Source organism: Mytilus trossulus, chromosome 12 (genome assembly GCF_036588685.1).
Source record: "Mytilus trossulus isolate FHL-02 chromosome 12, PNRI_Mtr1.1.1.hap1, whole genome shotgun sequence".
Lineage (NCBI taxonomy): Eukaryota > Metazoa > Mollusca > Bivalvia > Mytilida > Mytilidae > Mytilus > Mytilus trossulus.
The window spans coordinates 50950555-51094733 of record NC_086384.1 but is presented as its reverse complement, the minus strand read 5'-3'; the positions used below and the strand labels follow the sequence as shown (position 1 = coordinate 51094733).

At 32.1% G+C, this 144179-nt stretch overlaps 3 protein-coding genes and 4 long non-coding RNA genes across 7 annotated transcripts in view; 4 read left to right on the top strand and 3 right to left on the bottom strand.

Moving 5' to 3' along the window:
* Positions 1-46983, bottom strand: part of LOC134693692 (uncharacterized) — a 56545-nt gene extending 9562 nt beyond the window's left edge. Inside the window, exons 1-8 of the mRNA XM_063554588.1 lie at positions 46938-46983; positions 39102-39254; positions 38127-38198; positions 32331-32405; positions 22432-22501; positions 17136-17278; positions 8255-8466; positions 3576-3737 (exon numbers count right to left, since the gene is read on the bottom strand). Coding sequence (XP_063410658.1) covers positions 3576-3737; positions 8255-8466; positions 17136-17278; positions 22432-22501; positions 32331-32405; positions 38127-38198; positions 39102-39227 — 860 coding nt within the window. The 5' untranslated portion in view covers positions 39228-39254; positions 46938-46983. The remainder of the gene's footprint in view (positions 1-3575; positions 3738-8254; positions 8467-17135; positions 17279-22431; positions 22502-32330; positions 32406-38126; positions 38199-39101; positions 39255-46937) is intronic.
* Positions 46984-63338: 16355 nt separating this feature from the next.
* LOC134693759 (uncharacterized) lies at positions 63339-66864 on the bottom strand. The gene is made up of 4 exons (XR_010102465.1): positions 66742-66864; positions 64924-65035; positions 64071-64137; positions 63339-63458 (listed from the first exon to the last, which is right to left on the bottom strand). It is a non-coding gene; the product is annotated as an uncharacterized LOC134693759 (long non-coding RNA).
* A 7397-nt stretch (positions 66865-74261) lies between these two features.
* Positions 74262-77157, bottom strand: LOC134692071 (uncharacterized). Its single transcript, XR_010102218.1, has 4 exons — positions 77067-77157; positions 76007-76115; positions 75044-75110; positions 74262-74351 (listed from the first exon to the last, which is right to left on the bottom strand). It is a non-coding gene; the product is annotated as an uncharacterized LOC134692071 (long non-coding RNA).
* A 2182-nt stretch (positions 77158-79339) lies between these two features.
* On the top strand, positions 79340-81327 carry LOC134693051 (uncharacterized). Its single transcript, XR_010102317.1, has 3 exons — positions 79340-79410; positions 80299-80395; positions 81254-81327. It is a non-coding gene; the product is annotated as an uncharacterized LOC134693051 (long non-coding RNA).
* A 10437-nt stretch (positions 81328-91764) lies between these two features.
* On the top strand, positions 91765-93810 carry LOC134693691 (CAP-Gly domain-containing linker protein 1-like). Its single transcript, XM_063554587.1, has 2 exons — positions 91765-92654; positions 93237-93810. The coding sequence occupies exons 1-2, from the start codon at positions 91886-91888 to the stop codon at positions 93626-93628; spliced, it is 1161 nt and encodes a 386-aa protein (XP_063410657.1). The 5' UTR covers positions 91765-91885; the 3' UTR covers positions 93629-93810.
* Positions 93811-97302: 3492 nt separating this feature from the next.
* On the top strand, positions 97303-101764 carry LOC134692556 (complement C1q-like protein 4). Its single transcript, XM_063553014.1, has 2 exons — positions 97303-97438; positions 101358-101764. The coding sequence occupies exons 1-2, from the start codon at positions 97303-97305 to the stop codon at positions 101762-101764; spliced, it is 543 nt and encodes a 180-aa protein (XP_063409084.1).
* Positions 101765-126038: 24274 nt separating this feature from the next.
* LOC134693688 (uncharacterized) lies at positions 126039-130966 on the top strand. The gene is made up of 3 exons (XR_010102439.1): positions 126039-126162; positions 129168-129253; positions 130446-130966. It is a non-coding gene; the product is annotated as an uncharacterized LOC134693688 (long non-coding RNA).
* Positions 130967-144179: the final 13213 nt, after the last annotated feature.

Here is a 144179-nt window from a genome sequence, read left to right as displayed (position 1 = left end):
TTTAATTGTACCAAGTGTGCTGGTAAGAATAATAGACAATTTAGTAGTTGAACAATGGCTTGAAGACGAAATAAATCTATATTTGTAAGGGGTTTTGTGTAGCTTTGGAAGCCAATACATAGTTGGGACTTTCATTGTTTTTGGCTCTGCTTGTAAAGCGGTGGCTAAAAGTTTATGTTTGTTACAGATTTCGTTTTCTGAAAATGGAGTCAGTTGGAATGTTGGTGAATTGGTGATTTCCTTTTTCAGAACCTCAATGTAAAATTTACGTCAAACAATAATAACATTATTAGCAGCTTTATCGGCCGGGACAAAAACAAATTCCTTGGCTAGTTCTTTTAGTTTATGTTTGATACGAGAAATAGGTTTATTGTGGTTATTGTTAATAGTAAAATGTTCTTTAAAATGTTGAATACGTATATCAACTATCTTCATTACTGAATAAAAAAAACAGTCCAAAGATTTTTTGTCAGCTTTTTCCCGTTTTATCCATTTCATACAGTAAGTATGGAGTGAGTCGTGGATGATATTACGACACTCATTCCAATTAATAATTGACGGGGGACGATATTTAGGTCCTTTACTGAGAAATGATTTTAACTCTCGGTCTTGAACAATGTTAAGATCTCCTGTTATAGCATGGGAAATGGGTCCATAAATATATTCGGAATTACTGCAATTACATGAAGTAGGTGTATTTTCACTGATATTAAAATCTTTACACAATTGACTATAATTAAACACAAATTTCCGGGTAGATTTCTTGTAAATATAACAAATAAGAGGTAGCTCAGTATTGTCAAAATATCCAGGAATTTGTTCTTTAACAGAATGGTCGTTAAATATACTGGCAATATTTACAAAATCAAAGCCTTTATTGACATACTTAATTTTAATAAAATGTTTTTTATGATCTTCAGGGTGATCAATTTTGGGAAATAATTTAGAATAATAATATGCCATAATAATTTGAACAATTTCATACTTAGGACTGCTATATGAAATTGTGTTGCAATCCTCTAAAATTTTATTTAACTTATTAACCGGTAACGAACAGAGTTTTGTTAACAGATAATGTCTGCCGTTGTTTTTTGAAATAGAAATTAGGTCCGAAATATTGGTATGATTGGCCCGAAATTTTCTTTGATTGCGATTTGTTCTACGACCGTGAGAACAGTTTTTACGAACAGTTTTAGAAACTATATCCAAAATGTTAACAGAATTGGTTCTAGATATATTACCAATTCCCATGATATTATCATTTAGACCGAGAGGGTAAACTGTCTGTAATTTTTTAATCCAATTTAATTCAATTATTTTCCGTGATAGTACAAACTTTGAATGCGATTCACCAGGCTGCTTATTTACTACTTCTAAAGGTTGAACTGCTAAATATTTAAAAGGATGGTTGTGCTTCTTAAGGTGTTGGTAAATGATACTTTTGAATTTATTTGGTCTTTTAAAACGATACAGATGTTCTTGAGTGCGTTTTGATAAATATCTTCCAGTTTCTCCTACGTACTGAATACCACATCCCGGTTTGTTTCATGTGAGTAAATAAATAATACTGTTTGTTTTTCAAGTAATATCAGTTTCAAAATTTAAAGAAAATGTGCAACATTTATTTTTTCAAATCAAATTGTGTTGCCCACCTTCCACTTCTGGTTGTAAAATGAACAACACTCTTCAACATGTGTAACCCATGTCTAGCTGCAAATTAACTCAAAGGGGCCCAAACATATAATCTATGGTCACTGCACAATACAGTAATCAATGAATCTATGAAAAATAAAATCATAACCCCCCCTTGATAAACCTTGAAAAAAGTGACCCCTCCTCTATCAGTTTCCATTTTTTTCATAACCCCCTTACTTTTTGGCCCCCTCCCCCTGGAGATAAATAATGACTGGTCCCCAAGTGATAAGAAAAGCTCACTTGACCAGGTGAGCTGAAAATAACAGGTCACTCGCAATGCGCTTTACCCTTTGATTTTATCTGACTTCATAGTAATTATTTCATTTTTGGGTCACGAGTTAGATATTTATAGTTGAAGTTGTTTTTAAATCATAGAAAGTTTTAAATAGGTTTTAGTTAATAATATTCATACTTTTATTCTATCTATGAAAAGTGGTGTGTATATAAACATTGGTATTGTTGGTGTGTATATAAACATTGGTATTATTGGTATGTATATAAACATTGGTATTACTAGTGTGTACATAAACATTGGTATTATTGGTGTGCATGTAAACATCGGTATTATTGGTGTGTATATAAAAATTGGTATTATTAGTGTGCATATAAACATTGGTATTATTGGTGTGCATGTAAACATTGGTATTATTAGTGTGCATATAAACATTGGTATTATTAGTGTGCATATAAACATTGGTATTATTGGTGTGCATGTAAACATTGGTATTATTGGTGTGTATATAAACATTGGTATTATTGGTGTGTACATAAACATTGGTATTATTGGTGTGTATATAAACATTGGTATTGTTGGTGTGTATATAAACATTGGTATTATTGGTATGTATATAAACATTGGTATTACTAGTGTGTACATAAACATTGGTATTATTGGTGTGCATGTAAACATCGGTATTATTGGTGTGTATATAAAAATTGGTATTATTAGTGTGCATATAAACATTGGTATTATTGGTGTGCATGTAAACATTGGTATTATTAGTGTGCATATAAACATTGGTATTATTAGTGTGCATATAAACATTGGTATTATTGGTGTCCATGTAAACATTGGTATTATTGGTGTGTATATAAACATTGGTATTATTGGTGTGTACATAAACATTGGTATTATTGGTGTGTTTATAAACATAGGTATTATTGGTGTGTACATAAACATTGGTATTATTGGTGTGCATGTAAACATCGGTATTATTGGTGTGTATATAAACATTGGTATTATTGGTGTGTACATAAACATTGGTATTATTGGTGTGTATATAAACATTGGTATTATTGGTGTGTATATACACATGGGTTTTATTGGTGTGTATATAAACATTGGTATTATTGGTGTGTACATAAACATTGGTATTATTTAGATAGTTTATTCTCATAAAACCATGCAAGTACAAAGGTTATTACACATGGGTTTTATTAGTGTGTATATAAACATTGGTATTATTGGTGTGTACATAAACATTGGTATTATTGGTGTGTATATAAACATAGGTATTATTGGTGTGTACATAAACATTGGTATTATTGGTGTGCATGTAAACATCGGTATTATTGGTGTGTATATAAACATTGGTATTATTGGTGTGTACATAAACATTGGTATTATTGGTGTGTATATAAACATAGGTATTATTGGTGTGTACATAAACATTGGTATTATTGGTGTGCATGTAAACATCGGTATTATTGGTGTGTATATAAACATTGGTATTATTGGTGTGTACATAAACATTGGTATTATTGGTGTGTATATAAACATTGGTATTATTGGTGTGTATATACACATGGGTTTTATTGGTGTGTATATAAACATTGGTATTATTGGTGTGTATATAAACATTGGTATTATTCTCAATTACCTTTCAGATCCACACTTTCGACAATATGCAGTTTTACCAGTGGAACTTTTGTTGTGGAGGAAGAAGAAATTCAAATAATCTCTTAGCCTTTCTCTAAAGAATTTGGGAGGATTTTCATGCATTTGTTCAGGAATGCAGTTTCTGTCCTTTTCTCTATAATCCCTAAAAAAAATCAATTGTGGACACATGTATTGAAGTTTTAAACAAGAGGCTCTCAAGAGCCTGAATCGCTCACCTTAATTCTTTTGGTTTAAATCTCTCATCAATGATTATTTTGGCTTTTCAATTTATTTAAATGTTCTTTGGATCGTCCTATTTTCTTCAAAAGCAAAAAAAAAAATCATTTTCTCCTATGTTCTATTTTAGCCATAGGAGCTATGTTTCTTGACATACAAGGAAATAAAATATAAAATTTATACTAGATACTCTGAAACTCATTTAGCCTAAGTTTGGCTGAAATTGATACAGCAGTTTCAAAGGAGAAGATTTTTTAAAGTAAGTCAACATGATGAACAAATTGTGAAAAAAGTCTTTAAAGGGCTATAACTCCTTAAGGGGTCAATTGACAATTTTGATCAAATTGACTTATTTGTAGATCTTTCTTTGCTGAACATTATTGCTGTTTACAGTTTATCTCTATCTATAATAATATTCAAGATAATAACCAAAAACAGCAAAATTTCCTTAAAATTACCAATTCAGGGGCAGCAACCCAACAACGGGTTGTCTGATTCATCTGAAAATTTCAGGGCAGATAGATCTTGACCTGATAAATAATATTAGCTCCTGTCAGATTTGCTCTAGATGCTTTGGTTTTTGAGTTATAAGCCAAAAACTGCATTTGAACCCTATGTTCTATTTTTAGCAATGGCAGTGATATTGTTGGCTTTTTTCAAAACTACCTCTACCCTTTTTTATTGGGAAAATATGTGTCATTTTCATCAAATTGGGAAATTTAAAATAACAATTTGACTGAAACTTCAATTTACAGACCCCCTTTCAAGAGTCTACCCTTGCTTTGAAATAAGACCACTTTTTGTAGGTGATTATTCAAAAATAGATCATTAAATCTGCACCTATAGTCATTTCAGGCATGGAAAATGTTTAAATGAGTGTTTTTCAGTATGTATTTATGCAAAATTACTACTAAGACTGCACTGTTTGGGAAAAAAGTTGTCGTTTTGGGAATAATTTTAAGCCATTTTTTTTTCAAATCAGGATTTTTCTCCAGGGGAAAAAGCCTTTATTCTCCACTAATTGAAGGCAAACAAAATCACTGAATGGCGACCATGTTTATTGATAGATCAAAACTTCGGATACAATTTATAAACTAGATACCCTAATGAACATTCAGTTAAAGTTTGGAAGTATTTGGCCCTGTAGTTTCAGAGGAGAAGATTTTTGAAAAGATTACTAAGATTTATTAAAAAATGGTTAAAAATTGACTATAAAGGGCAATAACTCCTAAAGGGGTCAACTGACCATTTTGGTCATTTGACTTATTTGTAAATCTTACTTTGCTGAACATTATTGCTGTTTACAGTTTATCTCTATCTATAATAATATTCAAGATAATAACCAAAAACAGCAAAATTTCCTTAAAATTACCAATTCAGGGGCAGCAACCCAACAACGGGTTGACTGATTCATCTGAAAATTTCAGGGTAGATAGATCTTGACCTAATAAACAATATTACCCCCCATCAGATTTGCTCTAAATGCTTTGGTTTTTGAGTTATAAGCCAAAAACTGCATTTGACCCCTATGTTCTATTTTTAGCAATGGCGACCATGTTTGTTGATAGATCAAAACTTTGGATACAATTTATAAACTAGATACCCTAAGGAACATTCAGTTAAAGTTTGGAAGTATTTGGCCCAGTAGTTTCAGAGGAGAAGATTTTTGAAATAGTTTACGACGACGACAGACGACGGATGACGGCGGACGCCAAGTGATGGCATAAGCTTCGGGCCAGGTGAGCTAAAAAGTATAATGCTAATATTTCAATGCTTCAAGACATGAACTCAAACATCTCTCATACATTTTGGTTCTCAAACTTTTCACTTTATGTATGTACGAAAAAGGAGTGAAAAAACATGTGACATATGAAAGAAGTGATGAACAATTATATAAATAATTTAACTGATTTACAAAATCATTTTCTATTTACATGCAAAGTGGTCAATCATTATTAATAAATTGCTCTGCAGGGCACAGCTTGATACAACCACAGAGGTCAAACCCAAAAACGTTTGAGGGAACATTGGACACTAGATTCAAGCTGGATATAGCTCTGAATTTGGATTGTGATTAAATATTGACACAGCACAGGTTTCTTGCACTGAATGTATCTGGTCAAAGAACTGAAAATTTTGAAATTTGACTTTTACCTTTTATGGTCCAATATTCAAAATCTAAATAGATAGTTAGATTCAGCATATCAATGATCTCAAATATTTCAATTTTTGAAGAAACAAAATTTTATTTTGGATCCTTTGGACCTTGATGTGGAAAGTTTATTTTGGACCTCGATTTGTATAAACTTAAAAACTGGGTCCAAATTGAAATGAAAAATCTAAAAGCATGTTTGGATAAGGCATATAAAAAAGCCACAAATTCAATTTTGGTTAATTACAAACTAAGTTTAAATTTGGTCCCTTTTTGACCTTAATGTGGACCAATTTAAAAACCAGTCTAAAAATCAAAAATCTATACACACAGTTAGACAAAGCATACCAAAGAGCCCCAAGAATACATTTTTTTTTCAAAATCAAACAAAAGTTTTAATTTTGGACACTTTGGCTCTCCATTTGAATCAATTTCAAAATTGTCCACATATCAATATACTGTTCTCACAGAGTTATATCTGGATTTTTGGGAATTCCGATAATGCAAATACATTGTATTGAAATTAAAATATTTAACATGTAAGATTTGCAAATATTCAAAGTTAATTAACCATGACTCAAGGAACATGGCTAAACGATCTGAATGGAAATGAGATGTGCTAATGCTATTACAACACAAACCAAATACTATGGCTTATCATAAGTAGTTTGAATTCCCTTTAAAAAAAACCTTAACACAAACTAAAATTTGTAAACTATGATTGAGGGAACGGGGTCATAAAATCTCCATGGTAAAAAGATATGCCAACGCTAATACCACTGCATACCAAATATCATTGACCTACCACTAGTGGTCCCCCATAAACTAACCTAATCACAAACTTATACTTAAAAACTAAGCAAAAGTTTCAAAGTCAATAGACCATGACTAAAGGAACGGGGCCAAATAATCTCCATGGAAATGAGATATGCCAATGCTCATACTACATACCAAATAATGAAATATCCTTATTTTATCGCTATTGGTTCCCCATAAACTGACCTAATCACATTCTAATACATGAAAACTAAGCAAAATTTTCAAGTCAATAGACCACGACTGAGGGGGTGGGGGCACTAAATAATCTACATGGAAATGAGATATGCCAATGCTTATACAACTACATACCAATTTTCATTAACGTACCACTAGTGGTTCCTCATAAACTGACCTAATCACAAACTAAAACATGACAGTTTTGCAAAATTTCAAAGTCAAAAGACCCTAACTGAGGGGGTGGGGCCAAATAATCTCCATGGTAATGAGATGTGCCAATACAGATATAACGGCATACCCAATAACTTTGACTTACTTCTAGTTGTTCACCATAAACCAGATCTAATCACAAACTAATACATTGTTAACGTTGTCGCTGACGCCAGAAACAGCATACCTATGTCTTGCTTTTTTATTCTGTTAAGCGAGACAAAAATCTAAATACACCTTTGGATAAGGCGTAACAAAGAACCAAATGGTTCATTTTTTATGAAATCAAATGAAGTTCAATTTTTTGACCTTTTGGACCTCAATGTTGACAAGTAAATGTACAAAAATGGGGCTCAAAATCTGATATCTATAAAACTATTAGATAAAGCATATCTAGAGAATCTTCAATTAAACCACATTGAAATTGAACAAGAAATAAGCAATTTCAAAAATGTTAGAAAAGTATAATATTGTTTTTTACACTTTTTTCTTGAATAAGGCCATCATCCTCAAAATCAATCCCAACTTTCCTTTTTACATGTAGGTATGGAACCTTGTGGATCAATTTCATAGAGATCAATAAACTTATACTCAAAGTTTTTGTCCATAAACCAGAAAATCATAGTTTTCTTGCCCTTTTTGGTCCCTAATTGCTAAACGGTTTGTGTCATAATGCCTTAAACCGAAACTTACTTTTGAGAAGATTCATTCATATATACACAAGTTTAATGATTGTTCTGAAACAAGAAAAAAGAAAAATGCTTGTTTTGATCACTTATTCTCATGTTAGGTCAATAACCTCCAAAATCAAACTCAACCTTCCTTTCCAGGTATAAAACCTTGAATTACTATTTCCTAGCGATACATATAGTAATACCGGTCCTTATTCTCATGTTATTGTCTCCAAACCAAATCTCTTCAGCTGACAAAGATGATGGTGACAACGTCATTGAGGTCATCTAAAAATAAGTTGTTTGAGGCAACATCTCACTGTAACAGATTGCTAAACTTCATTATCATTTGCAAGGCATTGAGCACACTATAAATGATTTTAGAACAACAAGTATTTAGAAGTCTATACATACTTGCAATTTACCACTTCTTTGACTTCATCCCATCTTCTAAACCCACATTTAGCACAATCTGTAACAAACTCTTCCTTTATGACATACTGTTGTAACAAGTTATTGATATCATCAGCATAATCCTTTGAATCAAGGCTTTTACCAAAAGCAATCAATCTTCGCATGTCAGAAAAGCGTTTGTCTCTAAGAAGTTGTGGCAAAGTACTATTTGCCTAAAATGAGAAATGTGTTGAAGACATTAAAATTAGGAGATAACTATATTGTATTTTAAGCTTGGCCTTCGTAAAACGTAGATTTTACTGTTGCAAATTGAGTTTACCTAGCGATGCGAAGCGGAGATAGGTCAACGGATATTTGCGACAGTAAAATCAAGTTATCTCCATTCTAATGTCACATATTTAAATAAATGTCATTTAATAAATATTTTGGTAAAAAATGGCAGAAATGAAAAAGTCTGCGAAACTGTTGCATCGTCTTTAGCATCTAAACAATGTGATGTCATATGTATACTATGGTTGTGACTTGTCAAAAATGAACACTAAACGTATTTTTACTTTTTGTATGCTTCAGAATGGTTTAAATATGGACAAAAAGAAGGTTTTGAGGTTTTCAGTTAATATGTGACTATCTTGGGTTTTTTTTGAGAAAAAACATGAACAAAAAAATTTTAATTCAAAATGGTGGCTTTCTTAGTTACGGACTGGTAGAACGTGGAATCTAACCCCTCAAAATATTTGTCAATGTCCAATGAAAAGTATCGTTACAAACTAGTTGCATTAGAATGCATTATTTCTACATTTAATATAATCAAATCAAACTTCAGGTTTTATCAAATAAAAGGTAAGATTTAAAGTTCTTTAATAAATACATAGTTCTTGACCATATGTCTGGCATACCATTTTTTGTAGCTAGGTTGTAGTTGCATCCCCAAAATAATAATTAACTCACGATAAGGGGGAACTTATTAAGAAAAGAGTGATATGTAGGACTCAAATCTATGGCGGGTTCCAAATCTATGGCAGATTTTGGAAATACCTAATTTTCCGGGAAAAAGAGTAGAATATAACGTCACAATAAAAATAAAGCCATGTAAGTTGTCGATGACTTACTTAGGCAAAGTTGTTGGCGCTCTTGAACATTCCTGAAATCTGTTTACAATACTCAGGAAATCCCTTTTTGTTTTCCCTCTGAAACAATTTGCTGATGGTTTTAAGGAAGATGTGATCTCTTATCCATAGAAGGGACAATAATTAAGTGAAGTCCTGCGATATTTTTAGTAGTGGATATTTTTGAAAAGGAGCTATAGTGAATATTTTAGACTTTACGGCTGGCAAAGTATTCAAAGTGAGAAAATAAAATTACAGGATATATATATACTACCTAGAATTAAATCATCACCAGTTAAAAAAGATAGATTAACACTAAAATAAATATTATGTGAAAAGTCAAACTATTTAATTTTTCTGTTATAAATAACTGCTTTCTCGTTTGTTAATCCCATTTTTCTAGATGTTTTAATAAATGGATTAAATAGGTACCATGCACAGATATTAAGAAATGTTTTTTTTTTTTTCAGGAAAGGTCATTTTAATCCTGGTTTCTGTATTATGGTATATCACTTCTACACTTTTTTTTTTATAGTTGACATCATGATTTGGTTGACCATTATGGAGTTTTTATTGTACAAATGTTTATAGAAATGCTCACGTTGCCATACATTAACTTATTTTTATTTGATTAAAAGACAAGTCAATCATTGTACATGTATATATGTACTACCTTGTTTTACATTTGAACAAAATCTGTAAGAGATTTCGAAACAACAAAAATCTGCCATAGATTAGGACATTACAAAACTTGCCATAGATTAGAGTTTTAAAAAATCTGCCATAGAATTGGGACGGCATGACGTCATACCCCGGCGAGAAGAAATTCATGACTTCATGAACTATCATGAATGGTTCGTGAATGTTCATGAATGGTACATGAAAATTCATAAATAATTCATAAATGAAGGTTCATGAATTTAATTCATGAACTGTTCATTAAAAGTATTTTATGAATGTTCATGAAGTTTTGATGAATCACTAGCTGCTCATAAAAATTCATGAAATGTTCATTAAAAGTATTTATGAATGTTCATGAAGTTTTGATGAATCACTAGGTGTAACATTTATAACTTACATCACACGTTTAAATGAGAATCATAGGTACCTTATCGACCGTTTAGTGTAGAACATTTTAGTTAATTATTCGTGAAATATCATAAATGTATGGTGTTTTTATTTTTTTATTCCTGCAAAATAAAAAAATAAAATAAGATGAAATAGAAGTTGTAGCTGTATTTTAAGATAGATATTATATACAAAACTAAAATTTTAAAAGGAAAACGTATATTTTAATGAAAGTGAAATACATTTTCAAAACATTCTCAAACACCCATATTAAGGGGAAGTAACTCTTGTGATTTTAAATTTCTACAAACCGGCAAACCCCGCAAATCGGCTGTTTCCGTAGTCCAATGGTCGACCGATTTTGAGAAGTTCACTGAAATACCATAACAGGGACGAATCAACTTCGGGCCGATATTATATGGGACAAGATTGACACCTTGACCTAAACGCACTTGCAAATATGACGTCATATGATTACGCTGGATAACAAAAATGGAGAATCCAAACGCAGATGTTTTCAGATAAGTATTTGATTTAACATATAATGATTATGAAATACAATTTGTTGAGGCAATATAAAACATTTAGGATTTTAATCTGAGCAAAACATCAGAAAGTTTAGGCAGACAATAAATTAATGAAGAATGATAAATTGATATATTGTTGTCACATTCATAACAGACATATCGTAATCTGACATGTAAATGGTACATGGGTATATATGATAATCTGATATGTAGAAATTAAATTGTGTGAATAATATTCATCGTAAATTAACTTGGTGAAACGTTAATAATAATTTAAGTCGCCAGTTTCATCTTCAAGGGTTAAAGAGGGGGGGGGGGTACTAAATTTGAGTTTAACTTAAACTTCCAATGCAATTTAAGATGCATAATGCTGTTTCTATTGAATGTATTGCTTCATACAATCATTACCTCTTGAACAATTGATTCTTTGTGGATATTTTTGTACTTTTAGGGGATTAAATATGAGCTGCCAGCAATGATATGAAACAGATTTTATGCAGACTCCATTTTAATACCTTTATTCAGCAATTATTGTTGGAAATACAGAGACAGCAAGTTTTGAATTACAGAAAGGAAGAGAAGTTTATATATCACACATAATTTTTATATTAGTTAATCAGTTTGTGGATTTACCAGTGATAATTCCAGTGGAATCTACTGGAACAATTCATGAACAAGAAAGGTTCATGAACATTTAAGTGTTCATGAACTTCAATGTTCATGAACAATTTATGAACAAAGTTCATGAACAATTCATGAACAAGAAAGGGTTCATGATCATTGTTGTTCATGAACATTTAAATGCTCATGAACCTTTCTTGTTCATGAATTGTTCATGAACATTAAAGTTCATGAACATTACTGTCGATTTTCAGTTCATGAATTGCTCATCAAATATTCATGAAGATATGATGAACTGTTCATGAAATCTGTTCATGAACAGTTCATGAAATGTTCATGCATATTCATGAATTATTCATTATCATCTCACAGGGGTATTTACCATAGATTAGGAATCTGCCATAGATTTGGAACCACCATAGATTTGAGTCCTACAGATATATATATTTTTTATATTGAAATTTTTTATCAAGTGTGCAGGTTTCACGCTTAACCACAAGTCCTACAGCATTGGCTTGTAAAATTGATTTTGTCCTGTGAAATTCTTCTCATATATTAATTTCATAATACAATGTAGTATGATATTTAACCCCTTACAGGAGGGATTGTGCTTGATTACCATATGATGAAGACATAATCTTTCAATCAGTTTAAAGGGCCACTGGTTGTTAAAGTTCATGTTCCTGATTTGACTCAAATTCTCATATTTGATTTATAACGTACTATAGTGTTATTAACTGGCTGTTTCTGTATTGGCACTGGTATAGATTCAAGGTTTGCTGTATTGGCCTCGAGACCCGTAGGGTCGAGGGCCAATACAGCTGACCGAGAATCTATACCAGTGCCAATACAGAATCAGCCAGTTCATAATACTTTTATTAAATGATTATAAGTCGTATAAAAACCGGAAGTGAACGTCCCGTGTTAGCCCATGGGCCAATACAGCCTTTTTCACGCTTTTTTCTGTATTGGCCCTGTTTTTACTGTTTCAAAACTTTAAGACGTTACAAAACATTGCACATCATTTAACCTGTTTATTTTATGACTTTAATTTAAACCATATGCTCCGCAGGGCGTAGCTTTATACGACCGCAGAGGTTGAACCCTTAACGGTTGGGGCAAGTATGGACACAACATTCAAGCTGGATACAGCTCTAAATTTGGATTGTGATTGAATAGTTGACACAGCATAGGTTTCTGACACAGAATGAATGTGTTCTAATGAACTTGAAATTTTTGTTTTCTCTTACAGCAATTCACTATGCTGTTGAATATTAATCCTCTCAAAAAAATATTTGAAGAAATTTTCGTTTTATTTATGAAATTTCAAATGAGAATGAGCCCAATTTTTTTAATCACATCCCCCTTTCCATTATTCCAAAACTAATCTCAATTAAAATTTATAATGGAGTTTGCAACAATAACTACTCATTTAAATACATCATAAAATATTAAGATGTAAAAAAAACTGCTTGTTATCACTGGATGGTAAAGATTATTTTAATTTATCAGTTGGTAGTAAAAAGTGAATATACATTGTATATTGTATATAACAAAGATTTAAGTTGATTCTGGACAAAGAAGGATAACTCCAATTAAAAAAAAATCTGTGCAATTAGATATTTCTTGCTTACTATTCTGGACAAAGAAAGATAACTCTAATTAAAAAAAAAATTTGCTATTTCACAATATTGTGCAATTAGATATTTCTTGCCATTGCGCAATACTGTGCAATTGAAAAGACTTGCTATTGCACAATACTTAATATAATAATTTTAGATCCTGATTTGGACCAACTTGAAAACTGGGCCCATAATAAAAAATCTAAGTACATGTTTGGATTCAGCATATCAAAGAACCCCAAGATTTCAATTTTTGTTAAAATCAAACTAAGTTTAATTACAGACCCTTTGGACTTTAATGTAGACGAATTTGAAAACAGGACCAAAAATGAAAAATCTAAATACAAAGTTAGATTTGACATATTAAAGAACCCCATTTATTCAATTTTTGATGAAATCAAACAAAGTTAAATTTTGGACCCCGATTTGGACCAGCTTGAAAACTCGGCCAATAATCAAGAATCTAAGTACATTTTTAGATTCAGCATATCAAAGAACCCAACCGATTCATTTTTTGTCAAAATCAAACTAAGTTTAATTTTGGACCATTTGGACCTTAATGTAGACCAATTTGAAAACGGGACCAAAAATTAAGAATCTACATACACAGTTAGATTCGGCATATCAAAGAACCCCAATTTTTCAATTTTTGATGAGAATCAAACAAAGTTTAATTTTGGACCCTTTCGGCCCCTTATTACTAAACTGTTAGTACCAAAACTCCCAAAATCAATACCAACCTTCCTTTTATGGTCATAAACCTTGTGTTTAAATTTCATAGATTTCTATTTACTTATACTAACGTTATGGTGCGAAAACCAAGAAAAATGCTTATTTGGGTCCCTTTTTGGTCCCTTATTCCTAAACTGTTGGGAGCTTAACTCCCAAAATCAATACCAACCTTCCTTTTGTGGTCATAAACATTGTGTTTAAATTTCATTGATTTCTATTTACTTAAACTAAAGTTATTGTACGAAAACCAAGAATAATGCTTATTTGGGCCCTTTTTTGGCCCCTAATTCCTAAACTGATAAAACCCAAATGCCCAAAATCAATCCCAACCTTTCTTTTGTGGTCATAAACTTTGTGTCAAAATTTCATAGATTTCTAATAACTTAAACTAAAGTTATAGTGCGAAAACCAAGAAAATGCTTATTTGGGCCCTTTTTGGCCCCTAATTCCTAAAATGTTGAGACCAAAACTCCCAAAATCAATATCAAACTTCCTTTTGTGGTCATAAACCTTGTGTTAAAATTTCATAGATTTCTATTCACTTTTACTAAAGTTAGAGTGCGAAAACTAAGAGTAATCGGACAACGACGACGACGCCAACGTGATAGCAATTTTCAAATTTTGCGGTCGTATAAAAATATTCTACAAATGTTTTTATGCATAACGATACTTCCAAAGTTAAGTAATGGCGTAAGAAAATTGAAAACCGGAAGTGAACGTTCTGTATTAGCCCTAGGGCTAATACGGCTTTCTTCCCGCTTTTTTCTGTATTGGCCCTGTTTTTTTCCGTATTGGCTCTGTTCGAAGAGCAATATCAAATCTTGATTTATATCGACAGTGGAACGTTTTTAGTATTGCACATGCTGATTTATCCAGATTAGGGCTTATTTGCTCATATCATTTAATAATGAAACGTATATATCCAAATCACAAAAAGTCTCATATAAACAATTGACAAGGCATGGGCTAGATACTATGTAACATCAGTTCTTGTGTATTTAAGTCTAGAAGCCATCTAATTAACTAACAAGTTGATCTCTGAAGACTGTTAACAGTCATATAAGCGATATTTACATAAATATAGATAAAATAGATAGCAAACTTGTGCAACTTGACTTTTAAATTTCAAATTATAGGTTAAAATTATATGTTAATGGTCGTTTTTACCAGTATACATGCATGGTATAAGAATGATATTTTGTGAATCTTTTCAGTCAATCAAATGATTTACCTTTATTTCACTTCCAATGTTTTTTCTTTAAAATATCTGAACAAGCATACTGGTAATTCATGCTTAATCCATCTCTAGCTAAGGGGCTAAACCAAAGGTCACATAAATATGTATTCAATGAGGTTGGTTATTCACTTGCAAGTGAATAATTCATCATCTATGTTTCTAAGCCTTTTTTGACAAAATTGAACGATTATTTTACTATCATTAATGATTGAACAACATTAGGCTCTAAAGACCCTGTGTCTCTCACCTTTGTCTATGTGTATATTAAACAAAGGAAACAGATGGATTCATGACAAAATTGTGTTTTGGTGATGGTGATGTGTTGGCAGATCTTACTTAATTGAATATTCTTGCTGTTTACAATTATCTCTATCTTTAAGGAACTTGACCCAGTGGTTACAGTGGAAAATATTTTGTAAAAATTAACAAAGTTTATAAATCTAAAACAAAATAACTATGAAGGGCACTAACTCCTTAAGGGATCAATTGACCATTTTGGTCATGTTAACTTCTTTTCTAAGTGAGTTTTTCTGTGTGTTTGTTTATTCTACATTGGCTTGAGGTATATGGTGATGGTTGACATCTCACAAAACGTGTTTAACTCACCACATATTTGCATCTGTCCCAAGGAGCCTCTGGCCTTTGTAAGTCTTGTATGCTATTTATTTTTGTTCATTTCTATGTCTTGGTGTCTACAGAGCTCCAGATAAGAATTCACTAATTGGGGTTTTAACACACCATGTTCTTATATAATTGGGTGATAAAGTTTTTTAATTGCATTATCAATTCCAATTCATCCCTCATGTTAATATCAAATTGGGTTTTTCACCACCATGCTCCTTAATGTATTGGGGTTTTTCATCAATATCATCACTGTTTTATTTGGTTTAGGGTTAGGGTTAATTGCTAGCTGTTTTATTTGGTTTATTCACTGAGGAGCAATAGTCATGATAGTAGGTTTAATTTGTGTCCCGTTTCAAACCTTCTGAGAGTTTTGTATTTCCTCACAAAAATGTATATGTGTATTCACAGGCACTTGTCTTATGCCTTTATATAATAAATTAGTTAACCGTAAAATGACAAAAAATAGTATATAAACTCTAATTATACTTGAATGTTTTTGTTTTATTCAATTTACATAAATCTGGGTTTACTAGTCTTTTTTTGGTTTTGGTTTCTGATGCTTTATCATGTCATAATTGATTTGGCCTTTCACTTTTTCCGACTGATTTTGTTTTCGATGAAACCCAGTGTTTATTAGCAATGTTTTCGTTAAGATACGCACACATGCCCATGCGTTCGATGGACACGTCATAAAAACACTGGCTGAGTCTTGTTATCATCATTACTTTCCCTCAGCTTTTCATAAGCAGAAAACACATGCCTCTGTTCAATATTTTTACCGGGAAATTCACTTTCGTTTTAATTCAATGAATGTTATGATAAATATAGAGCAATGTGAAAAAAATATGACTACATGACACACGCTAATTGGATAAACACTGAGAAGATCAAAATGTTTTCAAAAACAAGCAACGGAAAACTCCCAAAACAAGGACCCTTTTCAGCTACTTGATGCAAGAAACTATTTTTAAAACGAAAGGAAATTTCCAATTATAGATATTATAAAAATAGATTTACCAGACGACTGTACACAGATAAGGGTAAATAACGCAAACAGTAGCCAATAAAAGGGTTGAGAACTCATGGTTTTGGCATATAATTGGGTTTACCTTTCAATTAATTGGGTTATTGAACTCTGCAATGGGTAATTGCATTGGGTTTTTTATTATTTGTATTGCGTGATCACGCAAATATGCAGCTTATCTGGAACTCTGTGTCTAGTAGGATGTCCAGTTTCTACTCTTTGGTTGTCTCTTTGACACATTCCCCTTTTCTGTTCTCAATTTTATGTATATTATAAATAAACAGCCCTAACAGACACTGTATATAATTGACAATAGTTACCTTATATATTCTATGATTTGAATTTTTGAAGAAGTCATGAATTGGACCAATTTTGAACTGTAAAACAGTCATTATTGTCAGTATTGTGTCTATTGTACATGTGTTAAACATCCCATCTGTATCTACTTCCTCGGTTAACATTTCTGAAAAGATATAAGTGACAATTAATTGTTATAATTAAGTTTTAAAAGTATGATAGACAAATTCACATTTACAACAATATGCATGATTTTTAGTTGGGACGTTTAAGATTTATATTTAATTTATTTGTTAACCAGGTGCAGCGCAGGGCACAGCTCTATAAGACCGCAGAAGTCGAACCATGAACTACCTCCCTTACACTGCTTTTAAATTGTCTTTATTGTCCATTGACCAGAAATACCTATTTTTCCACCCAAATTTGCACCTAATTCCAAAACATTTTGAGCCATAACCCCCAAAGTAAATACTAGCCATCCCTTCATGGTATGGAAACTTGTGGTTTAATTTCAGAAAGGTTCATACACTTAAACACACGTTATTGTTTCAAAACTACAAACATTATAATTTTGGCCCCTAATTCCTTAACTATTGGGACCATAATGCTCAAAATCAATACCAACCTTCCTTCTGGTAAAAAATTGTAGAGATCCATACACTTAAACACAAGTTATTGTCTGTAAACTAGAAAAATGATTCTTTTTGGCCCCTTATTCCTACATATTTGAGAAAATGAACCCCAAAATGAATTCCAGCCTTCCCTGTGTTACATGGAACCTTGTAGTACAATGCCAGAGAGATACATACAGTTACACACAAGTCATTGTCAGGAAATTAGAAAAATACTTGTTTTTGGACCCTTTTTGGCCCTTAATTCCTAGACATTTTGCCAAACAACCCTGAAAATACATCCCAACTTTCTACTTATGGTATTAAACAATGTGGTACAATTTATGAACAATTGAAATACTAATACACAATTTATTGTCCTGAAACTAGATAAATGCTGTTTTGGGCCCCTAATTCCTAAACCTTAGGGACCATAACCCCCAAATTCAATCCCAAGCTTCCTTTTTGTGGTTATTCACATTGTGGAAAATTTTACCGAATTCTTTAAATTTATTCAAAAGTTATTAGCTGGAAACAATCCATTTTGGACAACGTTGACGACGACAACCATTTGATACCAATATATGACCAAATTTTATTTAATTTTTGAGGTCGTATAAAAAGTTGTGAAACTTATGATATGCACTGGTAGTAATGCAACTTCATACAAAATATCATTAATCTAACACAATCAGATTCTATCAGTTTAACTTGAGCTGAAAACTGAACCAGATGCTCCGCAGGGCGTAGCTTTAAACGACCGCAGAGGTTGAACCCTGAACGGTTGGGGCATGTATGGACACAACATTCAAGCTGGATTCAGCTCTAAATTTGGATTGTGATTAAATAGTTGACACAGCATAGGTTTCTGACACAGAATGAATGTGTTCTAATGAACTTAAAAAAAAATATTTTCTCTTAGAGCAATTCACTATGCTGTTGAATATTAATCCTCTCAAAAAAATGTTTGAAGAAATTTTCTTTTTATTTATGAAATTTCAAATGAGAAAAATTGAACCCAATTTTTTTAATCACATCCCCCTTTCCCTTATTCCAAAACTAATCTCAATTAAAATTTCTAATGGAGTTTGCAACAATAACTACTCATTTAAATACATCATAAAATATTAAGATGTAAAAAAACTGCTTGTTATCACTGAATGATAAAGATTATTTTAATTTATCAGATGGTAGAAAAAAGTGAATATACATTGTATATTGAACTCGTCTAAACATCAACCCAACAATGTTAGATCTGTAAATTTGCTTTCGCAAATACATTGTATATTGTATATAACAAAGATTTAAGTTGATTCTGGACAAAGAAAGATAACTCCAATTAAAAAAAATTCTTGCTATTGCACAATATTGTGCAATTAGATATTTCTTGCTTACTATTCTGGACAAAGAAAGATAACTCTAATTAAAAAAAAAATTGCTATTTCACAATATTGTGCAATTAGATATTTCTTGACATTGCGCAATACTGTGCAATTGAAAAGACTTGCTATTGCACAATACTTAATATAATAATTTTAGATTCTGATTTGGACCAACTTGAAAACTGGGCCCATAATCAAAAATCTAAGTACATGTTTGGATTCAGCATATCAAAGAACCCCAAGATTTCAATTTTTGTTAAAATCAAACTAAGTTTAATTACAGACCCTTTGGACTTTAATGTAAACCAATTTGAAAACAGGACCAAAAATGAAGAATCTACATACACAGTTAGATTTGGCATATCAAAGAACCCCATTTATTCAATTTTTGATGAAATCAAACAAAGTTTAATTTTGGACCCCGATTTGGACCAACTTGAAAACTCGGCCAATAATCAAGAATCTAAGTACATTTTTAGATTCAGCATATCAAAGAACCCAACCCATTCATTTTTTGTCAAAATCAAACTAAGTTTAATTTTGGACCCTTTGGACCTTAATGTAGACCAATTTGAAAACGGGACCAAAAGTTAAGAATTTATATACACAGTTAGATTTGGCATATCAAAGAACCCCAATTATTCAATTTTGATGAAATCAAACAAAAGTTTAATTTTGGACCCTTTGGGCCCCTTATTCTGTTGGGACCAAAACTCCCAAAATCAATACCAACCTTCCTTTTATGGTCATAAACCTTGTGTTTAAATTTCATAGATTTCTATTTACTTATACTAACGTTATGGTGCGAAAACCAAGAAAAATGGTTATTTGGGTCCCTTTTTGGCCCCTAATTCCTAAACTGTTTGGACCTAAACGCCCAAAATCAATACCAACCTTCCTTTTGTGGTCATAAACATTGTGTTTAAATTACATTGATTTTTATTTACTTAAACCAAAGTTATTGTGCAAAAACCAAGAATAATGCTTATTTGGGCCCTTTTTTGGCCCCTAATTCCTAAACTGATGAAACCAAAACTCCCAAAATCAATCCCAACCTTTCTTTTGTGGTCATAAACCTTGTGTCAAAATTTCATAGATTTCTATTAACTTAAACTAAAGTTATAGTGCGAAAACCAAGAAAATGCTTATTTGGGCCCTTTTTGGCCCCTAATTCCTAAAATGTTGGGACCAAAACTCCCAAAATCAATACCAACCTTCATTTTGTGGTCATAAACCTTGTGTTAAAATTTCAAAGATTTCTATTCACTTTTACTAAAGTTAGAGTGCGAAAACTAAAAGTATTCGGACGACGACGACGACGCCAACGTGATAGCAATATACGACGAAATTTTTTTCAAATTTTGCGGTCGTATAAAAATTGTTGACAGCAGAGTCTTCCCTGTTGCTGGAAAAGCAATACAGTTAAACTTGTCTAATTGTTTAATTTTGGACCCTTTTGACCTTTAGCATGTTTATGTGGACTTATTTAAATAGACAGCTGAGCAATGAGCGCATGATAAGCCCGAAGCCTTGTGTGGAAGTTTTATGCACTAATCATAAATAGTTTCTGAGAAAGTTTTAAGCAATAACCATATATTTTTTTGAGATATGTCGTGACATGTGAACCCTCTTTTTTTTTTAACAAAAAACTAAATATCACTTAAATAAATTTTTGAATAAAAACCCCAAAATATACAGATCTTTAGATTAATATATCAAAGAAGTGTATTAAGTTTTAAGCAATAATCATAAATTGTTTTTGAGATACGACGCGACATGTAAAAAAAACTCCCCCCTTTTTTACAAAATACTCAATAACTCAAAAATGAAATTTTGAATCATCACCAAGAGTATACAGATCTTAAGATTAATATTACTTAGAAGTGTGTAAAATTTTAAGCAATAATCAAAAATCGTTTTTGAGATACAGTGCAACATGTGAAAAAACACACCCCTGTTTTAGGTACAAAGTGCTGTAACTCAAAAAGTTTTCATTTTACTTTCACCAAAAAGTATACAGATCATTTGATCATCATAAGAAACAACAATATTAAGTTTCATAAAATTTGAATAAGTCCTTCTCAAGTTACGGTGCAAAATGTATATGCAGGACAGAATATTCTAATTGCAACATTGCTGTGGCTGGGACCTGGGCAAATTGTTGTACTGTTTTCAATAGGTTGAGTTATCATACTTGTGAGTAGGGAGTTAAAAAAATGGCCTATATCATAATATTCACATGGAAATATTTCACTGGTACAGTTTTCAATGGAAACTAAAAAGTGTGGAACAATGGGAACTCAAGACTCCATTTTCTATTGAACGATCTTTGTTGCAAATGGGTTTCAATTTTTATTTCTACTATTTTGACAACCTGTATCTTCTTTTAAATTTTTGGTAGTTAAAAACAATAAAATGACAGTTGTTAACACTTGAAATGACTATTTTGTTTCAAAATTGAGTGATAGGTGACTGCATTAGACAGGTGATTGTTGAAATGAGTTAAATTATATAGAGAAAATGTTTGGGAGGGTCTGAAAGTGACAATAAGAGGCAGATGACAGCTGGAACAAGGTGACAGTTAAATTAGGTTTGACTGTATTAGAAAATTAACTGTTTTTGGCCTCTTTTTGCCCCTAATTCCTAAATGTCCCAAAATCAATCCCAACTTTTCTTTTTAATTAAAACCTTGTGGTACAATTTCATCGAGATCAAAAGACTTATACGCAAGTTATTAGATATAGGAAGATGTGGTGTGAGTGCTAATGAGACAACTCTCCACCCAAATATCAATTTATATATAAAGTAAACCATTATTGTCTAGAAACCAAATGTCTTTTCTCTTCAGATGACTAAGACATTGCAATACCATCGATATCATAGTGGTTGTACAAAAAGGGTAAAATTAAGGCAAACAATATAAAGGGCACGTTCCTTTACCTTATTTCCTAATTAATCAAGGTGCATGATACCAGAAAGACAAAACAGGAAATCGTCAAAGTCAAGTATGAAGTAATTGGACCATTTTTTAAAACAACTCAGCAATTCAGTTTCTTTATTCCTTTTCTAAGCTACATTATTTTTTGAAAAGACACTTTACCCACTTTGCAGCATGAAGATTAAAAAGACAATAAAGAAACTGAAAAATCATTTATATTGCAATAATGTAAAGTTAAAATATGTTATGCAAATAGTAACAACATGTTAGAACTTTATAACCATTGGTTTTCAAATTCATTGTGTTTGGCCACCCAACCTTCTTACTACCCCAAAAAATAACTGAATTTTTTTATTGGACAATCTGGTAAAAGATTAAACTCTATTACCCCAAAATTGCAAGTCATCAGCTTCTTTTGGCTGTATTCCTGAAAATGCTGAATATCCTCCAGTTGCACCCTGTAAAAATAAAGCAATGTTATTAAAATTCTTTAGATTAGTTAACTATCATAACATTCTATTATTCTTTATATCAGAAATATACAAATTGTTTCTGAAAATTCAAAAAAATATTCAGTGACCAAAAAGTAAATACTACAAATACAGAACTTTCAAGTAAAATTCAAAACAAAAACAAAATTGAGAATGGAAATGGGGAACATGTCAAGGAGACAACAACCCAACTAGAGCAGACAACAGTCTAAGGACACCAATAGGTCTTCAATGCATGGAGAAAATCCTGCAACAAGGAGAGGTCCATAGTTGGCACCTAAACAAAATTGTGTACTAGTTCAGTGAAAATGGACATCACACTAAACTCAAAAACATTAAATGAACTAAAATAAAAAAAAAACCATACAGAGACCACAGGCTCCTGACTAGGGACAGGTGCAAAAATGTGGTTGGGTTACGCAGGTTTTGTGAGATCTCAAAATCAAAAGTTCAAACACAATAAAGTAGGGAAAATAAATATTATATTCCTGACTTGGTACAGACATTTCTTTTGAAGATACATTGGGAATGTATCCCCTGACACAGAGGCTGCCCCGCTTGCATATCATATAAAATTATAAAGGACAAAACATAAGAACATTAATCAAAGTGCTTCTAAGCAAAGAAGGGTAAATATTGTTTTAATTTTTTCAGTAAAAATTGCAATATGTAAAGCATTGATTGTAGTTGATTCAACTACAATTATGGACAAAGGAAGATAACTCCAATTTTAAAAATCAAAATTAACAATTACATCATTGATATTTTTAAAACAGACATTACATTCTTATATTTCCATTTGCTATATACTAACATTAACGAGGCTAGGATAAAGTACCCGTACTTCATGTATCTCTAACAAATGTAAAATTCATATAAAATATTATAACACACAAACAAACAAAATCTGTATTTTTTGTGTTACTTAGCATTGTGTATAAGTTACATAAAATTTGGTTGAGGCTAAAGTTAGAGAATGGAAACATAAAAATTCAGCATTTTTTCATTTGTTAAGGGCACGTGCCTCTAGAACCGTAAAATTGAAGCCACCAAAATTTAAACTTGATCTATTATTTGTGGCAAAAAAAGGCAAATTTAACCTGTTTTCATAGCTGGCTCTCACTTGTATGCCAGGTGCATTGAGTTTTGTTTTATTGAGAACAATGAATGAGCAAAGCAAACAAAAAAGGTAATCAGATGCTCTGCATGGCACATCTTTATACGACCGCAGAGGTCAAAACCCTGAACAGTTGGGGCAAGTATGGACAAAACATTCAAGCTTGACACAGCTCTGAATTTAGATTGCGATTAAATACTTGACTCAGCATAGGTTTCTGACACAGAATGAATGTGGTCTAATGAACTTTTTATTTTGCTTTTGAGCAATTCACTATGCTGTTGAATATTTATCCCCTCAAAAAAAAATATTTGAAGAAATTATCCCCCTTTTCTGTTTTCCAAAAATAATCTCAATTCTAATTACTAATAGAGTTAGCAACAATAACTACTCATTTAAATACATCATAAAATATTAAAATATCAAATGTCATACAGTCATGTTTTAAATTAATATTGATTAATAGTAACTTCTAATATTTTTTTTTACAGCTAATCATCTCAAGACAATCATTATTTCTTATTATCCATATAGTTACACACAAGTTATTGTCCTGAAACTAGAAAAAAATTGAAAACAGCACGTTTAATAATTCTATGCCTCCAAAGTCTTTTCAGAGTTTATCTTCATCAGGAACACTCAACGCCAAACATTTGAAATCCAAAGATGTATGAATACCAAAACCGTTGAAGAGCTATATGACAAAAATAACTTATTAAATGCTTGTTTTAAGCCCCTAATTCCTAAACCTTTGGGACAAAAAACCCCAAAATTAATCCCAACCTTCCTTTTGTGGTTATAAACATTGTGTTAAAATTTTATTGATTTCTATGTATTTACTTATTATTCTAGTTTGAAACTGTAATTTAGTGAAGGACAATATTGTATATAATAAGGGTCAACCATTTAACTTCAAAGAGGGTTAGGTTTTTTTTCCTGTGATTTTTTGTTTTGCATATAAAATCAAATGATTTTTTTCATAATTTTACACTATAAGTTATGAGATAAATCTGGATACAGAATATTTATTTTTGAATATTAATGAAATTACTGGTTCCCTTTTAAAACAATCTGAAAAATTGTGAAACAGGGACTCATTATCTTTTCAATTTCATTTCATGCTACCTTTTTTTACAGTCAATATAATATTTTATTCTATTGCCCCACTGGCAATTTCATTTTCTATGTTAAGTGGACTTTGTAAAAACTCTTTTTTGGCAGTAAAATTAGAAAGATCATAGCATAGGGAACAAGTAGATTCAAGTAGATTTGGACTTCTACTTCATCAAAAACTACCTTGACTAATATCTTTAACCTGAAGTGAGACAGATGGATGGACAAACAAACAGACCAAAAAACATAATGCCCCTATTCTATCTTAGGTGGGACATAAAACAAGAGGCTCTCAAGAGCCTGAATCGCTCACCTTAATTCTTTTGGTTAAATCTCTCATCAATGATTATTTTGGCTTTTCAATTTATTTAAATGTTTTTTGGATCGTCCTATTTTCTTCAAAAGCAAAAAAAAATCATTTTCTCCTATGTTCTATTTAAGCCATAGGAGCTATGTTTCTTGACATACAAGGAAATAAAATATAAAATTTATACTAGATACTCTGAAACTCATTTAGCCTAAGTTTGGCTGAAATTGATACAGCAGTTTCAAAGGAGAAGATTTTTTAAAGTAAGTCAACATGATGAACAAATTGTGAAAAAAGTCTTTAAAGGGCAATAACTCCTTAAGGGGTCAATTGACAATTTTGGTCAAATTGACTTATTTGAAGATCTTACTTTGCTGAACATTATTGCTGTTTACAGTTTATCTCTATCTATAATAATTTTCAAGATAATAACCAAAAACAGCAAAATTTCCTTAAAATTACCAATTCAGGGGCAGCAACCCAACAACGGGTTGTCTGATTCATCTGAAAATTTCAGGGCAGATAGATCTTGACCTGATAAACAATAATACTTCCCATCAGATTTGCTCTAAATGCTTTGGTTTTTGAGTTATAAGCCAAAAACTGCATTTGACCCCTATGTTCTATTTTTAGCAATGGCGACCATGTTTGTTGATAGATCAAAACTTCGGATACAATTTATAAACTAGATACCCTAAGGAACATTCAGTTAAAGTTTGGAAGTATTTGGCCCAGCAGTTTCAGAGGAGAAGATTTTTGTAAAAGATTACTAAGATTTAGGAAAAATGGTTAAAAAATGACTATTAAGGGCAATTACTCCTAAAGGGGTCAACTGACCATTTCGATCATGTTGACTTATTTGTAAATCTTACTTTGCTGAACATTAATGCTGTTTACAGTTTATCTCTATCTATAATAATATTCAAGATAATAACCAAAAACAGCAAAATTTCCTGAAAATTACCAATTCACGGGTAACAACCCAACAACGGGTTGTCTGATTCATCTGAAAATTTCAGGGCAGATAGATCTTGACCTAATAAACAATATAACCCATGTCAGATTTGCTCTAAATGCTTTGGTTTTTGAGTTATAAGCCAAAAACTGCTTTTGACCCCTATGTTCTATTTTTAGCAATGGCGACCATGTTTGTTAAAAGATCATAACTTTGGATACAATTTATAAACTAGATACCCTAAGGAACATTCAGTTAAAGTTTGGAAGTATTTGGCCTAGTAGTTTCAGAGAAGAAGATTTTTGTAAAAGATTACTAAGATTTACGAAAAATGGTTAAAAATTTACTATAAAGGGCAATAACTCCTAAAGGGGTCAACTGACCATTTCGGTCATGTTGACTTATTTGTAAATCTTACTCTGCTGAACATTATTGCTGTTTACAGTTTATCTCTATCTATAATAATATTCAAGATAATAACCAAAAACAGCAAAATTTCCTTAAAATTACCAATTCAGGGGCAGCAACCCGACAACGGGTTATTTGATTCATCTGAAAATTTCAGGGCAGATAGATCTTGACCTGATAAACAATATTACCCCTTGTCAGATTTGCTCTAAATGCTTTGGTTTTTGAGTTATAAGCCAAAAACTGATTTTGACCCCTATATTCTATTTTTAGCAATGGCGACCATGTTTGTTGATAGATCAAAACTTCAGATACAATTTATTTATAAACTAGATACCCTAAGGAACATTCATTTAAAGTTTGGAAGTATTTGGCCCAGTAGTTTCAGAGGAGAAGATTCTTGAAATAGTTTACGACGACGGACGACGACAGACGACGGACAACGATGGACGCCAAGTGATGGCATAAGCTCACCTGGCCCTTGGGGCCAGGTGAGCTAAAAAAGGAACAAGTCTAGAGGAAAGGCAGTAAAACATAGAAAATTTTGTAATTTAATATAAACCATTTTATCATACTGAAAGTTCCCCTCTCCTCAATACAATAAGATTTAAATCAAATGGAATAACTTATAAAAAATGAAAATAAAACTTTATAAATTTCTTGCGTTTGAACAGCCCTTTTCTGGATTTACCATCATCGAAACACTCAAAGCCGAAAGTTTGTTTGTTTATATACATTTTTTATAATATTCACATGGAGAAAAATTGTGGTAGAACTAAAAAACTAGAGGCTCTAAAGAGCCTGTGTCGCTCACCTTGGTCTATGTGAATATTAAACAAAGGACGCAGATGGATTCATGACAATTTTGTGTTTTGGTGATGGTAATGTGTTTGTACATCTTACTTTACTGTACATTCTTCCTGCTAACAATTATCTATATCTATAATGAACTTGGCCCAGTAGTTTTAGTGGAAAATGTTAGTAAAAATTTACAAATTTTATGAAATTGTTAAAAGTTGACTGTAAAGGACCATTACTCCTTAGGGGGTCAATTGACCATTTTAGTCATGTTGACTTATTTGTAAATCTTACTTTGTTGAACATTATTGCTGTTTACAGTTTATCTCTATCTATTATAATATTCAAGATAATGACCAAAAACTGCAAAATTTCCTTAAAATTACCAATTAAGTGGCAGCAACCCAACAATGGGTTGTTTGATTCATCTGAAAATTTCAGGGCTGATAGATCTTGACCTAACATTTTTACACCTGTCAGATTTGCTCTAAATGCTTTGGTTTTTGAGATATAAGCCAAAAACTGCATTTGACCCCTATGTTCTATTTTTAGCAATGGCGACCATGTTTGTTGATAGATCAAAACTTCGGATACAATTTATAAACTAGATACCCTAAGGAACATTCAGTTAAAGTTTGGAAGTATTTGGCTTAGTAGTTTCAGAGGAGAAGATTCTTGAAATAGTTTACAACGACAGACAACGACGACAGACGACGGACGCCAAGTGATGGCATAAGCTCACTTGGCCCTTTCAGGCCAGGTGAGCTAAAAAGGGCTGCATTTATTTCTAACACAAACAAACTTTGACAAACTATGCACTCGCTAAAAAAGAGTCTACAGTTTGCTGTTCATCGTTTGTAAGAACAAATGCTATATTTGTTTCTAACTTCACCCTGATTAAACGATGAATTTGTTTCTTCCTTTGTTAAAAGTCTGTTTACCAAAAACATGTGCATGTTTTATTGAAAGTTCAAACAGGGTCAGTAAACACAACAGAATTCGTGCCAATGACCAATCAAACCTATATCGGCTCTTTTTTTTTACAAATCTTTAAGGATCAATAGATATAGGAAGATGTGGTGTAAGTGCGAATGAGACAACTCTCCATCCAAAAAATATAGTTATCTCAGTTAATTCTTTAAATTTCTTTTTCTTTTTTACCCAAAATTTTGGTTTGTTGTAACTTAAATACTTAATCAAATGAACAGGAGTCGGTTTCAGAAAAAAAATACTGACTTAGATTAATCTTAAATATACTGAATTGTTAATGACTTACAATCAATCTTAGTTATAAGTTTTTTTGTGAAACCAACTGTTTTATAATCACTTTTATATATATAGCAACAAGTGAAACTGCGAGCTACTGCTCACTGATACCCCCGCTGCAAGTGGATAATATAAATAGTGTAAAAATATGCAAGTGTTTGGTAAACAGGAAGTTGTCGATGAATTCTGAAAACGCATCACACGGTATAGCTGACTTATATAAATCCTGTAGTTCCTGAGAAAAATGTGACGAGAATTTTCAACTTGACTATCATGTGTAAAATCATACAAGTGTTCGGTAAACAGATAGTTGTCAAGTGATCAATCTGAAAACGCATCTCACGGTATAGCTGACTTAGATAAACCCTGAAACCAAATTTCAGAAATCCTTGTATTGTAGTTCCTGAGAAAAATGTGACGAGAATTTTCAACTTGGCTATCATGTGTGAAATCATACAAGTGTTTGGTAAACAGGAAGTTGTCAAGTGATCAATCTGAAAACACATCACACGGTATAGCTGACTTAGATAAACCCTGAAACCAAATTTCAGGAATCCTTGTATTGTAGTTCCTGAGAAAAATGTGACGAAAAGACCAAATTTCAGAAATCCTTGTATTGCAGTTCCTGAGAAAAATGCGACGAAAAATATTCATGGGACGGACTGACTGACGGACAACGGACTGACAGACAGAGATAAAACAGTATACCCCCTGTTTTAAAGCATTTAAAGCGGGGGTATAATTAGTCAGAAATTAACATTTTGACAATTGATCATGCATAGTATTTGCAATCTCAACAATCGACTGTTTTCTATTTTGATATGTTTAAGACTGAAAAGAAATACTTCTTTACTTAGTTTAAACATATTCCTTTATAGTGGATTGGGAAACAAGATTTGCAACTGATATTAATCCATTTTCACTTTGCCGCTGTGAGTGCTGCCTTGTAGCAGCATTAGCCTGATCTTTTTTGAAATCTACAAGGGTGTCTTTAACGTGCAAGAGATATGGCTCTCTATTAAAAGGGGTCAGCCATTTATGGTCTTGTTGCCAAGGACTATCATTGTTTCCGCAAGACCATAAGTACTAGCAAATGGTGTCAAGGAAGAGCCAAAAACAGAAATTTTCATCCAAGGATTGGAATCGACCCACTTCTTCACTTACCTCTCCTTCAACATGTTCAGCAACTTCTAGGTTTTGTAATCTATTTTCAAGGTCATGGTTAGCGTCTGCTGACTAGAAAAAAAAATGTTTTTGGTAAAAAATGCTGTTTGCTTTTTTCTTAAATTCAATTTTGTTATTTCTGAAGACTTTTCCTAAAGTATGAGTGCCAATGAGACAACAAATAATCCAAGGCACAATATGTCATGTCTGTAAAAAGTAAACTTTTATAGGTCAAAGTATGGGCTTTAACATGGAGCCTAGCATTACACAACAGAAAGCTATAAATGGTCCCCACAATTACAGTAATTTATTTCTAAAATATGTGATGAAGTCAGTATAAGATGCACCACTAGTACTTATGGTCATAATCAGTGATTTTTGTTAGCATTTTGCATTTGTATGGAGATTGCATATAACTCAGTCCACTCCATCATGCGGGATATGGTTCATGGGGTTTGGTTCATGAGGTTAGAAGGAGAAGAAGAAGAAGAAGAAGAAGAAGAAGAAGAAGAAGAAGAAGAAGAAGAAGAAGAAGAAGAAGAAGAAGAAGAAGAAGAAGAAGAAGAAGAAGAAGAAGAAGAAGAAGAAGAAGAAGAAGAAGAAGAAGAAGAAGAAGAAGAAGAAGAAGAAGAAGAAGAAGAAGAAGAAGAAGAAGAAGAAGAAGAAGAAGAAGAAGAAGAAGAAGAAGAAGAAGAAGAAGAAGAAGAAGAAGAAGAAGAAGAAGAAGAAGAAGAAGAAGAAGAAGAAGAAGAAGAAGAAGAAGAAGAAGAAGAAGAAGAAGAAGAAGAAGAAGAAGAAGAAGAAGAAGAAGAAGAAGAAGAAGAAGAAGAAGAAGAAGAAGAAGAAGAAGAAGAAGAAGAAGAAGAAGAAGAAGAAGAAGAAGAAGAAGAAGAAGAAGAAGAAGAAGAAGAAGATATAATGGAATTCAATGCAACACTCATACAAGTGAGAGCTAGCTTTAAAAACATGTTTTACCCACCATTTTTATGCCCCTGCCAAAATGGAGGGGTGATTAAGTTTACCCTTGTCTGTCTGTACATACATTGATTCAACTACAATTATGAACAAAGGAAGATTTTAAAAATTAATACATGTATTAACAATTACACCATTGATATTTTTAGAACAGATATAAGATTCCTATGTTTACATTTGTAAATAACTCTTGGTAGAGGCAAACTAAAATCAGAAAACCTAAACATAACAACTCAGCATTTTTTTCATTTGTAAAGGGGCATAACTCTAGAATGGTAGAAGTGACACCAATAAATTCAAACTTGATCTGTGTTTTGTGGTAAGAAGCATTTTGTTAAAGTTTCATAACATTTGGTTGCATCAAACTAAAGTTAGAGAACTGAAACCGATTTTGTTTTACATATTCAATCAAATTAATTTTTCAATATTTTACACTTTTAGCTATTGGATGAATCTGGATTCAGAATATCATTTTTTTGTTATCTGTTTGACCCAAAAAAAAATCAGAACATCTTGTTTTTATGAAATTACTGGTTCCCTATTAATATGATTTGAAAAATCGTGAAACAGGAACTCATAATCTTTTCAATTTCATTTCATGCTTCCTTTTTATACAATCAATAATATCTTATGACTGATACATATATATATATACGGCTGCAGTGCAGGCGATTTGGTGTCACGATATCACAGTAGCATGGGTTCGAATCCCGGCGAGGGAAGAACCAAAAAATTTGCGAAAGCAAATTTACAGATCTAACATTGTTGGGTTGATGTTTAGACGAGTTGTATATATATATATATATATATACAATACAGTGACCAACAACTACATACCCTAATTAATGATTGTTTACAACTTTGGTTAAATTCATCTTAGTAGTTTCAGAGATTTAACAAAAATTTACGAAAAAATTGTTACTATAAAAGGGCAATTACTCCTTAAGGGGTCAACTGACCATTTTGGTCATGCGGACTTATTTGTAGAACTTACTTTGCTGAACATTATTGCTGTTTACAGTTTATCTCTATCTATAATAATATTCAAGATAATTACCAAATACAGCAAAATTTCCTTAAAATTACCATCATCTGAGACTTTCAGGGCAGATAGATGTTGACCTGATAAACATTTTTAAACCGGTCAAATTTGATCTTAATGCCTTGGTTTCAGAGATATAAGCCAAAATCTACATTTTACTCCCTATGTTTTATTTTTACCCATGGCGGCCATCTTGGTTGGTTGGTCAGGTCACTGGACACATTTTTAGATACCCTAATGGTGATTGTGGCCAAGTTTGGTTAAATTTGGCCTGTAAATTAATAGGAGAAGATTTTTGTAAAAGTTTACAGATGCCGGACGCCAAGTGATGAGAAAAGTTAACTCAGCCCTTTAAGCCAGATGAACTAAAAAATTAAATTGAATGGAATAACTTATAAAATATGAAAACAAAACATTATAATTTCTTGTGTTCACCATTACCAAAACACTCAAAGCCGAAAGTCTGCTTGATTACATTTTTTATAATATTCATTTGGAGAAAAACTGTGGTCAATCTAAAAAAAAAATACAATCAAGTCACCAGAGAATACATAATCCCAGCCAACAATATACATGACAATGTACTTATTTCTTATTCAATACAAAATCCTGGTACAGATAAAACATAATAAAGGCTCACTTTAAACTTACTATTTCTTGGCCATTATTCTCATGTGCATGTAAGTTTTGTGATTCATGTCTTTGATCCTGGTTATTTTCTGTTGTCTGAAACAAATACAGGGTCATTAACACAAAAGCCAAAATAAATTAAAACAAGAATGTGTCCAAAGTACACGGATGCCCCACTCGCACTATCCTTAAGCATGTTCCATGGACCGTGAAATTGGGTAATAATTAAGAAATAATTCCTTCCTGTCATGCTCTCTGCTCATTTTAACATGGGTAGGCATTATATTTGTCGATATTTTACACTGAGCGTTAGCGAGGTGTAAAATGTGGTCAAATATAATGCCTACCCATGTTAAAATGAGCATAGAGCATGACAGGAAGGAATTATTTCGATTCTAATAGGACAAATATAGTATTTTTATAAGTCGAAGTGTACGAAATTACCGTAAAAATGTTGGCTGTTCCCGTTTCCTCCTTGAGGAATCTGTGCAATGTATTTCATATTTAATTAGTTTTAAAACTACTAGCAGGATAAATATATGTTGTTTCATAAAAATATATAATAAAAGTTTATGTTAACTGCCTAAATGTATATATTTTAAAGAATAACAATGGAAATAACGTTCATATACACAGTAAGTCCTTGCGCATGTGTCAAGCATATTTTTTGTGCTCATTAGAACATGGCTTTGTTAACAAAGCGTAATAAGGACGTCACATTAGAATCTAATTTGGCATTAAAATAAGAAAGATGATACTATAGGGAACATATGTACTAAATTTCAAGTTGATTGGACTTTAATTATATCAAAAACTACCTTGACCAAAAACTTTAACCTGAAACTCCCACTTTCATTTTCTATGTTCAGTGGAAGGTGAAATTGGGGTCAAAAGTCTAATTTGGCTTTAAAATTAAAAAGATCATATCATAAGCAACAAGTGTACTAAGTTTCAAGTTGATTGGACTTCAGCTTCATCGAAAACTACCTTGACCAAAAACTTTAACCTGAATGGATGCACAGACGGACGGACGAACAGAAGCACAGACGGATGGACGGACGGACGAACGGATGCACAGACCAGAAAACATCATGCCCCCCTTCTATCGTAGGTGGGGCATAAAAAAGATGTGGTATGAGTGCCAATAAACAATGAGACAAGTAGAAGGCAGATTTTATTTATCTGAGTTTTTGGCACAAACAAATCATAACTGTATATGACAACTGATAATGAGGTGCATATATCAACGGTCAAGGATTGTTTTATTGTAGGTCTTTCATTTAATTTATTTCCAATTTAAAAAAAATTTGCTCAAGAAATTCAACTACTCCTTTTTTTTAAAGGAAAAATTATCCTCTCCTTTTGCAGTTTTTCACTTTCATACCAGTTATTTGAAATAATCTGCTTTTATGATTTAATATATGCAAAGTCTAGAAATTTGTGAAAAACAATTATAGAGGGTTGAACATTTTTGATAACTACAGTAACCTAAAATAGGGCTGCATTTATTTCTAGCACAAACAATCTTTGACAAACTATGCAGTCGCTAAAAAAGAGTACAGTTTGCTGTTCATCATTTGTAAGAACAAACGCTATATTTGTTACTAACTTCACACTGATTAAACAATGAATTTGTTTCTTCCTTTGTTAAAAGTCTGTTTACCAACAACATGTGCATGCATTATTGTAAGTTCAAACAGGGTCAGTAAACAGTTATTAAGCAATGTATGGTTTCTTCTTTGGTAGCGTATAGAAAACAACAACAAATGCCACACGACGTTTACAAAATTTTGGTTAGAAAGAAATGCACTCTAATACTGGCACTGGAATGCCAGGATGTAAGTGATGATTTGTTGTGTCATTGCTTTTTAGCTACACAACAGAATAGCTGCCAATGATCAATCAAACCTTTATTATATTGGCTCATAATTTTACAATTTTTTTTAGATCAATATTTTTTTTCTCTCTGTTAATTCTTCATTTTTTTTAATTTATATAAAATTTTGGTTTGAGGTACTGAAAATTTTTAAAGGTTCCACTGAACCCACAAAAGTTGAAGGCTCTACAAAAATGTAATCAAATAAACTGGAGTCGGTTAGCAAAAAAACTTACAGTATGGCAGCTTTGTGAAAAATTGTGCACATCCTGCTACAAGCATGAAATTTGGCATAAACCTTCCTCAACTATTTCTCTTTTATTTCAGATAGGGAGGCATCTTTAACTAGAGGCTCACAAGAGCCTGTGTCGCTCACCTTGGTCTATGTGCATATTAAACAATGGACACAGATAAATTCATAACAAAATTTTGTTTTGGTGATCATGATGTGTTTGTAGATCTTACTTTGGACATTCATCTTGCTACAATTATCTTTATCTATTATAAACTTGGCCCAGTAATTACAGTGGAAAATATTTTCTAAAACTTTACAAAAACTTACAAAAGTTTATGAAAATTGTTTAAAAATTACTATAAAGACCAATAACTCCTTAAGGGGTAAACTGATAATTTTGGTCATGTCGACTTATTTGTAGATCTTACTTTGGTGAACATTATTGCTGTTTACAGTTAATCTTTATCTATAACAATATTCAAGATAATAATAAAACAGGAGTGCACACCCTGAAATGTCTCGCCTTCTTTACTAATCCTTGATACTATCTTGATAGACCTAAATATAAAGCTTTATTACAACTGTCACATAAACTCAACATCAACCAAGTAAATGAAACATTGATCATTGAACCATGAAAATGAGGTCAAGGTCAGATGAACCATGCCAGGCAGACATGTACAGCTAACAATTCTTCAATACAACAAATATAGTTGACTTATTGCTTATAAATAAAGAAAACAGACCAAAACACAAACACTTAAAACTTAGCAATGGACCCTGAAAATGAGGTCAAGGTCAAATAAAACCTGCGTAACCGACATATAGATCATAAAATATTTCCATACACCAAATATAGTTGACCTAATGCATAAAGTATTAGAAAAATAGACCAAAACTAAAAAACTTAACTTTGACCACTGAACCATGAAAATGAGGTCAAGGTCAGATGACACCTGTCAGCTAGACATGTACACCTTACAATCATTCCTTATACCAATAATAGTAGACCTATTGCATATAGTATAAGAAAAATAGACCAAAACACAAAATTTAACTTTAACCACTGAACCATGAAAAAGAGGTCAAGGTCAGATGACACCTGCCAGTTGGACATGTACACCTTACAGTCCTTCCATACACCAAATATACTAAACCTATTGCTTATAGTATCTGAGATATGGACTTGACCATGAAAACTTAACCTTGTTCACTGATCCATAAAATGAGGTCGAGGTCAAGTGAAAACTGTCTGACAGGCATGAGGACCTTGCAAGGTATGCACATACTAAATATAGTTATCCAATTACTTATAATAAGAGAGAATTTAACATTACAAAAAATCTTAACTTTTTTTTCAAGTAGTCACTGAACCATGAAAATGAGGTCAAGGACATGGGTTATATACAGTCTCCATGCAAATGCAAGGACGGAAAGTTCGTAACATGAGGCATCTATATACAAAGTATGAAGCATCCAGGTCTTCTACCTTCTAAAATATAAAGCTTTTAAGAAGTGAGCTAACACCGCCGCCGCTGCCGGATCACTATCCCTATGTCGAGCTTTCTGCAACAAAAGTTGCAGGCTACAAAAATGAAGCTTGTACATTATGGATGTTCTGGGGAATGCGGTTCAATGTCAAAAAATGCTACATCCTAAGCATCAGAAACAAAAGCAATAAACTCTACAGTTTAAATGGACACATACATGTACTACAACAAGTCAAGCATAACCCGTAACTAGGCCTACACATTTTAGAAGACATCAAATGGACCACCCTCATATTAAACATGGCAAAGAAAGCAAATTCAACACTAGGCTCTCAAAGGAGAAACTTAAAATACTGCCCACAAGATTACAAAAAAACAGCTTACATCTCACTCGTTGATCAACGATGGAATATGGAACCATAGTATGGGACCCCTACACGGTAACAAACATAAATAAGCTAGAAAGGATACAACATCAAGTGGCAAGATTTATCACCATAGGTTACAAGTCAAGAGAGGACAGGCGTGTCTCCAATATGCTTGCCCAACTGGAACTACAAGACCTCCAGACAATTGCAAGACTAACAAGCTAGAAGTTGATATTTATGTACACAAAGTGGTTTAGGGGCAGATTTCCAATATTGAACCAGACGAGTTTCCCCAAAAAGCACATCCTAAGTGCAACATAACTGCCAAAAAGTCGATAAATACCATGCAACAAATATTTTGGAAAAGAAAGTAAAGAATCACTCCACTAAGCAAAACACCACAATACTCAAACTCATTCTTTGTAAAGGCAGTGATCGCGTCATATCAGCTAGATGACACTGTAGTGCATGCATCAAGCATTAAATCTGCTCCTACGCCTTGTTAATAAATCGGAGGCCCTCTCTCAAACCATTATATTAAAGCCAGAATTGGTATCAACAACGTAATCATACAGATACAAAGGATGTCGCGGTCGTTTTTAATGTGGACAATCGGGTCTCCTTTGCACTGCTTTGTTTGCATGTGGTGGTGACTGTAGATAAACATTTATTTTTAGCCAAATAGTAATTTGAAAAATGATTTAGTACTTCAGTAATTTTATTTTGTTTTAACCAATCTATCTAAAACTCTAAATCAAAGACATGAAAGATATGGATTGAGGACTCATTTTTGAAATTTGCTCCATATTGGTTTTTTTACCAGAAGTGTTATTCAAAAATTTACAACAGAATAAAATTTGTGGTTTTGAGGATAACTAGAAGCCAAAAGTTTAATGACAGGCAAAAAAACCTTTTACCCTCCCTAAAAATATGCTTATTCTAGTACTATGTCCACCATGTTGGATTTTACCAGAAGTAGGGTTTTTGAAGACATCTCATCTATATCATATATCCAAAAGAAGTATATAACAAAGGTTGGTATCAAATATTATGTTAGTAGCATGATAATAACACCTTTTCACATACTAGCCTTCAATATAGGGCTGATTTAAGTATGATCTCCACCATTTTGGATTTTACCGGAAGTGAGACATTTTTTTCAAATGCCTCCCTATCTGAAATAAAAGAGTAATAGTTGAGGAAGGTCTATGCCAAATTTCATGCTTGTAGCAGGATGTGCACAATTGACTGGAATATGCTTGTAAGTTGTAGCCTGACTATTAGGACTAAGATTGATCTCAAGTATACTGAACTGTTATTGAATTACGATCAATCTTAGTTGCAAGTTTTAATTGATACCGACTCCTGTATAATTATCCTTCTGGAAATGTGTTTTATAATCACCTTTATATAGCAATTAATCAGAAATTAACATTTTGACAATTGATCATGCATTAGTATTTGCAATCTCAACAATCGACTGTTTTCTATTTTGATATGTTTAAGACTGGTAAGTATTTTATACTTTTTTACTTAGTTTAAACATATTCCTTTATCATGTTTATAGTGGATTGGGAAACATTGTTGCAACTGATATTAATCCCTTTTCACTTTGAGGTTGGGAGTGCTGCCTTGTAGCAGCATTAGCCTGCTCTTTTTCGAAATCTACAAGGGTGTCTTTAACGTGCAAGAGATATGGTTCTCTATTAATAGGGGTCAGCCATTTATCGTCTCCTTGCAACAAACTATCATCGATTCCTGAAGACCATACATGCAAATGGTGTCAAGGAAGAGCCGAAAACTGAAATTTTCATCCTGGAATGGGAATCGAACCACTTCTTCACTTACCTCTCCTTCAACATGTTCAACAACTTCTAGGTTTTGTAAGCTCTTTTCAAGGTCATGGTTAGAGTCTGCTGACTAGAACAAAAAAATAGTTTTGGTAATTAACAGGTAAAAATGCTATTTTCTTTTTACTTAAATTCAACTTTGTTATCTCTCTAGACTTTTCCTAGTATGAATCAGAGTCCCAATGAGAAAACTCCTGATCCAAGGCACAATTTGTAAAAAGCAAAACTATTATAGGTCAAAGTATGGGCTTTAACATGAAGCATTGAATCACACAACAGAAAGCTATAAAGGGCCCTTACAATTACAGTAGTTTAATTCTAAAGTATGTGATGAAGTCAGTATAAGATGCACCACAGGTATTTATGGTCATAATCAGTGATTTTTGTTAGCATTTTGCATGGAGACTGTATATAACCCAGTCCCCTACATCATGGTTCATGGGGTTTGAAACTTTTAATTCATTTCCATGTAAAAGTGTGTTTGTCACGGAATAGAAGTTCCTTCATAATATAAGTTTCAAATGGAAAAATTATACTGGAATATAACTTCCACAGGAATAAATATTAACAGTGAATGTTCCGAACGGAATAAATAGTATAGAATATTTGTTCCATCAGGTACAGGTATTATGACATTGTTTATAATAAAGTTTCCACTGGAACTTCTGTTAGGTGGAACAAATATACGTTGACATGTTGACATTGTACATCAGTTTAAGTTTACTGTAAATTTGGAAATTTTGGTGTCAGGATATTTTAGGGGTTTTCTCAAGTGATGTGTCAAATTCAGTTTTTAATAGTTTTGATGTATTTGAGGTACAAAAAAAACCCAAATAAACCAAATTAAACTACAACCAAAATAACCTCATGTACGGTATTTCCGCAGTTGTACATTCAGATATAATACTTATAAATACAAGTCATTTTTATTTACTAGAAGATTCAAGTAATCATGGTAATAGTTTACAAATACCTGAAACTGTACTGTGTCTTGTGCTTTTGTTCTTTGTAACCCTTGTATTTCTTCATGGTTGGATGAAATATCACTTTGTGTATTCAAGTGTGGGACTGGTTCCACTGTGACTGGTTCATTCTCCATTCGAAAATATTAATTGATGAGTAAGCTCTACAAAAACATGAACTTATAAAAATTTGTATTGCACTTCAAGACCTATTTAAAAATTGTAGCTCAGCTCTTCCATCTAATTTAACCTATTCAATGTCAGTAAGTCCATAATGTCTGTAAAGCAAGCTATACATATATGATTTTAGTGTAAATTGAACTCTTTGTCAGGTAGCTGAAATTAAATGAGTATCATACATGTACTATTCAATCTAAATATACCTGGTACGTATAAGGAGAAGTGGTATGCTTGCCAATCAGACATCTATTTACAACAGTTCAAGTGAAGAGGATGTAAGCAACAATAGTAACTGTATCATGTGTATGGCCATTAACAATGAAAATAAAATGCTCTACAGGGCACAGCTTGATCAATCAAAGTGCTGGATAGCACCTCTGGAAAGTTTGCAACTGTAGATGTGTATTATTTTAAATAGGTTATAGACTTGTTTTATTTCAATCATAGTTTTGATGATTTTAACTAAATCATGGTCTCTTCAGCAATTATCAAAAATTCACTTTTTTCAAATGTTTATCATATAAAATTCTGATATTTTCTGTTGCAACCAATGCTATAAACTGAAGATCTAAAATAATCAAATATAGAGTGGGGTGCTCATTTTCGCCACATCTTTTCATGTTTTCTACAGTTTATGTTCAGGGTTAAATTTTTTTGAAGTATACTGATATTTCTATATGAAGATAACTTCAAATGCAACATATTCTTAAGCTTGAAAACGTGTTTGTTTGAATATAATCATCTGAAAAGTAAGATTAAAGAGTGTTTGAAATTAACTGATTTTTTTGTCAATGTGGGACACATATTCGCCGTTTTTACACATCTATTCAAAACCAAATAATCGCAGCTTTAAACAACATTGATCAAATCGATTATGTTATAGATGAATAGCAGACATTTCATAGGTGTTAAGAACTGAAATTTAGGGCATCCAGTCAAAGAATTGCTTAGAAATGCTTCTTTGAATTCGTGTTTTTTCTTCAGGAAATTAGCTGAAAATCGTTGTCCGTTTTTCGGCCCATTTAAGTAGGTGCTGCAATTTTGTCTAAGTTTTAAAAAAATAATCATATTTGTTATATAATATCATTTGCCAGTATATGTCTTCCATTTCAGCCATCCTTTGAAGTTTTTACACCTCAAAATCATAAAACGGCGAAATTGTGTCCCCAGCAAATATGGGCGCCCCACTCTACAGAAAACTCTGTTAATTTCTTTATATGCCTTTGCAATGTCAAGGGCCTGTGATTTTAGTATTTTTTATTGATTTAGGTCCTTTATATTTGTTTTCAGTTAATTGCTTAGTTACTGACTAACCCGTTAGTTTTCTTGTTTGAGTTGTTCCAGACTTAACTAATTGATCAGATAGGTAATCTAACACTAATCGATCATATTTGATCAGTCTTACTCGATTGATGACTTGAAGTCATCGATCAGTAATCAATCAAACTCTCTCGGGAGTTTGATCGATTAGTGATCGATTAGATTACTGATTGATTTAAGACCGATTACTGATGGATTAGTGATTGATTAATGACAGATGACTGATTTTATTATTATTGAGAGAACAAGTTCCAAAAATAAGCCTTATGATAGACATTATTTGTGAAATAAAAGTTCCATGGAAATATTTTCACCTTTGACAAAATTTTCTGGAATTCCAGGAACTTATCGAACTTTAACATGTTTAATATGCTACTGAAATATTGTGGCACCAAATTGCGTTGCATTATGCCAGAAGTGCTAGACCACTCAACCACCTAGGCTTCAGTTCATAAAAATAAAACTATCGGTGGCTGGGTGTTACCTTTCCTCATCAGTTTTAATCTAGATTTATATTAGTCCAAATAATTATGACGTCTTGGAAGGCTATTTAAAATTTTTGCTAAGACACAGGAAGGCGTCAAAGAAAAAAATATAATAGCCTTTCAAGATGTCATATTTATTTTGACTAGCGTTATATATACTGTGTTACGACACTGGATTAAAACTGATAGATATATTTCAAATAAAATTCAAATATGTGTATACATAATTAGTAATCAGTTCAAGTATCCTCGATCTCTGTTTATTCTTCTTTTTCTTCTTCATGACAGAAAACCATCCACATTTTGAAAATACTTTTCGGCTCATGTCTGATTGGGGTTGCTTTTAAAGTTAATTTCAATTTTTCTTTAATTTATAAAACTTTACAATTTTTATTGGTTTTTATTTTGATATTTATCTCATTCTTATTATTGGTATATAGAAGGTAGGAAAAACAAAAATTTTTAAAAATTTATTTGAGGTGAAGTGGCAGTGGTACATGTAGTTTGTGGAGTTGTGGTGTTAAAGACTCAATTTCCTTTTCTGTTCAATATAGATAATTGGTTTCTTAAACTTATTATTTGTTGAATTAAATATTATATTTAGGTCACATTTAGTTATTTAAAACAACAGTCAAGGGTGTAACTTCCAGGGACGTAGCTGCCGTTATGCACTTTAGGCACGTGCCTATGTCAAGTAAAATTATATCCGGGTGAAATTTTATCCAGAGGAAAAAATGTCACAGTAGTTGTTGTTATTTTTTTATCTGGAGGAAAATATTTCACAGGGATATTTTTTCCTTTGCCGTGAAATTCTATCTGGGTAGTTAACTTATTGAATACCGGTAGTTATTAGAACAAGAGTGCACACACTGAAATGTCTCGCCTTCTTTACTAATCATTGATATTATGTTAATAGTCCTAATTATAAAGCTTTATTACAACTGTCACATAAAATTAACATTAACCAAGATAGCTAAACAAAGACCAATGAACCATGAAAATGAGGTCAAGGTCAGATGAACCATGCCAGGCAGACATGCACAGCTAACAATGCTTCCATACAACAAATATAGTTGACCTATTACTTGAAGTTTTAGAAAAATAGACCAAAACACAAAAACTTAACACTGTGCAATGAACCGTGAAATTGAGGTCATTGTCAAATAAAACCTGCGAGACTGACACTTAGATCATAATATATTTCAGTACACCAAATATAGTTGACCTTTGGCATATAATATTAGATAAAAAGACCAAAACTTAAAAAATTAACTTTGACCACTGAACCATGAAAATGAGGTAAAGGTCAGATAACATCTGCCCGCTAGACATGTGCACCTTACAATCATTCCATACAACAAATATAGTAGACCTATTGCATAAAGTATGAGAAAAATAGACCAAAACACAAAAACTTAAAAATTTCCAGTAAATATATTTTTTTTAAAAAGAAAATTATCATTATCAAAACACAAGAAAGAAAACCAGAAATAATTTCAAAGATCGTAATTGTGAAATAATATCATGATTAAATAAGGTAAGTGAAATACATGTAAAACTTAAGTGAGTTGTTTTCAGATCTCAGTACAAATATAAATTAAAACGTAAAGGTAGAAATATAGTTGCATTACTACTGTTTAAACAGTAAAGAAGAATTTGATTATGATAATATTTTTAACTATTTAAATAGTCAAGGGACAAAGATGTTGTTGTCGATTATATGGAAATCAGATAAATTATAGCATAACAATATATTGGAACAAAAACAATTTCATCAGCTAGATAGTATTTACCTGTGAAATAATATCTGTCTTATTAAAAATTTATGTTGTAAGTCATCTTGTTATATAAATGAATATATAAAAAATAAGATTCAAGGAAAAATTTCACTATGAAATAGATTCAGGAATATATTATATTAATATCTTTAAAATATAAATTGATCATAATTACCTCCCTCTGATAAATTATGCAAATTTGTTCTACCTTTGTGAAACATTTTATAATTAAAGTCAGGTATATATTGATCGTGAGTAACTTACACAAGGTTCTGTGAAATATGATTATGGCAAATAGATTAGATAGAAAAGATAGATTTTCACTCCTCTTGAAAAATTCTACCTGTGAAATACCATGCCTGGAAAAAAATTACCGTGACAAATTATCCTCAGGATAAAATATCACAGAGGAAGAAATAAACTGTTACACCTACACATAATTTTTTCACAAATATTTTTTTTTATTAAAAAACTAGAGGCTCTAAAGAGCCTGTGTCGCTCACCTTGGTCTATGTGAATATTAAACAAAGGACACATGGATTCATGACAAAATTGCGTTTTGGTGATAGTGATGTGTTTGTAGATCTTACTTATCTAAACATTCTTGCTGCTTACAATTATCTGTATCTATAATGAACTTGGTCCAGTTAGTTTCAGTGGAAAATGATAGTGAAAATTGTTAAAAATTGACTATAAAGGGCAATAACTCCTTAGGAGGTCAATTGACCATTTTGATCATATTGAGTTATTTGACTTATTTGTAAATCTTACTCAGCTGAACATTATTGCTGTTTACAGTTTATCTCTATCTATAATAATATTTAAGATATTAACCAAAAACAGCAAAATTTCCGTAAAAATTACCAATTCAATATGGCAGCAACCTAACAGCGGGTTGTCTGCTTCATCTGAAATTTCAGGGCAGATAGATCTTGACCTGATGAACAATTTTACCCCATGCAAGATTGCTCTAAATGCTTTGATTTTTGAGTTATAAGCCAAAACTGCAGTTTACCCTTATGTCCTATTTTTAGCTATGGCGGCCATCTTGGATGGTTGGCCGGGTCACCGGACACATTTTACAAACTAGATACCCCAATGATAATTATGGTTAAGTTTGGTTAAATTTGACCCAGTAGTTTCAGAGGTGAAGATTTTTCTAAAAGATTACTAAGACCTACGAAAAACGGTTAAAAATTGACTATAAAGGGCAATAACTCCTAAAGGGGTCAACTGACCATTTTGGTGATGTTGACTTATTTGTAAATCTTACTTTGCTGAACATTATTACTTTTTAAAGTTTATCTCTATCTATAATAATATTCAAGATATTAACCCAAAAACAGCAAAATTTCCTTAAAATTACCAATTCAGGGGCAGCAACCTAATAACGAGTTGTCATCTGAAAATTTAAGAGCAGATAGATCTTGACCTGAATAACAATTTAACCCCATGTCAGATTTGCTCTAAATGCTTTGGTTTTTGAGTTATAAACCAAAACTGCATTTTACCCCTATGTTCTATTTTTAGCCATGGCGGCCATCTTGGATGGTTGGCCAGGTCATCAGACACATTTTTCAAACAAGATACCCCAATGATTATTGTGGCCAAGTTTAGTTAAATTTGGCCCAGTAGTTTCAGAGGAGAAGATTTTTCTAAAAGATTAGTAAGATCTACGAAAAATGATTAAAAAAATGACTAAAAAGGGCAATAGCTCCTAAAGGGGTCAACTGACCATTTTAGTCATGTTGACTTAATTGTAAATCTTACTTTGCTGAACACTAGTGCTGTTTATAGTTTATCTCTATCTTTTATAATATTCAAGAAAATAACCAAAAACAGCAAAATTTCCTTAAAATTACCAAATCAGGGGCAGCAACCCAACAATGGGTTGTCCGAAACATCTGAAAATTTCATGGCAGATAGATCTTGACCTGATTAACAATTTTATCCCTGTCATATTTGCTCTAAATGCTTTGGTGTTTGAGTTATAAGCCAAAAACTGCAATTTACCCCTACATTCTATTTTTAGCCATGGCGGCCATCTTGGATTGTTGGCCGGGTCACCGGACACATTTTTTAAACTAGATACCCCAATGATGCTTGTGGCCAAGTTTGGTTTAATTTGGGCAAGTAGTTTCAGAGGAACAGATTTTTGTAAAAGCTAACGCCGGACGACGACGCCGGACGACGCCGTACGTCAAGTGATGAGAAAAGCTCACTTGGCCCTTTGGGCCAGGTGAGCTAAAAACAGCAAAATTTCCTTAAAATTACCAATTCAGGGGCAGCAACCTAACAAGGGTTGTCCTATTCTTCTGAAAATTTAAAGATAACAAGGACAGACGATGGATGACGGAGGACGAGGGACAACGGACGCCAAGTGATGAGGTGAGCTAAAAAGATTAACAACGTTATCTGTAGATGAACGCCAGTGAAGTTGTCAAAACTCAATGTCATGTGCACACTAGTCTCTCGTTGTTAGTGAATGGAATATCAGATAGAAATGAATGTTATTATGATTTTACCTTATATAGAATCTATAAACTAGAACTTCAGTTCAGATCATTTCACTTCTATCAACAAAAACTTGAATGAACCTCAACTTATTTAGACACATGAGTGTTTTACTTTAATTAGTTGTTGTTAGTTTGCAACTATCTTTCCACTTTGTCTTCACCCGACTTGCCAATGTTGGTTGTCCGTTTGGCTGTGCATTATGGGGACATTAAATCAGATGCCTATTTAACTTGTAGAGAGAATGCCACTCTTTGAGGAGTTCGTAGTTGGTCTACTGAAATGCAAAATTTCTGCTCCTATCCAATAATCCCCAATTTTCCAATGCATCATCCATGGCATTTTCAAATTTCCGCACATTTGTCCTAGCTCACTGTTGTATTTATTGTAAATTTGTTTTTTTTTGCGTCCAAATTCCTAAGCAGGTAGAGATTTTACAATAGAGGATATAAAGAAATACCAATTTCTTGAATTTTATTACGATTGTATGAAAAGAACAAACTGTGTGTATGTGTTTGTGTGGCTAGGGTGAAGGTTTAAGAATTGAAAGATTGATGGTTTTTGTCTAGACAAAAGGATAGTGTTTATTATATAGTAATATCATTGTTTACGTGGGTGCCTATTTTTTTCAATGAAGGATCGTCACAATATTTACTATTAATTAAGTTATACGTATTTATCAATCAGAACGGAATAGATATGAAAATACCAAACAGGGTGTAATACTTAATTTACATAAATATAGGAATACGTTGATCTAGGCTGGGTAGTGCATATTGTAATTTTTTTCATGTTTCTGATTGTACTACTCTATCTAATTCATTAGTCAGATGTTATGGTGAATTATTCATAATTCTTCGAACTTTCCATCATGTATATTATAATTATCGTGAAATAACCAGTAAATTTAATATTTTTGTACATAAAATTATACAGCTAAAATGCTGAAAGCTGTTTTTCTGTCGTGGGGTGAGTCAGGGGGCATCGCCCCCCTGAACCCCCTAAAAGGGCTCTGCCGTGGACCTACTGGGGGCCTTAAGTGGCCCCCAGACCCCCTGCCGATTGGTGCCTACAGTTGGCTGAATACCTAGTCCAAATAATTATGACGTCTTGAAAGGCTATTATATTTTTTTTCTTTGACGCCTTACGTCGAAGTAACTTGCGTCAAAGAAAAAAAATATAATGCCTTTCAAGACGTCATAATTATTTGGACTAGCTGAAATTATACCTAGCTATGCCCCTGACTTCAACAAGTTATTATCATGATTATAGAGAACAATAAAACATCAAATATAATTTTTGGGGGATTTTCGTCACAGGCACTAGACGTTCTGTCAATTGTATAAATATTGGCAATTGGAAGAAAATATAGTGTCTATTGACAGAACGTCTAGTGCCTATTATCATGATTATGGTTCAGTGGTGTTCGGTGGTGAAAAGATACCGCAATCAAAATAAATATATCGTACTTATCTTATCATTAAAGTTAATCTTTCTACCAAGTTCTAACATGTGACAATCGTGTATTTCTGGCGCTGTCAAATTGTTATTTAAACTAAAATGCACTTACCTTAAAAAAGGCTCTATTCTTTCATTAAAGGCGTGCTTGTTATTTCCAGGGGAATATAAGTAAGGGGGAGGGAAACCAATGTTAATATGCTGGGAAGATCTTATTTGAACCTGTTGGGACTTTACCATATCAAATGAGTAAATATCAGAGATAATCGAAAAATAAATCGTATCGTGTCATTGGTTTAAAAACGTTTACGTCAAAATGACAATAACTTAGAACATGAATATTGATATATTTGAACTCTATTATTCTAAAATTAAAAGGTCAATACACAGTTTGATAACAAACTAACGCGTATTAATTACATCCATGGGCTTGTTCGACTCAGGATATTTATGAGGGGGAGGACAGGGTAAGGGAGACAGGGAGAAAGGGGGTAGGAAAAGGCGAAAGGGGTAGGAGAAAGGAGAGGAAGGCTTGGAGAAAGGAGAAAAAGTTGGAGAAAAAAATAAAATATCTCTCTTTTCTCCGGTAAATTAAAAAAAATAAAATAAGGAGAAAAGGGGTAGGAGAAAGGAGGAAAGGGGTGGGAGAAGGGAGAAGGGTACCACCTGTCCTCCCCTCATTTATATATGATTAGTAACATGGCAACCTTCAATTTATTTGTTTCAGTTGTGCACACATTTTTGAAGATTATTAACGAATCTCAATAACGCGTCGAATCTAGTGACAGTTAATTTGCATTCTATCTGCAATGCTCCTTTACACGTGCACATGTCACCAGGACGTTGTATTATTTGAAGTATTCGATGGTTCTTAACTTTGTTACTCTTGAGTCAGTGATGATTATTTAATTTGTGTCATTTTCATCTTTTATAGACTTTTCTTGTTCTAAAACATGAATGCATAATTTAGCTATTTTAAAATTATAACACTGAAAAAGCGGCTTGTCAGTAGTAATTGTACTTATGACAGTACCATAGACAAGTAGTATATTTTATTCCAGTTTTCTGATTTTTCTATACTTTTTTGACCCAGTGTCTCGCCTACTTCTGTTGTAAAATAGTGTAAGCACAAAATGTAGTAGAAAGTAAAATCACAAAAATACTGAACTTAGAAGAAAATCAATGCGGAAAGTCCATATGGCAAAATCAAATAACAAAACACATCTAAAAACGAATGGACAAGAACTGTCAAATTCCTGACTTGGTACAGGTATTTTCAAATGTATAGTAGGCTCAACAAAAAATAAGGAAAAAAGATTTAAAAAAAATCGCAGTCTTTTATAGATACTGTATATATATTTTGATTTTGTCTATGTGTGGTCAAAATCCATATGTGATTATGAATCAAAGGATTTGTATAGTTTCAATACAAATCCTTGATGAATCTGATAAAAACAAACTTTTAATGCACACTGTGTCATGTGAAAAAGTCCATTTAAAAGTAATACGTACGGACAACAGAAAATAAATTATCATAAAATATCCTTCTAGATACTAGCATTTGGTCATAATCTAGAGTCTATCCAAGTTATGTACGAATCCAGGATAGTAAGTTAAGTGTTATTAAAAAAACTAAAAAAACAAGAATGTGTCCCCAGTACACGGATGCCCCACTCGCACATTCATTTAATTTCACAGTGAGTCACTCATCTATACAAGAAGTTTTAGAAAAATAGACCAAAACACAAAAACTTAACACTGTGCAATGAACCGTGAAATTGAGGTCATTGTCAAATAAAACCTGCGAGACTGACACTTAGATCATAATATATTTCAGTACACCAAATATAGTTGACCTTTGGCATATAATATTAGATAAAAAGACCAAAACTTAAAAAATTAACTTTGACCACTGAACCATGAAAATGAGGTAAAGGTCAGATAACATCTGCCCGCTAGACATGTGCACCTTACAATCATTCCATACAACAAATATAGTAGACCTATTGCATAAAGTATGAGAAAAATAGACCAAAACACAAAAACTTAAAAATTTCCAGTAAATATATTTTTTTTAAAAAGAAAATTATCATTATCAAAACACAAGAAAGAAAACCAGAAATAATTTCAAAGATCGTAATTGTGAAATAATATCATGATTAAATAAGGTAAGTGAAATACATGTAAAACTTAAGTGAGTTGTTTTCAGATCTCAGTACAAATATAAATTAAAACGTAAAGGTAGAAATATAGTTGCATTACTACTGTTTAAACAGTAAAGAAGAATTTGATTATGATAATATTTTTAACTATTTAAATAGTCAAGGGACAAAGATGTTGTTGTCGATTATATGGAAATCAGATAAATTATAGCATAACAATATATTGGAACAAAAACAGCTAGATAGTATTTACCTGTGAAATAATATCTGTCTTATTAAAAATTTATGTTGTAAGTCATCTTGTTATATAAATGAATATATAAAAAATAAGATTCAAGGAAAAATTTCACTATGAAATAGATTCAGGAATATATTATATTAATATCTTTAAAATATAAATTGATCATAATTACCTCCCTCTGATAAATTATGCAAATTTGTTCTACCTTTGTGAAACATTTTATAATTAAAGTCAGGTATATATTGATCGTGAGTAACTTACACAAGGTTCTGTGAAATATGATTATGGCAAATAGATTAGATAGAAAAGATAGATTTTCACTCCTCTTGAAAAATTCTACCTGTGAAATACCATGCCTGGAAAAAAATTACCGTGACAAATTATCCTCAGGATAAAATATCACAGAGGAAGAAATAAACTGTTACACCTACACATAATTTTTTCACAAATATTTTTTTTTATTAAAAAACTAGAGGCTCTAAAGAGCCTGTGTCGCTCACCTTGGTCTATGTGAATATTAAACAAAGGACACATGGATTCATGACAAAATTGCGTTTTGGTGATAGTGATGTGTTTGTAGATCTTACTTATCTAAACATTCTTGCTGCTTACAATTATCTGTATCTATAATGAACTTGGTCCAGTTAGTTTCAGTGGAAAATGATAGTGAAAATTGTTAAAAATTGACTATAAAGGGCAATAACTCCTTAGGAGGTCAATTGACCATTTTGATCATATTGAGTTATTTGACTTATTTGTAAATCTTACTCAGCTGAACATTATTGCAGTTTACAGTTTATCTCTATCTATAATAATATTTAAGATATTAACCAAAAACAGCAAAATTTCCGTAAAAATTACCAATTCAATATGGCAGCAACCTAACAGCGGGTTGTCTGCTTCATCTGAAATTTCAGGGCAGATAGATCTTGACCTGATGAACAATTTTACCCCATGCAAGATTGCTCTAAATGCTTTGATTTTTGAGTTATAAGCCAAAACTGCAGTTTACCCTTATGTCCTATTTTTAGCTATGGCGGCCATCTTGGATGGTTGGCCGGGTCACCGGACACATTTTACAAACTAGATACCCCAATGATAATTATGGTTAAGTTTGGTTAAATTTGACCCAGTAGTTTCAGAGGTGAAGATTTTTCTAAAAGATTACTAAGACCTACGAAAAACGGTTAACCGGACGACGCCGTACGTCAAGTGATGAGAAAAGCTCACTTGGCCCTTTGGGCCAGGTGAGCTAAAAACAGCAAAATTTCCTTAAAATTACCAATTCAGGGGCAGCAACCTAACAAGGGTTGTCCTATTCTTCTGAAAATTTAAAGATAACAAGGACAGACGATGGATGACGGAGGACGAGGGACAACGGACGCCAAGTGATGAGGTGAGCTAAAAAGATTAACAACGTTATCTGTAGATGAACGCCAGTGAAGTTGTCAAAACTCAATGTCATGTGCACACTAGTCTCTCGTTGTTAGTGAATGGAATATCAGATAGAAATGAATGTTATTATGATTTTACCTTATATAGAATCTATAAACTAGAACTTCAGTTCAGATCATTTCACTTCTATCAACAAAAACTTGAATGAACCTCAACTTATTTAGACACATGAGTGTTTTACTTTAATTAGTTGTTGTTAGTTTGCAACTATCTTTCCACTTTGTCTTCACCCGACTTGCCAATGTTGGTTGTCCGTTTGGCTGTGCATTATGGGGACATTAAATCAGATGCCTATTTAACTTGTAGAGAGAATGCCACTCTTTGAGGAGTTCGTAGTTGGTCTACTGAAATGCAAAATTTCTGCTCCTATCCAATAATCCCCAATTTTCCAATGCATCATCCATGGCATTTTCAAATTTCCGCACATTTGTCCTAGCTCACTGTTGTATTTATTGTAAATTTGTTTTTTTTTGCGTCCAAATTCCTAAGCAGGTAGAGATTTTACAATAGAGGATATAAAGAAATACCAATTTCTTGAATTTTATTACGATTGTATGAAAAGAACAAACTGTGTGTATGTGTTTGTGTGGCTAGGGTGAAGGTTTAAGAATTGAAAGATTGATGGTTTTTGTCTAGACAAAAGGATAGTGTTTATTATATAGTAATATCATTGTTTACGTGGGTGCCTATTTTTTTCAATGAAGGATCGTCACAATATTTACTATTAATTAAGTTATACGTATTTATCAATCAGAACGGAATAGATATGAAAATACCAAACAGGGTGTAATACTTAATTTACATAAATATAGGAATACGTTGATCTAGGCTGGGTAGTGCATATTGTAATTTTTTTCATGTTTCTGATTGTACTACTCTATCTAATTCATTAGTCAGATGTTATGGTGAATTATTCATAATTCTTCGAACTTTCCATCATGTATATTATAATTATCGTGAAATAACCAGTAAATTTAATATTTTTGTACATAAAATTATACAGCTAAAATGCTGAAAGCTGTTTTTCTGTCGTGGGGTGAGTCAGGGGGCATCGCCCCCCTGAACCCCCTAAAAGGGCTCTGCCGTGGACCTACTGGGGGCCTTAAGTGGCCCCCAGACCCCCTGCCGATTGGTGCCTACAGTTGGCTGAATACCTAGTCCAAATAATTATGACGTCTTGAAAGGCTATTATATTTTTTTTCTTTGACGCCTTACGTCGAAGTAACTTGCGTCAAAGAAAAAAAATATAATGCCTTTCAAGACGTCATAATTATTTGGACTAGCTGAAATTATACCTAGCTATGCCCCTGACTTCAACAAGTTATTATCATGATTATAGAGAACAATAAAACATCAAATATAATTTTTGGGGGATTTTCGTCACAGGCACTAGACGTTCTGTCAATTGTATAAATATTGGCAATTGGAAGAAAATATAGTGTCTATTGACAGAACGTCTAGTGCCTATTATCATGATTATGGTTCAGTGGTGTTCGGTGGTGAAAAGATACCGCAATCAAAATAAATATATCGTACTTATCTTATCATTAAAGTTAATCTTTCTACCAAGTTCTAACATGTGACAATCGTGTATTTCTGGCGCTGTCAAATTGTTATTTAAACTAAAATGCACTTACCTTAAAAAAGGCTCTATTCTTTCATTAAAGGCGTGCTTGTTATTTCCAGGGGAATATAAGTAAGGGGGAGGGAAACCAATGTTAATATGCTGGGAAGATCTTATTCGAACCTGTTGGGACTTTACCATATCAAATGAGTAAATATCAGAGATAATCGAAAAATAAATCGTATCGTGTCATTGGTTTAAAAACGTTTACGTCAAAATGACAATAACTTAGAACATGAATATTGATATATTTGAACTCTATTATTCTAAAATTAAAAGGTCAATACACAGTTTGATAACAAACTAACGCGTATTAATTACATCCATGGGCTTGTTCGACTCAGGATATTTATGAGGGGGAGGACAGGGTAAGGGAGACAGGGAGAAAGGGGGTAGGAAAAGGCGAAAGGGGTAGGAGAAAGGAGAGGAAGGCTTGGAGAAAGGAGAAAAAGTTGGAGAAAAAAATAAAATATCTCTCTTTTCTCCGGTAAATTAAAAAAAATAAAATAAGGAGAAAAGGGGTAGGAGAAAGGAGGAAAGGGGTGGGAGAAGGGAGAAGGGTACCACCTGTCCTCCCCTCATTTATATATGATTAGTAACATGGCAACCTTCAATTTATTTGTTTCAGTTGTGCACACATTTTTGAAGATTATTAACGAATCTCAATAACGCGTCGAATCTAGTGACAGTTAATTTGCATTCTATCTGCAATGCTCCTTTACACGTGCACATGTCACCAGGACGTTGTATTATTTGAAGTATTCGATGGTTCTTAACTTTGTTACTCTTGAGTCAGTGATGATTATTTAATTTGTGTCATTTTCATCTTTTATAGACTTTTCTTGTTCTAAAACATGAATGCATAATTTAGCTATTTTAAAATTATAACACTGAAAAAGCGGCTTGTCAGTAGTAATTGTACTTATGACAGTACCATAGACAAGTAGTATATTTTATTCCAGTTTTCTGATTTTTCTATACTTTTTTGACCCAGTGTCTCGCCTACTTCTGTTGTAAAATAGTGTAAGCACAAAATGTAGTAGAAAGTAAAATCACAAAAATACTGAACTTAGAAGAAAATCAATGCGGAAAGTCCATATGGCAAAATCAAATAACAAAACACATCTAAAAACGAATGGACAAAAACTGTCAAATTCCTGACTTGGTACAGGTATTTTCAAATGTATAGTAGGCTCAACAAAAAATAAGGAAAAAAGATTTAAAAAAAATCGCAGTCTTTTATAGATACTGTATATATATTTTGATTTTGTCTATGTGTGGTCAAAATCCATATGTGATTATGAATCAAAGGATTTGTATAGTTTCAATACAAATCCTTGATGAATCTGATAAAAACAAACTTTTAATGCACACTGTGTCATGTGAAAAAGTCCATTTAAAAGTAATACGTACGGACAACAGAAAATAAATTATCATAAAATATCCTTCTAGATACTAGCATTTGGTCATAATCTAGAGTCTATCCAAGTTATGTACGAATCCAGGATAGTAAGTTAAGTGTTATTAAAAAAACTAAAAAAACAAGAATGTGTCCCCAGTACACGGATGCCCCACTCGCACATTCATTTAATTTCACAGTGAGTCACTCATCTATACAATGTAGATTCAATTCAATATAGAAGATGTCCGAAGAGTTCGAATGCTTTCCCGTTTTTTGTTTGTTTTGTTGGGATACATGTCAACTCGTACTTTCGGCAACTCGTACTCAGCCAACTCGTACTTTCGGCAACTCGTACTTTTACTAAGCCGTACCCTATATTTTTTTAGCATTATAATATAAGTTTTCTACGTTTATATCAGTAGATATGGATATTATAACTCCCTGATTGAAGTATCCCAGTGCACTCTGAGGTAGATCCATAGAATATAAAAAGGATATTTTTTAGTGAACATTGCGTTGAACATGTCTTAGTTTTTTCGTGTTAGTAGTTAATATTTATCTCTTCTTCCTGTTGTACTAGCTGATTATACAACTCTTTAGAAATGCCTATAAGAATTAAAATGTATTGGTTTAATTTTTTATAATTATGATAGATAATTTTATTTCATAATTCAATTTTACTAACAATTCTATGCAAAGGCACTTGACATCACGTATATTTAAACATTATTGATGAGGATACGAAAATAAAATGTGCATATCAAATAAATTGCCGTCCAAACAATTTCAAACAATCGATTCTAAGGAATACTAATGATTATAACGATTAGCATTGTATAAGCTTATTTAAAACAATTATGATTGCATTTTATTAACATTGAAAGTTGTTTTTTCATTTGTGTTTTGCTATATAATGATATACGAAAGAAAGTTACAATAACTATGCATATAAACTAGATAAATAATATCAATTAAATAAAACATGGTTACGAGTTGGTAAAAATAGGGTACGAGTTGGTTGAGTACGACTTGCCGAAAGTACGAGTTGTCGTGTACCCTAACTGGATTGAGTTATACGCAAAAAAGGTTGGACTGAACTGAAGGACTGCAACGTCACATTGATTTTAACCAATGAAATGTGCTGTTGCAATAATGTACTCTTCAAATAAGAAAATACAAAAGAACTAAGGTTAATAAATAGAACAACTATATAGATACATTTACGAAGTTACTATACACATCCTCCATCTATTCATTAGTATTTATGAACAGGTAGGTTCTATAGATAGATATATAAATATGCACGAATATGCATCTACTACAATGACAAAAAGGGAGGCTTGTCTTTGTAAATATGTTTCTGGGACATATAGTTGGACCCCCCCCCCCCGCCTCATCTTTTTGTCATGGGTTGGGAACCCCCCTTTTTTCCCCTGCATTCGCCCCTTTTATGTTTGCATCCAGTGCGGATCCAGGAAGGGGGGGGGGGGGGTTCTGGGGTTGGACTTCCCCTTTTTGGGACGATTCATTTCTATCTGATATTCCATTCACTAACAACGAGAGACTAGTGTGCACATGACATTGACAATCAAAGAGTTTTGACAACTTCACTGGCGTTCATCTACAGATAACGTTGTTAATCTTTTTAGCTCACCTCATCACTTGGCGTCCGTTGTCCCTCGTCCTCCGTCATCCATCGTCTGTCCTTGTTATCTTTAAAAAGGGCCCAAATAAGCATTTTCTTGGTTTTCGCACTATAACTTTAGTTTATGTTAATAGAAATCTATGAAATTTTGACACAAGGTTTATGACCACAAAAGAAAGGTTGGGATTGATTTTGGGAGTTTTGGTTTTAACAGTTAAGGAATTAGGGGCCAAAAAAGGGCCCAAATAAGCATTATTCTTGGTTTTCGCACAATAACTTAAGTTTAAGTAAATAGAAATCAATGAAAATTAAACACAATGTTTATGACCACAAAAGGAAGGTTGGTATTGATTTTTCGGAGTTTAGGTCCCAACAGTTTATGAATTAGGGGCCAAAAAGGGACCCAAATAAGCACTTTTCTTGGTTTTCGCACCATAACGTTAGTATAAGTAAATAGAAATCTATGAAATTTAAACACAAGGTTTATGAACATAAAAGGAAGGCAGGTATTGATTTTGGGAGTTTTGGTCCCAACAGTTAAGGAATAAGGGGCCCAAAGGGTCCAAAATTAAACTTTGTTTGATTTCATCAAAATTGAATAATCGGGGTTCTTTGATATGCTGAATCTAACTGTGTATGTAGATTCTTAACTTTTGGTCCAGTTTTCATATTGGTCTACATTAAGGTCCAAAGGGTCCAAAATTAAACTTAGTTTGATTTTGACAAAAAATGAATTGGTTGGGTTTTTTGATATGCTGAATCTAAAAATGTACTTAGATTCTTGATTATTGGCCCAGTTTTCAAGTTGGTCCAAATCGGGGTTCAAAATTAAAATTTGTTTGATTTCATCAAAAATTGAATAAATGGGGTTCTTTGATATGCCAAATCTAACTGTGTATGTAGATTCTTCATTTTTGGTCCTGTTTTCAAATTGGTTTACATTTAAGTCCAAAGGGTCCAAAATAAAACTTAGTTTGATTTTAACAAAAATTGAAATTTTGGGGTTCTTTGATATGCTGAATCCAAACATGTACTTAGATTTTTGATTATGGGCCCAGTTTTCAAGTTGGTCCAAATCAGGATCTAAAATTATTATATTAAGTATTGTGCAATAGCAAGTCTTTTCAATTGCAAAGTATTGCACAATGGCAAGAAATATCTAATTGCACAATATTGTGAAATAGCTAAAAAAAAATTAATTAGAGTTATCTTTCTTTGTCCAGAATAGTAAGCAAGAAATATCTAATTGCAAAATATTGTGCAATAGGAAGATTTTTTTTTAATTGGAATTATCTTTCTTTGTCCAGAATCAACTTAAATCTTTGTTATATACAATATACAATGTATGTTCACTTTTTACTACCAACTGATAAATTGAAATAATCTTTACCATTTAGTGATAACAAGCAGTTTTTTTACATCTTAATATTTAATGATGTATTTAAATGAGTAGTTATTGTTGCAAACTCCATTAGAAATTTTAATTGAGATTAGTTTTGGAATAAGGGAAAGGGGGATGTGATTAAAAAAATTGGGTTCAATTTTTGCTCATTTGAAATTTCATAAATAAAAAGAAAATTTCTTCAAACATTTTTTTGAGAGGATTAATATTCAACAGCATAGTGAATTGCTCTAAGAGAAAACAAAAATTTTAAGTTCATTAGAACACATTCATTCTGTGTCAGAAACCTATGCTGTGTCAACTATTTATTCACAATCCAAATTTAGAGCTGAATCCAGCTTGAATGTTGTGTCCATACTTGCCCCAACCGTTCAGGGTTTAACCTCTGCGGTCGTATAAAGCTACGCCCTGCGGAGCATCTGGTCTTCATATGTTTTTTTTTATAAATCATATCCAGAATACATATCACAATCAGAAAGGTTTCAAGCAGAATAATACAATAGCCGATACTTTAAATTACTCTGCTCTAGTATATATAAATAATATAAATCTTAAACTATTTTTTCGTCCCATATTATACACTCAGTCGTTAAAGAGAAGAACAGTCATGGCGCCAAGAATACGTACATTAGCTATAGAAAGTTACAAATGTGGAGAACAATACCATTCATAACATTTTGTTAATTCACCAGATCAAAATAAAGATCGACTATTAATCAGTCATAGTTATATTTCAAATAGACATATACCAATGACTTGTGGGGAAAGATTATCTTACCTCCTATACCTTTCTAGGAACGTGATTTGTTAAAAGCGTCCACGTGAAGACCGTGTATATTTGATATCAGGTTAGTAGGGAGGCGGGGCTTATTTCATACACGGTTAGTAGTGGAGTTATGTCCCCTTATATTCCATATTAGGTAGAAGGAGGCGGAGCTTATTTCAAACACGATTAGTAGTGGTGTTACGTCCCTTCATAAAAACAAAACGGAACTGAGAAAAGTCATTAAGGTTTCGACAGACGAAAAAATTGATGATAAAGATTAGAAATAAAATTCATTAAACACATTTAAACCTAACAAGTTCTTATCGTTGGTTATTCTTGTAGGATCAATGGAAGTAGTTTCTATGCGTGTCAGTTAATTCAATAGAAATCAACGACAGTGATAATTCTGATACAAAAACAAGAATTGTCCTCGGTGACAAATTTGATGTTGTAATAGAAATTGGCTTCAGTGACAATTCTGATAGTATAAAAGAATCTGTCCCGAGTGACAATCAGGCTAATTAAAGGCAACAGTATTATACCGCTCTTCGAAACTCATAAATCGATAGAAAAAAACAAATCCGGGTTACAAACTAAAACTGAGGGAAACGCATTAAATATAAAAGGAGAACAACGACACAACATTAAAATGCAGCACACACAGAAAGGAACTAAGCATTATACAAAATAACACTCATGTTGAAACGCCCACCATACTTGCCAAAAGGCGTGCGATGTGTCGCCAACAGATCCAATCCGATCATATAAGTACCAGTAAAACTAAATGGAATTTAAATTGTGAGATAATGTCATTATACCTAGTATAATAATGCCCCAATCGATCCTTGAAATATCTGAAGTATAATTATAAATCTGAAGAATTTGGATACTGTAACAGCATTGGAACAGCTATATGAGTTTAAGACAGAGATTTATTTGCAGCAATGATGCATGGGAGCTCCACTTTTTGCTACTTGAAGCAGTTTAAACGTTTTCAAAAATGGTGCTTAAGGTTTTCATTCCATTCGTTTGATGTGTTTCTGCTTTTGATTTTCTCATTCTCGTCGATTTGAATTTTCCTCGGAATTCAGTATTTTGTGATATTACTTTTTTTCATGTAAATGCAAAGGGGTGAAGCACTTCTAAACATTGATCAATTTTGTAAAACCAAAATTTGTTGTGCAATTCCAAATGCCATAAATCACTCAAATGCTCAAACGAAGGATACTGAACTATTTTTGTATTTTGTAATATGTTTTACTGTGTAGTCATTGGATAAAATTCTACAGTATGTTAAAATGCTTTTTTTTTTCTTTTTTTTTTTTTATAGCCGCGTGAAATGCCATATTAATGATACTACTTTAAAAAAAGTTGTCATGCAATTAGTCTGGAAATAAAAATTGGCAGTGGTTATTTTACCGGTTCAGGCAAAAAAGCCTCCTTATTGCTATTTTACCGGCGTATGCAAACTAGCTTCATTAGGGCTATTTTGCTGGGCCTAAATGCAAACTTTTAGCCACCTCAAATGCTTTGCAAGTGTTTTTATTTTGGTGCAATTTTTGTCTTGCTAATACAGACATGCATGAACAGCGCATGACCTTTATATAAAACATTAGGCTCTAAAGAGCCTGTGTCGCTCACCTTGGTCTATGTGCATATTTAACAAAGGACACAGATGTATTCATGACAAAATTGTGTTTTGGTGATGGTGATGTGTTTTTAGATCTTACTCTAGATACAGAGGAAAATATTTTGTAAAAATTTACAAAAATATACCAAATTTATGAAATTTGTTAAAAATTGACTATAAAGGGCAATAACTCATTAAGGGGCTAATTGACCATTGTGGTCATGTTGACTTATTATTAGATCTTACTTTACTAAACATTATTGCTGTTTACAGTTTATCTCTATCTATAATAGTATTCAAGATAATAACCAAAAACCGCAAAATTTCTTCAAAAATTACCAATTGGGGGACAGCAACTCAACAACCACCAGTTGCCCAATTGATCTGAAAATTTCAGGGCAGATTCATATTGACATGATTAACAATTTTACCCCTTGTCAGGTTTGCTCTTAGTGCTTTGGTTTCAGAGTTATAAGCCAAAATCTACCCCTATGTTATATTTCCCATCTTGATTGGTTGACTTGGTCACCCCACACATTTTTTTAAACTGAATACCCCAATGATGATTGTAGCCAAGTTTGGTTAAATCTGGCCGAGTAGTTTCAGAGAAGAAGATTCTTGTAAAAAGTAAAATCACAAAAATACTGAACTTAGAGGAAAATCTAATCGGAAAGTCCATAATCACTTGGCAAAATCAAATAACAAAACACATAAAAACGAATGGACAAGAACTGTCATATTCCTGACTTGTACAGGCATTTTCAAATGTAGAAAATGGTGGTCTAAATCTGGTTTTATAGCGCTAACTCTTTCACTTTGATGACAGTCCATCAAATTCCATTATATTTACAATGATGGGTGAACTAAACAGACATAAAAAATAAAATAGTCAAAATATGGGTACAGCAGTCATCATCGTGTAACAATTTTAAAAGGCACAATTTAACAGAACACAAACACATCTATCAACAAACACATTCATTGATTCGCCTGTCTGACGTCAGAAAATTTTATACGTCACACATATTTGTCGTTCAATGTATATACAAACAATTTTAAAATTTCACATGGGCAAAGTTAGAAATTGACAATTAGGGTCGGTTGAAAAAAACTTTACGACAAAAGAGATGACTTCAACTTTAAAATTGTGAACTTTCCATTTCTTAGTAGCAACATTCCAGCAGCACCTGCATACGGGGTATACATCTCCCAATTGATACGATATTCCCGTGCTTGCATTTCCTATCATGATTTTCTTGATAGAGGGTTGCTGCTCACAAGGAAGCTATTAAACAAGGGTTCCAAATGGTGAAATTGAAATCATCCCTTCGTAAATTTTACGGACGCCATCACGAGTTGGTTGACCGTTATGGAATAACCGTTTCACAAATGATATCGGATATGTTCCTTACGTCGTATCTACAATCCCCTCCCCTTTCATGAATGTGACCTACCGAATTAGACTATTTACCGTATTTGTTATCACATAAGCAACACGACGGGTGCCGCATGTGGAGCAGGATCTGCTTACCCATCCGGAGCACATGAGATCACCCCTAGTTTTTGGTGGGGTTCGTGTTGTTTATTCTTTAGTTTTCTATGTTGTGTCAATGACTGCGAAGAGTAAATAGAAACACTTCTTAATAATTTAACTTACATTATATGCAAATATTATGAATTAATTTTGTATTCATGACTTTAAGTAAACTATGCATACTGTAAGCTGTGAATTTATGCTGAGTCATCATATTAAAGGCCCATGATTCTATCAATCTTGATGAAATACTTGTAAAACTTCATATTTGAGTTAATTTCTTTAAAATCTGTGAGATAAAGCAAATTTGATTAAATTCTGAAAGTTCTCTTTTTTCACCCTATATAGGTTACATTTCTGTAAATATTGACAATGTTTTTTCCCATAGGAACTCCTTTTACGGCTAAAACTGTACCCTTTTTACTATGAAGTTTTGAATAAAATCTTATCCTAGAATTGAAAGTTCATATGCAGTTACAATTTTTTTCAAAGGTCAAAATATAGGGCTGTGCTTCATATTTTCAACGTTTATATGCCCTGAACTTCTCACAGTACTGACTAACACTAATTTTTATAACTACCCCTACCTCGAATAAAAGGTTAGAGATTAGAATATAAACAATATGCACATGTATATTTACTGGTAACATTCCCAAGTTATGTCTCTATGAGATGGAACACAGAGATCATAACTGGGAACCAGTATGTAAACAAAATTAATTTTCTATGAATATTCTAAATCTCACAAAAGAGGCGTGGTTTGAGAAACAGCTGTATTTACAAAGTGCAACCTATAGAGTTATAATCCAAAATCTACCCCTATGTTCTATTTTTAGCCATGGTGGCCATCTTGATTGGTTGGCTGGGTCATGGCACATATTTTTTAAACTAGATACCCTAATAATGATTGAGGCTAAGTTTGATTAAATTTGACTCAGTAGTTTCAGAGGAGAAGATTTTTGTAAAAGATTACAAAAATTTACGAAAAATTGGTAAAAAAGGATTATAAAGGGCAGTAACACCTTAAGGGGTCAACTGAACATTTTGGTCATGTTGACTTATTTGATCTTACTTTGCTGAACATTATTGCTGTTTACAGTTTCATCTGAAAATTTCAGGGCAGATAGATTGTGACCTGATAAAAAAAATTAACCACATATCAGATTTGCTTTAAATGCTTTGGTTTCAGAGTTATAAGCCAAAATCTACATTTTACCCCTAAGTTCTATTTTTAGCCATGGTGGCCGTCTTAATTGGTTGGCCGGGTCATCGGACACATTTTTTTAAACTAGATAATCCAATGAGGGTTGTGGCCAAGTTTGGTTAAATTTGGCCTAGTTGTTTCAGATGAGAAGATTTTTGTAAAAGTTGACGACGACGACGGACGCCAAGTGTTGAGAAAAGCCCGCTGTGGGCCAAGTGAGCTTAATATACAGGGATGTGGTATGTTTATTTTGCGTCTGCATCACGTTTGCCAAAAAAATGCAAATATAAACATTAATATTCAATTCTCATAGAATTATGGCAATCGTTTTCCATGCATCTTCTGTACAATACTGGTATTTCTTAATTAATTTTATATTCACTATTCACTCTTTGTAACAAAACTATAAACGAACAACAAAAACAGACATAACAGTCTTGAACCAAAGACAACTATTGTACTGCAAGCTATACTGACTTGGAACAGGTACACAAAGAATATGGCAAGGTCAACCATGTTTGTGAGCGCTAAACCTTCCCCTTAACTGGGACAGCGGAATAAGAGAACAACATAAGTACTAACTGAAAAATAAAAATATGGGTAAGAAGCACAAAAACACAATTAACAGCAAAGAGAAATATGTACTCTTATCTTATCATTCCTTTTTTAGATTTTTCAACGAACTTCTGTATTTAGCAGTGAAAGAGGGGCGAAAGATACCAGAGGAACAGTCAAACTCGTAAATCGAAAATAAACTGACAACGCCATGACTAAAAATGAAAACGACAAACAGACAATTAATAGCACATATGGCACATCATAAGCGAATGTGGTTTCTTATCTAGAACAAACATTACACTAATCTAATGCCAACTACTCCTCTTCATCTCTGACTGGTCAGTGTGTTTTGTCCGCACTATACGTGTTAAGTTGACACTCTCCTCGCAGCTTTATTCTCTAATAATTGCCAGCAATTCAGAATAACAACATGCAATATAGAGGAAGTGAGATCAAATACTTAAATCCTAAGTCAGGATCGAATCGAACAATATAAGAAATTCTAACTAACGTGCCTAGTAAACAACGAAATAAGAGACCAAAAAAATTTCAAAGAATTTGAATTATGATATCAAAATCCCAACATGTGTGAACAAAACCAGATAAAGAAATTCAATCAGCATCATAAGCTTCAATTAGACGTGACTGATCTTTCTCTCCACATCAAATCAGTTTAGAATGAAATTTCAAAGTAACAATTGACTCAACAACCATCCAGGAGCATATATGAAAGACCACTGATGCCATATTGATCTCTTAAAACAAAGCAGTTAAATGATATTTAGACATGTTAGATACTACAAACATTAAAAAAAAAGAAACAGAATAAACATATTTTACAATCTTTGAGTCACATTAAAAAGGAACATAATTCTATTTTAATAATCTTTTATTTCATTGGATTTTTTAAGAGTAGTGTCAAAAATATCAATCACCATGTGAATCACAAATTTGTTTAAGAGGATGAAATCAAGTCCAATGTGTTCAGTCTTTTGTATTCAATACCAGTCCTGAATGAATTAAAATACGAATAAAATAAATGAACATAAATAATGATAGCATACACAGATTAATTAATAAGAAAACACATTAGAAAAAGCTCTAACCTGGTCAAGCTGATGTATAGCCATTATCCATGGGTTTATAGATCAACTCGCTTAAAAGATATTGTTAAAAGAGAGTATATCTGATTTATCTGAAAGATTTCAAATTATGATTTATATTGATTATAAATGCACTGGAGCCCTAATCTTGAATAATTTTTGTCAACTATTGTTGATTCATTATTATTCTGTTCTTTAGGTAAAAAATTCCGTGGGTTTCGTGCTTACAGGTGACATTCAACAAAATGCAAATTTCGGACAGGTTGTATGCAGATTTTGGCTAAACCACGAAATCACACTTTTTTGGGCAATCCATGAAAATATGTACCCACGAAAATATATAAATTTACAGTAATAATATGTGTGACATATCACAAAACGATGTTCGTCTTTGTATTAAACACTCAACAACTTAGCTGCTGTTTGGCGTTTACTGTTTGCTTAAGGTCTTGCTTTAATATATCTACCACATATCCATCTACTCTGTTTATATGGTCAGACAGTATTGTATATACGTACCGTTGCAAATTGTTGAGGTTACTTCTTAGTTGGACATACTCCACGTGATGCCACCACTTCACCAGCGCTGTAAAAAATATATGATAATTTTTCTTAAGCATGTATTGATGATAGCCTCTTTTATAACGCATTAACTGATGGTGTCAAAACAAAGTTTCGAGTTAGGGAGGACAACTTAAAAGAGTGCATAAGAAATTTTGGATTTCAATGTTATATACAATGTATATGATATAAGCATTTTAAGTCTCCGAAAAATGGGCTAAAATTGAATAGCATTCAGATACAACGGGTTTTCATCTATTTTATTTTCAATAAGAATCAGTATTCATAAAGTATGTTGCCGTTTATCTGGTTGTCTATAACCTACATTATGGACATTTATTAGACAACCACCTTCGTCTTACATTTATTTTGAAAATTAATTCAATTTGCATTTTGATTTTAAACTGTTTTTGTCAAACAGGTTTTATTAGTTTAGACAAATTTATTTATCACGATGTAGAATAGTAACGGACTTATCATTTTTTTCTGCGTTTCAGCACTAATCTGATTCAGCAACGACCTTATCAGGTTTTGAAGACGTTATGACACACAATGGGCCACATAGACGATTCAAAACCGCAAGTGTTTCTGTTGATATGATTACGGACGGCACCAATAATCGAGTTTGCAATATTCTTCATTTTGTGTCTGTACCACTCATGGCTTTTTCAAACAACTCCACATTTTGAAAGTAGAACTGAAAAAAATCTTTAATCGACAAAAGTATGAAACAATATTTTGTACATAACCTTAACTTCGCAAAGCTGTTAATAAAGTAAAATGCACCAATCAATGAGTAAAAAGCACTTACTTGCAGTTCAGTACACATTCGTTGGAATACGTTTTCCCAGTCATTGAACACACAGGATCATATATCATACCACATGCGCACAAACCATCTTCTGCAGTTGCCAACGTACATCCTACAAAAAAAACACGTCATTAAGAAAAGATGTACAAAATGTAAAATCACGAAAAAATACCAAACTCCGAGGAAAATTTAAAGCGGAAAGTCCTTAATCAGGTAGAAACGTTAGGACGAAAAGACATACAAAGAATACATACATTAAGTATAGATTTACATAGCTTAGTTTCTTTATAATTTCTTCATTTATCAACGGGGAATTCGAATGAATAGATAATGTATAAATAAGAAAATACCGGTACCAAATCAGGAATAAGACAGTTGTTATCCATTCGTTTGATGTGTTTGAGCTTATGATTTTTCCATTTGCTTAGGGACTCTCCGTTTAGAATTTAACTCGGATTTCAGTATTTTTGTTTTTTTTACTATTTTTGTGTATCTTAAATCACTAAATGATACAGGAAAGCAATGAGTAAAGTGACTTTATTTTAGCATCGTTGTATATATAATGGAATTTGATGCAACTGTCATAGAAGTGAGAGGTTTATCGCTTTAAAACCAGGTTCAATCCACCATTTTCTACATTTGAAAAAGCCTGTACCAAGTCAGGAATATAACAGTTGTTGTTAATTCGTTTGATGTGTTTTATTATTTAATTTTGGCAGTTAATTAGGGACCTTCCGTTTTGAATTTCCTGGAAGTTTAGTATTTTTATTATGATTTTACTTTTTACTGACAAAATGTTTTGGATATTGTTTTCTGATTTTGATTAAATTCTTTTTAAACTTGCATAATCGAAAGCTTTCTTGATGGTTATAAAGAGGTTTACAAAATTGAAATATTAGGTAATAGATTTCATAGAATAAAATTAATTGAGATCCATGTTTTATGTTAGATGATAGTACTGAAGTCGTTGACAGTAATCAATCAGTACTGAAATGACAAGGAATTGGTTCCCAAAATTCTTTTAAACAAGAATGTCTGCATAGTACAGGGATGTCCCACTCGAACCTCGAACTATCATTTTCTATGTTCAGTTGACCGTGAAATTGTGATCAAAACTCTAATAAGGCATTACAATAAGAAAACTCATATCAAAGGGAACATGTGTACTAAATTTGAAGTTGATTGGGTTTCAACTTAATCAAAAATTACCTTAACAAAAAACTATACCTGAAGCGGGACAGACGGACGGACAGACGAATGAACGGACGCAGAGACCAGAACACATATTGACCCATCTACTATCGTAAGTTGGGCATAAAACATGTTAAAGACAAAGTATAGTGAGGTATTTCTATATAGTGTTACTTTCTAAGTATCTGCTTGTTACTTACTGCTTATGAACGAAAGCACAATGTAAATGCTAACTGTATCAGTCATCTCAGTGTATTAATTTTAATCCAGGAGAGTCCATTCAAATATTGTACATTAGAGATAATTTTGATTCCTTATTCAGTTTCTTTTAAAGTATATTTAGTGATTTGAACAATTGTGGAAAAACTTTTGACAACAAATTCATGTGCAATAAATAATTTGTAAATTCAAGGGCACATGAAGGAAACCTACTTTGCAATGCTTTTAAAACTAAAACAGGATTTTTTTTAAACTTTTGCATGACATTATGGTATTAAATCTGTTCTTTGATGTTTGTTTAAAACATATGATAAAAAAAACTTGGAAAACTGACGAATGAATAAAACAGAGAAACAAGTTATTGAGAAAATTTCAATTTGCGTAAAAATTATGAAAATTCGAACTTACCCAAAACAGCAAGAAACAGACAAACAGTAATGAACTTATTCATGGTGACGAGTTTTTGTTTTTCCTGTTCTTTACTAGATGGTTGTAGATATCAGATATCCAGGGTCCAACAAAACGTCTTTTTATACTAAGTTGTTGCATGCCATTTACGATGTAATAAACTTTAAACAAATGCATACAGTACATGTTGTAAACGTTATCATCTTTATTTTACGTGCCTATAATTTGAATGAATCAACTTTTAAGTGTTACGATTAACTTTGTTCTTCATTATACATTTGAAGTACAATAAATATTGATCCGTACCCGAATTTTCACTAACTGCATACATGTATATTTGATTAATTTTGATCTTTTGAAGAAAAAAAATGTCTATATTACGTTTGTACCGGTTGGTAAAACCCAATAAAAGTATAAATATAAATGTTATAGTGCATGTTCTACATTATACTATAATTAAGGTTATTATTTTATTGACGGGACATCTTTAAACAGGATCAAAACAAAAGCAAATGTCATTATGCCATGTTTTTGTTTGAATGTTGAATAATTTTACTTTAAAATGGTTGATAAAAGTGCTACAACTTCAAGCATCTTTGATTCCCACATTCTTTATCCGTTCGCGAAGGAACGACCTAAGATGAAACTTGACCCCCAGTATTTTTTACAAAAAATGTCTACGTTAAAGAGATATGTTCTTTTAATATGTCATCAAAATTTATCAGGAAGACTCATAGTGTGGTATCAGCAGAGTATTTCTGGAATGATTCATCTGTGAAAGACAAACATCACGTTTAGAACTGATGGAAAAAAGTAAAACTACAAAATACTGAACTCCGAGGAAATTTCAAAGCGGAAATTCCCTTATCAAATGGCAAAATCAAAAGCTCAAACACATCAAACTAATGGATAACAACTGTCATATTCCTGAGTTAGTACAGGTATTTTCTTATGTAGAAAATGTTGGACTGAACCTTGCTTTATAGCTAGCCTAATCTCTTACTTGTATGAATTTTAGAATTGATCGAATCCGCGACCATGCAATCGAACCCAAGACTATCAGTGTGCACAAATATTGCAACTTTTTTTTAGCAAAATTGAATGTAGGCTCAAGAGCTTAGATTTCACTGCACTATGTTACAAAAAAAGGCATGAATTAATCATAGCACAAACACAAGATGAGCATCAATTCCTGAATGAATTAGTACATACATTTTTTTCTGAACTTGTAACACATACAATATTGTTACACAATAAGAAAGTACAAGAGGGATAGTTTTCTGATCTTTGCTCCTTAAATAAATCTAGATAAAAAAAACCAATAGATTGTAATAAAACTAGAGTAAACAACAAGATACTATCATAAATTCCTGACCTCAATGCCTTTTACAAGGGAAGTGAGATGGTATTGGTATTTGAAAAGTGTGACAAGCAATAGCTTCAGCTCGGGACTTTATTAATGCAATGTATACCTTGCAAATATCAGAAAATAAGATAACATTCTCTGGTCAATTTGATAAAGAGTCGGTCTAAACTGCAGTTTCTCGAAGCTTATTTGAACAAAAATTAAATAGCAAAATTACTGAACTCCAAAGAAAATTTATAACGAAAAGTCCGTTATCAAAACAAGGGTCAATTATTGAGCATGGTTCGGATATCCCAATTAGAAAGTGTGTCACAAAGTCGGACCTGGCTATTGCTCAATTGTTGTATTGCAACAGCCACAAAAACAGCAGAAATATTAGATTGATCACGAGCCACTATATGCCGTTTACGTGGTTCTACTGTAATTACTGTACGCCAAGACCAGAAAACGAAAAATAGACATTGATTCAATGTTTTTGCTTAGTGAGTCAGTGATCAGCAGATACCGGTATTTAGAAAAATGTCCAGCAATATTGCAAAAAAGTAATTTTACCACAACTGCTTTCGAAAACATAGTCCTTCTGCTACAACTAAAAAATCTTCTTTTAGTTGGTTCCGAACGTAACATCAAATTTAAAGGACAGAAGCCAAATTAAAAAAAAAATATCAAGCCTTTCAAAGACATGCAACAATGTTAAACCCGCTTTTTAAAACAATAATCCCCTCCATTACAAATACCACTCACTAGACAAATATTATAATTCCGCTTCATTCTGAATGTGACTGGCAATGGTCGAATATTTACAGGGAAGACGAATTCATTGTTTGGTGATCTTCATATTCAAATGACAACTTTTTAACTTCCATGCGATTTTCATAAAGGGACACTAGCTACGAGATACATCAATTATAATAAATTTGATTAATGAAAGTGCAATAATGCAACAATTCTAGCAGCCAGTATGGTTTAATTTTGTCAAAACAAGATAAAAAAAAAACCCAATCGATGATGAATTATTCACTTTCAAGTGAATAATTCGACATCATTGAATCCGTAGTCATGTGAAATTGAATTTAACCTCTTAGATAGAGATGGATTACACATGATTGATGCGTGTGCGATTATTGAAAGAAAGGATGCGTAACAAAGGTCAATCATTTGATTGACTGATTTAATCCACAAAAAAAGTCATTATACAGTTAAAATAGAAAATTTGGCTATTTGTTTTATGTATTTCAGTCATATAGCTCTTCCACTTGAATGTGTTTGACAGAAACTACTGAAGTTTTGCAGCATCTTAGTCTTTCAGTGGATAGTGTAACAGATGGTGATAATGAGGAATTTATGGTTATCATTTATGCCTGATCTAGCAACACTGAACAAGTTAAGTAAGCACGCCTGGATTTGTTTTTTTCATATTCAGCTATTCTACCATCAAGGGATGCTTTAATTGTGCATTTAAAAGAGGACAATGCCTGTACCAAGTAAGTCAGGAATATGACAGTTCTTGTCCGTTCGTTTTTTATGTGTTTTGTCGTTTGATTTTGCCATGTGATTATGGACTTTCCGATTGGATTTTCCTCTGAGTTCAGTTTTTTTGTGATTTTACTTTTTACAAGCTGGTCAAACTTTGGGACAGTCTTTATGTCGAATGCAACATATACATCGCCCTGTAGACGGGATTGGAAAAAGATATGAAAGTTTGGATACCATCTTGGACATCTTTGACACAAAAAGCTGACTCTTGTCAGGAACGTCTAAAATAATGCTGTCGCGTGAATTTTTCTGGCCAATGCAAATTATTTTGTTCAGGATTGTTCTGCACTGCATTGTGTAGTTGTAAAAGAGGGACGAAAGATACCAGAGGTACAGTCAAACTAATAAATCGAAAATAAACTGACAATGCCATGGCTAAAAATGAAAAAGACAAACAGACAAACAATAGAACATATGACACAACATAGAAAATTAAAGAATAAGAAACACTAACCCCACTCAAAACTAGAGGTGATATCAGGTGCTCAGGAAGGGAAAGCAGATCCTGCTCCTGCTCATGTTACAACAAATCCGGTTTGTAATTATAGTGAAGGTGTTTAGAATAAATGTGTTAAAAAAAAATTCACACATGTTCGTGCATGCAATGCCCTTCATGTACTTGTTTTTATAGTAAAGAGATGGTAGATCAGGTATTTTTGTTTTTAAATATATTAAAAAAACACAAATTGTAAATTTCCTTGTGTTTTATTCTGATATAAACTCATAATTAAATGCAAATGTTAAGTCATTTTGATTTTTTGTAGATAAAAATAACTCTTAAGTTGCAATTAGAAATTTAATCAAGGGAATGTATTTTTTTTCAGAACAGACAATTTGTTTTCAAATTTATGTGCTAAACAATTTTCTGTATAAAATGCCATATTTACCATATTTACTTTACCACTATTTTCTATCAAAACAATCATATTTCTTTTGACTTCCAAAACTATTTTGTCTTCAAGGAATATATAATGAATTTATTAATAACCCATGCATAGACAACAGTTAAATGGTGGGTGCTTAATGAATTGGACTAAAAGTGATTGATTTGTCAAAGGGAGATAATTAGGTCTGACCTTGTCGTGATTGTAAATAAATAAACTCATCATAGATACCAGGAGTTTTATATTTTTATATACTTTGTATATACACCAGACGCGCGTTTCGTCTACAAAAGACTCATCAGTGACGCTCAAATCCAAAAAAGTTAAAAAGGCCAAATAAAGTACGAAGTTGAAGAGCATTGAGGACCAAATTTCCTAAAGGGTTGCCAAATACAGCTAAGGTAATCTATGCCTGAGGTAGAAAGATTTGTGGATTCTATCCGCTTTATCTCAATTGTTAGTTTTCTATGTTGTGTTTGTCTGTAAATTGGTTTCTGTCATGCAATGTAATGTAAATTAATATGTTTTTCTGTATACCTTTGTTCAACTTAGGTGATACCAGAATAAAATGATATATGTACATATCATATATATATATCAGTTGAAAAAATTGAATCAAACTACCTAAATATTCGATAATTAAGAAAAATAACAGTCTGAATAATATATGTAGCAGAAACAAATATCCTGGGAAATCGGGGATGTGAACCACACTCGGCTTCAAATAGCGTATTGATGATTGATGCCAAATGTAATAACGCTAAATTACTCTTCAGCTTAAGTCAATGAAACAAAAAACAGTATACACAAAATATATAATTTATTATCCATGCACTTTTTTATCATGTACACTTATAAATGAAAACTTAAAGAAATGGAGCATTAATTAGAATAATAGATATGTTGCATTTTCAATAACCTTATTGTATGTGGAATAGCTTGACTTTCCAACAGATGGAATGGTGGACAGTCCTTAGACAATAAGATAATATAAGCTCTATATGAATTTCAAAGGGTCTAAAGTTTTTGCGATAGTTTTTAACATATAGTCGGGAGGTATGACTAGCCATAAAGTTGGTTCAACCTAGCATTTTGAATTGAACTGTCTTGTACCAAGTTAGGAATTTGGCAGTTGTTATCAAATAGTCTGTTTCTATGTATGTTGACGTTTGTTTTTTGTTGCAGGTCAGTGTTTTTGTTGTTCCATTGTTGTCCATAATTGTTGATGTGTTTCCCTCGGTTAACGTATTAACCAATACTTTTTTTCTCTTAGTCAATTTATAACTTATAAACAGCGGTATATTGTTGACTTTATTTAGATTTATACAAAATATTTATTAATAAATGCAAAATTTGAAGTTGCAAAACGAATACGCAAACGATCAGTTCTTATGTTTTTATTAACAAAATATCGAAACAAAATTCTGTAGCGGCCTTCCGTTTATCAATATAGGGGCGAAAGATATCAAAGGGACAATACAATTCAAATGTGTAAAACAAACTGAAAAAGAAATGGCAGAAAATGAAAACTAAAACTGAACAACCCGAACACAACAAAATTGGGGTGATCTCATGTGCTCCAGACGGATAAGTACATCTGTTCAACTTGTGGCACAAGTCGTATTTTTCAACATTTGTACACATCCAGGTCTCTTTAAGTGTGGTCATTTTAAAGAAAAGAGCAGTTTTTCGTTAAAATAATAAAAATAAAAAAACGATTCAAATTTTCATATTGCACAAGATTTGCGTTTCGACTAACAATGTAAATCCAGTGATTACCTAATCACAAACCAAAACTCCAAATTCTTATGAATAGATAGAAAGTAAAATCACAAAAATACTGAACTTAGAGGAAAATCAATTTGGAAAGTCCATAATCACATGGCAAAATCAAATAACAAAACACATTAAAAACGAATCGACAAGAACTGTCATATCCTGACTTGGTACAGGCATTTTCAAATGTAGAAAATGGTGGATTAAACCTGGTTTTATAGCGCTAACCCTCTCACTTTTACGACAGTCTCATCACGATTTAATGTAGCCGAAACGGTCTACAAACTCGGAACTAACATTGAGTTGTAATCGAAAAATTAAATATGTATTTTCAATTGCTATACATTTTGGTATGTTAAATACACAGGTACGCCCGTTTTCATATTATGTAAATGCTAGTCATATTCGAGAAAAAAACAAGAATGTGTCCATAGAACACGGATGCCCCACTCGCACTGTCACTTTCTGTGTTTAGTGGACTGTGATATTGGGGTAAAAACTCTAATTTGGCATTTAAATTATAAAGATCATATAACAGGGAACATTTATACTAACTTTCAAGTTGATTAGACATCAACTTCATCAAAAACTACCTTAACGAAAAACTTTAACTTGACAATTTTCTATGTTCAGTGAACCGTGAAATTGTGGTCAAAACACGAATTTGGCAATACAATTCGAAAGATCATATCATAGGGCACATGTGTACTGACTTTCAATTTGATTGGACTTCAACTTCATCAAAAACTACCTTGACCAAAAACTTAAGCCTGAAGCGGGACGAACGGATAGAAGGACAGATAGACAAAAGGACGAACGAACGAACGGACGCACAGACCAGAAAACATAATGCCCCTCTACTATCATAGGTGGGGCATAACAATATTATGGTTAAGACGTACGGAACATATCTGAAGCAATCTAAAAAAACACATAGTCTGTAATGGTCAACCAACTCGTGATAGCGTCTGTAAAATTTCCGAAGGAATGATTTCAACTTGAACGCTAGACGCTTGGTTTTGTAATTTCCATGTTAGTAGCAACCCCTGCCAAGACAATTATGATAGGAAAGTCAAATCCAAGTATATAATAAACGTTATTTCAAAAATTATCTAGCTTATATATAAATAAATATCTATACAGGAACAGATTTGAAATAGGAACTCTCAGTTTATTTAGCTGACGAAACAAGCATTGAGCAGTGGTATTGGCAAATGAAGGAAATATCTACCTTCATAAATTATTAGATATTTTCGGAGTCAGAACCGTTTTAAAGGATATATTTCAAAATTGTTTTACATGAATACTGTATGCGTCAAAAACGCTTTTTTAAAATATAATCGAAATCGCACGAGGAGTTTGGGATCATTTTTTTTAATTTTTTTTTATTATTTTATTAGAGAAAGGCGAATAATGCCAAATGGACATTAAAATTCATCAATCGAAAATAAATTAACATTGCCATTGCAAGAACAAAGAGAAAGAAAAATATCAGACAGTACATAAAACACAGCAAAGAAAACTATAGACGTTTCAAAATACAGAAGTTCATTTCTATCTAATTCAAAGAATCATGGTTTGTTTATTGTCTGCGATTTTGCGCCTGTCCCAAATCAGGAGCCTCTGGCCTTTGTTAGTCTTGTATGATTTCTAATTTCAGTTTCTTGTGTATAATGCGGAGTTTAGTATGACGTCCATTATCACTGAACTGGTATACATATTTGTTTAGGGGCCAGCTGAAGGACGCCTCCGGGTGGTGGAGTTTCTCGCTACATTGAAGACACATTAGTGACCTTCGGTTGTTTTCTGCTCTATGGTCGAGTTGTTGTCGCTTTAACACATTCCACATTTCCATTCTCAATTTTATTGGAACAGAGCTCACACTTAACAAAACATTTAAAAAGCTGTTACTATTTTCATTGATGTTTTATTTCATTATTTTCATATTTTAGAAGTGTCCAAAATAATAATCAATATATAAATCACAATAAGTTCAAAGAGTCAAATTTAAGTCCAACATTTCCAGTCTTTAGTATCTAATACCAGTCCTGAAAAAATAAATAAATACATTAATAATTAAATCATTACAAATGGTAATCTATATAAAAACAATATATATAGAAAATTACTACCATGATCACAATAAACAGTTTGATATGTGCTTAGTAAACATGATCCTTAAATCCGTTTATCCGTTTAGATTCTTCACAAATCTCATATTGCGAGAGAGTATGTATGATGAACGTGAATAAAATATAATCTAATAATAAATCAACATAATTATATATATTTATTTCAGAGCATCAAAACAATTACCTATATCAACATTCCCGATGTAAGTAAACGACAGACTAACGACCCTATGGATTTTATTCACCCTCTATGGTCCGTAGGGGGTCAGTATTTAACCGTATAACGAATTTATCGCACGATGGACTTTTTCTGCTGCGTTATGTTGAAAAATAAACAATGAAACACAACAACATCGATAGATGACGTCACCATTAACGCGTCATGAACCCCCTATGAAATCTACTAACCCCATACGGTCTCATAGGGGGTCACCACGTGACGGCGTTAAACCAATCACAACGTGATATTTTACACGCGGTGCGTTAAGATGAAATAAGCCCCACCTCCCTACTAACCTAATATGGAATATACACGGTCTCCTCGTCGACGATTTTAACAAATCATATTCCTAGAAATGTATAGGTAAGACAATATTGGGTATACGTACCATTGTAGATTGTTACGCCTACTTTCTAGTGACACAAGCACCACGTGTTGCCAAAACTTCACCAACGCTGTTAAAATATTAAATAAATGTATGTAGATTTCTTTTAAATTTATACTGATTAAAACCTCGATAATTACTAAGTATTACCGATGACAGAAAAAGTGTCGCGTATGAGACTTCCAGGTTAAACATATCTTCATTAATTTCCACTGTATATAGATAAATAAAGTATTTCTTTATTTAAATGCACTTTTTTTCCGTTGAGTCTTTTGTAGACTAAAATCTCGTCTGGCGATCCGGGTATCTATGATAAGTTTTTCGATACTGATATGATTAATATCATATTTTCTTTGAGAAGTAACTTTGTAGCCTACGAAATAATTGTTCTGGTCAAAGCTAACATTGCATTAAATGTAATGAAAAATAAATTGCTGTTTCTTCTTGAACAATGAATGAAAATAAACAATAAACGCAACTCAAAACAAAATATTATTATACAAAAATTAACATCAGCTTTCGTATGTAGTAGTGCCATAAGCAAACCATAATAACACAAATTTATTGGAAAGATTGTAAAATCAGCTTTTTTAAAAAAGTAATAACACTAAATGAGTAATGGTTTGTACATAAGCATCATACATTTTTTTATAATATGAATTTCTATTTCTTTAAATATTTTCAAAACTGAGCATTGATAAACATTTCAAAGAATAAAATTGAGAAAGGAAATGGGAAATGTGCCAAAGAGACAACAAACCGACCATACAACAGACAACAGCAGAAGGTCACCAACAGGTCTTCAATGCAATGAGAAATTCCTGCACCCGGAGGCGTCCTTCATCTGGCCCCTTAACAAATATATACAAGTCCAGTAATAATGAACGCCATACTAAACTCCAAATTGTACACAAGAAACTAAAAGTTAAAATAATACCAGACTAACAAAGGCCAGAGAATACTTACTAGCAGTTCATTGTACATTGATTTGGGAATGTTTTTCCAGTTGCGGAACACACAGGATCATAGATCATGGGACAAATACAATCTGCAGCTTCATCTGCATACGTGCATCCTGCAAGAACAATGCATTTTAACCTACATAACACATATAAATAGTAACATGTTGACATATAGAAAATGGTTTATGTTCTCGGAAATATTCTTATATTCTAAATGTGCTATATATTATGTTATTTAGTTAAAGACCAAGATATGAATACACACCATAAGAAGTAAGTGTTTTCATCTATGCAATTATCAAAAATACCTCTGTAGATAATTGAAAAAATCTATCGACACTCGAAGAAATATCCCGTTTTGCTTCCTTATGAATGATATGCGTGACGACATGAATTGGGTGTTAACGTTTTTAACAAACTTATTATTGCTATGGTAACGTAGATGCTGGAATACTTCATTAGGACATCTACCCTAAATTCCGGCATTGAAGACTAAACCATAATTCTCAAAACCGAATAAAAAAACACATGTCGTATGAAAGTAAAACATTTACAGATGAAATTTGATATGTGATTTAGCGAGAATTTTACCACCTTACAGGATTGTATTGTTAAAACTTATATATCACCTGTATACTGATTAGACATATTTTTTTAAAACAAATTCCACAAATTGAAATCATTTTCAATGATATAGGTATCAGATACACCTTAAAGGCGTTATTGACAATGAAGAATGATAGTATTTAAATATTCAGGAGATGGGTATCAAATGAAATAAAGAAGTATGATAAATTCAAGGTTTTGAATGTCGTTTCACGAAATCTTAATATCAATACTTTTAAGAATTGATACAGAATTGACATTACCATACAAATGTCAGACTGATTCATTTACATTAATAAAAAGGAAAAAAATGAATTACATTAAGCGAACATGATTAAGTTTAATTAATAACTTTTGATATCTATGGGGGTTTAGCATAACCATTAGAAGAACCAGGCCACGAAAACAATTTAATGAAAAGCGAAAGCGTCAAAATAACTAGTCTGAGGAACACTTACCCAAGACAGCAAACAACAGACAAACAATGATCAATTTGTTCATGATGACAGGTTCTGGTTTCTTCTGTTCTTTACAAGGTGTTTGTAGGCGTGAATGAATATGGCTTCAAAACACAGTCTTTTTATACTTGTTGCATGATGTTCACATTGTAATTAATATTCAAAGATTGCATACAGTTATCTTCATGGTTTTACGTGACATTGGTTTTAATGAATCAGCTAATAAATGTTGGTATTAACTTTGTTCTTCATTATGTATTTCAAGTCCAATAAATATTGGTCCGTACCCGGTTTGAAATTTATGGCATATTTGTAGTTGTAACTTATTCTAATTGTTTGAACAATTTTAAAATGTTTTCGTAACGGATCGAACAGTTACCTAAATATAAAAAATGTATGCATATTTATTGCATTAACTTCATATACAATATAATCGCTATAATCTGAAGACGGTTAAAATATACCCAAATATTATTTTTTTTTTACATCGGTTGAATGTTCAAATTTCGTGTTTCGTTTTTTCTTGTTTCAATCTTTGTCTCTAATGCCGGAACACTTACGACGAAACAGGAAGTATGGGCTTGATCGAAGGAAAGATTCAATTAAGTCTCATACATTTTCTATAACCCTGAATGTTGATGTGTTCTTGCGTATTTTTATCCCTTCAATATATATCTTCCTGTAGACGAAACGCGGCTTGCGTATATACTAAAATAGGTCCAGGTATCTATGATGAGTTTATTTACAGGTTAATTTTTACTAAAATCCATCGTCCAAGGAGGGGTTTAAGGTATTAAAATATATATAGTGTATACTATAAGGCTAAAGATTGAAATGTTCATTTAAAGAATTTGGTTGATGATGAAAATTGTTTAAACTTTTGACTCTGCTGACATTAAATTTAAAACAATAGAATAGAGATTCAACTATTAATAAATCAAATCAACCCTCCAAAAAATGTAAAGAACGGGAAAAAGAACAATAAGTGGACCAATCTTTCTTGCATTTATACAATTTTAAGCAGCTTAAAACAGCCTAGGGTTTTCTGACTTTAATTTATCAATAGTACCTTTGCGGGAGGTTTGGGTCGCCATTAATCAAACTTCAACTCATATTTGTTTGCCCAATTTATGGACATTGTATTTTCTGGTCTGTGCATTCGTTCGTTCGTTTGTCCGTCCATTCGTTCGTCCCGCTTCAGTTTAAAGTTTTTGGTCGAGGTAGTTTTTGATGAAGTTGAAGTCCAATCAACTTGAAACTTAGTTCACATGTTCCTTATGATATGATCTTTCAAATGAGAGATTTAACCCCTATTTTCATGGTCTACTGAACATAGAAAATGATAGTGCGGATGGGGCATCCGTGTACTAAGGACACATTCTTGTTTTCCCTAAAAATGTCCTGTACCAAATCATAAATACGGCACATATTATCAAATAAAAAGTCCGTTTGGTTCTCTCTCGGTTTTAGTTTATACTTCCTTCAGTCGATTTTTGATTTTCAAAGAACGGAGTCCCACTGTTGTCATCATTTGCAGTGCAAAATATTTCAATATTGCAGTAGTAAAAATGTTAATAAAAAGAATTGCAAATATATACAACAAATTATAATTTACCAATCAAATTTCAAGTGAAAAACAACATTTCGTAATAAACTGTTTTGTGCCTTTTTAAAAAATAATTTAAAAACAAGTAATACTTGATAATGTTATCTCCATCCCGTGAAGATTAAAACGATTAAAGAGACACTGTCTCTTCCTAGTTGTTGTTGTTATATGGGTTCTTTCCACTGTGCGAGGAGACTCTGAAGATAGAAGGGTTTTGATTCCGGGTGTTGAATAAGGTCCTGTTAAAAGTGCCTGCATAATGTTAATTTGAAGTCGGACTTAGAATCAGAAGGAAAACAGTAGGGGTAAAGTATGTTATTTCACGAAATGAGTTACTCCACTGCTTGGTTATGATAAAGCTGGAGATATCCAATCCACTTCATTGAGAAAAGTCAAACACATAAGATAATTTTGAGTATTTAGAACACAATATATCAGATATTTTCTATCGAGTGGTGTGACACACATAACATTTTACAACTCCTAATACCCTCAAACAATATGGCACATGCTTATGCAATTTTATGTTGTTATCATTTAAGTCACGCAATGTTAAGATAATCAAATATTTTTTTGTAATTTCTGTTTATTTTATAAATAAACCTACTTAAGAAGAGTGATATATAAGACTGTAAATAATCCACTCATAATCGCACATTTGCTTGATTAACCGTAGTACCAAGTAAGAAAGAAAAATGTATAAGTTATTAGCTGTCCTCCTTGTAGTAGCTGCACTTGGTAAGTAAATACGATTATTTAACATTTAACATTTAGCATTCAAATTATCGCCTGTATTTTCTTTTGCTGGCCATACAATGTAGCTTTCCTTCATTGTAAAGGTTTGGCGTAAATTTTTTTCAGCTTTTCATCTATTTTTATTTAGAAATGTTGTTTTGAGCAACACTAAATAGAGATTCGAAAGTATATGGCTAAGTTACATTGCTACAGTTACTATTATTGGATGGATGTGTACAACTTCATGATCGATTGTGAATGGTACATTAAATGAAAATTAGACATACTTTTTTCAATTTCAAGATAAGCAATGATTAAGGCATTAAAACTAAGATTTTTTTTCGATGAATACAGTGTGTTGAATTAGTTTTGTTACAATACATTATAACAAGAAGACTAGGTTTAAAAAACTTGAAAACAGTCTTAACCACATCAGGTGAAATAAACAGCAGGAAGTTAAAAACTTAGTTTTTGAATGCGTTCTATAAGGCAATTCCCTTTTTTGTTGTTAAGCTTTTTTAATTAATATCACAAAACTTATAATACTAAATTCAGATATTTACAATTTCAATCGTGATGCCTACTTTACATGCATTCATATAGTGTATGATAATTGGTTACGGGATAAAAAAAAATACAGAATTTAAAAAAAAGAATGGGATTAATTTCAATTCAATGCGGCAATCGTTATGAAGATCATGGGTAGAATATATACATGGACGTCCTGGGTATAAATGTCAGACTTGTCATATCATAATAATAGTCAGAATACAGTTATAATATAGGCAATAATTTTCAAAATTGTCTCGTATTTAAGTGCAAAGATACATATTTAATAACAATAAATCTATGAAGTTATTTCACCATTTTTGACTATATCTATTGCCATAGGATGTGCTGTGAATGGATGCGTGTGTCCAAGGACATACCTTCCTGTGTGCTCCAGTCTGGGAAACTCGTATGCCAACAGCTGTACCTTTTCATGCTTGTAAGTATTGATAATATTACTGATTTGTTATACCAAAAAATATCTAAAATCTGTTAAGCAACACGACGGGTGCCGCATGTGGAGCAAGATCTGCTTACCCTTCCGGAGCACCTGAGATCACCCCTAGTTTTTTGTGTTTTTTGTGGGGTTCGTGTTGTTTATTCTTTAGTTTTCTATGTTGTGTCATGTGTACTATTGTTTTTCTGTTTGTCTTTTTCATTTTTAGCCATGGCGTTGTCAGTTTGTTTTAGTTTGACTGTCCCTTTGGTATCTTTGGTCCCTCTTTTATATATTGATTGACTTTGTTATTGTCCGCCATCGCAGAAAATGATTCCCCTTTTTCTTTTTTTCTTTTCCAACTAATATATAGCTGTACGTTAAATCATAGTACCATGCCAAACAGTTCAATCGCAGCCAAAATTAGGTCGTAAAGTTCTTAAATTTTGATTTGGAATTAACGTAATGTAAAACATTAATTTTACTTATGTTTCATAGAATGTCAATTTTGTTGATAAAACGAGTGTATAAGGTTACAATATTAAAAAAGATGTAGTATGATAACCAATGAGACAATTCTTCACAAGAGACTAAATGACATAGAAATTAACTTTTGAGTTATTAGTAAATACTTATAATGCTTCTACTAAGTCAAAAGTAACTCACCAGGAACTCACTGTAAGCTGCTTAATATCATAATTATGTATAATATTAACTATAAACTATGAAAAAACGCTTTTGCTTCTTTGGCAAATAAAATACAAAAGTTAAAAATAATCAAAATCGTACGAACTGTATTTCAAACTTATAATAATAGTTCTGAATTAACAATTTATTTTGCTATTGTTTTTTGTGTGGTAGTGCTGCTGAAGGCGAAACATTCGCCTGTGATGGCTCTTGCCCTTGTGCGACATAGATTTCTGAATTGAAAAGGTATGTTTACAGAGAAGTATATTGAAAAAAAATTGTTTTTAATATAAATTTCGATCTGTATTGCCAATTTTATATTTGTTGCTATGTTTGACTTGGTGGAAGTCTGAATGTCATTTTTTTCCGGACTTTTGGTTTCCTCAATTGTTTCTTTACATGAGAAATAAAAACCATAAAAAAAACTATGTGAAGTTCTTCTAAGTACGATAGATGAGTTCAAAGCTGGATCAATTCATATTATACCAACATGGATTAACATGTAACATTAATAATTTATACAATCAATCAATATTTTTTTACCAACCAGAAACTTTAATTTTTATTTGAATGATGATTGGAAGATTTTTATCAGATGTCATACTAAAAGGTTGTTGCCAACCAGATGAAAAGGAAAGACAAAATAAAATAGCTAACATAACTGTCCAACCTACTTAAGAAAGTTACAAACCTTATTTTTGATAATTTGATAAAAAAAAAATATATGATAAAACATAATTATCATTTAAACACAATTAATCACATGAACATGTAGATCCATCCTGTTCTTAAAATTTCTAATTTCTAAAGTTTTCTCCATCTTAGTTGAATGAAAACGTAGAACTAAAAAAAAACTAAATAGAAATGTAAAAAATATAATATTCCAACCGTACTTTTGTTTTTAAGTACTGACATTAAAAAGTGACAAATATTAAATATTGGTATTGTAAATTAAATATTCAGAGGCAGGACAATTATACAATTCAAATATAACGAATATGAAGTTATTTTAGAACAAATAGTACTGATAAACATATTATATACACTCGATGGTACCTGTCTATCTAACAAACCATTTTTTTTTAAATTGAAGTTACAACTAAAATATTTTCATACTATTGTTATAAAATGTATTTCAATTTATCAAAGTTTATCAAAGTTTGAATTCTTTTTCAGGCCTTTGGAATATGGATGAATTTGAAATTGAACACTGGACTTTGAAATGCACAATGGAAAACTTTGTGTGACTTTTAATAATAATCCTATTTATCTTCTGCATAGTTAATCTGACTTATTCTTGTTTCAATAAAAACTAAAATCGTTTTCACATTCATTGATTAATAAACAGTAGACATTCCTAGATTCATCTTTGCCAGAAACCCTAAGACAAAATGGTTATATTTTTAAAACTTATTAATACATATCCATATTTCTGATAGAAATAAAAACAAAAATATATTGATGAAATCATATACACTCGCTTAAGAAGTTGCCAATACATCAATCAATAAAAAGAATTAAAAAAATTTATGAACACGAGAAACCATGATGTTATGCCGAAACACTACCTCTTGTGCATGGTAAATAAAGGTGATACGCTTAATTAATCGTTTTCGTGCTGCAAATATAAAGAAATACTTACCTATCTGGAACAATTGATTACACACCCGTTTTTTAAGACTTTTTTAAAAGAACTTAGTGTGGCTGATGCTTTAATTTTCAAAATCAAATGAAAAGGCAATTGGTCTATTTAACAGGATTTAGTGGGTCAGAACTAATTATGAGGCATCCTAAAATTAAACTGCTTATCAATATATATATACTAACACATTTGATGTACAACGTCGACAATACCTCTTGATTGCCGTCTCATTAAGTATGTTCCCACCAACTCGTTTTATCCATACTTAGTTTATTTTGATTATGTGACGTATCTTCATGTTTTTACTTAAGGGTTGTACTGGGTTATTTCCCTTTACATATGTATATCATAGTGCTTTTTAAAGGTTCGAACATGAAAACATATTTGTGCTAGTTTAGAAAAGATAAATGGAGATTTGGGCTGATGCTCACGTCAAGAAAACTGTTAAATAGCAACACATTAACTTCTTAAACCGGTGTAATACAGTAAACGAGCATAAACTTGACCCGAGGTGAAATAAGTGGAGCCCAAATACAAAAGTCCCCATCAAAGTTCATTTGTGAACCAATTCAAAATGATAAAAATCGAATTATCGAATTTGATGATAAATAAAGACATCATTTAAGGGCATCAGTAGTATACCACTGTTCGAAATTCATAAATCGATTGAGAAAAAAAAACTAATCCGGACTACAAACTTAAACTGAGGAAAACGCATCAAATATAAGAGGACATCAACGACACAACATAAACACAACATTAAAATGTAATACACACAGAAACGAACTAGAATATTGAAATGGCCTTTTTTCCTACTTGATATTGATTGACATACATATGTAAAGGTGTCTGAATGTATATCAGAAGGGAAGTGTCTGAAAATAGACATACATCAACGTCATTTGAACGTTTCATTGGTAATCCTTCCACATCTATATTTTATATCCGAACTTTTCAATTATTAAAGCCTTGTGACTGTTTCAAACCAATATGGTTACTTGAATCATCCGCTTTGATATATTAGGTATTGTGAATGTTTATCTTTACATGCTGTCGTCAGTTGTGCAGGTGTCTTATCCCGATTCGTTTGATAAACAGACCTTATATAAAATCGGTTAATATGTCAAGATTGTCGTGTCTATAAACTAGAAATAATAAAAGTGTATGAAGGAAACAGGAAAACAAATGATTTATTGTTGGTGTTAAAATAAAATTAAGAATGGAAATGGGGAATATGTCAAGGAGACAGCAATCCGATTAAAGAACAGATAACAGCCGAAGGCCACCAATGGGTTGTCAAAGCAGTGAAAAATCACGCACCCCGGAGACGTGCTTCAGCTGGCCCCTAAACAAAATGGGTGCTAGTTCAGAAATAATGGACATCCCGGTAACATGTTTAACTCCGCTACATTATGTATGTATGTGCCTTTCCCAAGTCAGAAGCCTGTAATTGTCGTGTGTTTATGTGTTACATGCTGTTTTTCGTTCTTTTTTTTGTACATAAATAAGGCCGTTAGTTTTCTCGTTATAATTGTTTTACGTTGCCATTTCGGGGCCTTTTATAGCTGACTATGCGGTATGGGCTTTGATCATTGTTGAAGGCCGTAGGGTGACCTATAGTTGTTTATTGCTCTGTCATTTTGGTCTCTTATGGAGACTTTATTCATTGTTAATCATACCATATTTTCTTTTCTTTCCATACTAAACTCTGCAATATATTAAAGAAACTAACATTAAAAATCATGCAAGACTTACAAAATCAAGAGGCATCTGACTTGGGTTAGGCGCAAAATACGGAGAAGACAAAAACACAACAATACGCACAGTTAAACTCAGTTTAAAAGATTTCTGAGTCCGATGTCAGAATATGTAACAGAAGAAACTTATCAATACGGGTTCAGCACACTGAGTGATAGCAATATTGCCAGTTTTTATTGGACGAGGGAGCCGAAAAATCCGAAAAAGTAGATCACCGACCTTCGGTAGTCAAAATTTCCAGTCTATGGGTGGAATAAGCAGTTTGCATATATTCATTGAGCCATTTCACATTTGAGTTTGACTGTCTCTTTGGTATCTTTCGTCCCTCTTCTTTAATAACCTGCATTATGGATTGCACAATTTGTATTTGTTCATCCTTTTCTTGGCAAGATTTATGTTATTTTCATTTCTTCGCAGGCCATGATGTTCATTTTTAAAATCAATCCTCTGTTTCCTATCCCCGAAATCCCACTGGTCATTTCCAGCTGCAACTTCACTACATCCTGTTTAAAACACATATTCAGCAGATTCTATAATATTGTTCAATGGAACAATTACATCTAACGGATTCACCAACACTTGTTTAACAGACATAAGGGACAAAGGATTCTGCACATGTTACAGTGATGGGCTTTTTAGGATATCAGTTTCTGTACTAACTCATTCCTACGCAGCTCGGATTGAATTGTTTAAGAACGTCACTTTGCTGAATTACATTTTTCTACGGACTAACACCGATAGACCAGGTGCGACACATACGACAATTGTTACACTGGAGCGTTTATCCATATGTGACACCAATACTATCAAAGCTGGTACACTGCTATACGTCTACGGCGAACGTTATTCAGTCCTCACCATATTGCAACTGACTACATGATGTTTTAATGAAATTTTTAACTATTCCGTATTAACATTCGTTATTGCATTTAAAATTCGTTATTGCATCTCCAGTTCAACACTAACAACAGTGCAATGAAGGGATTGGTTTCCGATGCTTTTTTTTTGTTGCACGCCAAACAGTGGCTTGTTGTTATTTCCTTTTTTTATTTCATCGAGGTTATAATTTACATTGCAGCCACTTTGGAAATTGAAATATGATTTAAAATATAAAAAAGTAATTTGGTTCATATCATAAGACCAAAGATTTTTCCTACCAGCAAATTTGGGTAGGCGAGCGACTTGAAAACTTTAATAAAAAAAATGATTTGCCTTTATAAGGCGAAGTTTGAAATGTATTGACGAGCGATTACTTAGTATACTTTTGTTTTGTTTTGGAAACATAAAAACATAGATTCTGACAATATTGATGACAGCAAGATGGTATGAAACTTAATCTACCACTTGTGCTTTGAAATTTCTTTGAGTTATCATCTGCTGAAGTGTTTTGTTACTCTTGTTCTCAAAGACATGTCATGCCTACTATTATTTGGAGTTAAGTATTCTCTATTTTATTTTCATAAAATGTCTCACCTCCTTTACCAGACATGATTTAAAACTAGCAATAAGGCGGGTGTCGTTGAAAAAGCAGGAACTGCTCATCCTTCTGGAACAGCTTAGTTCACCCCCAGTTTTAGGGGTTCATGCTGTTTGTTGATGTGTGAACGTTAAGTTTGCTTTTGTGTTATGCGTTGGTTGTCTGTTCTTCGCTCTTTTTTGTTTTTCATTTTTGTTCTATCTCATTTTGGCACTTTTTATTTGGATAAAATGTAATATGATTGCCAATGAGACAACTCTCCATCAAAGTCATAATGTATTTAAAGTTGACATTTATAGGTCAAAGTATGCCCTTCAACACGGAGCTTTGGTTCTGACCGAACAAAAAGATATAAAGGTCGCCAAAATGACTACTGTAAAACCATTCAAACAGGAAAAATAACGAACATATAAACGATGGACAAAAGATACATAAGGGACAGTAAACTCATTGATAGAAAATAAACTGACAACGCCATGGCTAGCAAAGTTAAAGACAAACAGACAAATGACAGTTCACAAGACACAGCAAGGAAAACGAAAGACTAAGCAACACGAATCGAACCAAACACTAATCTATATACACAACGAGTAATATTTGATGTGTTTCTCTTAGTTTCAGTTTGTTAACGTTTTTTTTCTCTCTCAATCGAATTATGACTTTCGTACATAAGTATACTACTGTTTATATATAAGCATAATGGCATCTCATTTCCATTATGAATATTTGAACCCGCTTCCTTAGTTATGGTATTGACTTTGAATCGTTTGGAATTTGATAAGAAATCTGTGAAATTGATGCCCTAACGGTTAAAGGGTCTCGATTTTACATTAAAGAAAATGCTCCATGATAAAAGCACCCAACCGTAATATATATATTTACGTTTGGAAAAATAAAAAAGTGCGGACGCACTGGTCTGTCGAGCAGGGAATTAGATTGGCGTGACCTAAACAGTTATTATCAAATGGTCTGGGTTATTAATAAAGAAAATTTGAACAAAAAAAGGTATTTTTGGCCTTATTTCATTTATATTGAATACTATTCAAGTTTTGGAAAGCAACGAATCACAATGTCCTTGCATTTAACCAAAAACAATCAATTAATATTGTCCGAGTTTTTTTTTCGAGAGCAACAGCAAAACCATCTGATTTTTTTATTATTAGTTGGTCTGGTTTTTTTTTCTCAAGAAAATCTTAATAAGAAAAACAAGAATGTGTCCCCAGTACACAAATGTCCCATTCGCTCTATCATTTCCCATGTTCATTGGACCGTGACATTGGGGTAAAAACTATAATGTGGCATTAAAATTAGAAAGATCACATCATAGGGAACATGTGTACCAATTTTGAAGTCGATTGGACCTCAACTTCATCAAAAATTACCTTGACCAAAAACTTTAACCTGAAGCGGGACAGACGGATGGACGGGCGGACGAATGGACGAACAGACGAACGGACGCACAGACCAGAAACCATAATGCCCCCTACTATCGTAGGTGGGGCATAAAAAGTATATTTTTTTGTTTTAAATGACTTTTTTTAGTTTATAACATTGGTTAGAGGTATAGGGGGGGGGGGTTGATATCTCACAAACATGTTTAACCCCGCCGCATTTTGTCGCCTGTCCCAAGTCAGGAGCCTCTGGCCTTTGTTAGTCTTGTATTGTTTTAATTTTAGTTGCTTGTGTACAATTTGGAAATTAGTATGGCGTTCATAATCACTGAACTAGTATATATTTGTTTAGGGGCTAGCTGAAGGACGCCTCCGGATGCGGGAATTTTTCGCTACATTGAAGACCTGTAGGTGACCTTCTGCTGTTGTTTTTTTATTTGGTCGGGTTGTTGTCTCTCTGACACATTCCCCATTTCCATTCTCAATTTAAAGTGTACCATTATCAAATTGATGAATGCATTAGTTTATGCCTTAAGTACTCAATTTAAACCCTTTTCTATTGTTTTAAATGTAGATATACTGACGCATAACATTTTAAGCAATAGGAAATTTTTATTATCAGTGATAGCAAGGACACACTCGAAAACATCCAGACTTCTTGAAAAACTCAAAATATATAGAAATTAATTTAGTCTCAAAATGCCCTTTTATTGCAATAACAAATATGTTTTGTAAAGTTTCTGTATATCTAAGGATATACAGATTTCATGTATGCATTTTCTTTGACATTTGCATTGGTATGTGTATAAAAATGGCTTTATTCTGTTAATCTGTATTTTAGAATAAAGCGAAATTTTTGCGAAAAATAATGCCAGATTGATAATAACATTTCCGCTCATATACTAATGTACCTTGTATAGCCCTGCATATTAAGGGAGTACCCAACACTATACCACAAAAAAAATCCTGTCGTTTAATTTTTCTTAATTTTTTGTCATTGATAAACTAGGCCAACCTTAACATCTTGTAAAATATTTGAACCATAGGTTTAAAAGATTTGGCAACTCAAATATGGCATCTTTTACATACTAGTATCGGCCAAAATTGGAAGTTTCTGAAATATGGGTAAAGGGTTGAATTTGTTAATTTAAAAAAAAAAAATAATCCTAAATTGACAATAGCATAGCTAATAATGATAGCTGAGGTGAATATTTAATTTAGTTCACTGATATCCCTTTCTAAGTTATTTTTATTCCGGATTTAAAATGTTGCCAGAACTTTAATAGGGGGTATCAGAATCAGCCCCGAAAAGTGAATGCTGTGCTTCAAGTATTTGAAAAAGAATTTATTTTTTGAAGAAAAATGTGTCTTTTAATATTTTCATAAAACTAAGCATTCGGAGTGCTATACTAGTCGGTTGTTCTAGCAATTTAAAAAAAATTATTAACCGTTAGACTTTTTGGTATTAAAGTTTAGAGTACGCCCAACCTTCAAATTTGTCCATTAAATACAAGCAAATCTATTCAAAAAGTACATAATGGCCATATTTGTGTTCGTCTTTTGAACTAGGCCTTAGCTATTTGGTATATGGATGTACTGTATCATCACAGGGTTAAGTGTCTTGCATCAAGGTCAACTTTGTGGGTTTTTTTTTCTCGTGAAAAACACAACCATTTAGGCCATAACTTCTTTGCTTTTCGACATAGGCCTTATATCTTTGGCATGTGGATGTATCATCATGAGGTGGTTTGCCTTTTTTTAATTTTTTTTTACCTTCATGTGACCTTGAACTTTGACCTCAAGGACGATAGTTGTGTTTTTTGTTAAGAAACAATTGTACGGGTCATGATTTTATGTAGTTATAAATTCATATTTATTTTTAAAAATCATATTTATAACACAAGCTTTAATCGACCATACAACAATAAAGACACATTGTATGACATGTAAACCCATTCAATGCACACGGTATATATAATGGACATGTAGTCGCATAAAATTATTTGAAAAAGGAATCGTTTCTATTGAAGCACACTGTACATACTTACAAAAATGTAACTACTCAATAGACAACAAAGTGTAAACTTACTAGGAATCAAACAATAGGAGGAGTTATGCCTACATACATTATACATTACTGCATGTATTACTCAGCCATAGTGTATTTCATTAAAAACTACATGACTTGTTTCGTTTAAAAAAAAGTATTGTAGAGTCAATTCAGTTTTGATTTAATCAATTTGATAAGAAGATATACAAACATAAGCATTGTGTAATTGTCCATGGATTCTTATTCATTTGGTTAAAATTTTATTGTCGGAGGGAGCTTCCATTTGAGAGGGGATAGGAGGGGTCCTGATCCCGAAATCCCGGCTTAAAAACATGAAAATCCCGAGGTCCTGAATTCAAATACATTTAAATCCCGACATCCCGAAATTCAAAAAATAGAATTTCGAGATCTCGAAAGGGTCAATCCCTAAATCCTGACGTCAAAAACACTCGATCCCGGAGTCCCGATGAAGGTCCTATCCACCCTCATTTGAGGAGGGGGGCTTGGATGAAATTTGAAAAAGACAAGACAGGCTTTTGAATAAACAAAGGCAGGATCAGTAATTTTGCATAACAAGCAGGATGACAATTTCAGTAAACTAATGAAAATTGCAGTTCCGAAAAGAATGAAAAATGAAAAATGCAGGACAATATTGATGATTACAACTATAAAAAAAATGCAGGACAAAATTTTAATCCTAGGCCTCCCCACCTAAAATCTAATGGTAGCATCCTTAGACCTTGGACTTTTTGTACTTAAATTCATTTTATTTAAGACAAAGGCATTGCCAAGTAAAAAGCGAAAACAGTTCAATGGTCATTTCTCTTTCTGTATCCCTCCTTTTCTAACGTCCTGTATCATATTTACTAGAAAAAGTGGTCCTTCTCGGACAAAACCCCCGCTCAAATCACTCGAAAAACAAAAAAACGGACAATATTCATACCATGATTACTGACCAATCTTAAGATAAATATAATCTACTAGATTGAACCTGATATTAACAGGTGAAAATGGACCTTTTAAAGTTACTTAAATCAACGGCATTTTTAGTTCCATTGGGAAACTGACCACATCTCACTTTTGATATCAGTTATTTTCATTAATTCAAGTCAAGTGACTATTTCAGGTCAATATGGGTACTGGTTACAACATAGCATCCACTGTGAAGAATAACTAGGAATGATGAATGTTTTATCTTTACACGAAGTCGTCAGCTGTACATCTGTCTTATCTCGAATCATTTAATATCTACAGACCAGTTTTAAAATCGGTAAATATCTCAAGATTGTGTCCATAAAACTAGACACAATTAACGCATGTCAAATAAACAGCAAATAAAATGATGTATGTTTGGTGTTTACCGACTGTTTCTTCACATTGAGCGATATTATAGCAGCCATTTTTTTATGAGGTAGCCGGAATACTCGCGAAAACAAACATAAAAGCATAAAAGTATCTAGTCTTTTGTTAGAAAGCTATTTCACAGACATCTTAATAAGACGATGAAAAAAATCCTACTCTTGTTGCCCTTCAACAATGAGAACAGATGTAATTTTATCTAAGTGAGAATGGAAATGGTAAATGTGTCAGAGACAACCACCCAGCTGTGTAAAGAGCAGAAAACAGCCAAAGACTAACAATTAGTATTCAAAACTGCGAAAAAATCCCGTACCGTAGTCGTGCCTTAGCTGGTCCCATTCCAAAGCGAACACACATGTTATCTAATAAAAATTGAAGAACAGTTACCAAAATAGGTCAAATTGACAAAGCTATTTTGTTTGTTATTACGAAAAAATGACTTAAAAGAGTTTGAACATTTATATTCGCATCCTGACCTTTTAAATGCCCATTTAATTAGATGTGTTATTTTTTTTTCATAATAAGAATATGAGGAAAGTTGTATATAGGGTAGAAGATTAAAACTTTGAACAGATTCGATATCTCAATAAAAGACTTATTTGAACTATTTATTATCAGGTGTTTGACTTGTAGTAAGTAAAGTGGCAAGTAAAATAGACATTTAAGTAGTTGAATAATGGCTTGAAGAATAAATCTATATTCGGAAGGTGTTTTGTGCAGCTTCGGAAGTACTTCGGAAGAACACATTTAAGCCGAAACCAAAGAACTAGCGGATTATTATCATATCTATCAATAACGATAATTCCATTAGATTCATAATAAACTTTGGTTATAGAAGGTCATTTCACTTAAAGAGTTTGAAAAAAATACCCCCCCCCCCCCAAAAAAAAAGAAGGGTATGTGCGTTTGTGTGTGGACGTTACATATTTTACTAAATGTTGTAGGATTTACGTTATCAATGCCTACTGATAAAGAAAGTCAAAATGCACCATAAGGGTCAAACACAAATCAATAAGTTTGATGTCAAAATTAGGAGTGAACTTTATATTTAGAATCACATTATCTATTAACCTTGATTTCAGAACATTCCTATATTGATCACTTCATCAGACAGTTACCGAGAATCGAAATGTTCTTTGTGTTTATCTTGATGTTTGTTTGTTGTGATGGATTTCTTATTGATACCACAAACCCTCCAGGCACTGGGCAATACATGACAGATAAACATTATAAGGCGTTAATGGATTTATTTTTCGAGGAAAGACAAGCCCGCCTCCATTTGGAGTATGCTGTGACGCAACTGCAGCACGAGCTTGTGAAAACGCAAACGGCAGTTGGAAATAAGCTTCTAGAGTCGAATAAGTATAACAAGACAATAGAACAATATGTAAAAGAATTGAAAAATAAAACGGAAGTACTTGACATTCGCTTATTTGATGTCGAAAGTGACAATATTCAACTGAAAACGGAGTTAAATTCCCTTCGAAAAAGCCATTCTGAGCTGAAAGTGCAATACAATCAAATAAAGCAGAACTATGCATCGTTCGAGAATAAAACGCATTATTTTGATACCGAAATTCAGTCGCTGAAGCAGCTGAAAAGTGTTACTGACCTACAAGCCGTGTTTAGAATTAGCAATCAAACGGACCATTTAGAACACGAACTACAAAATACCAACAGTCAAATTGTTGTTTTACAATCTAGTGACAACGCACGTAAGCAGGACTTCCTAGCACTTTATAATAAAACCATGGTAGTGGAACAGTCGATGAATAACCAATTTCAGTCTTCCGAAACGATCAACAAAGCTCGAATCCAGAAGGTAGCAGTAGATGTCAGTCAAAATTCCATAAAAGTGGCTAAGGCGTTGGACGATATAACAGCTTATAATCAGAGAAGTATAATAGTTATGATGTAAACGAATGAATTTAAACAATAATACAAACTATCTAAGTATCAAAGTATCAATAGAAAAAAAGATGTGAGGAATACGCAAATGAGAGTTAACACAAATAAAATACAAACCAAAACCCATTTTGGCGCATATGTAGATAAATATAGGTGTTCCCCTAAACTTAAGAACATCGTATGTGTTCTTTATTGAATAAATTACGTTTGAAAATAAATTGTTCACAAAACCTATCTGTTCTATGTCCATTGTTTCACTGATTGTTCATTAATTCCTCAGAGTCATTTTTTGTTAACCGTTAGGCACGAATGTAATTATTGAAATGTAATTCAAATCTGAAAAGGAAATATTATACGATTACTGAATTTGATTAGGTAAAAATGTATATCTTCTAGGTTCTTATGCCCATAGATATAGGTAAATATCAGTAACAAGACACAAAATGAACCTTAGAAGTGAATGAGCGCGCAAAACGAGCTTAAAAGCTTCACATGTGTTTTTTTTTTACTTTTGAAAAAACTGATATTCACCGAGGACAACGACTAAATTAATATATTGCATTCTATTCCAGCTGCAGTCTCATTATATCCTGTTTATAAAACGTATTCATCAGGATCGACCATCATGTTTAACGGCATAAGATCATCAAATGGATTAAACAGTACACGTTTAGCCAACATCCGAAACAAAGGCTACTTTACTTGTGACAATGATGGATTATATCGGATTTCTGTTTCTTTAATGACAAAAACAGCAGGATGTCGGGTTGACGTGTTTACAAACAACAGTTTGAGGAATCACATATATGCGCACAATGTTCATGACTCAGACTTTAACACTATGACGTTTGATTCACTAGAACGATTATCTAAAGGTGACACCATTATTCTCAAAGCTGGTTCGACGGTTCTTTTGTACGGCAGTTCGTATTCAGTCCTTTCTGTATTACAAATAACTACGTGATTTTCTAGTGAAAAGACGACCATTTCATTTGAATTGTATTTTAAATTCCTCATTTACCTGTATAAGTTGACTTTCCGATACTTTCGTCTTTTTTTCGTGGATGCAGTACGTTGTCCATTTTATTTTTCTGTAATTCTCTCAAGTGAAATGATTGGGGTTTTGAGTTCGAGTGTGAGCAGGTTTATGGGTCAATTTGATATGAATGTATGTATTTCACATCTATTTATATGAAAAATATTTTAAAAAAAAGCTTGAAATAAAGATATAAATCAATATAGTTTATCTCTCTGAGTTGTTAGTAACCCCACAAAGTAAGTAATTTTTTCGATGACATTTTGAATTTTGCCCATTTTATTGGAGTACTAGTAATTGGTGTTCACATTACTATAAGACGTGTCACGGTACTTATCTATCCCAAATTCATGTATTTGGTTTTGATGTTATATTTGTTATTCTCATAGGATTTTGTCTAATGCTTAGTACGTTTCTGTGTGTGTGTTACATTTTAATGTTGCGTCGTTGTTCTCCTCTTATATTTAATGCGTTTCCCTCAGTTTTAGTTTTGTTACCCCGATTTTGTTTTTTGTCCATGGATTTATGAGTTATGAACAGCGGTATACTACTGTTGCCTTTATTTACCAGATTTTGACTCCCTGGTAAAACTTCAAAAAACAACGTACCAATATTAACGTCTTAAGTAATACTAAAATGTCCTGACTTACTCACTAGCTAAGAGTTCAGCACTTCGGTGTTGACATGAATATCAATGGTATGGTAATTTTTTATAAAGTAACTGTTTGCAAAAGTACACGAAGTATAGTTATTCCAAATACACAGGATTTTCTTATCCTCGGCATAGATTACCTTGGTCGTATTTGGCCCAAAATTTTGAATTTTGAGCTTCACTGATGAGTCATGTGTATCAAACTATAAGCCTTGTACTTTTAATAACTTATCACGAGTATTTTTTTCTCTTAAGGTTTTATTATAAAATGAGTCTGTAAAAACAATATAGGATAATTATATAGATTCATTTTCACGAAATGTACTTATTCTTTCTATTTAAACTGTGTAAAGTGTCTGTAAATGATATATAGACTATGAGAGCATTATTGTTTGTATTAAAAGGATTGTATTCTACATTTCAGAATAAGAGCATTCTAAGAGCATATTCATCTTTTATAACTCGAAAAAATTACTTACTTTACTGTTGCCTACTACACACGGTGGCGAGCAATCAAACCAAGTAAAGACATATAGTGTCAGAGGTGTTGCATTTAAAAGATAACACCGTTATAACAATAATCCCCCCAAAATCCCCCTAAAAAAACCCAAAACAAAACTAATCATATTACTTTTAAAAAAACGTCGGGTAAAAATTGCGGTATTAGATGGCTACATGTGACTGACTGCACTTGGTGACAAACAATACTACCAAGTTTGTGAGCTTTCTGAAAAACAATCTCTGGGAAGTAACGTTCACAAGGTGTTCTTGTTGAATATTAATGTCATTGAAATATTAATTTTACAAATGCAACACAAAAACTTTTGTAAACATAAAATCAAAATATTCGCACAATAAGATTAACTTCATATGATGCAAGTTAAAAAAAATAATTCACCATTATGAATGCTTTTTGTTAAATGGCTACCGAGACGTTCTTATCACAAGGAAAGTGAAATTATCACAATGCTAAAACAAAATAGTCACAGTTCTTCATCTCCTGTAAAAATGCTGTGACCATACCATTGATATTCATGTCAACACCGAAGTGCTGAACTTTTGGCTAGTGATACTCTCGTAAGTCAGGACATTTTAAGACGTTACTATTGGTACGTTGTTTTGTGACGTAAGATGGCAATCAATCTTACAAACTATGAGAGCATTCTATGTTATAGTAGAAGAGAAAAAGGTAAAATCAAATCACCAAAACTGAACTCCGAGGAAAATTCAAAACGGAAAGTCCCTAATCAAATAATAAAACACATCAAATGAACGGAGAACAACTGTAATATTCCTGACTTGGTACAGGCATTTTCAAATGTAGTAAATGGTGCATTGAACCTGGTTTTCTAGCGCTAAACCTCTCAGTCTCACTAAAGTAAACCATGTGCAAATATAGAAAAATTGTTTGCACTGAAAGTAAAGTATGTGCATATAAAGCAAATTATGTGCATGCATAGGAAAAGTATGTACATATATGAAATATAAGTTTATATAAGACAGCTAAGACAATATATTATAGTGGCTAACATGGCTTTGTATAGTAAGAATTACTTTTCAAATCCTTCTGAACATCAAGGTCATTTGTACGCCTCAATGGCAATAATACCAAGTTTTCTTTTTGATGTCCGTACTTTTCATTTAATTAAGCCTGGTGACTACTTAAAGTCAATATGGTTACTGGCACCCTACACTTTGAAGAATGACTAGGTATGTTGAATGCTTTATCTTCACATTTAGTCGTCAGCTGGACATCTGCCAGTGTCTTATCTCGAATCGTTCAATAGACATACCTACATTTAAAATCAGAATATATGTCAAGATTGTCGTGTCTATGAACTAGAAATAATAAATGCACATGATTGATTGACATATAGTGGCGAATATTTCATGCCTGTTGAGGACGAAAATAATTAATAATAAAAGCAATATGTAGGTCCTGTAATAGAGGCCGTCGGGATTAATGTCCGAGAAATGTAGATTTCTACTTAAAAAAGAGGGAATATGGGATAGAGTCAGATATTTTGCCTTGCAACAACCCGCCTCAAAGAATTGTGACAAGGGTCAGATAGCATGGAAGTATTTCTACACGAGGCATCGAATTTAACGTCATTTCTTTTACCTGACGTGGCTGAATGCCAGAACATCCCGCACAGCCAAACGGACGCCCCACTTCAAAGAGAGTTTTACTGCCGATCGGAAGAAGACCAGAGTGACACTATTTATTTGCCCAAGTCACCACTACGGGTATTATCGCATACGCAGTTAACAACAAAACAAAATGATTAATTGTTGGTGTTAAACGACTCTTTCAGCAAACTTTGGTTATGGACGGTCCCTTGACTTAATTTAAAATAAAAGCATATCGTGAATGTTGGATAAATTTACCTTGTACGTATACGAATTTGGTACGACTTGTTGGAATATTGGGTCCTCAATGTTCTTCAACCAAATCCTCCAGGTACTAAACAATACATGACAGACAAACTTCATACACTTTTGATGGATTTAATGTCGAGTAGAGGCAAGTTCCTGTTAATTTGAAGGTTTTTGTGACTCAACTTCAAAAGGAGCTTGTGCAAACTCAAACGGCACTTGGAAATACGCTGTATGAGCTTAATAAGGAAGACAACACATAAGAACAATATTTGAAAGAATTGAAAATAAAACTGAAGTACTTGGCAATCGCTTAATTGCCATCGAAGGTGAAAATATTCAACTGAAAATAGAGTTAAAGGCCCTTTGAATAAGCAACGGTGCGATCGAGAATAAACACTTTATTTTGATAGATAAATTCGGTCGCATAAACAGCTCAAAAGTGTTGCCGTGTTCAAATTTGGAATCAAACAGACCATTTGAACATGAAATACAAAAAAATACGAACAGTCAGGTTATTGCTTTACAATCTAGTGATAAATTACGTAAACAGGACTTCCTGGCACTTAAAACCATGCTAACAGAACAGTCGACGAAGGATCCATTAATGAACACCAAAACTCATATTCAAAAAGTAGCGACAGATGTTAACCGAAATGGCGTCAAAGTGGAAAAAACTTTGGATGATATAACTGCTTATAATCAGAAAAGTAAAATGGTTATACGTTAAAGAATAAATTACAACAGGGATTCAAACTATTGAAGTATTAATAGAACAAAAAATGTGAGGGATACGCCTATGAAAGTCAAAACTAAAACGATACTAACCAAAACCCACTTGGGCACATGTGTGAACAAAAAAAAGTAAAACCAGAACCTTTACAATAGCTTAATGTTTATATGTTAAAAACGACGATTGAAACAAAACAACGTACTTATACCCATCTATGAGTGCAGCGGAAAATGGAAATAGCTTTACATTGTCAATTTCTGTCGATCGGCACACAATGAAAAACAAATATTCACCGACGGATATCAATTTTTCAAAACTAAACCATATTTACAGAGTAAAGTTTCGCGCAGTGAATCATAATTTTTTGTGGGTGTATATGACATGTTGTTCAAAATCCAATTCATACACAAAACCCTACTTCAATGATACCAATATGGAAATATCATTTATATACATAAGAACTAAATAAGACTTAATAACCATTATTATATTCCAGCTGTAGTTTCACTATATCCTGTTGGTATGACGTATTCATCAGGATCGACCATCATGTTTAATAACCTAATTTCATCAAATGGATTAGACAGCACACGTTTAGTCGTTATCCGAAACAAATGCTACTTTACTTGTGGGCTATATTTAATTACTGTTTCTTTATCAACGCATACAGCATAAGGTCGAGTTGACATAAATAAGATACATAGTGTGCTGAATTACATATATCTTCACACTGGCCAGGGTTTAGACGAGAAACATACTACTATTGCTTTACTGGAAAGTCTGTCTATTTATCCCTTCAATATACGTTGGTCATTTTACGTTGGTAAAAAAAAAAGTAAGCATTTCCTATTACCTACCGTATTGCTGTAAGTTAAAACTTTCTTAAAAGAGGGACGAACGATACCAGAGGAAGAGTCATATTACCTTAAGCTGGATTTGGCAAAACTTTTAGGAATTTTGGTCCTCAATGCTCTTCCACTTCGTACTTTATTTGGCCTTTTTACCTTTTTTGGATTCGAGCATCACTGATGAGTCTTTTGTAGAAGAAACGCGCGTCTGGCGTTTAAACAAAATTTAGTCCTGGTGTCTATGATGAGTTTATTTACAACCACTGGGTCGATGCCACTGCTGGTGGAGATTTATTTCCTCGAGGGTTTCACAAGCCGAGTAGTCAGCACTTTTTGTGCTGACAGGAATTATCATTGTTATGGTTATATTTATAAATTAACTGTTTACAAAATTTTGATTTTTTTTAAATAATAAGGCTTTTCTACATCAGGCATAGATTACCTTAGCTGTATTTGGCAACACTTTTAGGAATTTTGGATCTCAATGCTCTTCAACGTTGTACTTTATTTGGCCTTTTTAACTTTTTTTGATTCGAACGTCACTGATGAGTTTTTTGTAGACAGAACGCGCGTCTGGCGTATTTACAAAATTTAGTCCTGGTATCTATGATGAGTTTACTCATAGAAAATAAACTGACAATATTTGAATATCAAAATGCTGATATATATCCTACTGATTTTTTTTGGAAAGAGATCCAAAGTTGATAAAGATAACTAAGTCACCATTACAGTTTCTGAAAAATAAAGACAACAGTAGTATACCGCTGTTCAAAACTCATAAATCCATGGACAAAAAACAAAATCGGGGTAACAAACTAAAACTGAGGGAAACGCATTAAATATAAGAGGAGAACAACGACACAACAACGCCATGATTCAGATCCAATTGTTGACTCCCATTTCTCGTTGCTTTTAAATCTGAGTATTTCTAAGTAATATTATACCAAATTTTCAATTTATTTTTCTTTTGACTATTGTTTAACCTTCCCTTTATTATTATCTTATTATTCTGATTGCTCAATTAGTATAGTTTGTCCGACTCCATTCAATAGCCCTTCCTGCATCAGGTTTAAGTTTTGGTTCAAAGTACTGCTAATTCATTTATTTTTGTGAGTATCAGTTTTCGTGTATTGAATGAGCGTTCCTGATGAAGTTGAATCAAGTAAAGAGCTGCGGATGGATCAAAATTATAAACTGTTGTTTTCATTTTTTTTATGAAGATTGGATTTCGTGGTTTTGCCTCCTATAGTTGACGTGTTTTGGTTTTTGGGCCCGGATTTCTTTTCGCATACTCGCTTGATGACTATTGAACAGCGGTATACTACTGTTGTCTTTATTTGTAAAAGTCTGAATTCATGTTTATAGAAAAAATGTCCTTTGCTGAACATTTAATTTCGTGGTTAAATTTTAACCATGAAATCCCCGAAAATTGGTATTCAATAATTAGTGATGAATCCACAAAATAATGAATGTGTGGTAACACCAACTTGAAACTAGACAAAATCAAAAGCTCAAACACACCAAACGAATGGATAACAACTGTCATATTCCTGATTTGGTACAGGCATTTTCTGATGCAGAAAATGGTGGAATAAACCTGGTTTTAAAGCTGGCCAAACCTCTCACGTGTATGACAGTCGCATCAAATTCCATTATATTGTCAACGATGTGTGAACAAAACAAACAGACACAACAGGTAAAAATGTCACAAATGGTACAAGTATATATCTTATCTTAAATCGTGTGTACTTGTGTGTTGTTTAATCTGACTTTGAACATAGCTTTACAGGTGCCATAGAACTTCATGTTTAAGATGAACTTACTAATTCTGTTTCTTTTTGTAACATTTTGCAGATCTGAGTTAAGCGATACCGACAGTATCGTATCAACAGATTGGCTTTGCTTGAAGATGCCATGGCTAACTTACTACAAGCTAACGACAGATCAGAGACAAAGATGACGAAAATTCACAGCGAGATGCAACGAGAAACTTTACAATAGAAAGATAAAATCAGACTCCTACGACAAGAAAATGAACGTTTGTCTACAAGGGTTGTAGTTCTCGAACAGGCAATACATAACCTAGTTACAGGAGAGCTTACAAATGGAACGAGTCAAAATAAACGTATTTTGCCATTCACGACAAATCGAGTGTATCTAAAACATTTAATCGATATCATGAGATCTTCTTTTATTGATTTGTATACATTGAACAGAATAAGTTGTCATAAGTTAAATTCAGTTTAGTAGTTACATTTTAAACAATAAATGTTTTTTTCAAACCCGTGACTATTGTGATAGTCCCAGTTGACACTTAATTAAACACCGTAGTAAAATCTTAGAATGTTCTTTTCATCGGTACTAACACTGATTTCGTTTTTTAAAGTTAAAGCAAATGATATATGGTGTCATGAGTAACATGACTGTACATATATCATATTTGGACAATATTAATCATCCATGTAATTTGCTCTATGGGATGTTTGCAAAATATCAACGCAGGCATGACTACAGGCCTATGCAATACTAGCAAGTGGTTAGGTTAAACATGTTTGTGCGCGCTCAACCCTCTAACTAATGTAAAACAAATATTTCAATAAAAACCTAAAATAAAAAAAACATGACACAATACCAGGTTCAACCCACCATTGTTTTTTGTTAAAATGTCCTGTACAAAGTCAGGAAAATGGCTATTGTTATTTATAGTTCGTTTTTGTGTGTGCTACATTTAAAGTTGTGTTTTTGTTGTGTCGTAATTCTCCTCTTATATTTGATGTGTTTCCCTCAGTTTTAGTTAGTAACCCGGATTTGTTTTTTTTTCTCGATCGATTAATGAATTTCGAACAACGGTATACTACTGTTGATTTTATTTATGAATTTATGACTATGCACAGCTATCATCAAAATTTGGACAACCGGGTCAACAGGTATAGGTATAGTACGGTTTCGTTATGTTGTATACATGTTTTATATGGTTTTGTTCCTCCAGTCATGGTTATCGTTTCATGCTTAATATTTCTAAAAACTATCTTTTATGTTGTTTTATAGCATTGAATGTTGCTTTCCATGCAAATGTGAATGGCCATATTGGTTTAAATGATAACGAGGTCATTCGTTTCGACAGAGTGAAAACCAATTTAGAAAGTGCCTACCACAGGAAAAATGGAATATTGCAGGCACCAACACCAGGATATTATGTATTTTTCGTCCATTTTCTTGTCCTGGCACAAAAACGACTCGAAGCACAAATAGTTAAAAATGGTTACTTAATTCAAAGCATATTTGCTGGTACGCAGGATGTAGGACATGGACCGGGCTCGAACTTAGCAATTGTTAGACTTGTCCAGGGGGATAGAGTTTGGGTAAAAGTTCACGACAAATACCATGATACTGGAGATATTCTAGATGGACCATGGTGTACGTTTTCTGGCTTCCTTCTTTATCCTGAAGTTTAATAAAGTTTTCGAATTATAATAATTCTTCGTCTTTTAATATAAGGTGTTATTAGTTTAAATGGTTTTGCAATAACTGAAATCTATTTTTCTTTAATCTAGTTTAGTTACAAACACTAAAAACATATATTATTATTGTTAACCTTATCCTGAATTGATTTTAGATACATCGTCAAAACAACTTTTCGAAAAGCATAAAGATAAAGATAAGAAAAGGTGGTTTGATTGCAAACAAAGGAGAATAAATGACGTAGAAATTAACAATTTAAAGAGCTAGAGTCTATAGATTAAAATAAAGCTTTTATATGGAACGCAGCTGTCTTATGTGGAAGTCTGATATTACTTTATGTTGTTTTATTATTACTTAATGATATTGTGTCTTTACTTAATATGGTTTTGACATTACGTAATGATGTTTTAATATAACTCAATATGGAAAAGTCATTACTTATTGATATTTCGATATTAAACGGTATGGTTTCGCATTGAATTGATATAGTTTTGTCATTACTCAATATGGTTTTGTCATTAATCGATGTGGTTTCACCATTTTTTGATATGGTTTTGTCATTACTCGATGTGGTTTCACCATTATTTGATATGGTTGTGTCATTAGTAAATGTGGTTTTAACATAACTTGATGTATATGTAACTTAACGTAATGTAGTTGTGTCATTTCATGATGTGGTTTTGTTATTTCGTAATGATGATTTGTCTATTCTTTATATGGTTTTAACATGACGTAATGATGTTTAAAAATTTGACGATTTTACCCTTCTTGATGTGTTTGTTTCATTTCGATGTGGTCTTGTCATTCCTTGATGTGGTCCTGTCATTCTTTGATGTGGTTATCCCATTACTTGATGAGGTAAAACCACATGACCAATTCGGAAAAACCTGTTCTATTTTTAGATAGATGTCCATGTTGTATGTGCCTTGAATGCTTGAATGCGTATGGAAAGGGCTCCGGAATATGCGTTCTAAATAAACATTGTTGCAGTATACAAAACGCAATATAGGAGTTGAAATAAAATAAAAAGATGTGGTGTGGTTGCCAATGAGACAACTAGGTAGTTACAAAAGGGCACCATGCACTCCGTAAAATAAAAATCAAACGAAAAATTTTAACGATCTATTTGACAAAAAAACAAACATGGCACATATGTATACAACGACAACAATTGAACTTTATGCTCCTGCCTTTGGGCAGCTGCATAAAGAAAGAGCACGTGGCGAAGTTTAACATGTATTTGAACAAGCATCGGACTGTAACAGTAGTGTAACAGCACAACACGAGAATAAAAAACGTAAACTAGACCAAGTGATGCCCCGCACTCCACCGCTTATACCCCAAAAAGAACACAGTTCAATTTTTCTCCTAAAAGAGGAAAAATAATTAAGAAGAACAAAAAATGACTACATGCCCACCTTCAATACCTGTACAAACAGCTAGCAGAATGATAAATTCCTAGCATTCAAACTGTAGGAGGAGTTATCGGGAAACGCCCTACTTATGCAAGTAAATTTCCCAAAAAATACAAAGTTCAACTTTCTCCCAAAAGAGCACACATTAATAACAATTAAACCCTGACCACATGCAGCACACCTTCAATATATGCTCAAACAGACAGTAAAGAGAAAACTTCCTAGGATTCAAACTGTTGGAGGATTTATACGGAATAACTATTTACCGACAATGGGACGGAAAGACGGACAGACAGAGGTTAAACACTATGCCCGTAACCTTCAGTTGCGGTAAAATTGCGGTGGCTCAAAAACAGTTTGAATTGACTGACTCAATAGATCGGTATTGTAAATGAACTCCTGTTTGTATGCTTTTACATAACAAAATTTTAATGCCCTTTATATCTTGTTGCTCGGTGTGAGCCAAGGCTCCGTATTAAAGGTCATGACTTGGCCTACAATATTTTACTTTTATCAATTTTTTATAAGATGGAGAGTTTTCTCATTGGCACAGGCTCCGTATTAAAGGCCGTACCTTGACCTTTAATGGTTTACTTTTAGAAAGTGTTTTTTGGATGATTTCTATATCTATCGTCATATTGCTGTAATCTTGGACTTTTCTCACAAACGAATCAGAGCCACAACTTTGGAAAGAGTTGTACTGTCCGTCGGAGGAACACCAATTCTGACAAGACTTTAATTCCCATGTTACCCTTATAGTGTGAACACGTATAGGTCAAAGTTTCAATATGCGCATCATAACTAGGGGCTATACTTATAATACATCAGTCGTGTGAATTTATTTTTACGATCCTAAGTACATTAAAACTAATCTCTAGACATTCTGTGACATTGACTTATCAATACAAATGTTGGAAAAATTGGGCTAATGGAATCTTGTTCTCGACAGTCGCATGTCAATTCTAAAATGTTTTAGGACGGTAATTGGTTCGCTAAATCTAAAAACCAAAAACAAATCCTTTATCAATTTAAGAAATTAATCAAACAACTACTTAAAGCTATCAATCAACCTTATTCCGATTTAGAAAACATCATTATCGTATGAACTAAAACGTGTACTAAATTTACAGTCTAATGCCTCATGAATTGTTGAAATAATAAAGAAAAATATGTTCATTTAAAAGGGTGTGTCTTTTTTTTAAATTTATAGTGTAAAGATAATGACATCACTTTGATTGTATGGTTAACAGATTTCATTTGTTTTCTTTTTGTAAGTGTTTGGCGTTTTAATATTTTCTTCCAAACCAACTCATAAGAAAGTTTTCGCATGAACGTATGAGATGTTTGGCATACGTCAATCAATGTCCGATGCAAAGGGTCCTAGGGGGAGAACGCCACCTCTTTTTAGGGAAAAATTAGGTTGTTTACATAGGGAATCGTAAGAGCATAACTGGAACGTCACCCCTTATAAAAGCTCTGGATCCGCCAGTGTCAATGAACAACAGAAATAACCCAAAGACATACAAACTTGAAAAAATATACAGGCTGCACCTGTCCTAAGTCAGGAATCTGATGTACAGTAGTTGTCGTTTGTTTATGTAATATATACGTGTTTCTCGTTTCTCGTTTTGTTTATATAGATTAGACCGTTGGTTTTCCCGTTTGAATGGTTTTACACTAGTAATTTTGGGGCCCTTTATAGCTTGTTGTTCGGTGTGAGCCAAGGCTCCGTGTTGAAGGCCGTACTTTAACCTATAATGGTTTAATTTTTAAATTGTTATTTGGATGGAGAGTTGTCTCATTGGCACTCACACCACATCTTCCTATATCCATTCTACTGAATATTGAAATCAAAATCTTCCTGTGTCAATGAAAGATATATAAATACATTGAAAATAATCGTTCAAAGATCTGTCGTTCAAACCAAAAACAGAAACAAAGAAGGTTCCTGATTTCATATAAAACACACATTTTTGTCGCTCTGTTAAAATTTGTTTAGCCTTTCTTCTTTTGGTACATTACAAATACATACTGCATTTATATAAAAGACCAGCACAATATATTTAACTATTTGATACATAGGTGGAATGATGGAATATAGATATTTCAAATAATCTTAAACATTTCATTTCGAAATATAATTTCAAAACAAGTACTAATCTATTGGTAATTCAAAACCTTATAGCAATATTACATTTGTTTGTATCTACTAAGATTTCGAACATGGTGTTTTTCGAATTAAAAAAAACGGGCTACCATTTAATATGAAGTAAGGCATTAGACATCTTAGACTTAACAGAACATAACACATTTTATTTTATATTCCGGCAAAAATCCTCATTTCCTGAATAAAGTGGTTTGAGGGTAAAGTAATGAGTGGATTATTGATTACTCGCTTGATTAATTACTTCCTCAATACTAAGGAATAGAAGTTATATTTCCTGTAATTAGAAACGATTTGTTATCATCAGGTCCGTACAGTGTGCGTTTTTGCCTCACATCAAGTATTTATTATTTTTTTTCAAAATTCAAAATTCAAATATTTATTGCCATATAAACTTTAAACATTAAGTTTGTGACATATAAAATAATAAACAATATAACTATATTTCACATATATATATACACAATCATCCATTTACAGTAACTATTCCAGTGTCCCCTGTCCTCAGTTCTAATGACCTTTTGATGTAGGACCCCACTTGTGATGGTGTTGATGGATTGAGAATAGAAATCAACTTTTCTTCATCAGATAAATCTTTAACAGAAAAATTAAAATCCAAGTTGTTAAAAAAGTTATTTCTTAGTTCCAAATTTAATTTACAATCTAATATTGATATACATCTAACATTTTTTATTTTCTGTAACAAATTAACCTTAATTTCATAATTGAGTTTAACCGATTAAAAGCAGAATTCACAAAGCGCCACAGTGATAAGTTATCCTCTGCGTTTATAGATTTCATCGCGATTTCCAACATGAAAATGGTAGAAGAGTTTGTTATAACTGTGGATAAACAGAAAAAAAGTTAAAAAAAAAACAAAACCAAAAAGAACAAACAGCAAAGAAGCATACAAATAAAACAAATCAATAATAGAAATAAACCCAACAATACTGTTTAATTCCTTATTTCATCACACCTATACATTGTATGCAACATGATTTTTATCAACACACATTTTTCTTTTTCTCTCTCTCACCTCTTAGTCTAACCACATTATCGTTGTTCTCTTTTGAGATGCAAAGACGTCGGTGACAGAGTGTAGCAATTTTACCTGACCATTACGGAAAATAGGTATTTAGTCGGATCTTAACACATACTTGTGATTTGGTTAAAACCGGTTTTGATAAAAATATACTAAGAAATGTCGAAATGTTCAGAATTTAATAAAATCCGTATTTCGGTAGGATGGTGCAAGCATACGATTTTTATTGCGTCTTACACTTCGAGAAGCGGATAATCTTTAACTACTTTATTCAAATATTGTGTAAAAACGTTAATTTTGAGCTATGAAAGTCAAGTGGCTCGCGCATTTTTCTGAGGAAATTAAAAAAAATTGCAAAGAAATATGTTTACAGTGGGTTAGCTTTCATTAGTCTTCACTATCTATAGATTAACAACTTTTGGTTATATTTATAATTTAGAATCATCATTGAAGGCGGCGGACGATTGCACAGTTAATTAATTATATTGATGTGCTATTTGTATGCAAGAGTGACATTCCGTTGTATCATGTGCCAATTCGAAAAAGTTATGCGAGTATTATCTCCCCTTAACAGGTTCATTATTTTATAATTAAGTTTATATATTTCAGATTGTGTTATTGGTGTATCAAAAACATTGATGTACGAATATAATTTCATAAATTTGAAACGTTTAAAAAATTATTACATACCAATATAAAGAACCGTTCATCATTTTTGAAAAAGACTATGAACTAAAATCGTATTATTTATCTTCCCTTGATGATAGATTGATAGGGAAATGAACCAGCGTTATCTAATGGTAAGCACAGGGACCAGCAAGCAATTTTTAATTGTAGCTTATTCAAAGTTTAAACAATTTTCCACTATAAACGAATGTTACTTTATATAAATATAAGGACTTTGTTAGCTAAATCTACAAATTTAATTAGATATTATGATTTTTTATTGCAATAGATTAATATGCTACATAGTAGTTCAACTACTGTATCAAATGCTTTTCAACACTGATGTTGTAAGTTTAAGTCCCGGTCGTTCAGCACCAATCTTAATTGACAAGGATTGATCCCTTCTCCTACCAAAGTCCGGTCGTTCTCTCCGGACACCCCGGCTTCCTCCACGAAAAGTATATACACACGTAGAAAGCACTTCAATGACCATCTGAAGTTGTCCATACAATATTATGATAAACATATAAAGTATAACTTGAAACCAAAGTATTATTAAACACTGTAAACTTGTCATAAAACGTCCAGTTGCTAAAATATGAAGAAATAATGTCTTGATAATATATCTATGAACGAATGTTGCATTTGCATAAAATAAACCTTGATTATAGAAAGTCCTTTGATTATGTTTTTGTTATTTTCAAAAAATGATAGAGTTTAATGATAGTTTTGAAATGATGTGTAGCTTGGAGGTTGGTTCAAACTTTTATAATTCAGCGTGAGTTTAAAATTTAAACTTGCGGAACTATACAGTTAATAAGGATACATCATTAACAGAAACATAAACACACAATGGAAACTTTAAATACAACATAAGGACGACTCTAAATAAACTCATCATAGATACTAAAAGAGATGTGTTTAGACAACTATCTATCAAAGTTTAAATGGAAAGGATGTTTTATGAAAATGTTAAAAAAACCATTATTTTCTGTTCATATATTATCTGTACAACGGTATTATAAAAATATTCAAATTTCACATATTTTAACGGTAGTATCACCTTTATATAAACAGAAAAGAAATATTATGCTGATGCATAAGTGTAACATGAAGTGCTTGGGGAGCAATAAATTGAACAATTAAATCAATGATAGCAGAATCATTTGAGTCATAAAGTACGATCTTAGTGATACTCAGCTTTTTGTAAGGTTTCATCTTTCAAGCCTATTGCATTGTATTAAGCAACCAATGACATTGCTTGTTATGAATGCATAAGGATCAAAGATAGTTATGTCAATGTCAATAGCCATACGTTTTAAATGAAATAAAAGAAAACGTGTTGGAATAATACAATATTTGTCATCACATCTTGACATTGTATTCAATAGTTTATCTTAACCTTGTAAGTACTTTCACCATACGAACTAACGAAGAACGATGATATCATGCGTACATAGTGACCTTGTGATCATTTTCACCTAATAAGAGCTTTGGACTATTTTGCTCAGTAAGAACGTGGACCATGTGCATTTATTAAGAACTAAGATTATGTGAACGTATCATATTACAAAAATAAGACGTGGTTGCCATGAGACATCGCTATGCATTTACGAAATCTTCTCTTTAAGTATTCTGATTTAAATTGAAGTTAATGCGTTTTGTAAAGCCATGTCGCCTAATGACAGATAATTTCCTCATTGTTTCTAAATGCTTTAATGGATATCAATATTGTTTGCGAGATAACAATACATTGTATGCACTGATTTAATATCTACATGTACGATTGTAGAAGGCGTGTGTCATAGATTAAACAATTACTTACAGATGTATACCAACTTTAAATAAATGATATTGTTATGCAATGTGATATGATATGAAGCACCATTTTTTATGTGTATCATTATTTTTATAGGATTGATTTTTGAAATCAATGATTAAAAAGTTCCAGTCTATATTTTGCATTAGAATAAAAATACCAGAATATGCAATGTCGCCTATATACTAGATAGTTTGTAATGCCTGTCGCAAGAAAAACGATATGGCCATGTCATTTAAAAAAAACCATTTCCTTTATATCACGTAAATTGACATCGATTCTAAAAGAATTATGTTATCAGTATATAATAGATATATGATTATAAATGTATAAGGAATCAAAATGTACATTTATATGGTATGTGGTTGATGTGTACTTGTACATGTTCTATCTAGATTACTATTTCATGATCAAAATTTTGTCACAAACATCTCAATGCATCATCAAATCATGTATTAGTTGTAATGATACAAATAAAAAGAGCCTTAGGGAAAACGTAACCGGCAAACATATCGTGCTACAAAGAACAAAAAGAAGCTTTGCTTTTATTAAAATATAAGAAATCCATTATGTATGAAACAAATGTAACAAGCAATTAAAGCATCACAACAATGCTTTTACTTACGTAATATGGTGTTCGTATTACACAAAACATGCAACAGGTCGAAAGGTCTGCAATAACGAACTTATAATGATCAATAACTTATTGAGAATGATATTTCTTTTAACACGTACTCGTTCAGCTTGATATGTCCACATTCCAGATGTTTGACTGCATTGTAGCAAAGATGAGGTATAAAGTAAAAACACAAAATTACTTAACTCCGAGGAAAATTCAAAAAGGAAAATCAAAAATCAAAAGGCAAAATCAAAAGTCCAAACACATCAAACGAATGGATAACAACTGTCATATTCCTGACTTAGAACAGGCATTTTCTAATGTAGAAAATGGTGGGTTGAACCTTGTTTTATAGCTAGCTGAACCTCTCACTTGTATGACAGTCGCATCAAATTCCATTACATTGTCAACAATGTATGAACAAAACAAACATACTCAAAGAGTATGTCATAAATGTATCCGATAAATGTCATATAAATTAATACTGCAATTTGTCACTATTCCGAATTCAAAATAGTAAACACCCATTCCGTATAGGAACTTGTAAAAGGTCCCAACATGACAAAAGCCAAACAATTCGAACGAGAAAACAAAACACTGATTTTTATTACCAATAAACAAAACAAAAAATAGACAGCAACCAACAGCAACAACAGAATCACAAAATTGTAAAAGGGGGAGGATTACGATCATGATAAAATATATAGTCTTTTGATTTCATAAGCATATTTGATATTTATTTGTTGATTGCTATATACATTTTGATTAGGTCAGTACATTTGTCATCCCAAATTCAATGTTCGTGGAGAATAAATAATTATGTCAAATTAAATGTTCGTAGATAATAATAATTATGCCAAATTCAATGTTTATAGAGAATAAATAATTATGCCAAATGCATTATTCGTAGATAATAAATAATTATGCCAAATTCAATGTTTGAAGACAATAAATATTTATGCCAAATTCAATGTTTATAGAGAATAAATAATTATGCCAAATGCATTATTCGTAGACAAGAAATAATTGTGTTAAATTCAATGTTCGTAGAAAATAAAATAATTATGCCAAATTAAATGTTCGTAGACAAAAAAAAAATGTGTCAAATTCAATGTTCGTAGACAATAAATATTTATGCCAAATTCAATGTTTATAGACAAGAAATAATTGTGTCGAATCCCAATGTTCTTTGACAATAAATATTTATGCCAAATTCAATGTTTATAGACAAGAAATAATTGTGTCGAATCCCAATGTTCTTTGACAATAAATATTTATGCCAAATTCAATGTTTATAGACAAGAAATAATTGTGTCGAATCCCAATGTTCTTTGACAAGAAATAATTATGCCAAATTCAATGTTCGTAGACAAAAAATAATTATGCCAAATTCAATGTTTATAGAGAATAAATAATTATGCCAAATGCATTATTCGTAGATAATAAATATTTATGCCAAATTCAATGTTTGAAGACAAGAAATAATTGTGTTAAATTCAATGTTCGTAGAAAATAAAATAATTATGCCAAATTCAATGTTCGTAGACAAAAAAAAATTGTGTCAAATTCAATGTTCGTAGACAATAAATATTTATGCCAAATTCAATGTTTATAGACAAAAATAATTGTGTCAAATTCAATGTTCTTTGACAATAAATATTTATGCCAAATTCAATGTTTATAGACAAGAAATAATTGTGTCGAATCCCAATGTTCTTTGACAATAAATATTTATGCCAAATTCAATGTTTATAGACAAGAAATAATTATGTCGAATCCCAATGTTCTTTGACAATAAATAATTATGCCAAATTCAATGTTCGTAGACAATAAATAATTATGCCAAATTCAATGTTCGTAGACAAAAAAAAATTATGCCAAATTCAATGTTTATAGAGAATAAATAATTATGCCAAATGCATTATTCGTAGATAATAAATATTTATGCCAAATTCAATGTTTGAAGACAAGAAATAATTGTGTCAAATTCAATGTTCTTTGACAATAAATATTTATGCCAAATTCAATGTTTATAGACAAGAAATAATTGTGTCGAATCCCAATGTTCTTTGACAATAAATAATTATGCCAAATTCAATGTTCGTAGACAAAAAATAATTATGCCAAATTCAATGTTAATAGAGAATAAATAATTATGCCAAATGCATTATTCGTAGATAATAAATATTTATGCCAAATTCAATGTTTGAAGACAAGAAATAATTGTGTTAAATTCAATGTTCGTAGAAAATAAAATAATTATGCCAAATTAAATGTTCGTAGACAAAAAATAATTGTGTCAAATTCAATGTTCGTAGACAATAAATATTTATGCCAAATTCAATGTTTTTAGACAAGAAATAATTGTGTCGAATCCCAATGTTCTTTGACAATAAATATTTATGCCAAATTCAATGTTTATAGACAAGAAATAATTGTGTCGAATCCCAATGTTCTTTGACAATAAATATTTATGCCAAATTCAATGTTTATAGACAAGAAATAATTGTGTCGAATCCCAATGTTCTTTGACAATAAATAATTATGCCAAATTCAATGTTCGTAGACAAAAAATAATTATGCCAAATTCAATGTTTATAGAGAATAAATAATTATGCCAAATGCATTATTCGTAGATAATAAATATTTATGCCAAATTCAATGTTTAAAGACAAGAAATAATTGTGTTAAATTCAATGTTCGTAGAAAATAAAATAATTATGCCAAATTCAATGTTCGTAGACAAAAAAAAATTGTGTCAAATTCAATGTTCGTAGACAATAAATATTTATGCCAAATTCAATGTTTATAGACAAAAAATAATTGTGTCAAATTCAATGTTCTTTAACAATAAATATTTATGCCAAATTCAATGTTTATAGACAAGAAATAATTGTGTCGAATCCCAATGTTCTTTGACAATAAATATTTATGCCAAATTCAATGTTTATAGACAAGAAATAATTATGTCGAATCCCAATGTTCTTTGACAATAAATAATTATGCCAAATTCAATGTTCGTAGACAATAAATAATTATGCCAAATTCAATGTTCGTAGACAAAAAATAATTATGCCAAATTCAATGTTTATAGAGAATAAATAATTATGCCAAATGCATAATTCGTAGATAATAAATATTTATGCCAAATTCAATGTTTGAAGACAAGAAATAATTGTGTCAAATTCAATGTTCTTTGACAATAAATATTTATGCCAAATTCAATGTTTATAGACAAGAAATAATTGTGTCGAATCCCAATGTTCTTTGACAGTAAAAATTATGCCAAGTTCAATGTTCGTAGACAAGAAATAATTGTGTCGCATCCCAATGTTCTTTAACAATAAATAATTATGCCAAATTCAATGTTCGTAGACAAAAAATAATTGTGTCAAATTCAATTCGTAGACAATAAATAATTATGCCAAATTCAATGTTCGTAGACAAAAAATAATTGTGTCAAATTCAATTCGTAGACAATAAATATTTATGCCAAATTCAATGTTTGTAGACAAGAAATAATTGTGTCGAATCCAAATGTTTGTAGACAAGAAATAATTGTGTCGAATCCAAATGTTCTTTGACAATAAATAATTATGCCAAATTCAATGTTTGTAGGCAGGAAATAATTGTGTCAAATTCAATTCGTAGACAATAAATAATCATTTTGACTCACATGATAACCAATCATTAATTTGTTTATAGCTTCGTATGTTTGTAAGATATATATTTAACGCCATTTTCATAACTGTTGGCAACCTCATGTTGGCCAGTTTTTCTTGGTGGAGGAAGCCGGAGTGAATGGTGAGAGCGACCGACTTTTTCGGTAAGAAAAAAGTATCAATCCTTGTAAATTAAGAATGGTGTTGAACGACCGTTACACGAACTTACAACATTAGTGTTGAAAGGCATGTGATACAGTAGTTGAAATACTTACCCACTCGGTCACCGAATTCTAGCATGGAGCTCCTTTGTAGCTGAAAAGAGATTAACGCTTATGTAGTCAGAGTAAGATGTGAGGGAGAATAATGAATAATTTATATAATAAAAATTGTGTTATTTGCAATTTAAATGTAAATTAAAAATTAAACCGTATTGTAAAGCTTATTTCTATTAGTTGCTTTCTTTATTTGTATGCTTGTTTGTTTGTCTGTTTTTTTCTGAACTTTGTTTTATGAACAGCGGTTTACTAATGTTGCCTATATTTGACAGTTTTACCTAACTTTTTAAATCATTTTAATGTTGGAAATCGAGTGCAATTCTATAAATGCAAAGAATATCTAATCATTGCTGTAAATTTAGTTTTTAATCGGTTAAACTCAATTATAAAACTAAGGTTAATTTGGTACAGACAACTGAAAATGATAGATCTATCTCAGCACTAAATACTTGATGTTAAGCCAAAAGGCACAGTGTACGGACCAAAGTGACAACAAATTCTTTATAATTAAAGGAAACACTTTTCTTATCGTTGAGAAGGTAATTATTCAAACGAGTAATCAATTATCGAATCATTACTTAATCCTCAGGAAATGTGTTTTTTTGTCCGAATATAAAATAAAATATTTTTATTATAAAAAAACACGAACGAAATCTTAGTTGATACACAAAAAGTGATATTGCTATAATGGTTTGTATCCGTGATAGATTAGTACTTGTTTTGAAATTTTATTTAGTAATGAAATGTTTAAAATTATTTAGAATATCTTTATTTGACAGTTAGATCTATCAAAAAAAGAGGTGATATATTTGACAATGAGACAACTCTTCACAAGACACCAAAGGACACATTCATGCAGAAATGTTCAACCATAGATTACCGTACGGCCTTCAACAATAAGCAAAGCCCATACCGCAAAGTCAGCTATAATGGTCTCGAAATGACAAATGTAAAACCATTTAAACGAGTCAACTATTGAAAAACGTCTAGACTTTTGTCAACAATTTAAAACATTTCTTGTTCAATATTGAAGTGAAGTTTGATAAACCGGATGACAAATACATTGTAATGGTCTTACATATAATATGAATTTATAATTGTATCAAAACAGTTTTGCAAAGAAAGATGATAAAATGAATTTATGGTATTTGATTAAAGAGTTTAAAAGTTGAAAGATTGAGATTGTTTCGACATAAATGTGTGATTGTCCACAATCCGGTAACTCATTTGTTGGAGTTTTTGGTTTGAACGGCAGATCTTTGATCGATTGTTTTATTGTATGTATATAACTTTCACCGACTCGGGACGAGATTAACATTTAGAAAAAATCTATCGATTGTTAAAGTTTATGTATTTGGGTTATTTTTGTATACCAAACATATACTTCATGCGAAAACCTTTATACAAAATTGGTACGAAAGAAAAATATTAAGACGCCTGTTTTAATAATTAAAATGTTGTTATTTCATCAATTCATTAAGCACCGGACTATAAATTTGATTTACGTCGAAAGTTGGCATGGTATTTTTATTATTTTACTATTTTACATCGAAAGAAGCTTGATTGATAGCTTTAAGTACATGTAGTTGTTTAATTAATTTCTTAAAATGATAAAAGATTTTCGGTTCCTGGTTTACCTAATCATTCTAGAATTGACATCCGTCTGTCGAAAACAAGATACCATTAACCAATTTTAATGTCACAGAATGTCTAGATCTTAGTCTCAATGTATTTAGGGTGATCGTAGGTTGTTTCCCCCTTTTTATTGAGGTCAACCTTAAATTATGAATGATATTTAACATGTATGCAATCATAGTTTTGTACTTTTAAAATATCTTACTGTATTTGTTTACCTTAACTAGTGAATCTGTATTTATATTGCTTGTTTCTCTGTAAACTTGTATTTAGTTTTTAGAGAATAAAGTATCTATCCATTTATCTATCTAGAATAAACTCGCAAGACTGAGTTATTAACATTTACTCTCAAGTTATATATGCACATGTTAAAACTCTGACTCATAGGTATTCATACCCTAAGGGTATTTTGGAATATAAATATTGTCAGCATTAGTTTGCCTCCGACCGGCAGTACAACCTACGCAACAGTGGGGTATCTATTTTGTTGTACAGGTCTGCAGCCATGTCCGGTCGAAATGGGGATGTAAAATTTGATGTCTCGAGTAAAGTAAGTTCCATTCCCATTGCACGTCAATAACCCTTGCTACAACTCGTAGAGAAGCCCGTTAAAGTACAGTTGCAAGTTTTAATTTATTATTGATTATTGGTATGTGCATGGGTATTGTTTTCATGTGTGGAGCGTTTAAATGTTTTACCATTCTTATCGATTTATCAGCATAAACTACAGTTTAAAGTGACTATAATAGTATCACCATGCATTGACAATGTTACACATCTCTTGCGATTTCAAAACGGAGATAAGATATATAGAGTCAATTAAGGTAATTCTTTTCAAGTTTACCATCGATATGACGTGGTGGATCGTAAAGAGTAGCCAATAACACTTCGTAAAAGCTACCCGTAACTATAATGAACAAAACTTCTTCATGGTCTTAGATATTCAATTCCTGGCTTTCGACATTTTTTAATATCAAGGCGAGTGATATATATAGTAGACTTTTAATTTGCAAAGCCGAAGAAAACAAAAAACGGCGAAAACGCCAGCTATATTTGGTTAAAGTTTTCGGAAATCTTGGTCCCAAGCTCTTTTACTTTGTAATTAACTTGACATTTTAGTTTTTTTCAAGCGCCTTTGATTAGGCTTTTGTATACGAAATGCGCGTATGGCACATAAACAAGATTTCAATCCTGGTATATATGATGAGTTTATTTAGAATAATACACAAAACTTTAACAAAAAACCACATAAAAATGATTAACACATTTATGAGGCAATTTGAACGCATCCGTGGTCACATATATTCCAAAACGGCTTATCAATTCACGATGGCGTTCATATACTTTCTTTGAACGAAAGATCTAAATAAAAGCATTGTTATGGCTGTCTGGAGTATATAAATATTTTTTAACCTGTTACTTTTGGATGGCTATTATTCGTTTGTTTCTTTGTCCTATATTTTCTCCCATTAATCTGTAACCCTGTTGTGTAAAGTTGTCATTTTAATATTATAGTTAAAACAGCCATTAAAGTAAGAGGTTTGGACATAAATCCAGGTTCAACCCACCATTTCTTCATAAAATGCCCTGTACCAAGTCAGGAAAATGGCCATTGTAACATTATAGTTCGTTTCTGTGTGTGTTACGTTTCGGTGTTGTGTCTCTGTTGTGTCGTAGTTCTCTTATATTTTATACGTTTCCATCAGTTTAGTTTGTATCCCGGATTTGTTTTTTTCTCTATCGATTTATGAATTTTGAACATCGTAATACTACTAGTGCCTTTATTAAACGTTGTAAGTGAAATAAATTCAGGATAAGGTTCCAAAATATATTTTGGTTTAGTGTATGTAATTGCACTGTATCCACCTGGACAAGTCTAACAATTGCCAAGTTCGAGCCCGGTCCATTTCCGATTTCCCTTGTACCGGCAAATATACTTTGAATTATGTTACTATTTTAACTACGTGTGTTTTGAGTCTTTATTGTATTAGCATATGAAAACGCATGAAAATACACATTCTAATATGACGACCTAGTATTATCAACCAGTATACTTGCAATATACCTACCTTTAGTGCCGACGCAATAGTACACGAAAAACGGCTGTTCTGCGTTACGACCAACTCACTTATACTAAAAGATTCATTTTAAACCTGCTACCTTTTGTTAGCTATTATTCGAATGTTTCTCTGTCCTATATTTTCACCCGTTTATTTGTATTATAATCCTGTCATGTAATGATGTCATTTTATATTCAACATTGGCATTAAAGCGGGAGGATTGGCATGCCACAAAACCAGGTTCAACCCACCATTTTTTTTCTTGAACTGTCTAAGACCCAGTCAGGAAAATGGTCATTGTTATAATATAGTTCGTTTCCCTGTGTGTTTCATTCTAATATTGTTTGTTTCTGTTGTGTCGTAGTTTTCCTCTTATATTTGGTGCGTTTCCCTGAGTTTCAGTCTGTATCGGCATTTATCTACATATTTTACCCCTCGCTAACGATCAGGGTAAAATTATCGAATATAAATGCCCAACCCATGATTAAATAAAAACAAATCTACGGCTGTCATGAATTATTTCTTAAATATCTTGGTGTTTGAGTCTGGAATAATCCATTGTTCCCATTGTAGTCTAAATGTTTTTTCAATCTGTCGAAACGAATAACCTCGTTTTCATGGAAAACAACATTGACTGTTATTAAACAACATAAAAGACAACGTTTTATAAATTTTCAGGATAAAACGATGACCATGACTGGAGAAACGATACCATACTAAACAACATAACCAAATCCTACTGAATCGATACCTATTGATCCGCTTTTCCAAATTTAGATGATAGCTGTGCATACTAGTAAAAAATTCAGAAAAGGGATAACTATTACCGTTTAATAGACCAAAGCAAAGGACTTCATCAATGAGAATAACCGATATCGTATAGTAAGGTATAAAAGGTACCGAAAGGAAAATGTGTAACAAATAAAGACAACTAAAGACCTACTTTAAATTTATCACAATTCAATTGATGAAAAACTGACATGCCAAGGAAACCTCGCTAAAAAGTCCAGTGGACCTCCTGCCATTCCCATTAGTAGTTATAGATTTAATTTCATTCAGGAAATAAATTTATGACCTACATATACGTGTCGCAAAACAAAACGGCCATATAACAAGTGGTTAATATTAATCATTCATGTATTTTGCTCTATGGGCTGTTTGAAAAAATTCAACGCAAGCAATTTGTTTGCACGATTACAAGCCCATGCCATGCAATACAAGCAAGTGGTTTGGTCAAACATGTTTGTGTGCGCCCAATCCTCTACTCGATGTGAAAAAGTGGTACTCAACATAACATCAAAGTAAAAACATCACTAAACTGAATATTTCAATAAAAACCTAAGATGAAATCAAGAAACACAAATGACCGATATGAGAGAACTCGCAGTTAATAAAAGCTAGCTAGACTACGTTCAAATCAATTACAACTAGACAAATACATCATGTTCTCCTAGACTGTATAATAGCCAATATGTTTAGTGTAAGACGTCTTAGACGGTCTGAGAAATGGATGACCTTGTGCATTACCAAACTATCGTATCAGTAATCACTAACGTCTCGGTGTAGGATAATGAGTAACATAACTACATATACCATTAGTTGCTTTAACTTTTAAAAAACGAAATTAGTGTTAGAACGCTGAAAAACTACATTCTAAGATTTTACTAGGGTGTTAAATTAAGTTTCAACGTGGAATAGCACAATAGTACCTGGTTTTAAAACTTTTATTCCAATATGTCACTACAAAATTGAATTTAATAAAATCACAACTTGTACTTTCCAATCTATAGAAATTAATTATAAAAAAAAATCATGATATTGATTAAATGTTTTAGATACATACGAGTTGTTGCGAATGGCAAAACACGTTTACGATTTTTTATTTAACAGTTTGATTTAGAAGAAATACCGACATAGCTAGATAATACCATTAATTATGTAACTACTAACACAATTCTATATTGATTTAATTGCATTTGTTATTATATACATCAGAGACCATAATTAAATTCCTTATTTTGAACTATATCAAACTTTTAGAAGTTTACATGTGACATTACTTTTTTTTTAAGCTGTTTATATGTTGACCTTATTTGTTTCACGTGTTCGTTTTTATTGTGTGGTTAGTCACCACTTCGTTGTTGGCATGAACAATCAATTATAAGGTAATTTTATAAATTTCCTAATTGTTAAATTAAGAATTGTTTTGAATACTAGGGATTTTCTTATCACAGGCATATATAACCTTAGTCGTATTTGGCACCACTTTTTAGAATTTTGGGTCATCAATGCTGTTAAACTTTGTACTTGGTTTGACTTTCTTTATTATCTTGATCTGAGCGTCACTTGTGTGTCTGATGTAGACGTATGATGTATAAAATAATTAGCCAGATACCTTTGATTATTTAATTAACTATGAGCATGTCGAAATGTCCTATTGTAATATCTATTTGTGTATTTCTCTGTCCTGCATGTATTTATTTATACTGTAGTCCTGTCATATAATGCTGTCATTTTAGTGTTACATTAAACATAACCATAACATAGCCGCAAAACCGGGTTCAACCCACCATTTGTTCTTAAAATGTCCTGTACCAAGTCAGGAAAATGGCATTTGTTATCGTATAGTTCGTTTCTGTGAACGTTGCATTGTCATTTTGTTTTTTTTTATGCACTTCAGTGTTTCTCTTGTTTCGTTGTTTTTCTGTTATAGTTGCTGTGTTTAAATTTGTTTTCTCAACCAAATTTTTACTTTCGAACAGTGGTATAGTAATGTTGCCTTTATTTATTTCTATTCGTTTTATTTGTTAGCTGTCCTGTAACTAGGCATTGCATTGCCTCCTCAGCTAGAGCCACAGCCCATGTAGACAGACGTTCATTTTCTTGTCAAAGAAGTCTGATTTCATTGTGTCGTTGTTCCATTTCGCTATGTTCTGACTGTATATGTGTCATCTTTGTCTCCAATCTATAGTTTAGTTGTATTACGTTAACCATGACATCTTCAAGCATAGCTTATATGTTGATACTGGAAGTATCACCTGATTCAGATATGAATTAAAATCTTCATCTTGTTACCCATTTGAATAATTTTTCAGTACATGTAGGCCTGCAGATAAAAAACACAAAATTTAAGATAAGATATGTATTCATATACTAAACGAACAGATAAATAAAAAAAAACCCAAAAAGTTTAAAGTGATTTATGTAATAGCAAAGGATTCACGACTTTGGTCATGTCCACTGGTTATAATTCGTGTACAGAACATGGAGCAGTTTCCAATTTGGTCGATAAATAGCTATTACCTTCTTCCTAAAGTTGTAAGATTTTGCGAAAAAAAATGTCTGTGTCTGTGAAAAGGGCGTCTTATTCGTACATGATGCAGGAATATCAACTGGACAATTTCATATAAGTCGAGTAAAGTGAATAGATATGGGTCATAAGGAGGTAAACAGCCCGTTGGTTTTCCCGTTTGAATGGTTTTACACTAGTAATTTTGGGGCCCTTTATAGCTTGTTGTTCGGTGTGAGCCAAGGCTCCGTGTTGAAGGCCGTACTTTAACCTATAATGGTTTAATTTTTAAATTGTTATTTGGATGGAGAGTTGTCTCATTCGCACTCACACCACATCTTCCTATATCTACTCATTGAAAAGAGGAGAGACAAATACCAGAGGGACAGACAAACTCATAGATAGAAATAATCTGACAACGCCATGGACATGCACTAATTGAGATGTAACAATTAAATATAAATGAAGAGAAAAAAATACAATAGTGTTAACGAGCAACATGTTATTAAAGTTTACAAATGAGACTGAAATCAAGGCGATTCTCTAAGATTCTCATATAGTAATTTCAAATCCAATACCGCATAACAAGCTATAAAAGACATGACACTATGTTAAACAACTTGTACAAGAAAACCAACGGCTTAATTTTCAAGTAATTTGGTCAGTAATTGCCTGATACTTGAAAAATCACTTGAATGTTACAATTGAATTTTTATAACTCTGAAACGATATATAGATCAAAATTCCAAAATATTAAGGGTTATATTTTTGTTCGTTATCCTCCGATATTATCATCAGCTCAAGTGTTCAAAAATTAAGAAAATTATATAATAAACTACGGTCTCCATTTGCACTCACCACCATAACATTTGTTCGCAACTTTTTATGACCTTTGATCACATATTAACATCTGTGCATTTTTTTATTGATCGATTGATTGGTTGGTATTTAATAATGCTTTCGGCATTATTGGCTATTTCGTAGAGGTCGGTTTTATTTGTGGAGAAAGCCAGGGTGCTTGTAGAGAAACACCGACCCTTCAACAGGATAACTGATAACCCTAGTCAATTTAGACTGTAGTTGATTGCACCTTCCACCTGTGTGGTATGATTGAAGCTCGCAACCACGGAATTGACTGGCTAGTGAAACAGTATTTGAACTAGTTTGAAGATACTATAATAAATATGGCTGCATTAACATATTTCATTTTTTTTACATATGTATTTGTAAAAAAATAACATGTTATATCACAACTCATATTTTATTAACATGATCATTCCTGTTTGAATCACGTCTTTAAATTTAAGTAAATACTACGCTTTATCTTCCTCACTTCTTCAGAGTCAGAAAAAATACTGTTTTTATAACTTCAAGATAGTTTCGGTCCTAAAATTCATTTTATAGCCTTACAATATATGTTAATCATATTTGTACTTATATAAGAATGAGTTTTCGTGGATCGAACGAGTCAATCAAACAATTTACCTTGGATTTACCTTCAATGTTGACATTCTGTTCCTTTTATTAACTGAACACACAAAATCCATGCGTAATCAATCTCTAGCCAAGGGGTTCAATAGAAGGTTACATGAATACGGATTCAATGAGGTAGAGTAATCACTTGCACGTGAGTAATCATCATCGATTGTTTTTTTTAGCTTATTATGACAAAATTAAACTATACTGTCTGCTAAAAGTGAATTAGTATTCGCTATGTTCCAACGTGCGTTGCGTTAAGAAGTATAGTAAATGATTCCGTTCGTCTATCTGTATACGTATTAGCCGTTAGAAACACACAAATACTCTCGAAACTGTTTGACTTGATACTAAATAGGAGTATTAGTCGTCTAATGTGCCTGAGTTTGCTATATCATCGTGTGATTATTTTGACAATTTACGGATATTATATTCGTACCATTTGGCTAATTATTGTGACATGTATACCTTGTGAACGCAACTCTTCCTGAGTCAGTTTCACAGTTATAATTGTTAGTAGTGTTAAACGGTATCAATCGTAATTAACCGTTTTATTCCGCCATTTGTATTTGACTACTAGTATTCTGACGGTGAGTTATGGAATTTTGACTATTTTTTAAGTATTGTGACATTTATATCTTGTGACTCAACTACTCTGGGTATGTTTATCTGAAAACTCGTAAAAATTGTAGGAATGGTTGCCATCATATGTAGTGCAATGCAAGTTTTATTAAACCGTTTTCAGGAAAATCATTGGGACCATTTGAAAAAAAACATATATACTAGGTACCATTACATTGGAGTAAATAAAGTCAACAAAATAAAATGTACGCCACTATGGTATTGTTAATAACTTTACTAAGACATTAGGAAGTTAGCTGCAATACAGAACATACTGAATAAGAACTGCCGTATACATAATGCATTGAATACACTTTAAGTACAATAGTGTCTCCTTTTGATAAAAAAAATCCAGTAGATCAAACGTACCGGAACAATTGCCATCTCGCAGATGTATATAATTCAGCAAACTGTTGTTCTCATTCATGTCAACCCGAGCTGGTACCGAAATGTTATTAATGAAAATGTTATCCTTTACAATTCATCTTTGTCACAAGTAAAGTAGACTGTGTTTCGGACGTCAGCTAAACGTGTGCTGTTCAATCCATTTGATGTTTCTATATAATTAAACTCCTCATAGATACCAGGACTACATTTTGTTATTACGCCAGACGCACATTTCGTCTACAAAATACTCTTCAGTGACGCTCGAATCCAAAAAAGTTAAAAAGGCCAAATAAAGTACGAAGTTTAAGAGCATGGAGGACCAAAATTCCTAAATATTTTGCCAAATACAGCTAAGATAATCTATGCCTGAAGTAGAAAAACCTTAGTATTTAAAGAAAACAAAAAATTTTAAGCAGTTAATTTATAAATATAATCATATCAATGATAATCCATGTCAGCACAAAAAGTGCTGACTACTGGGCTTGTGATACCCTCGGAGAAATAAATCTCCACCAACAGTGGCATCGACCCAGTGGTTGTAAATAAACACATCATAGATCCAGACGAATACGTATTTTCAACAGGATAGAGTATAACTGCGGCTGAAATGTAATTATTGTGATAGTTTATCCTAGTAATATACCAATTATAATTAAAAACTAATATCTTCGTGTAAAAGAGAAATCGTGAAGTAAAACAATTAATTCTATCATCTATCTTAATGAGCAGAACTGGTTCATACATGGATCAATCTCCGACGCAGAGCTTACATAAATCAACTATACATTACTTTGGTATTAATGTATAGACTTTTTCATATTGGCCCTGTAACATGCCCGAGGTGTTAATAATGGCCAAGGATGGTTGTAATGGCCCTGAGGAAACGCCGAGGGCCATTAAAACTGTCTGAGGCCATTTTTAATATCAAGGGCATGTTACAGGGCCAATTTTCAAAAGTCCATATATTGATACTTTTATTAACCAACTATAAAGGCAACTTCATTCAAGAACAGTCTTTGAGTCTCGGATCCAAAATTATACAGCTATCCACAAACTACAACAGGACCAATGCAGAAAAGACCGTTTCATAACCTTTTTATCAAATGGTTTTAATTCTTAGATTAAACAAAGAGTAAGAGATTTACCGTGAAGAAGATACAGCAATTTCATAGCTGAATTTCAACTTGTCTTTTCGCATTCAATTTCGCATGGAATTTTGGTCAACATTGTGACTGTCAGATGTAATTTCTGATTTCTCATCCAAGTACTTAATGTAATGTTATTAAGATTCATTTCATCTAGCAAATAAAAAGTAGCTCGGAAGAATAAATCAGACAGTTAAACTATTCTAAAGTATGCATTCTGAAATGAAACAGTGATAATAATCGAAAGTCGTCCTCGAAAAAGGCTGTGAAATATTTCCGTTTCAAGTCGTTACAAAACAATGTCAATGAACATCATTTAAGGTGGTATGGGAGTCCAAAATAAAAATGATAGAATTTGTTCATACTTTCTTAAAATGTAGTATCTATTGATACATGCTCAAAAATGTTATAAAAATTATAGGTCACCGCGCATTTTCTCAAGCTACAGGTTGTGACAAAATGACAAATTTTGTATGGATTATACAGGAAAAAGCACAATTTTGTGAATAGAAACTAAACAAAATGATAGAATCGTATAATAAATTAGAAAAAGATAGCTTTCAAACAATGCTTTTAAAATATCAAAAGTAAAGATTGGTTCACCGTACGTTTTTTCCGGCTAAAAGACAAAATAGGAAAATTTCATGTAGAGTCCTTCAGATAATGCACTGTTTTAGAGTTACCTCCCCTTAAAATGCCAATTTGAAAATATTAAAAAAACAACCAAAAATAATCTACACTTCTAAAAATTTAATATTTCTAAGTTATATTCTTATAAATTGGTTCTTTTAAATGAAAATTCACATTAAATATTGCATTCCTGCATTACATTTTGCTAACTTGATAGAAAATATGGACCTGTTTTTTACAATCCAAGATGGCGAAAGACACCCAAACCACCTTAAACTTGTTTTGTGATATTAAGTTTAAAAAAAATAAAAAAAACGTCACATTAAAGATAAAAAAAAAAAAAAAAAAACGTCACATTTATTTTAAGAAATAAACGACATTTTGATTTAATTGATTTAATCGAAATCACGTTTCATCTGTTCATAATGCATGACTATGATTTCGTAATGCACGGGTGTGAGTTAAACACCGATGTTTTTTTGTGTAAATAATGATTTTCCAATTGCAATTCTATTAATATAGAAAACTCGGTTCTTAAATGACAAATTCTACATTTTTCTAAAAAATTTTTATTAACATACGCACCGAAATGTTTTTTTTGGATGGTATGTTGTTTTTATTTACTCTCATATATATTTTCATTATATTGATAATTCGATAGTTAAATTTTTTTGGACTTTTTACTTTTGGGTCATCCATGCTCTTCAACTTTGTACTTACTAACTACTGTTAGATTGCCAATTTTAAACACGGCCTGCAGGTTAGCAACACTTTTCAACTGTTTTAGCGACTTGATTTTAGTATAAAAATAATGCGTTTTATTCTCTATTGCGCCGAGTTTTTTTCGAAAGGAATTCAACTCCATGTTCAGGTTAATATTTTAATTTTCTACAGCAACGATCGTCAAGTTAATTTTTATTATTTTCACATATTGTTCTAATGTGTTGTTTTCCTTATCAAGTTCATACAGCTTGTTTCCAGGTGCCGTTTGAGTTTAAACAAGTTCCTCTTTAAGTTACAAATTTCTCCAAATGAATACGAGCTTGCCGCTCTCCGATAAATAAATCCATCAAATTTTTTTTTTTTTTTTTTTTGCTTTTTTTTTGATAAAATAATGTCTTTATTGCACTTTTCTTTGCTGTTGTAACAAATTACTCGACCTACAGCAGTTGGCCGAGTATCCCTGTGAATTAGTCACTGGATAACCAGGGAATTTATTCAGTGAATTCATATATAAGATCATAGTTTGTTAGTTTTACAGTTCATGGTTATTACATTACATTTTACAAACCATATTGTTTCATGATTACGGAAAGTGTACAGTTTTGTCCGGTTTTGTTTCTAAAGATTAAAACTTTATGATCGTTGACCATTAACCTTATTGATGAAAACCGTTGAAGCTGGTTGATCAATTGTCCGGATTAATTTATATGTTTTATTGATACACACGAACAACTTCAACTTTAGTTAAAAATTACATGTGGTAAGTTTCGACATTGTAGTTGGAAATTCATTTGATTAAGTGATAAATTGTGTATAAAAGTTTTTTGAGACAAAATTCTGTATATTTTCACAAAGCATGCTGTTTTGGTTTATTACCACGTGCTCAGATATCATATATTGTCAACTTTTGCTACACAAATTCTATACATGAAAAAAAAATATTATATCTAGCTATTCATGATCATATGTATCTTTTTACATCATTTAAAAATTTGCTGTTTTTAGCATTAATATATATGTTAATTTCGTATGTTTTTAAAAATTCATTTCTGAAAACTGCATAAGCGTCTATGTCTTTTTGATTATAATTTGATATATGAGTGCTTTTATGAATTGAATATGATAAGACAGTTAGGAAGAGATTTATATCATTATACATAGGATCATGTATTTTAAAGCCCAGTACTAAAGTTTTAAAATCAAAAATATGTGACCCAATTTTGATTTTGCTTACAAGTACATATATTTTCTTCCAAAATTCATGAAAGAATTGACATTTGAGAAAAAAGTGTTCGTAATCTTCAGTCACGTTACACAAGTCACACATACTTGTTTCTTGTATGTGCCATTGTAGTAATAATTGTTTACATGGTAGGATGAAATGGAGTAATTTCCATCTTAACATTTTATATTTGTTATTAATTAAATAGGTAAAAGTAAATTGAAGCACATTATTTATTGGAGTGATTGATTCTAGATGAAAAATAGTTATATATATCTTTGGATGACATATTTTCAATTAGTTCTGTTTTTTTGTTAACAGTCAAGGACAAGTTTAATTTTGTTTTTACAGAAGTTTTCAAAGATTTTTCAGATTTTAATGTACTAACCCATTCTTTTGGAATGCAATTTTTCAATTTTAAAAGTTCTGAGATCCAATTGGTTTTTGAGGTTAGTTTCTCCAATATAAGTTTTTGTGATATGTGCCCTTTTTGGTCAATTATATCATTAAATGAAAATAATACCATCTTTTATCCAATTTGGGTAAACTAAACATTTTCCTTTAAATTTTATATTTTTATTACCCCACAACATTTGCTGCCTAATATTTCTTAAATTTATGATAGGCGTATTACTTGTTGGTGTATTATATGCTTCATACCAGCTCTTTAATATGTTCAAGTAAAATGAAGGTAGAACATTACTTAAATTAGGTAATGATTTTATGTTGTCAGGCATCATATGAAATATAAGATTGTTTTTACCAAATTTATTGAAATAATATGTTGGAATAACTTTCCAATTAGAAAATTCTTTTGCCGTTAATCGTTTAACCCATGAAATATTTAGTGCATTTAAGAAGCAATCAATGTCGGTCATTTTTAGACCTCCATTTGGGTAAGTGTTGAACGTTTTACCTTTTCTTGTTTATTATTCCATATAAAATTATAAACAAGTTTTTTAAAATCTTTTATGTACATTTGGGGTATTGAAACAACCGAAGCCAAAAAGTAAGATTAGGTAAAATAAGCGACTTAACAACTGTTATTCGTCCTATCATGGTTAAATTTCTTTTTTCCCAATCAAGTATTAATTTTTTTGTCTGTTTCATTGTTTTTTCAATATTTAATTTGTCACATTCACTTTTATCTCATCCGAAGTAAACACCTAGACTTTTAATTGGTTCTTTGCTCCAGTGTATATTTTCAATTTTTTCTTTACAATGTTTAAGTCTGCCTAACCATATACCTTCTGTTTTAGATTTATTCAGTTTCAAACCAGAAAGTGTTCCAAATATTTCTATTAGGTTTAATGCTTGGTGTATTTCATTTTTTGAACTGAGAAAGAGTGTTGTGTCATCAGCCAATTGGGAAATTTTTAAACTATGCGTTTTTTCATCAAGTTTAATTTGAAACCCTTTAATGTTTGAATCTTGTCTTACTCTACAGGCCAGAATTTCAACTGCTATAACAAAAATAAGAGAACTTAACGGACATCCTTGTTTTATACCACGGTGAAGACTATAGGTTTCTGAGATCCAGCCGTTATTAGACAGGCATCCTTTAGTATCATTGTATAACGTTTTAACCCATTTTAAGAAGGAGTGTGGTATTCCAAATTTTAGTAGAGATTCATACATGAAGGGCCATTCTAAAGAATCAAAGGCTTTTGAAAAGTCTATGAACAATAAAACCCCATCTATATCAAATTTTTCTGAGTAGTCTATAATATCTTGAATCTGGCGAATGTTAAAACCTATGTACCGATTTTTTATATATCCATTCTGATCGCTATGAATAATTTTGGACAACACTATCTTTAATCTTAACGCTAAGGCATAGGCCATAAGCTTAGTGTCTACATTTAATAAAGTGATTGGCCTGTAGTTATCTAATGATAATGGATCATTTTTTTTATATAATAAGGAGATAACACCTATTTTTTGGAGAGTTGTCATTTCTTCTTTTTCATAACATGTATTAAATACTTTCACTGCAGATTCTTTCAGGTATGACCAGAATGTTCGATAAAATTCTACACTGAGACCATCTAGTCCAGGGGATTTATTTAGTTTCATGTTAAATATAGCATTTGTACATTCTTCTAATGTTAGGTTGCCCCCCAATAGTTCACTGTCATTATTGGATAGTGAGTGATCTATCTTTGTTTGACTTATATAATTTTTTATTTCTGAAGGGTCCGGTTTAGTACTTTTATACAAATTTTGGTAGTAATTTTTCCCTAGAATAAGAATATCTGACGCGTCTGTAACAATATTACCATGGTCATTTCTAAGGGCGGACATGGTTTTCTTGGATTGTCTTGATTTTTCAAGACCCAAAAAATATTTTGTATTTTTTTCTCCTTCCTCTGCCCATCTGACTCGGGATCTAATTTGTGCACCTCTAGTTTCTTTTACATATAAATTTTGTAAATTGTTTTCTACATTATTTATTTCTTTTTTAAGATGTTGAGAATTACTTGATTTTTCATTTAAGAATTTTAACTTATTTTCTAAATGTTTAATTTCATTTTTACTTTCAGCAGCCTTTTGTTTGCAGTATGCAATGGTTACCTCCCTTACTTCAGTTTTGAAAATGTCCCAAGTAACTCGAGGATCATTATTTTTGGTGAGTTTTTTTCTTGATTAGTATCAATTAGTTTAATTATTATTTCTTTGTATTTTGTATCATTCAGTATACTGTTATTTATCTTAAAGAATCCTTAGCCTTTATTTTGAGCTTTAAGTCTTATTTGTAAAGAGATTGCTTGATGATCTGTATGTGATATTAGTGCAGGTCTTATGTCTGCTGATATTATGTGCGGTCTTATATCTGGGCTTATTAGAAAAAAATCAATTCTGCTTGCAACACTTCTATTGTTTTTTCTTCTCCATGTAAATTGACTGCTGTTTTGATTTAGTTCTCTCCAAATATCAATAAGTTTATATTTTTTATAAGTTGCTTTAAACTGTTAACAGGTTTATTTTGATTATTAGGGCTAATACTTTTTCTATCAAATGAAGTTAAACTTTCATTCATATCACCCCCCATTATTAATATTCCTAAGCGGTTATTGTTAATGATATTGTTTACTTTTTTGAAAAAAGAGTTTCTATTTCGACGAATGTTCGGAGCATATACATTCAGTAGCGTAAAAATATTACCATCAAGTTCTATGTTAATGAGTATTATTCTTCCATCATTATCTCTAGTTTCATTAATAGTTTTATATTTTATGTTATCTTTTATAAGAATTGTTACGCCTCTTGATTGTGAATTTCCGAAACTATGGTAAAGTTTCCCTTTTATCTCATTGTTTATGACATTTTCATGTTTTTCAATAAAGTGTGATTCTTGTATGAATAAAATATTACATTTTTGGTTTTTGCACCATAGGTTTAATCTTTCTCTCTTTTCTTTTTGCCCTAAGCCTTGACAGTTTAAGGAACATATATTTAGTTTTTCACTCATTATGGAGATTATCTATTTTTATATTACAAGTCATGCACGTAACTTCAGAATTATACAATAGAGACAGAAGGTTGAGCTTAAAAAGTAAATAAGTTGATATCATATTGTTAATATACACACTGAAATTGTTTACATACACATATAAATTATACACATATAAATTATACACATATAAATAATATAGATAACAGTTGAATTTTATTTCTAAATTACGTAGTATCATGTGTTTAAACCCAACATTAATCATGATGATGAATTTTATGTTGTGTGTGATAATCATATACTTGTTCACATGTTTGTTTAAGAAAAATAAAAAATAAATCATTATTACGTTTATTTTCTTTTTCAGGTTGATGTGTCTGTTGCATAGAACATGTAGAAGCGATTTTGTATTTTACGCAAATTTACTTTTTGGATTTTCATGATACACAAATAGGAGTATTTTTCTCACAGCGTTATGAAGACTGTGATTTTGGATATAAAGTAGAAGCATAATAATATGACAACTGAACCATGATGACTGGATTTTCCTGTTCTCTTTGCTCAACAATTTTATTTTGATATTGAATATCCTATGAATATTGAGAAGGAAGTGTACAAGAAAATTAAATATTTGTGCAGTGTATAATGTACATTTGATTGGATTTAACAAGCATAAAAGTATTGGATTTGTGATAATGTTTGGATTATGTCTGTGTGAAAATGTGATTCTAGAATTTTCCTGATCTAATCTGAGTGTCTTAGAATGAGGAACTGCTGATGTACATGTACATGTATCATAACTCTTTTTATGCATAATGGTTTTTTTTGCGGATAACGTTTACAAAACATTTGATAGTTGTGATCCAGCTTTTATTATGACATTTAGTTGACAGATATATAGAAATTTGTTTGCCGTTAAATAGATTGTGAATTATTAAAAGATGAGTGCTTTTCAACATGTTCAATATCAAAAATAAATTACATGTATACATATATTTTTGTATTACTCTTTCATGGGAATATGTATAATCTACTATTATACCATACCTGTTTTTTTTCTTCATTTTTTATAATATAGGTAAAAACAACAAATGAGACAAAAATAACATAGATAAATTTACATACACACATGATTATTTACAAAGGAATATTTGGGTGTTGGCCACACAAAAAAAAGGGGGGAATTAAAAATACAATTTGTTCTTTAATCATAATACATTGACCTGAATTATATCGTCTTCAAATGAGTTAATGCCCTTTTGGTTTTTGAATAGGGACGGATCGTTCATGGACTTCATCAGTGGGTGTTGTTGCTGGACGCTTTTCACTGCGAGCGTCTGGTGTTCCCGCGCCAAATTGAAACATTGTTGTCTGAATATTTGTTTTTTTTGCTGTAGCGTCTCCTGATTTTTTCCTTCGTTTTGTTGTTTTCTCTTTTTTCTTTTTAGGGTTTTCCACTTCCTCCAAAATATCATTGGTTTTATTTTCGAAAGAAAATGTCTCTTTGGTTATTTTCTTCGAGGCCTTTCCGAGTACATTTGATAACTTTTTCGGATTGACTTTTGTTGCTGATTTTGAAGCTGCTACATGCATGTTTTCTTCTGGTGTATCATCAATTGACTCAGTGTTAGATTCGTCGCTGTCAGTGTCACTTTGAGAAGAGCTGCTGCTTTTTGACTCATTTTCGTGAGGCATGCTGTTACACTCCTTGTTTTGAGCTTCAAAACTTGGACAGTCAGCCTGCTTATGCCCTGGAAGTTTGCATTGTTTACAGACCCAGTCATTTTGACAGTCTCGAAATCTGTGACCATTTTGAAAACATTTATTACATACTAAGTTTTCATTTGTTGATGGCATTTGATCTTTGTGGAAGACTGTAGCTCTATACTTTCCTATTCTGATAAATCTTGGTAGGGTTTTTTCTAAAGGGTCGCAAAAAATAATGAGGTCACCCGTTTGGCATTCTGTCAGCAACCCATCTACTCGGAGTCGTTCTCTGTTTAATTTGTGAACGGTACATTTGCCTTCATTTTCAATGGCCCTCAAAATTTGACCATCGTCTGCAGAACACGGAACGTCTTTGACTCTGACACGTGAGTACAAGAGTGATGAGTATTCATTTGATTTAGGGTTTGTACTATACACGTTAATTAGCTTGTTACGTACAGTTATCTTTTTGGTAATGAGAGCTTCTCTGTCATTCTCAGAATCTGGGTAGATGCGCCACATACCTCTTACTCGTTGTAGGCCTTTCAGATGGCTCTTTGGTATACATGAGTCAATGGAGTTGTAGAGTTCGAGGTGTGTAAGGAATTGATCTGGGCTGGGTTTCACCTCACCAAAGAGGTCAGTTTCCAGAATAAATACAGGTTTTACAGAGCTAAGAGTTTCGTGAATATTGACATGAGGTTCACCATTCAGATAGTCTTTAGGTATAAGACCTAGTTTAACTGCATCATTGTAAGCTTTGGATGAATAAGTGTTATGGCTGACATCACTGTCATTTTGTGGTTTACCTGCAGTAGCCATATTGAATTTACTGGGTGTTTTTGTTTCAACGTATTTTTGTATGAATTACAAGTTCAATTTAACTAATTAAACAGTATATACACGTCACTACACTTTCATAGGTTTGTTCTATCGAAAAACAGTCGTTTGAAATCTTGTATTTACGATTATTTCGAAGATTTGGTAAGAGCTCAAAATTCTCCTTGGATAAGCTTGAGGCCGCTTACGTAAGAATTGTATTATGTTTATCGGTCTCATGTATTGTCCAGTACCGGGAGTGTTTGTGGTATCACAAAAAAACCATCACAACAAAAGAACAACAGAATGAACACAAAGAACATTTTAATTCTCAAATGTTATTTTTAACAAACGCAAATGTTCTGAAAGTCAATTTTAAAAGATAAGCTTTTCGAAACATAAAATTAACACCAAATTCTAACAAAACTATCACTGATCTGCGTTTGTCCCATTCGGTACATTTTGACTTTCCTTACCAACAGGTTTGAATCGACAATATGTATCTACTACTTGCAATTTTAACAATAATAAAAATAGGCTTTTTCGAATTCATCGTACATGTTTGTGTTATTTATTCACATTTAGAACAATTTGAACCGTAAGAACTGCTATCCTGTGACATATGTTTTAGTTTTAAAAAAAAAGTGTTTTCGCTGATGTTTTTCAAAATGGGTTCACTATTTGGGTACTGTGATGTTTTATCAATGAAGATATTAATCGCACTCTGTAAGATTTTATATGAAATTTTTGTATTGCTAAATGCTTAACGTAAACTATCTTTCTGCATTAATACCGAGTAAAGGTCGTGTTTGTCTTTCTTAATGCATTAGGCTTTCAATCGTGTAATCTTACAAAAAGCAGCTTATCCGAAAAATTGTACTTTAAAAGGACTCATAATGGCATGTAATGAGTTGTCATTTATCATGTTTATGTTGAGTTTATTTCTGTATTGATTGCGTTGTTCAATTTATTGCTTCCCGAGATCCTTGAAACTGGATATTGTATTCATCACAGTTTGAAACGTTTTATTTTGGTTCGTGTTTGCATCACAAAATATTCCAAAACAAAAGAATTTCATAATTCGAAATATTCATGCTATCAAATATCGTGTTAATGTAAATTCCATACTTCATCGGCCTCAGTCACTTATAGTCAACAAATCGATACTGTGTTGTAGTATAATGTTCCATTTAAACTGTACCCTTGTTGTGTTCACTCATTGTTACACTGACGAAGCTATAGATTGAATGGCGAACCAGTTTATGCACTGTTATAGTAAGTGACATGACTTACTAGAGCTTGAAAAAAGTATGACATATCTGTTCAATGTCTATCAATAACATTCCATTGACTATCAAATATAGTGATATAACCTAAAAACTACTATTCTTTGTTTATTTTCAACCTGAAATTTTTCTATTACATGGTTTGCTTTTTAGTTCTTCAAAACTACCAGTTACTGCGGACGTAGTTGTAATTGAATTGATAAACAAATATGTAGTTCAAGAAAAACTCTTAAGACTTTATATACTCCCAAAATGCTTTCGGTTTCATAGACTTCCTCGTATTAAATGTACGTGTTGTGCGATGTTTGTATTTATATACAAGCTAGCTTGGTTGCAGAGACATTGAAACTTTGCAGTATTGAAATTTCAACATCGCAGTAAATATTTTACATTTAGTTACAAATCGTTCACCTACACAGTTTTAGATAATTACTACTACGATATTAATCATTCCATATTCATATTGCTTTAAGTCATATAAATCGAGGGATTCTTTTGCTTGTTTGACTTTCTTTGATATATACAGGGATTATAAGTTTACATTTAATTGATTTCAGATGAAAAACATTCCTAGAAAAAATAGTTTACTTTCAAAATAATTAATAGACTTGGATTTCATTGATGCAGCTAGAAGCCATAATTCTTTCCTGTAATTAGACAAACCAATAACATAGCAGTGTGTTATTACGTAATACTATACATGTCACTATGTCACTTGCAATGATTAACTTCTGGAAATACATCACTGTACTTTAACAACAGGAAGTTAGCTTTAATATTATCGTGTTTAGAATTTTTCTCTCGTTTTTCTGCAGTTTATCATTAGTAGAGTAAAGTCGATGAAATATCACTGACTGTTACTGGAGGGTTTAATTTACCAATGTACAAAGTGACCGTAGATAACTATTTTGATGTCATCTATTAGTATCGTGAATGTGGTATGATTGATTAGAATATATAACAAACTAGAAACTTTACCCAAAAAAATAATAGTAAACCACCCAACGATTAACTTATCAATACGAAAAATTCCAATGACAGCCGATTTCGGTTTGCTTGAAAACTTTATAAAACTTGAAAGTCTTAAGTGCAAGAGAATGGCTATTGTTCATTTCCTATTTTAGTGATCAATGTCATTTCAATAACTTGTGGTTACTTGAGAAGCCATTTATTAATGTTGCGTCCGTTACTCCAAGGCAAACAGTGCCAAAAGCTTTCGTGTAGTCTACAAAACAACAATAAAAACGATTTTTGGCTAATAAAGATTTGAAAACAAATGATGTAAGATCAAAAATATCATCTCCTGTACCCAAATCGCGGCGAAAGCCGAACTGGGAATCGGTCATAATATCAATTGTTTCCGACTAGTCTGTTATACGTTGATGAAGAACGGACGTATATAGGTTTCCAAAATTGTATGGGATTAGATGGTTGGTTTGATTCATGTACAATACTGGTAGTTCTACTCTAGTGCAAACTGATACGGAAATTAAACAGCTTTGTCGTCATGGTATTTAGCACTAAACCACATAAAACTAATAGTAAACATCAAAAATGGTTACTAGATATTATATCATATTGCATAAGAATAACATGTATTTAGTCTCTATACATTTGTAATTGTTTTATTTATGACACGTGCCTTTTTCAACCGTACAATAGATATCAAATAATTATAAGTGCATAGTGTGCTTTGTTATCTCGCAAACAATATTGATATATATTAAAGCATTTAGAAACAAAGAGGAAAGTATCTGGCATTAGGCGACATGATGTTTACAAAATGCATTACCCTCAATTTAGATCAGAAAACTTTAAGAGACGATTCTGAAAATTCTTCTGGATTTAGCCAGTGCAGATTTAGCTGCTCGAACACTTTGTTTTGTTGTTGTTTTTTTTTAAATAAAGAATTATCTATTTTACCCTTTAACATGTATAACACCCACTGTTACAAATCTCGGTCTTTTTCTGAAATTAGTTGTCAACCCTGTATACCACTATTCCCCGTGTGAAATTGAAAAATTGCCTAAAAGAAATAATCTACAATGCCTTTCAACATAAAAATGGTAGCATAATAACAGTGACAAACAAAAAGGAAAACATGCTTCACAGAAGAACATGTGGTCAGTATGATGGAGTTTCTTATCGACAAAATATTTGTTGAGTTTGAAGGTAGACGTTTCCAACAAATTGTCGGCATTCCTATGGGAACAAATTGTGCACTTCTTCTTGCCAACCTCTTCTTATTTTCATATGAATATGAGTCCTGCAGACCCTTGTCAAAAACAAGAGGACCAAAGAAGCCTGATTATTTAATTTCACTTTTAGATATTTTGATGATGTTCTTTCTATAATCAATCCGCACTTTTCTGATTTGGTTCCATTGATATGTCCCCCAGAACTAGAAATTAAAGAAACAACAGACACGGCTTCCTCCGCCCCATTTTTAGACTTATATCTCGAATTTGACATACACAGTCATCCGCGTACCAGAATTTATGACAAAGGAGACGATTTTAATTTTGAAATTATAAATTCCCACTACCTTAGTAGCAATTTACCAACTTCACCTGCATATGGAATATATATTTTCCAACCTATTTGATATTCAAGAGCTTGCAGCTCCTACTCAGACTTTGTAAAACATCATCAGTGTCTGAGTAGAAAGTTGTTGAACCAGGGTTAGGTCAAGGAACGTCTCGTCCTTTTTCTAAAAAAAAGTTCATCGCAAGGTACCAAGACCTTGTTGATAAATTTTTCGTATCAATATCACAAATAATACACGATGGTCTTGATGTATAGATTCTGCGTACTGATGTTGTTTATCATCTTAACAACGTGTTTTATAGTTCTTTCATTTGTCTTTGTTCTATTAATAATATTACTTTTACTGTTGAATGGTTTTATGGGATATCCGTTTTGTGTTTGTATTGTCTTTCATTTTTTGGTGATGTGTTTTGTATATGCGACTTTTTGTATTCCTTTGATTCTAATTATGTGACTCTGTACTTTAAAAAATCCCGTCAGTTTGATATATGGTATATGTTATGTCATTATGATATATTTCTATTATGAATTATAAAATACGTTGAACCACAAACGTCAAAATCATTCAATCGCGTAGTGGTATTAACTATTTTTAGATTCTTATAAATTCTATATATAACGTTTGGACTAGTTTAAATCTCGGTCTAATTCTAAAATTTATTCTTATATACTTTTGACTTTGTAACCCTATATTCTTACGTTGCATATGTAATTTTAAGAATTGTTTGAATGCACATTGAACGACAAATCTATGTGACGTATAAAATTTTCTGACGTCAGACACACAAATCAATGAATGTGTTTGTAGATAGATGCTTTTGTTTTCTGTTAAATTGTTCCTTTTTAAATTGTTATATGATGATGACTGATGTACCCATATTTTGACTATTTTATTTATTATGTCTGTTTAGTTAACGCATCAATGTAAATATAACGGAATTTGATGAGACTGTCATCAAAGTGAGAGGGTAAGCGCTCTAAAACCGGGTTCAATCCACAATTTTCTACATTTGAAAATGCCTGTACAAAGTCAGGAATATGACAGTTCTTGTCCTTTCGTTTTTGATGCGTTTTGTTATTTGAGTTTGCCATGTCATTATGGACTTTCCGAATTGATTTTTCTCTAAGTTCAGTATTTTTGTGATTTTACTTTTTATGAAGACTTCAAAAGTCCATAATAGTTAATACTAAAATTTAAGTCTGTAGATTTTTTCCTTTAGATTTAAGGCCAACATATTGCATATGCTAAATATAAAAAAATCCATGGTTTTTTTTTGGTCTTTATTTATACGTTGAAATAGTACAAACAATGAAATACGACCATTATTCCCTGAAAACAGCCATTTTTTCTTTCAACTTGTTTTGTTGAAGTCCAGCAGAAACTGTTTACCCTTCCATACAACACAATCACTAAAAGATCTTGATTGTGTTCGGGTACTCCGTATTTAGGTTTATGTGCATAATGTTGTGGACTTTGGTTAAACATAGAATAGTTTTTTATTGATCGTTACTTTTTTTCTTTGACTTTCTGTTTTTTTTTTATGCTTCTTAGTTACAACTATCTCTGTTTAAACAGGTTAAATAGTCTGCAACCACATCTCCTTATTTTATATTATGTGTTTACATTCTGTGTTTATTTTGTACATACAGTTCCACAAGTTCAATTTTGAATCCACATCGAATCATACAAAATTATGTTTGAACCAACCCCCATGCAACAAAAGATTCTGTGAAACAGAGTACTTAAATGCTTAACAATGTTAACTATACATTCATAAAATTAAAAAAAAAAATTAATATTTTGTTTTTATCTATCCACATATTAGAACATTTTGACTAACAAAAAGAAATGGAAGTCTGTGACAAATCTTTTAGTCTCTAAAAAACTAAGATTTTGGTAGATTTTTTGGGCAAAATAAGTGGAATATTTGGTAACTGGGATACAAAGATAATAATCGCACTCGGTAAGGTTTCGTTAAAAAAAACTCTCGTATAGCTTAATGCTTAACGTTAAATATATTTCTGCTTCAATAGCAAGCAAAGACCGTGTTTGTTTGTTTAAGGGCACTTAAATCCTCGTGTAATGCGTTGGTTATTTATTGCGTTGTTCAATTTATTGCTTCCCGAGATATTTGAAACTGGATATTGCATTCTTCTCAGTTTGAAACGGTTTATTTTGATTCGTGTTACATGTAGGATCACAAACTATTACTAATCAAAAGCATTAAATTACATAATTCGAAATATTCATGCTACCAAATACTTTGTAAATGTAAAGAACATACTATATCGGTCTCAATCACTTATAGTCAAAAGAACAACGCTGTGTTGTAGTGATTAGACATATGAAGATGTGTATGAGTAATGTTCTGTTTTGGTCAGTGACGTGACTTTCTAATAGTTAAAAGAGAAGGATATAGTTGTCCAAAGACTATCAATTACACTCCATTGATTATTTGATATAGTGCTATGATCTACAAACTATTATCATTTATCTACTATCAACATGAATGTCGTAACAATACATGTTTCTCTTTTGAGTTCATCAAAACGAACAGTGTCATGTTCTCCTTGAATTGAATCGATAAACAAATATTTAGTTCAAGAAAAATTCTCTAAAGATTAGCTTTACTATTCGTATGGTTACCATTTTTTCAAAGACGATTACCATTAATGTACGTTTTGTACGATATTTGTATTTATATACAAGCTAGCTTCGCTGCAGTCCTAATGAACATTCCAGTATGGAAAAATATGAACATCGCAAAAAATCTTTTACAATTAGTTACAAATCGTTCACGTACATTGGTTTAGATACTCACTTCTACGCTATTCATCATTCCATGTTCTTATGGCTTCAAATCGCTCGTTTCCTTTGCTTGTTTTACTTTATTAAATATCAACAGTGATAACAAAGTTCACATTTGTAATCGATATCAGACAGATGAAAAACATCTCTGGAAAAAAAACCAGTTTGCTTTCGAAATATTTAATAGACTTGGATTTTCACGTCCATCGACGCAGCTAGAAGCCATAATTCTTTCCTGTAATTAGATAATGGATTTACATATCAAATACCTGTTAGCAATGTGTTATTACATAATACCAGACTTGTCACTATGTCACTTGCAATGATTAAGTTCTGGAAATACATCACTGTACTTCATTTAACAGGAAGTAAGCTTTAACATCAACGTGATTGCTTTTGTAATCTTTTTCTCGTTTTTCTGGAGTTTGTCATTAGTATAGTTAAGTCGTTAAAACATCACTGACTTGTTGTACTGGAGGGTTTAATTTACCCACGAACAATTACAAAGGCTAGTATATTACGATTTTGATGTCATCTAGTATTTATAACAAACTAGAAATTTAAAAAGTAAAGGTAAACTACCCAAAGATTTATTTATCAATACGAAATACCCTCAATGAAAGAAACGTTAAATTTGTTAAAAAAGGTACACACATGCAAATCCATACTTACCATTAAAATATCAAAGAATGATCAGGCTTGTTTGGCTTTATAAATATTTTGATATGAGCGTCACTGATGAGTTGTATGTAGACGAAACGCGCGTCTAGCGTACTAAATTATTATCCATGTACCTTTGATATCTATTGAAACAATAAATGGTATTATTGCTTACATGTATAATAAATTTACCAACAAGACGGAACAATTAAATAACAATAGTACTATTATGAGCGTTATCCATAAAGTACACTCCATAAGGAAACAACAGTACATCCCCACCAAAGAAAAGAAAATTAAAAATAGGAATAGAAAATCGTCAGTTCTTGCATAACAATTATTTCGAAAACTTCTAAATATCGAGGCCTAAAGATGGAACACGACGAGGCAAAACGTTAAAGCAACACAACTACTGCCGCCACAGGCGTCCAGGCCACATTTGCTAGTCCATACTATACACAGGCAAAATTTGCTCCGGTGAATTTCACATGAAATTCACGTGAAAAATTTCACGTGAGATTCACCTCAAACGAGCTTATACATGAAACTCACGTGAAACTTTTCATGTGAATTTCACGTGAATTTCACGTGAATTTCACGTGAATTGAGATTTACATGATTCTCACGTGAAAAATTTCACATGAATTTCACGTGAACTTTTCGAAAAAAAATATTGGTATTTTTCATGATTTTACTTGAAATTAAAAATTTTAGATGTTTGAAATACTATATTTTAAAAATTCATGTGAATTTCACGTGAACAAATTTCGTGTAATTTTCATGTGAATTTCACGTGAACAAATTTCGTGTAATTTTCATGTGAATTTCACGTGAACAAATTTCGTGTAATTTTCATGTGAATTTCACGTGAACAAATTTCGTGTAATTTTCATGTGAAGTTCACGTGAACAAATTTCGTGTAATTTTCATGTGAAGTTCACGTGAATTTCACATGAGATTCATGTGAAACTCACATAAACTGATTTCACATGAGTTTCACGTATAAGCTCGTTTGAGGTGAAATTCACGTGAAATTAATGTGAATAAAAATTGCCTGTGTACCAGCTTGGCCATACCTGGTGGTTTCGGCCATGGTTCTTTTCTTTGATGAATATTTATATAAATGTTTGATACGAAATTTAAGAATTAAAAACTATTGCTATTGCTAAAACACAAATAGTTATTAAGAGAAAAATGACACTAGAATCGAATGGTTGCCGAAAAGCGAAAATAAATGAAAGATTTAGATATTTCCGGGAGTCCAATCAAAGTCAATTTTGGTTTGCTTGTAACTTTATAAAACTTGAAAGTCTAAAGTGCAAGAGAACGACTATTGTTCATTTCCTCTATTAGCGATGAATGTCATGTCAATAATGTGTGGTATATTGAGATCCCAGTTATTTATGATGCGCCGGTAACTTCAAGGCAGAATTCACAAAAAAAAACCGAATGCTAGTGGTTATAATACAATTAATTAAAGATATTTTTGTAGAACTGCCACTGCTGTTATATCAGAGAGACTGTAATATTGACACAGATTAACAAACATATCAGTTATTATGTAACAACGTCATTAAATAGAAAGAAAGTGAGGCCTCCGTGTACTATGGAATGTAGAATCCATAGAAAAATAGGTTTAAATCTACCTCACAGCGACCAAGAATTCAGTAATGTCTACCATTCAGGAGTACCTAAACTGCACGTATGCTTAAATGTAACTTTAATCGTTAACAAAAATTGAATAAATTATGTTTTGTTTTATTTCCCACATTTTTTGTAACAATTTGAAATGACTCCATGCTAACTGTTAATAAGAGATTGTAGCCTGTGCAATATTTTTGTAGTCTCTAAGAAATAAACTAAGATTTTCGCAGATTTTTTTGCAAAACTGAAGCAATTTCTGGTCAATGTGGTGTTAGTTAAGCAATGACAATAATCGCACTCTGTAATGTTTCGTATGAAACTTTCGTATAGCTAAATGTTTAACGTAATATATTTTTTCAGCATCAACTTTAAGCAAAGTCCTTGTTTGTCTTTCTATATGCATTTGGTTTTTATCATGTAATTTCACAAAATGCTGCTTTTCCGAAAAAAGCGTACTTAACGACGCATGTACGGTGTTGGTTAATTGATCGCTTTGTTTAGTTAATTGCTTCCCGAGCTCTTTTAGACTGGATATTGCATTTGTCTAAGTTTGAAAACGGTTTCTTTTGATTCGTGTTAGAATCATGAAATATTACAAAACAAAGGCATTACAAAATTCGAAATATTGATGCTTTCAAATACTTTGTAAATGTATAGTCTATACTTCATCAGTCTCAGCCACTTATAGTCAAAAGCATAACACTGTGTTGTAGTAATGTTTCGTTTAAACTGGACCCCTGTTGTATTCACTTATATATACACTGCGGAAGCCATGGATGGATTGTCGTACCAGTTTATTAAGTATGATAAAATTGTCCAAGGACTATCAATTACATTCCATTGATTATTGAATATAGTGCTATGATCTACAAACGATTATCATTTATTTCTCTTTTGAGTTCATCAAACCGACCAGGTTCTCCTGCTGTACGTTAGTTGTAATAGATGGATAAACAAATATTAAGCTGCAGAAGATTTGCTTTACTCTTTTTATACATTGAGGTTAGTATTGTATTAGAGAGGATTATCAAAGGCTTTTGGTTTCATAGACTTCCTTATGTACATTTAATACGATGATGTTTGTATTTATATACAAGCTAGCTTCATGCAGATACATCAAAAACTTGCAGTGTTCCATATTAACATTGTAGTAATTCTTTCAGTCAATTATCGTTTACGTACATAGCTTTAGATAATCACATCTACGCTATTCATCATTTCATGTTCTTATGGCTTCAAGTTATATAAATCGTTCGATCTTTTGTTTGGTTGACTTTCTTATACAGAAGGATTACAAAGTGCACATTTTAGATTGATTTCAGACGAATGATAAATATTCTAGAAAAAAAAACAGTTTGCTTTCAAAATGATTAATACACTTGGATTTCCACGTCTATTTGAGCCGCTATAAGCTATAATCTTTTCCTGCAATAAGATAAAAGAAAAACATATCAAATATATGTTAGCTGTGTGCTATTACGTAATATCAGTTATGTCACTTACAATGAAAAGTTCTGGAAATACATCACTGTACTTTAACTACAGAAAGTAAGTTTTAACATCAACGTGATTGCTTTTTGAATCAGTTTTCTCGTTTTCTGCAGTGTTACATTTATATTTGGTACAACTTTTTGGAATTTCGGGTCCTAAATGCTCTTCAACTTTGTACTTGTTTAGCTTAAAAAATATTTTGATCTGAGCGTAACTGATGAGTCTTATATAGCCGAAACGCGCGTCTGACGTATTACTTACTACTGAGCGGATGATACCCTCGGGGACTAATAGTCCACCAGCAGAGATATCGACCCAGTGCTGTACAAAAAATTGAAAACAACTCGTTTATCAATTCATTGCGTCCGAATCGCTTTTCTGGATTTACCTTCATCAGGAACGCTCTAAGCTAAATATTTGAAATCCGAAGATGTCAATTTTTTGAATTTTTAACTATGAGCGTACTTACGACCCACTAAAATATTTGAACTGCATCAACATTTATGTTCAAGGAATATTTGGTATAAATATGATCGTGGGTCGTAGGCACGCTCACAGTTTAAAATGCAGAAAAAGGTTTGGAAACTGCCATTTTTCTGCCTTTTTCGCGAATCTTGAGGTCCTAACAGCAACAGAGCATGAATAATATCAGCGGAAGTTGAAAAAACTATTGATGTTTACAAAAATATAGGTTTCAAACTTTACAAATAATGTATTATAATTAATGGCAAGTCACTTTTAATTTGAACGAAAGTATGGGGCCGTTCTCTGATGCTTATCGTACCTTGTCCTTTCATGTAAAGACAACTTTGCATGAGGGAGTTGAAACCTTAGTTTCATAATGATTTCAAAATTTATTAACAGAAAATTTAGGTAATTTTGTTAAATTATGTCAGTACCGAAGCACAGACTTCTGTATAAAGAGTGATTTTCATTTGTATTTTAAAAAGAAATATACTATGAAATTAGCTAGAACATTAGAATTATGCAATAAAAGACATGTTCAGAAAAAAATTTAAGACCATACCCTTCCTGAAAAAGATGTTAAAATGCTTCAAATCCTAACAAATGATCCAGTGACATATTCTTCCTTTTTGGAGTAAGAACATTACAACTTTGTCAGAGATTTTCAAAGATA

Bases quoted from the DNA above. Each gene is read 5' to 3' on its own strand.
- LOC134693691 (XM_063554587.1), top strand. From the start codon at position 91,886: ATGTTCTTTGTGTTTATCTTGATGTTTGTTTGTTGTGATGGATTTCTT. The intron at 92,655-93,236 runs GTATAATAGTTA...ATTCTATTCCAG, and splicing joins AACAGCTTATAATCAGAGAA to CTGCAGTCTCATTATATCCT.
- LOC134692556 (XM_063553014.1), top strand. From the start codon at position 97,303: ATGCTAACAGAACAGTCGACGAAGGATCCATTAATGAACACCAAAACT. The intron at 97,439-101,357 runs GTAAAATGGTTA...GTTGTTTTATAG, and splicing joins AACTGCTTATAATCAGAAAA to CATTGAATGTTGCTTTCCAT.